Here is a 144179-nt window from a genome sequence, read left to right as displayed (position 1 = left end):
AGTGTATTGATCAGTTATTTCTGGGAGAGAGGTTTGTACAGTGTATTGATCAGTTATTTCTGGGAGAGAGGTTTGTACAGTGCATTAGTCTGTTATTTCTGGCAGAGAGGTTTGTACAGTGTATTGATGAGTTAATTTTGGGAGAGAGGTTTGTACAGTTTATTGATCAGTTATTTCTGGGAGAGAGGTTTGTACAGTGTATTGATGAGTTATTTTTGGGAGAGAGGTTTGTACAGTGTATTGATCAGTTATTTCTGGGAGAGAGGTTTGTACAGTGTATTGATGAGTTATTTTTGGGAGAGAGGTTTGTACAGTGTATTGATCAGTTATTTCTGGCAGAGAGGTTTGTACAGTGTATTGATGAGTTAATTTTGGGAGAGAGGTTTGTACAGTTTATTGATCAGTTATTTCTGGGAGAGAGGTTTGTACAGTGTATTGATGAGTTAATTTTGGGAGAGAGGTTTGTACAGTGTATTGATCAGTTATTTTTGGGAGAGAGGTTTGTACAGTGTATTGATCAGTTATTTTTGGGAGAGAGGTTTGTACAGTGTATTGATCAGTTATTTCTGGGAGAGAGGTTTGTACAGTGTATTGATCAGTTATTTCAGGGAGAGAGGTTTGTACAGTGTATTGATCAGTTATTTTTGGGAGAGAGGTTTGTACAGTGTATTGATCAGTTATTTTTGGGAGAGAGGTTTGTACAGTGTATTGATCAGTTATTTTTGGGAGAGAGGTTTGTACAGTGTATTGATCAGTTATTTTTGGGAGAGAGGTTTGTACAGTGTATTGGTCAGTTATTTCTGGGAGAGAGGTTTGTACAGTGTATTGATCAGTTATTTTTGGGAGAGAGGTTTGTACAGTGTATTGATGAGTTATTTTTGGGAGAGAGGTTTGTACAGTGCATTAGTCTGTTATTTCTGCCAGAGAGGTTTGTACAGTGTATTGATGAGTTAATTTTGGGAGAGAGGTTTGTACAGTGTATTGATCAGTTATTTCTGGGAGAGAGGTTTGTACAGTGTATTGGTCAGTTATTTCTGGGAGAGAGGTTTGTACAGTGTATTGATCAGTTATTTTTGGGAGAGAGGTTTGTACAGTGTATTGATCAGTTATTTTTGGGAGAGAGGTTTGTACAGTGTATTGATCAGTTATTTTTGGGAGAGAGGTTTGTCCAGTGTATTGGTCAGTTATTTCTGGGAGAGAGGTTTGTACAGTGTATTGATGAGTTATTTTTGGGAGAGAGGTTTGTACAGTGTATTGATCAGTTATTTTTGGGAGAGAGGTTTGTACAGTGTATTGATGAGTTATTTTTGGGAGAGAGGTTTGTACAGTGTATTGATCAGTTATTTTTGGGAGAGAGGTTTGTACAGTGTATTGGTCAGTTATTTCTGGGAGAGAGGTTTGTACAGTGTATTGATCAGTTATTTTTGGGAGAGAGGTTTGTACAGTGTATTGATGAGTTATTTTTGGGAGAGAGGTTTGTACAGTGTATTGATGAGTTATTTTTGGGAGAGAGGTTTGTACAGTGTATTGATCAGTTATTTTTGGGAGAGAGGTTTGTACAGTGTATTGGTCAGTTATTTCTGGGAGAGAGGTTTGTACAGTGTATTGGTCAGTTATTTCTGGGAGAGAGGTTTGTACAGTGTATTGATCAGTTATTTTTGGGAGAGAGGTTTGTACAGTGTATTGATGAGTTATTTTTGGGAGAGAGGTTTGTACAGTGTATTGATCACTTATTTTTGGGAGAGAGGTTTGTACAGTGTATTGGTCAGTTATTTCTGGGAGAGAGGTTTGTACAGTGTATTGATGAGTTATTTTTGGGAGAGAGGTTTGTACAGTGTATTGATCAGTTATTTTTGGGAGAGAGGTTTGTACAGTGTATTGATCAGTTATTTTTGGGAGAGAGGTTTGTACAGTGTATTGGTCAGTTATTTCTGGGAGAGAGGTTTGTACAGTGTATTGATCAGTTATTTTTGGGAGAGAGGTTTGTACAGTGTATTGATCAGTTATTTCTGGGAGAGAGGTTTGTACAGTGTATTGATCAGTTATTTCTGGGAGAGAGGTTTTTACAGTGTATTGATGAGTTATTCCTGCCTCTGGGAGAGAGGTTTGTACAGGGTATTGATCAGTTATTTCTGGGAGAGAGGTTTTTACAGTGTATTGATGAGTTATTCCTGCCTCTGGGAGAGAGGTTTGTACAGGGTATTGATCAGTTATTTCTGGTAGAGAGGTTTGTACTGTGTATTGATCAGTTATTCCTGCCTCTGGGAGAGAGGTTTGTACAGTGTATTGATCAGTTATTTCTGGGAGAGAGGTTTGTACAGTGTATTGATGAGTTATTTTTGGGAGAGAGGTTTGTACAGTGTATTGATGAGTTATTCCTGCCTCTGGGAGAGAGGTTTGTACAGGGTATTGATCAGTTATTCCTGGGTCTGGGAGAGAGGTTTGTACAGTGTATTGATCAGTTATTTCTGGGAGAGAGGTTTGTACAGTGTATTGATCAGTTATTTCTGGGAGAGAGGTTTGTACTGTGTTTTGATCAGTTATTTTTGGAAGAGAGGTTTGTACAGTGTATTGATCAGTTATTCTTGGCTCTGGGAGAGAGGCTTGCACAGTGTATTGATCAGTTATTTCTCGGAGCGAGGTTTGTACAGTGTATTGATCAGTTATTTTTGGAAGAGAGGTTTGTACAGTGTATTGATCAGTTATTCCTGGGTCTGGGAGAGAGGTTTGTACAGTGTATTGATCAGTTATTCTTGGCTCTGGGAGAGAGGCTTGCACAGTGTATTGATCAGTTATTTCTCGGAGCGAGGTTTGTACAGTGTATTGATCAGTTATTTTTGGAAGAGAGGTTTGTACAGTGTATTGATCAGTTATTTTTGGAAGAGAGGTTTGTACAGTGTATTGATCAGTTATTTCTCGGAGCGAGGTTTGTACAGTGTATTGATCAGTTATTTTTGGAAGAGAGGTTTGTACAGTGTATTGATCAGTTATTTCTCGGAGCGAGGTTTGTACAGTGTATTGATCAGTTATTTCTGGGAGAGAGGTTTGTACAGTGTATTGATCAGTTATTTTTGGGAGAGAGGTTTGTACAGTGTATTGATCAGTTATTCTTGGCTCTGGGAGAGAGGCTTGCACAGTGTATTGATCAGTTATTTCTCGGAGCGAGGTTTGTACAGTGTATTGATCAGTTATTTTTGGAAGAGAGGTTTGTACAGTGTATTGATCAGTTATTTCTCGGAGCGAGGTTTGTACAGTGTATTGATCAGTTATTCTTGGCTCTGGGAGAGAGGCTTGCACAGTGTATTGATCAGTTATTTCTCGGAGCGAGGTTTGTACAGTGTATTGATCAGTTATTCTTGGCTCTGGGAGAGAGGCTTGCACAGTGTATTGATCAGTTATTTCTCGGAGCGAGGTTTGTACAGTGTATTGATCAGTTATTTTTGGAAGAGAGGTTTGTGCAGTGTATTGATCAGTTATTTTTGGAAGAGAGGTTTGTACAGTGTATTGATCAGTTATTTCTCGGAGCGAGGTTTGTACAGTGTATTGATCAGTTATTTTTGGGATTGAGGTTTGTACAGTGTATTGATCAGTTATTTTTGGAAGAGAGGTTTGTACAGTGTATTGATCAGTTATTTTTGGAAGAGAGGTTTGTACAGTGTATTGATCAGTTATTTCTCGGAGCGAGGTTTGTACAGTGTATTGATCAGTTATTTTTGGGATTGAGGTTTGTACAGTGTATTGATCAGTTATTTTTGGGAGAGAGGTTTGTACAGTGTATTGATCAGTTATTTTTGGAAGAGAGGTTTGTACAGTGTATTGATCAGTTATTTCTCGGAGCGAGGTTTGTACAGTGTATTGATCAGTTATTTTTGGAAGAGAGGTTTGTACAGTGTATTGATCAGTTATTTCTCGGAGCGAGGTTTGTACAGTGTATTGATCAGTTATTTTTGGGATTGAGGTTTGTACAGTGTATTGATCAGTTATTTCTCGGAGCGAGGTTTGTACAGTGTATTGATCAGTTATTCCTGGGTCTGGGAGAGAGGTTTGTACAGTGTATTGATCAGTTATTTCTGGGAGAGAGGTTTGTACTGTGTTTTGATCCGTTATTTCTGGGAGAGAGGTTTGTACAGTGTATTGATCAGTTATTTCTGGGAGAGAGGTTTGTACTGTGTTTTGATCCGTTATTTCTGGGAGAGAGGTTTGTACAGTGTATTGATCAGTTATTTTTGGAAGAGAGGTTTGTACAGTGTATTGATCAGTTATTTCTCGGAGCGAGGTTTGTACAGTGTATTGATCAGTTATTTTTGGGATTGAGGTTTGTACAGTGTATTGATCAGTTATTTTTGGAAGAGAGGTTTGTACAGTGTATTGATCAGTTATTCCTGGGTCTGGGAGAGAGGTTTGTACAGTGTATTGATCAGTTATTTCTGGGAGAGAGGTTTGTACAGTGTATTGATCAGTTATTTCTGGGAGAGAGGTTTGTACTGTGTTTTGATCAGTTATTTTTGGAAGAGAGGTTTGTACAGTGTATTGATCAGTTATTCTTGGCTCTGGGAGAGAGGCTTGCACAGTGTATTGATCAGTTATTTCTCGGAGCGAGGTTTGTACAGTGTATTGATCAGTTATTTTTGGAAGAGAGGTTTGTACAGTGTATTGATCAGTTATTCCTGGGTCTGGGAGAGAGGTTTGTACAGTGTATTGATCAGTTATTCTTGGCTCTGGGAGAGAGGCTTGCACAGTGTATTGATCAGTTATTTCTCGGAGCGAGGTTTGTACAGTGTATTGATCAGTTATTTTTGGAAGAGAGGTTTGTACAGTGTATTGATCAGTTATTTTTGGAAGAGAGGTTTGTACAGTGTATTGATCAGTTATTTCTCGGAGCGAGGTTTGTACAGTGTATTGATCAGTTATTTTTGGAAGAGAGGTTTGTACAGTGTATTGATCAGTTATTTCTCGGAGCGAGGTTTGTACAGTGTATTGATCAGTTACTTCTGGGAGAGAGGTTTGTACAGTGTATTGATCAGTTATTTTTGGGAGAGAGGTTTGTACAGTGTATTGATCAGTTATTCTTGGCTCTGGGAGAGAGGCTTGCACAGTGTATTGATCAGTTATTTCTCGGAGCGAGGTTTGTACAGTGTATTGATCAGTTATTTTTGGAAGAGAGGTTTGTACAGTGTATTGATCAGTTATTTCTCGGAGCGAGGTTTGTACAGTGTATTGATCAGTTATTTTTGGGATTGAGGTTTGTACAGTGTATTGATCAGTTATTTTTGGAAGAGAGGTTTGTACAGTGTATTGATCAGTTATTTTTGGAAGAGAGGTTTGTACAGTGTATTGATCAGTTATTTCTCGGAGCGAGGTTTGTACAGTGTATTGATCAGTTATTTTTGGGATTGAGGTTTGTACAGTGTATTGATCAGTTATTTTTGGGAGAGAGGTTTGTACAGTGTATTGATCAGTTATTTTTGGAAGAGAGGTTTGTACAGTGTATTGATCAGTTATTTCTCGGAGCGAGGTTTGTACAGTGTATTGATCAGTTATTTTTGGAAGAGAGGTTTGTACAGTGTATTGATCAGTTATTTCTCGGAGCGAGGTTTGTACAGTGTATTGATCAGTTATTTTTGGGATTGAGGTTTGTACAGTGTATTGATCAGTTATTTCTCGGAGCGAGGTTTGTACAGTGTATTGATCAGTTATTCCTGGGTCTGGGAGAGAGGTTTGTACAGTGTATTGATCAGTTATTTCTGGGAGAGAGGTTTGTACTGTGTTTTGATCCGTTATTTCTGGGAGAGAGGTTTGTACAGTGTATTGATCAGTTATTTCTGGGAGAGAGGTTTGTACTGTGTTTTGATCCGTTATTTCTGGGAGAGAGGTTTGTACAGTGTATTGATCAGTTATTTTTGGAAGAGAGGTTTGTACAGTGTATTGATCAGTTATTTCTCGGAGCGAGGTTTGTACAGTGTATTGATCAGTTATTTTTGGGATTGAGGTTTGTACAGTGTATTGATCAGTTATTTTTGGAAGAGAGGTTTGTACAGTGTATTGATCAGTTATTTCTCGGAGCGAGGTTTGTACAGTGTATTGATCAGTTATTCCTGGGTCTGGGAGAGAGGTTTGTACAGTGTATTGATCAGTTATTTCTCGGAGCGAGGTTTGTACAGTGTATTGATCAGTTATTTTTGGAAGAGAGGTTTGTACAGTGTATTGATCAGTTATTTCTCGGAGCGAGTTTTGTACAGTGTATTGATCAGTTATTCCTGGGTCTGGGAGAGAGGTTTGTACAGTGTATTGATCAGTTATTTCTCGGAGCGAGGTTTGTACAGTGTATTGATCAGTTATTCCTGGGTCTGGGAGAGAGGTTTGTACAGTGTATTGATCAGTTATTTCTGGGAGAGAAGTTTGTACTGTGTTTTGATCCGTTATTTCTGGGAGAGAGGTTTGTACAGTGTATTGATCAGTTATTTCTGGGAGAGAGGTTTGTACAGTGTATTGATCAGTTATTTTTGGGAGAGAGGTTTGTACAGTGTATTGATCAGTTATTCCTGGGTCTGGGAGAGAGGTTTGTACAGTGTATTGATCAGTTATTTCTGGGAGAGAGGTTTGTACTGTGTTTTGATCCGTTATTTCTGGGAGAGAGGTTTGTACAGTGTATTGATCAGTTATTTCTGGGAGAGAGGTTTGTACAGTGTATTGATCAGTTATTTTTGGGAGAGAGGTTCGTACAGTGTATTGATCAGTTATTTCTGGGAGAGAGGTTTGTACAGTGTATTGATCAGTTATTTTTGGGAGAGAGGTTTGTACAGTGTATTGATCAGTTATTTTTGGGAGAGAGGTTTGTACTGTGTTTTGATCCGTTATTTCTGGGAGAGAGGTTTGTACTGTGTTTTGATCCGTTATTTCTGGGAGAGAGGTTTGTACAGTGTTTTGATCCGTTATTTCTGGGAGAGAGGTTTGTACAGTGTATTGATCAGTTATTTCTGGGAGAGAGGTTTGTACTGTGTTTTGATCCGTTATTTCTGGGAGAGAGGTTTGTACAGTGTATTGATCAGTTATTTCTGGGAGAGAAGTTTGTACAGTGTATTGATCCGTTATTTCTGGGAGAGAGGTTTTTACTGTGTTTTGATCCGTTATTTCTGGGAGAGAGGTTTGTACAGTGTATTGATCAGTTATTTCTGGGAGAGAGGTTTGTACTGTGTTTTGATCCGTTATTTCTGGGAGAGAGGTTTGTACAGTGTATTGATCAGTTATTTCTGGGAGAGAGGTTTGTACTGTGTTTTGATCCGTTATTTCTGGGAGAGAGGTTTGTACAGTGTATTGATCAGTTATTTCTGGGAGAGAGGTTTGTACTGTGTTTTGATCCGTTATTTCTGGGAGAGAGGTTTGTACAGTGTATTGATCAGTTATTTCTGGGAGAGAGGTTTGTACAGTGTATTGATCAGTTATTTTTGGGAGAGAGGTTCGTACAGGGTATTGATCAGCTATTTCTGGGAGAGAGGTTTGTCCAGTGTATTGATCAGTTATTCCTGGATCTGGGAGAGAGTTTTGTGCAGTGTATTGATCATTTATTTCTGGGAGAGAGGTTTGTCCAGTGTATTGATCAGTTATTCCTGGATCTGGGAGAGAGGTTTGTACAGTGTATTGATCAGTTATTTTTGGGAGAGAGGTTCGTACAGGGTATTGATCAGCTATTTCTGGGAGAGAGGTTTGTCCAGTGTATTGATCAGTTATTCCTGGATCTGGGAGAGAGTTTTGTGCAGTGTATTGATCATTTATTTCTGGGAGAGAGGTTTGTCCAGTGTATTGATCAGTTATTCCTGGATCTGGGAGAGAGGTTTGTACAGTGTATTGATCAGTTATTTCTGGGAGAGAGGTTTGTACTGTGTTTTGATCCGTTATTTCTGGGAGAGAGGTTTGTACAGTGTATTGATCAGCTATTTCTGGGAGAGAGGTTTGTCCAGTGTATTGATCAGTTATTCCTGGATCTGGGAGAGAGTTTTGTGCAGTGTATTGATCATTTATTTCTGGGAGAGAGGTTTGTCCAGTGTATTGATCAGTTATTCCTGGATCTGGGAGAGAGGTTTGTCCAGTGTATTGATCAGTTATTTTTGGGATTGAGGTTTGTACAGGGTATTGATCAGCTATTTCTGGGAGAGAGGCTTGTACAGTGTATTGATCAGTTATTTCTGGGAGAGAAGTTTGTACAGTGTATTGATCAGTTATTCCTGGGTCTGGGAGAGAGTTTTGTACAGTGTATTGATCAGTTATTTCTGGGAGAGAAGTTTGTACAGTGTATTGATCAGTTATTTCTGGGAGAGAAGTTTGTACAGTGTATTGATCAGTTATTCCTGGGTCTGGGAGAGAGTTTTGTACAGTGTATTGATCAGTTATTTTTGGGAGAGAGGTTTGTCCAGTGTATTGATCAGTTATTTTTGGGAGAGAGGTTCGTACAGGGTATTGATCAGCTATTTCTGGGAGAGAGGCTTGTACAGTGTATTGATCAGTTATTTCTGGGAGAGAAGTTTGTACAGTGTATTGATCAGTTATTCCTGGGTCTGGGAGAGAGTTTTGTACAGTGTATTGATCAGTTATTTCTGGGAGAGAAGTTTGTACAGTGTATTGATCAGTTATTTCTGGGAGAGAAGTTTGTACAGTGTATTGATCAGTTATTCCTGGGTCTGGGAGAGAGTTTTGTACAGTGTATTGATCAGTTATTTTTGGGAGAGAGGTTTGTACAGTGTATTGATCAGTTATTTCTGGGAGAGAAGTTTGTACAGTGTATTGATCAGTTATTCCTGGGTCTGGGAGAGAGTTTTGTACAGTGTATTGATCAGTTATTTCTGGGAGAGAAGTTTGTACAGTGTATTGATCAGTTATTTTTGGGAGAGAGGTTCGTACAGGGTATTGATCAGTTATTTTTGGGAGAGAGGTTTGTCCAGTGTATTGATCAGTTATTTTTGGGAGAGAGGTTTGTCCAGTGTATTGATCAGTTATTTTTGGGAGAGAGGTTCGTACAGGGTATTGATCAGCTATTTCTGGGAGAGAGGCTTGTACAGTGTATTGATCAGTTATTTCTGGGAGAGAAGTTTGTACAGTGTATTGATCAGTTATTCCTGGGTCTGGGAGAGAGTTTTGTGCAGTGTAGTGATCAGTTATTTCTGGGAGAGAGGTTTGTACAGTGTATTGATCAGTTATTCCTGGATCTGGGAGAGAGGTTTGTACAGTGTATTGATCAGTTATTTCTGGGAGAGAGGTTTGTACAGTGTATTGATCAGTTATTCCTGGGTCTGGGAGAGAGTTTTGTGCAGTGTATTGATCAGTTATTTTTGGGAGAGAGGTTTGTACATTGTATTGATCATTTATTTCTGGGAGAGAAGTTTGTACAGTGTATTGATCAGTTATTCCTGGATCTGGGAGAGAGGTTTGTACAGTGTATTGATCAGTTATTTCTGGGAGAGAGGTTTGTACAGTGTATTGATCAGTTATTCCTGGGTCTGGGAGAGAGGTTTGTACAGTGTATTGATCAGTTATTTCTGGGAGAGAGGTTTGTACAGTGTATTGATCAGTTATTCCTGGGTCTGGGAGAGAGGTTTGTACAGTGTATTGATCAGTTATTTCTGGGAGAGAGGTTTGTACAGTGTATTGATCAGTTATTCCTGGATCTGGGAGAGAGGTTTGTACAGTGTATTGATCAGTTATTTCTGGGAGAGAGGTTTGTACAGTGTATTGATCAGTTATTCCTGGGTCTGGGAGAGAGGTTTGTACAGTGTATTGATCAGTTATTTCTGGGAGAGAGGTTTGTACAGTGTATTGATCAGTTATTCCTGGGTCTGGGAGAGAGGTTTGTACAGTGTATTGATCAGTTATTTCTGGGAGAGAGGTTTGTACAGTGTATTGATCAGTTATTCCTGGATCTGGGAGAGAGGTTTGTACAGTGTATTGATCAGTTATTTCTGGGAGAGAGGTTTGTACAGTGTATTGATCAGTTATTCCTGGGTCTGGGAGAGAGGTTTGTACAGTGTATTGATCAGTTATTTCTGGGAGAGAGGTTTGTACAGTGTATTGATCAGTTATTCCTGGATCTGGGAGAGAGGTTTGTACAGTGTATTGATCAGTTATTTCTGGGAGAGAGGTTTGTACAGTGTATTGATCAGTTATTCCTGGGTCTGGGAGAGAGGTTTGTACAGTGTATTGATCAGTTATTTCTGGGAGAGAGGTTTGTACAGTGTATTGATCAGTTATTTCTGGGAGAGAAGTTTGTACAGTGTATTGATCAGTTATTCCTGGATCTGGGAGAGAGTTTTGTGCAGTGTATTGATCATTTATTTCTGGGAGAGAAGTTTGTACAGTGTATTGATCAGTTATTCCTGGGTCTGGGAGAGAGGTTTGTACAGTGTATTGATCAGTTATTTCTGGGAGAGAGGTTTGTACAGTGTATTGATCAGTTATTTCTGGGAGAGAGGTTTGTACAGTGTATTGATCAGTTATTCCTGGGTCTGGGAGTGACGTTTGTACAGTGTTTTGATCAGTTATTTCTGGGAGAGAGGTTTGTACAGTGTATTGATCAGTTATTTCTGGGAGAGAGGCTTGCACAGTGTATTGATCAGTTATTTCTCGGAGCGAGGTTTGTACAGTGTATTGATCAGTTATTTCTGGGACAGACGTTTGTACACCGAATTGATCAGTTATTTCTGGGAGAGAGGTTTGTACAGTGTATTGATCAGTTATTTTTGGGAAAGTGGTATGTCCACTCTATTGATCAGTTATTTCTGTGAGAGAGAGATTTGTACAGTGTATTGATCAGTTATTTCTGGATCTGGGTGACAGGTTTGTACAGTTTCGAGATCAGTTATTCCTGTGAGAGTGGTTTGTACAGTGTATTGATCAGTTATTTCGGGGTCTGGGAGAGAGGTTTGTACAGTGTTTTAATCAGTTGTTCCTGGGTCTGTTTTGAGCTCACAGGACACCAGTCTGGTATGAACAGTATCTTTAATGAAACTGACTGTAACGGCTGCCTGCACTCAGAGTACCTCATTGTAGAGGTCACATGACTACAGCAAGCCAGGAGGCACATTGGTACGGTATTGCATTTCTATCCCTAACATCCCCCTTTTCATACAAAAATACACGAAAAAAATTTGCATGCAATATCATTTACACTGTGAGCTGCTCAAGTTACCCAGTATACACACTACTGTTCCCATGCATTTGTAATTCATCGTTCTTGTCAGTCTCTGCACTTGCATTCCACACATAGTCATTAAATCGTGCCAGTTTCTGAATTGTGCATGTGCACGTTGTTGTTAGTTGTTCATCTGGTTGATTTTCCTTCTCCTGCGAGTGACGTTCCCTTTTCACTTGTTGCCACGGTAACTGTTGTTCCCTTTCTGTTGTTGTGGTGCTATGGACCTCTGGGGCTGATGGTTATTCTGTGGTCTGTGCAGTTGGTGAGTTCTTATCTTCTTGATTGGCCGCCTGCCCTGAAGGAACAGCTTCTCCAGTTTTGCGTGTGTGCCTGCAATTGTGACAGTATCTCTGGTCCTTTACTGCCACTGCATACGATCAAGGTGACAACTGCTCTATGCAGGTCCCAAATTCTCATTTGGGCTGTCTCTTGTTGAGCGTGTTGAAGTTTTGTATCCTGACTGGCTTGCCAATGCTCAATTCTGGCAATGGTTCAGCAGTTTTGTAAAAATGCAATTTGGCTTTCTGCCATTTTCACCTTGATTTTGTCTGCCAGCTCTGCGAAATCCGGGTGCTACTTCCCCATGGCCTCCACCTCAGGCACCTGAGCAGACGACTGCCATATCTTCCCGGGCACCTGAGCAGACGACTGCCAGATCTTCCCGGGCACCTGAGCAGACGACTGCCAGATCTTCCCGGGCACCTGAGCAGACGACTGCCAGATCTTCCCAGGCACCTGAGCAGACGACTGCCGGATTTTCCCGGGCACCTGAGCAGACGACTGCCAGATCTTCCTCTTCCTCGCCACCTGTATGACTCTCATCGCCTTGCGACTGGCAAAGGCATTCTCATTCCAGCGCCAGCTCCTGTAGGCCATCTCCTGGGTTTTCTCTTTTTGCACGTTGAGTGTTATCAGTCCAAGCTTTAGACTTGCTTCGGCTGAGATGAGTGGCTTTTGCTTGCCGTCTATGATTTGGAACTCCAGATCCTCGTTCTTGTCATTGCAATGGGCTCACAGAGTAACTTGTCCTCTTGGCGCTAGTATGGTGCCATCATATAGCCTCAACCTTCGTTTTGAGGGCTTCATTTTTGGATCGCCATGTTGAGCCACTTTTCCTAAGTCTGCAAAGGTCATGATGTTGCATGACGCACCGGTGTCTATCTGACTCTTTATGTTGACTTGATATTCTCCTTCTGCAGTCATCATTCCAACAGTCACAAACCATTTATCACTGATCAACCTGCCTGAACTAACTTGTTGTATGGTGTATAGTGATTCTTCAGATTCTTCAGCTGATATTTCTCCAGTGGCAATCTGTACCTGCTTGTTGTGCTTCCTTCTAGCCAAACACTTGCGTGCAAAATGATTCAGCTTCTTGCAGTGAGAACACTGCTCTCCCCATGCTGGACATGCCTTCTTTTCCTGTGCGTGATGTCCTTCGCAGAATTTGCGTCCTGCCCTTTGTCTGTGATCTTTCTGCCCTGTCGGCCTGGAATGTCTTTCAGCATAATGCAAGGGTTGGTCTGGTCTCCCATGAATATGCTCTAGCTGCTGATTTACAACCTCAGTGTTTCTGCACACGTCAATCGCTTTCCTGAAAGTCAGTTTCTCCTTTCTCAGTAGATGTGCACTCACTGCAGGATCTCTTATGCCTAATACAATCCTGTCTTTAATTAGATCATCTTTTAGTTGCACAAATTCACAGGATTCTACGAGCTGTGTTAATGCAGTCACATATTGATCAATTGACTCTTTTTCACCTTGGGCCCTAATATTGAAGACATACCATTCATAGGTTACGTTCACTTGGGGTTCAAAGTGTGCCTTCAAGGAATTCAAAATTTCTGCTGTCCGTTTTTTTGTTCTTCAGAGAGATTTAGGTTGGAATACACTTCGTAACAGTCTCCCCCCAACAGTGATAAAAGTGTAGTTACTCGCAGCCGCTCCGGTTTGTTACTTAAATATGTCGCAATTTCGTAATTTTGCCATTACGAGTGGAAAAACTGCCAGTTTTGCTTCATATCACTGTTAATTTCTACCGGCACAGGCAGAGGAAAATTTGCAGCTATTCTCTTACCCTGTGCTTTCAGCTGTTTCTTTGTTCCTTTTCTGTGGCTTTTAGCAGCTTTTAGCATTTCTGACCATTCCTGTGGCCTTTGTTCCGTAGCTGTGCTTATAAACAGCTCTTCAACACTTAGTCTCAGCTCCGCCTCTGACACTATATTACGAGCTCACAGGACACCAGTCTAGTGTGAAGTGTCTTTAATGAAACTCACTGTAATGCCTGCCTGCAGTCAGAGTACCTCATGATAGAGGTCACATGACTACAGCAAGCCAGGAGGCATATTGATACATTATTGCATTTCTATGCCAAATAGTCTCGGAAACAGGTTTGTCTTGTGTATTTATCAGTTGTTACTGGGTCTGGGAGAAAGGTTTGTACCCTGTTGTTACGATCAGGTCAGGAGGCGGTCAAAAGGCTCCCCTCTTGTCCCTCTTTGTTTGACCACAACAGAGTTTATTTCATTTAAACAGTGGATGTGCTTACCAATTCAATGAGTGTTTAACCCTTTATGTGCTATCACAAAAGAACCAATCAGCCACATTTTCTTGAGTTTAAACAAGAAAGGGTTTATTGGACTTAAAATCAAAACCCAATCTAAGTAAAATAATAAACTGCGCTCTGACTTTCACGTACACACACGAGAATCACACACATACACAAATAGGTTACAGAGTGAAGAAGAATAGTTTGGTTGGATTAGTGTCCAGAACAAATAAAATAATATACAGTCTGTGGAGCCTGGTAATTCAGTTGTCTTCCAGCTGAACTTGTAGTCCAGAAGTTTCTGGTTGGTAGAGCTGGCCACCTGGTTCATAGTTTTCTTAGAGATAGTGATGTAGATGGCTTTCTCCCAGAAGTCTCTGGCTGCAACAATGATAGACTTGGATGTTTTGCAGCCCGCAGACAGGGTTCAAACTTACAGTGTTACCTGGAGAGAGACAGACAGATCACTTGGGTCCTGCACTGGTTAAAACTGGATTCTGATGTATCCAAAAGAAACTCCAAGTTTTCACACAGATGGAGAGACTGTCACGATTATCCCAGTGCATTCCCTTTTCCACTTTAATCAGATCCAAGTCTAAGAATTCCAATCTCTCTCAGGTTTTTTTATTCATTCATGGGATGTGAGCGTCACTGGCTAGACCAGCATTTATTGCCCATCCCTAATTGCCCTTGAAAAGGTGGTGGCGAGCTGCCTTCTTGAACCCCTGCAGTCTACCTGAGGTAGGTACACCCACAGTGCTGCTAGGAAGGGAGTTCCAGGAATTTGACCCAGCGACAGTGAAGGAACGGCGATATAGTTCCAAGTCAGGATGGTGTGTGACTTGGAGGGGAACTTGCAGGTGGTGGTGTTCCCCCATGCATTTGCTGCCCTTGTCCTTCTAGGTGGTAGAGGTTGCAGGTTTGAAAGGTGCTGTCTAAGGAGCCTTGGTGCGTTGCTGCAGTGTATCTTGTAGATGGTACACACTGCTGCCACTGTGCGTCGGTGGTGGAGGCAGTGAATGTTTGTAGATGGGGTGCCAAGCAAGTGGGCTGCTTTGATCTGGATGGTGTTGAGCTTCTTGAGTGTTGTTGGAGCTGCACCCATCCAGGCAAGTGGAGAGTATTCCATCACACTCCTGACTTATGCCTTGTAGATGGTGGACAGGCTTTGGGGAGTCAGGAGGTGAGTTACTCGCCTCAGGATTCCTAGCCTCTGACCTGCTCTTGTAGCCACGGTATTTATATGGCTACTCCAGTTCAGTTTCTGGTCAATGGTAACACCTAGGATGTTGATAGTGGGGGATTCAGCAATCGTAATGCCATTGAATGTCAAAGGGAGATGATTAGATTTTCTCTTGTTGGAGATGGTCATTGCCTGGCACTTTTGTGGCGTGAATGTTACTTGCCACTTATCAGCCCAAGCCTGAATATTATCCAGGTCTTGTTGCATTTCTGCATGGACTGCTCTAGTATCTGAGGAGTCGCGAATGGTGCTGAACATTGTGCAATCATCAACGAACATCCCCACTTCTGACCTTAGGATTGAAGGAAGGTCATTGATGAAGCAGCTGAAGATGATTGGGCCACGGACACTACCCTGAGGAACTCAGATGGTAATGGTAGAGTGGGGGATATGCCAGGCCATGAGGTTACTGATTGTGGTTGAGTACAATTCTGCTGCTGCTGATGGCCCACAGCGCCTCATAGATGCCCAGTTTTGTATTGCTAGATCTGTTCAAAATCTATCCCATTTAGCACGGTGGTAGTGCCACACAACACGATGGAGGGTATCCTCAACGTGAAGATGGGTATTCGTCTCCACAAGGACTGTGCGGTGGTCACTCCTACCAATACTGTTATGGACAGCTACATCTGCGGCAGGCAGATTGGTGAGGACGAGGTCAAGTATGTTTTTCCCTCTTGTTGGTTCCCTCACCACCTGCTGCTTATCAAGTCTATCTGATATGTCCTTTAGGACTCGGCCAGCTCGGTCAGTAGTGGTGCTACCAAGCCACCCTTGGTGATGGACATTGATGTCCCCCACCCAGAGTACATTCTGTGCTCTGGCCACCTCAGTGCTTCCTCCAAGTGGTGTTCAACATGGAGGAGTACTGACTCATCAGCTGTGGAAGGGCGGTAGGTGGTAATCAGCAGGAGGTTTCCTTGTCCATGTTTGATCTGATGCCATGAGACTTCATGGGATCCGGAGTCGATGTTGAGGACTCCCAGGGAAACTCCCTCCCTACTGTAGACCACTGTGCCGCCACCTCTGCTGGGTCTGTTCTGCCGGTGGGACAGGACAAACCCAGAGATGGTGATGGCAGTGTCTGGAACATTGAGGAGAGAGAGAGAGAGGGACCACAATTAGAGGAGAAAGAGAGAGAGGGATCATGATTAGAGGAGAGAGAGAGAGAGAGACCACAATTAGAAGGGAGAGAGGGACCACAATTAGAAGAGAGAGAGAGAGAGAGAAAGACCACAATTAGAGGCTGGAAACCTGCAACTTTTGTCAGACCACCTCCCCATCTCCTCCAACTGAAGGGAGCAGCTGTTCGCTCCTTGCAGACATGAACGTACAAATACTCCTGTGGACAGTTTAACAGAGGCACAGTTGCCAAGAGTTAATTCAATCACCCCTACATCCCCCAACAAAGAGCCCATCATTAATTTATTTTCACTTTGGAGACCATTTCATCTTAGCTCTGATGTTCAGCTCCATAACAACCCAGCCCTGATATTTTTCATTAGTTAAGTCGGTGTGTCAGGGAGGCTTTGAATCTAATCAGGGAACGTTGTATGTACAAAGATCACTAACTGAATTCAAATAATGAAAAAATAATAGAGGCCTGATGCCATGAATAATTTATTGCCTTGGGCTGAGTCACCCTTTCTTTTGGACTCATCCCTTTCTCAGATTGTCCCGGCCTGCTTTGTGTTCTGTATCTTTTCGTCTCCTCCTGAAGGTGCTGACTCATGCTGACGTCTGATTTCCCCAAAGAGAGAAAAACTTGCAGTTATATTGTTATATAGTGGCGTTTAAGCCAATGATATACTTTTGAAGTGTAGTCACTGTTGTAATGTAGAGAACACAGCAGCCAAATTGCGCACAGCAAGCTCCCACAAACATCAAGGTGATACTGACCAGATAATCTGTCTTTGTGATGTTGATTGAGGGATAAGTATTGGCCAGGACACTGGGGAGAACTCCTCTGCTCTTACTCAAATTCTTTTTTCTTTTGGGCCTCCTTATCTCGAGAGACAATGGATACGCGCCTGGAGGTGGTCAGTGGTTTGTGAAGCAGCGCCTGGAGTGGCTATAAAGGCCAATTCTGGAGTGACAGGCTCTTCCACAGGTGCTGCAGAGAAATTTGTTTGTTGGGGCTGTTGCACAGTTGGCTCTCCCCTTGCGCCTCTGTCTTTTTTCCTGCCAACTACTAAGTCTCTTCGACTCGCCACAATTTAGCCCTGTCTTTATGGCTGCCCGCCAGCTCTGGCGAATGCTGGCAACTGACTCCCACGACTTGTGATCAATATCACACGATTTCATGTCGCGTTTGCAGACGTCTTTATAACGGAGACATGGACGGCCGGTGGGTCTGATACCAGTGGCGAGCTCGCTGTACAATGTGTCTTTGGGGATCCTGCCATCTTCCATGCGGCTCACATGGCCAAGCCATCTCAAGCGCCGCTGACTCAGTAGTGTGTATAAGCTGGGGATGTTGGCCGCTTCAAGGACTTCTGTGTTGGAGATATAGTCCTGCCACCTGATGCCAAGTATTCTCCGAAGGCAGCGAAGATGGAATTAATTGAGACGTCGCTCTTGGCTGGCATACGTTGTCCAGGCCTCGCTGCCGTAGAGCAAGGTACTGAGGACACAGGCCTGATACACTCGGACTTTTGTGTTCCGTGTCAGTGCGCCATTTTCCCACACTCTCTTGGCCAGTCTGGACATAGCAGTGGAAGCCTTACCCATGCGCTTGTTGATTTCTGCATCTAGAGACAGGTTACTGGTGATAGTTGAGCCTAGGTAGGTGAACTCTTGAACCACTTCCAGAGCGTGGTCGCCAATATTGATGGATGGAGCATTTCTGACATCCTGCCCCATGATGTTCGTTTTCTTGAGGCTGATGGTTAGGCCAAATTCATTGCAGGCAGACGCAAACCTGTCGATGAGACTCTGCAGGCATTCTTCAGTGTGAGATGTTAAAGCAGCATCGTCAGCAAAGAGGAGTTCTCTGATGAGGACTTTCCGTACTTTGGACTTCGCTCTTAGACGGGCAAGGTTGAACAACCTGCCCCCTGATCTTGTGTGGAGGAAAATTCCTTCTTCAGAGGATTTGAACGCATGTGAAAGCAGCAGGGAGAAGAAAATCCCAAAAAGTGTGGGTGCGAGAACACAGCCCTGTTTCACACCACTCAGGATAGGAAAGGGCTCTGATGAGGAGCCACCATGTTGAATTGTGCCTTTCATATTGTCATGGAATGAGGTGATGATACTTAGTAGCTTTGGTGGACATCCGATCTTTTCTAGTAGTCTGAAGAGACCACGTCTGCTGACGAGGTCAAAGGCTTTGGTGAGATCAATGAAAGCAATGTAGAGGGGCATCTGCTGTTCACGGCATTTCTCCTGTATCTGACGAAGGGAGAACAGCATGTCAATAGTCGATCTCTCTGCACGAAAGCCACACTGTGCCTCAGGGTAGACGCGCTCGGCCAGCTTCTGGAGCCTGTTCAGAGCGACTCGAGCAAAGACTTTCCCCACTATGCTGAGCAGGGAGATTCCACGGTAGTTGTTGCAGTCACCGCGGTCACCTTTGTTTTTATAGAGGGTGATGATGTTGGCATCGCGCATGTCCTGGGGTACTGCTCCCTCGTCCCAGCACAGGCATAGCAGTTCATGTAGTGCTGAGAGTATAGCAGGCTTGGCACTCTTGATTATTTCAGGGGTAATGCTGTCCTTCCCAGGGGCTTTTCCGCTGGCTAGGGAATCAATGGCATCACTGAGTTCCGATTTGGTTGGCTGTATGTCCAGCTCATCCATGACTGGTAGAGGCTGGGCTGCATTGAGGGCAGTCTCAGTGACAGCATTCTCCCTGGAGTACAGTTCTAGGTGGTGCTCAACCCAGCGGTCCATCTGTTTGCGTTGGTCAGTGATTATGTCCCCCGATTTAGATTTGAGGGGGGTGATCTTCTTGATGGTTGGCCCAAGAGCTCTCTTCATGCCATCATACATTCCTCTGATGTTTCCGGTGTCTGAGGCCAGCTGAATATGACTGCATAGGTGTTGCCAGTAGTCGTTTGCGCAACGCCTAGCTGTTCTTTGTGCAGTACTTCTGGCTGCTTTAAGTGCTGCGGATGTTAAATCGCTGGGGGCTTTCTTGTAGTTCAAAAGTGCAATGCGCTTAGCGGCTATGACAGGTTCCAACTCTTCATTATGAGATTGAAACCAGTCTGCATTTCTCTTCGCACTTTTGCCGTAGGTGGTCAAAGCTGACTCATAGATGGCGTCTCTGATGTGGGCCCACTTGGTCTCAGCATCCCCTGTGGGAGTGTTTTGAAGGGCTGTTACAAGTGAATTTAGAAATTTTTGTAACAGCTGTGGGTGAGAAATTCTGCTCGTGTTGATGCGCGGGTGGCCCTTCTGCTTGGAATGATGCAACTTCTTTGGTCTGAGTCTAACCTTGCTGCACACCAGGGAGTGGTCGGTGTCGCAGTCCGCACTGTGGAAGCTGCGTGTGATTTGAACACTGTTTAAGGCGGCTCGCCTTGTGACAATGAGGTCTAGCTGGTGCCAACGACGTGATCTTGGGTGCCTCCATGAAACCTGGTGACAGGGTTTAGTGTGAAAGAACGAGTTGGTGATGCAGAGGTTATGATAGGTACACAACTCAAGCAGTCTCTGCCCGTTCTCATTCATCCTTCCAACGCCATAGCGCCCAAGGCAGGAGGGCCATGAGTCATGGTCGGCCCCAACCCTGGCATTAAAGTCCCCCAGCAGGAATAGGTGTTCGGTGTTGGGGATGCTGCTAATGATGTTATGGAGTTGTTCATAGAACTGGTCTTTAGCTTCAGGTGCGGAACAGAGTGTTGGAGCATAGATGCTGAGTAGGTGTACTGGACCAGAGGTGGTGAGCAGTCGGATGGACAGTATGCGTTCCGAGCCATTTGAGGGAGGCTCTATCATGCTGAGCAAGGAGTTTCTGATGGCGAAGCCCACTCCATGCTGTCTTGGTTCTTCAGGATCCCTGCCCTGCCAGAAGAAGGTGTAGTCTTGCTCTGCTAGAGAGCCACTCGCGGGGAGGCGAGTCTCCTGAAGTGCTGCAATGTCCACATTGAGTCTACTGAGCTCGTTGTTAATGATGGCGGTCTTCCGAGAATCGTTGATTTGTGTAAGGTCTTCCGACAGGCCAGGACACATAGTTCTGACGTTCCAGCTTGCAAAGCGAAGGGCTGGTACCTTCTTTCCTTTTTTCATGTTGTTTGGTGCGGTGTATCAGTCCACCTTTCGGGCAATGACCCTGAGCTCCAAGCACCCATTGAAGCAGGCAGACTGTGGCGGGACAGAACCTTATTGACCGGGGGCTGCCCGGTTTGAGGCGGGCGGTAGCTGTCCAGTGAGGTGCAATGACCTCTCCCACCGACAAAGGCAACCCGTGGCGCCCAGTTTCTACGCCAATTTATCTGGACTTATAACCCGTAACTGCTGCCTTCCGTGTTGTTTCAGTCGCTGTGAGGCAACTATGGAGTGACCTCTCCATGGCGCATGCCTGGGCAAATTTATGGAGGTTGAGAGTTGCCCAGTCGTCAAAACCCCCCTCTCGGCCTTTCTGGTGGGGTCCAAAGGAGTGCAGGACACGACGTTTGGCACCAGTATGGCTGCAGGAACTGCCGGAAACATGCCAAAGGTGACACATGACCGCCTACGGGGTTCCGCTCCGGATTTTCTGTTAGGGTTTACTCCCTTAGCCTTGGTCTCTCCCGAGACGCCCACAAGGCAGTGGGGTTGTTGGGGCCCCTACACAGGTGTAGGATGGTGCCGGTGGGAGGAGGGGATGCAAGGGGGAGGGGTAGAGGGAGGGGGTGGGGGGGGGTGCAGGGGAAGGGGGCGCGGGGTGAAGATGGTGCGAGGGGGGGGCGGGCTGGGACGGGGTTGTGAGGGGGTGAGCTGAGAGGGTGGAGCAGGGAAGGGGACGGGGGTGGGGGGGGGTGGAAGGGGGGTAAAGGGGGGTGGAGGGGGGGTGGAATCTGGTGCAGGTAATAAGCCATTTCCTCAGTGCCCACCATCGACGTCCGGAAAGCTCATCCACGTCCTTCGGGAGGTGAAGCATCATTTGGCAGACTTAGAGGTGATTACATTTGCTAAGGGTTTTTTTTTTTTTTGCAGTGGTTTAAATAAAGGCATGCAGCATTGCCGACAGTGCGCTGCAGATGCTCAAATAGTGCCTTGGAATCTTGTACACACACCTTGGAGGGCAGAAGGGGCCTCAGCTTGACGTCTCATCTGAAAGACAGCATCAACAACAGTGAAGCACTCCCTTAATACTGCACTGGAGCGTCATCCTGGATTATGTGCTCAAATCTCTGGAGTGCGACTTGAACCCACAACCTTCTATCTCAGAGGCGAGAATACTACAACATAAAGAGGGAAAGTCAGCCAGGATTCCAAATCCAGCTGTCGATTCGGTGACTTCTGCTGGAAAGTGCTCAGGCCTGGAAGTTGCGTGAGGAATTGGGATTGGGATTGGGCTCAGCTGTCCTGGGTCACACAGTCTTGTGCCGGTTGTAATTTGTCCAGGCTCAGACCTCCTGCTGTGGAAGGTGCTGAATGGTTGGCTGCAGCTTCCCTTCAGGAGAGAAAGGAAGCACAACAATGGAGCTGGAGAGACAAGAAAAAACTGTGGGAAGACACTTCAAAAACTGCTCGAGATCAGTACTCAGCTCCATTTTAACTGTGGTTTCCAAGGCAACCAAGCAGCTCCAGTAACAGAGCGCTGGACTCCCACTCAGAAGGCCTCAGTTTGACAGCTGGCCTGTATGCTGAGATGAGGGGTGGGGCATGGGATTGGGGGGAATGGAGTTGAGGTTATTATTAGCATTATTAGTTGTGTGCAGAGGGAGATTGCAGAACCACACAAACAGAAAAAGAAAACATTCCACTGCCCCCAACTCATATTATACACTGTGTACAACAAAACACTAGGAGATGGCTCCACATCCGGCCAACCCCCCTCATGCTTGTTTCTTCTGCAGCCTGATTGTTTCTGCCACAGGTCCTGCAGGACTTCCAAAAGATAAAGCACCCCCTCCCCACCACCGTCACCCACCCCCCCACCACCACCCCACCCCACACACACACCATTCACAAACAGCCCTGTGCAATGGACGGACCTGAATGCCTCAGAATGTGAGATTCACAGCAACAGGAAAGGCCTGTGAGAGCCCATTACCCAGTAGGCACTTTCTGAATGGTGAGCCCATCGTTATCAATGGCTTAATCTCCCTTTGAGTCAGGCCTGATTTCTTTGGCCTTATTGTCTCGGGTCCTGATCGGAGGAGGCCAGGTCACAGTTCTGAGACCCCACTCTGTGCTACTTTGAATTCTCCCAGTCAAAAAATATCTCCTCCCACTTCTCACCCCACAGTGCAGCTTAAATAAAACATATTATTCTCTTATTTCCAGCCAATTGTCTGCTTCCTTTCCTGAAGACAGCCATTGCTGGGCACAGTTCTACCAATCACCCTCTGCGCTGTCATCCGAGTGGCCCTTCATCATAAAAGACCTTTAGTGGCCAGTGTTATTTAGTCACCAGTTCATCTGCTTTTTGATGGGGATTGATTCTGGTCTGTATGGCTTCGTATGCCACCAGGCATTACACCAACTGTTCAAAGGGAGCCATGCTACCTTTTGCCTTTATTCCTTGGCTAAGAGTCTCTCATTCCCTTCTGAGGCAGAAGGCATTGGGTTCAATCCCCACTTGAGGATCGGAGCACATAGTACAGGCCTGACACTCTAGTGTAGTACTGAGGTAGCGCTACACTGTCAGACATGCTGCTTTTCCCATGAGATGCTCAACTGAGGCCCCGTTTGCCCTCTCAGGTGGGATGCCAAAGATCCCATGGGACTATTTTGAACAATAGGAGAACTGTCTCAGCATCTTGGCCAATACTCATTGCTCAGTCAACACCACCACAAACAGATTCAGTAGTCATTCACCTCATTGCTGTTTTTGGGACCTCACTGTGCATAAATTGGTTGCTGCATGTGCCTATGAAAAAGGAACAACACTTTAAAAGTACTTAATTGGCGACAAAGCACTTTCAGGACATGAAGCCTTCAACTAGGCCCTAAGCTCTGGAATTTCCTCCCTCAACCTCTCCACCTCTCTACTTCACCTCCCTCCTTTAAGACGCTCCTTAAAACCTACCTCTTTGACCAAGCTTTTGGTTATCTGCCCTAATATCTCCTTCGGTGGTTTTGTGTCAAATTTTGTTTTATAATGCTCCTGTGAAGCATCTGGGGGTGGTTTTTCCTGCATTAAAGATGCTATATAAAGGCAGGTTGCTGTTCTTCTAGCTTTCTTTCTGATTTACTATATGAGTAATTACAATGGAATTTGCATAGAATTTGATTTCAACTCTCTAAAGACTGTATGTTATATTTATTTATGCAGAATGAAACATTCAATTCATTTACAGCTGAGTTAGGAGTTTATGTCTTCAAGCCCCACTCCAGAGCCAGACTTGGTTACACACATCCAAGTCAATAGCAAGGCTTGAATCACAACTCCCTAATTCAGAGGGAACAGAGCCACCAACTCAGGCAAGCTCACACTGCATCACAGTGAGGATTGAATGATATAAGAGTAGCACACATCAGCCAGGGATCCCATTCCTGATCTATATCCAGTCACACCACGGGAAAGTACGATGATGTCAGGTGAGGACAGGATCAGGCTCATTGTGATGCCCACATAGGCGAATAGTCCACCTACTCTTATTATCTGGCTTACACATGGGGAGTGGTCACTTGGATGGGTGGGGGGGGGGGGGGGGCAGGACATCTGGAAAGGCACAGCAACTGGAGGCAAGAATTTAAAACGGAAATCAGGAAATAGAATGGGGTGAAAATGGTCTGCGGTGCTGGCGAATCAGCAGCCTGCTTTCTTTTGCATTGACTCCAATTGGGTGTGGTAAAACTGGCTCTTGATTCACTGTGTGCGACCCACAAAGACTAACTTCACCCACAACCTTCCTCCAAATCCAAAAGGCTGGGATTGCACTGGACGATAATCGATTAGTTTTATCTGCGTCTGTGATTGACTTATTTACCTTGCAATAAAGTGAGGGTTTTTTTCCACTTGCTATGCACAAATTGGCTGCCATGTTTCCTATATAACAGCAGCGACCACACTTCACAAAATGCTTCATTGGCTGAAAAGGGTATTGGGACATCTTGTGGTCATGAAAGGCTCTATATAAATGCAAATCTTTCTTTCTCCACTGTAATTCCTGATGCTGTCTGCCCTTACATGTGCAGTTTCTTCCACCAGTGGCATTATCGGAACGCGCCCATCAGCCTGTTCACTGTGCCAGTACTTCTGCAGGTGCAGAGGGTCTGTACGTGTGACGTCATCATTCACTGGCAATTGTACTTGCTCAGTGGTACTGTGTTCGAAATCTCTCAATCCCATACCAATATCATTCAAGCTGCAGGTTTCACCTGAAGATCTTAACCTTTGTACACAGTGGAATAGTTTCAGAGGTGAGTATTTTTGAGCATTTGTCTATAATTAATTTATCAGAACTTTTAGTAGAATGCTATGCTGTCTGTGAGGGGCTTGTTCCTTTGCTGTGCATCTGAATCCATGTCCATCCATTCCTATGCTTCACCTCTCTCCTCCCCAATCACCTCTCTACCACTGTCTAAGTTCCCCTTCGAATAATGGGTGCATTTTATCCATGTTTAGTATTTTAATGTTACTTCCGCCAAGTATGTCTACATGAGGCACATCACTGCCCATCCCCCGACCATGTGCTGCTGGATGACCAGTTTTACCTGCCTACAGCATGTTTCAAGGCCCGAATTGTTTTTCCTGCATTACAGTCCATTTCTCCTCCACGACTGAACTTATATCAGATTCTGCGCCATTTTTGGCGATGGCTACTCTAATTGATACAAAGTAATTCCTTCCCTCTAACATAAGGTCAGAAGTGGGGATGTTCGCTGATGATTGCACAATGTTCAGCACCATTTGCCACTCCTCAGACAGTGAAGAAATCCATGTCCATAAGCAGCAAGATCTGGACAATATTTAGGTTTGGGCAAGTAATATACATGACACACAAGTGCCAGGCGATAACCATCTCCAACGAGAGAGAATCTAACCATCTACCCCTGATATTCAATGGCATTACCATCGCTGAATCCCCCACTATCAACATCCTGGGGGTTACCATTGACCAGAAACATAATTGGAGCAGCCATATAAATACCGTGGCAACAAGAGCAGGTCAGAGGCTCGGAATCCTGCAGCAAGTAACTCACCTCCTGACTCTCCAATGCCTGTCCACCATCTACAAGGCACAAGTCAGGAGTGTGATGGAATACTCTCCACTTGCCAGGATGGGTACAGCTCCAACAACACTCAAGAAGCTCGACACCATCCAGGACAAAGCAGCCTCCTTGATCAGCACCCCATCCACCACCCTTAACATTCACTGCCTCACAGTGGCAGCAATGTGTACCATCTACAAGATGCACTGCACCAACTTGCCATGGCTCCTTTGACAACACCTTCAAAACCTGCAAACTCTAGCACTTAGAAGGACAAGGGCAGCAGATATATGGGAAGCTCACCACCACCTTCTCAAGAGCAATTAAGGATGGGCAATAAACTTTGGCCTTGCCAGCGATGCCCAGATCCCAAGAATGAGGGAAAAAAAATTCTTGCCATTTTACATCCCTGGATCTTGACAGTTACAATAGTTTCAGCATAAACTGGAGAAGTTTCAATAGGTAACGTGGTCTGCAGGCACATCCCTGAAGTGCCTTTGGATGTTTTACTATGGTAACGGTGCTATTTAAACGTGAGTTGTTTTTACAGGGGAAGCTATTTAAGAAAGTCAACAGTCGCATGCTTGAGAAGCAGAACAGACGTGGAGGATCGAAATTCCCAGTCACTCCAAGTATACCTTGCTGAAACTGTGCTGTGTCCACTATGGACAGCCATGGATCTGTTCCACTGGGGTGGCACCACATCAGAGGTAGGTGTGCAGTTGGTATATTTCTAATCGTGTAGTGTGTCATCCCCGTATCATTGCACTTTGATCTGAGATAACATTTGTTGGAATTAACGGAGCTAAATGGATAGCTCCCAAAATCTGTAGTGATGATGCTGCCTCTTCCTCCTCCTCCTCCTCCTCCTCCTCCTCCTCAGGTCGTTGCTAGATCTGTGGTGGCAAGGGCTGTGCTTGCATGACTTCCAGTTTGTGGAGAATGCAGCATGGCACCACAAATCGGAACACACATTCCCCGAATGCTGCAGGGCTCCTCCACAGTGGCTGAGGCAGCAGAACCTTTCCTTCAGCATCCGATTGCTGCTCAATGATGTTTCTCCTGGTCGTATGGGTCTCATTATATGAGTGCTGGTGATGAGTGGCTGGGTTGTGGAGAGAGGCATCACCCAGTGGAGAATGGATAGCCACTATAGTCCAGCATGCATCCTCTGGTTTGCTGCTGAGTCCAAAAGATTGCTGGAACAGCAGACTGGCACAGGGTGAAGACATCATGCTGCTGCCAGGATAACTGGCATTTACCAGCATGATGGGCTGGGCATAGTCACACACCATCTGCAAATTGACTGAAAGTAAGCTATGCAGTGCCAATACATCTCAGCATTGAGATGCGGTGCCCACACAGCCTTATGAGTGCATTCCCCTCTCCTGGCATAGAACATCTTCTCCCGGATGTAGCAATGGACAGTGAATTGTGACATGTTAGCCATGTCACCTGTAGCACTGGTGGGAGTTCCCAAGTGCTCTGAAAGCATGTTCACCTCTGTGAGTTCATTAAAGGGCGATAACCTGATCATCGGGATCTGAAAAGGCAGCGTTGGTGTCACAATGGTGTTAGGCTCTGACCGACAACACGATTTGCCTACCCTGCCAAGCAGGTCCAGCTTGTAACACGTGTACTCCCATCCTATACCACGTCAGAAGTTGGTAGATGTGGCACTGACATCACTTTGCTTCTAAACTGGCACCAGTAGCACCTGAAGTACTGACACTATGGAGCTGAATTTTACCCCCTGTACAGCCACCTGGGGCCGGATTTTATTCCAGCGACAGGGATCCCGGCAACAGGCTGAAACGCCGGTCAGGGAGATCCCACCTCAGCCCTCAGTCAGACCCCCTTTGTTATTGCACAGCAGGCAGCCAATTACTTGCCCACCGTCGGGGATGCCACCCCTTTAAGGGCCTAGCTCCCGCCTCCAGAGCTGCTGGCCAATCAGAGGGCCGACAGCTCTGCAGTACCCCGACACCACCATAGCTTGGGTCTAAACTCAAATGCAGAACCTCATAGATTTTAAACTCTGGATTGTTCATTGACTTTGCACTTTATTTACCGGATATCTCGCCACACTCTGCAAGGCCAACATCACAGTGAAATTCAATGTGACCAAGAACAGGCTGTGTGTCACATCTTGTACGTACCAGCCATGTCCTGGATCCAGAATGTTTACGCTTCTACGCCAAGGGACGACAACTGAACTGGGATGAAATACATTAGATAGAAGAGGTGGTCATGCTGCAGGCCGGGAACAAGCAGCTGAATGAGTACATTCAGTGGGCATTCAATAAAACTGGAATCCTGAATGACATCAGAAATATAAAGACGCGACTCAAAGCAGAAGACGACATTGTGGACGCACTCTGTGATACCCTGCAAAAGACTTGACAGAGCGGGTCCACGGTGTGCGTTGGCCTGCAAGCAAATCACATCCAGTACATTGTGTTCAGGACACCAACAATGACGGTCCATCTGGAGGCCTTTCCTGACCTGCTGCTCATGGATGGGACATAGAAAATAAGCAAGTATGGCTACCCTCTGTATCAGGTGATGGTGCAGGACAATGTTGGCAGGGGCAGGGCTGTGTTCTATGCCACAGTGAGGAATGATACGGCTGAGGCGCTGGTTTAAATGGTGGGTGTGTTTGTTTAATTCATGGAATCCTGTAGCAGTCAGGTGAAGATGGTGACTGTGGATAAGGATATCAGTGAGTTAAATGCAGTTGTCACGGTGCCCCTCTGCCAATTCCATATTATGCAGAGCATGAAGAGGAAGATCTGCAGCTACACACTGGACATTGGTCAGAAGCAACAATTGTTTAATACCTGCAGGGACATGAGTCATACACCCTTGGAGCAGCAAATAACAAGATACATGGAAAGGATTGGGCAGGTCCATCGACCTCTGCTTGTAAACTCGCTTCCACAGAAGGAGATGTGGACATCATATTTCTGAAGTAATGTTCTAACTTTCGGGAATAATACCACCAATCAGATTGAGTCGGAGAATGGCAAGATAAAGCACCCGCTCCACTCCTCTTCATCCGTGAAGGAAAGTATCTCAGTGTTGGGTTTTCCACAATGGTATCCTGGATCCAGAGTGCTCATATTCCACATTCCTACAGGGATCCTCTTTCAAGTGCATTGCAGAGGCAACAGCTGATCTACAATCATTCTATGCAGGGTTTGCCAGTCACACTGTAAAGCTGGTACAAGGCAATCAGATTCACCTCCATCAATTGAGCATCAAGCGGCAGGATGCGGGCGCAGTGACTGTGACATCTGTTGCCAACGACTACACATTGCAGACGCATGATGGCCAAGCTACCTGCTGCTGCAGTTTCTGGATTCAGAATTTGTTGCCCTGCAAACATGCTATCATTATGCAGAGGTACCTGGACTTGTCTCTGGAGGGACCCGTTCCCAACAGCTGCTGATGAGCAGCTCGGTCACCCGCAGAGGGAGATGTGGCTACCAAGGCCCAGCCAAGGCCTCTCAGCAACAATGAGAATTACCGTATAGCTGCCGATATCGTACACTGGCTACATCACATCTTGTTGCACAGAGAAGTAGTGAGCTCACAAAAGGCAGCAAGGACTGGCAAGATGAGATGGAGCATCTTGATGAAGGCACTGGACCGACTAGTGTGTTGCACAATTTGCATGAGGATGGAACGGGCTCCACTGTTCCAACTGACTCGCATAATCCAGCACAATTCACCAATGGTCGGGAGGACATCAACCCCATGCCACCACGCCTGGATGCCAATGAACTTACCACCTGCTCTGGTGAACATTTGGCCCATACATTGGGGTCCACATTTCCAACTGGCTTTGGGGAGTCTGCATGCTGCACTGAGGGTCATGAGGGCAGCATCATCCCTGAATGACAATGATCCTATCCCTGGCCTAATGAGCTGTTGGACCTATCTGCATGCCTCCGTGCACTCCGCTCCAGTTCCCTCACCTCTTCTTGGTGCCCTGGGAGAGCCAAACACCTCACAGACCACAATAATGGAAGAAAATAATGACACTTGTTTCCTTGCAGAGTCCCACCCCAAGACAACTGTACAGAGTCTCTTGTCGCTCCATAGTGAGGATATCTGAAGGGATCAAACACCAGGGGAGCAGTCAGTACGAAGAGGCAGCGCAAGAAAAAAGAAACAGAAGGTGCAGCCTGTGATACATGAGCGAGCCGCCCAAACATCAGAGCACAGAGCTCATGATTTCTTGGGTGAAGTTGTGAGCATGGATGCTCTCACTGGTTCCACCTTTGCTGCTCCCTACCTGGAGTGGGAGTGGACCCCTACACATTCCAGTGTGAGTTTCATACATCATAGCCAATGTCGCGATTGTGCCTTGATCAATGACTGCTGCCACTAACAAGGAAAATGCCGCTGTGCCTTTTTAATTCATGATCCCGTGCTCTCTAGCACTTTACAAAGGGAATCTCAACATTGATAATTATCTACTAAAGCCCCTCCCTCCTCTCCTCCCACACACAGAGCTGCTGATAGTCAGGCCTGGCTCAGCTCCGGTGTTTGTTGGGACAGTACACAGCCAGCAGTGGCTGCACAGTGTGGGCTGTTGGTAGGGGGTGGGGTTGGAATGAGGATAGATGAGACCAATGAGACATACAGAATCCTCAGCAGTGATTACATTTGGGTCCCTAGAGCAGGACCAGGAACAACATTCCCTGGAGTCCCCCGGAACAACAACCGCTAATGCAAACAGGGCTTTCTTTGGGATTTAACTTATTTCTGCTGAGGCTGGGATGGAGTCGTAGAAAGGAGAAAAGGAAAGCCTGGAACGGACTATCTGAGAGAGGATTGGTGCAAGGCAGCAACATTGAGAAATTAGAGGAATCCACTGAGAACAATCTCAGGAAGGGGAGATAGATCGAATGGGGGGAAAGTTAGTGGCACTGGAAGAAAGGATGGGGCAGGGTGGGATGGGGGGGGGGTGCAGAGGAATGGGAGTCATATCAGGCCATTGAGAGCTGATTCAGTAACAGCCAGAGTGGGAGAGGGCAGCTTTAATGCAGCCCCCACCCAGCTCCATTTCCACTCCCAGCCAAGCCAAGTGAGAAGACTCTAAACAGAGAGGTAGGCCAACCCGGATAGGAGCTCCACTTCCTGGTCAGATAACAAAGCAATAGTGGAGTCCTGGCAGCAAACCAGCAGGTCACATGCCCACTGAAAGCAGGGCTCAGGCCTGGCAGTACTGTGTGGTTTGTCTGGTCCAGTCCTTGCATGTTTTGAATTCAACACTGGATGGCCCCCTGAGGGAAGCTCATTGTTAGAATTACATTCCAATGTCTTCTCTTGGATTAGGTCTGGAAGAGCAGGTACCATAGTCAATGGATGTTTGGCACCAAATGAAAGATCCAGGAGCCAAAATCAGGGATTCCTGATGTGCCAATATATGCCTGTTTCTAAGTCTCTGAGCTGTTTTCCACAGGCGTAGGACATGTGCTGTGATAAGAGCTGGATTTAGTAGCGTAACTTTGAAGAGTCAGCTCACAGATATCACTCTCTGAATTTTAACAGCAAAGGTCACTGGGGTTCACTGCGACCAATCAGGCACCTCGTCCCTCGCTAGTCCACATCAAACATTATTCCAAGGTATTAACCATGTCTCAGTGGGAAGCAATCTGAGTCCCACTCCACAGACTTCAGCACATAATTAAGGCTGACACTTCAGTGCAGTACTGAGGGAGTGCTGCAATGTCAGAGGTGCGAGACATGAAACAAAGACCCATCTGCCCTTTCAGGTGGATGTAAAAGATCCCATGGCACTATTCGAAGAAGAGCAGGGGAGTTATCCCCGGTGTCCTGGCCAATATTTATCCCTCAACCAACATCACTAAAAACAGATATTGGGTCATTATCACATTGCTGTTTGTGGGAGCTTGCTGTGTGCAAATTGGCTGCTGCGTTTCCTACATTACAACAGTGAATACACTTCAAAAGTACTTCATTGGCTTGAAACTGCTTTGAAACATCCTGAGGTTGTGAAAGGCGCTATATAAATGCGAGTTCTTTCTTTAAATAAACAGTAAAGGAAGCCTCAGCTGTGTGGTTTAGTGATCTTGAAAACAAATTAAAGTCCGCGACTGCATATTATAATTCCCAGCTGATATCTCCTGCCCTGGCTCTGCTGGGATGTTTTGACTGAGATAGGTGCTGGTGAGAGTGGCAGAGGTAGAGATGGGGATAAACAGTGCAAGTGTCACATTGTTACCATTTTCCGGAAATGACAGTCAATGAGATAACAATGCTAGCAAGATACCCCTTCTCTAATCACTTCATCCCACCTTGTCACTGTGTTAACACCAGTATACAATGGGAAAAATTCACACTTAGACCAATATACCTTAATCATCCCTGAATCTTCCTTTCTCTTCCTTGACATCTCTGTGATAGGGGATAGGCTATCCACTGATGTCTATTACAAGTCCACTGACTCTCACAGCTATGTGGATTATTCCTTTTCCCATGCCATGTCGTGTAAGGATTTCACTCCCTTCTCCCACTTTCTCCGTTGCTGACGGATCTGCTCTGGCAATGCCAGCTTCCACACCAGAGCTTCTGAAATATCCTCCTTTTTCCTCAGTCAAGGATTCCTCTCGACTGTGGTTGTCAGGGTCCTCAGTCATGTCCAACCATGCCTCAGCTCTCACTGCTTCTTCCCTGTCTCCGAACCATGACAGGGACCTACTGTCCTCACCTTCCACCCCACCAGCCTTCACTTTCAACCCGCCATCTTCCACCATTTCCCACACCCTCAATGTGATCCCAGCAGCAAACACATTTCACCCTCCCCACCACACCCCTCTCAGCATTTTGAAGGCACTGTTCCCTCTGTGACATCCTCATTCATTCTTCCATCACCCCTACTACCTGCTCTCTGGCCCTGACACATTACCATGCGAGAGAAGGAGATGCAATACCTGCCCTTTCTCCTCCTCTCATGTCACTGTCCAGGGCCCTAAACACTCCTTCTGGGTGCGCCAGCAATTTACACTTACTTCTTCCAAACGACTTCACGATATTTGCCACTCGTGATGCAGTCTGCCCCACAACAAATGTAGATCAGGTGACCACTTTGCTGAATGCCTCCATTCTGTCGTCCAGTGCAATCTGGAGCTCACGATCTGTTGCCATTTCAATTCTCCATCTCACTCCCAGCCTGCTCTCTACGCCATTGGCCTTCTACACTGCTTCATCGAAGCTCATTGCAAGCTCACAGAACAGCGCTTCATCTTTCTCCCAGCCACTTAGCAGCTTTCTAGTCTTAACGGTGACATTAACTACTTCAGATCTTAGCTATAGTTCTCATTTTCTCTCTGGTAGTTGGTGTGGCAATGTGGGATGTACGAGGCGAGTGAGTTAGCGCTAAGGATGAGAACCTCCTCCTCCCCCATCGGAATACTACCAGCAGGGTGGTCTGTACCCTTGGAGTCAACCAGAATTCCGGGCCACTGGAGCCTGCTCCAGCTTGCCATGTTTTCATGCTTCCCTTACTACCATCCCCTTTAGACATTCACACCCTCTCTGTGTGTCACACAAGTCTTTATTTCTTTGATTTCTCTCATTATACCTCCTGTTGTCTCAAGTGCTAATATCACTTCTACAATTTAACCATCTCCTGTTCTCCACCCAAGCACTTCACAGCTCATTCTATTTCTTTCCCTTTGTGTGCTTTTTTCCCTCTTTCCCCCTTTCCCTTTTACTGTTTCTGTTTTGAATGCTGTTCATGTGTGATATTGCCTGGTGATGAAGAAGGATCTTTGGACCTGAAACATTGCTTGACTGGCTCCTGTTAATACCACAGATGCTGCCTGACCTGTTGAGCGTTTGCAGCATTGTCTGTATTTGTTTCAGATTTCCAGCAGTTTTGTGCTATTTGTCAATAAACCTTCACGTAGCGTAATGCGCTTCTTGTGTATTAGTATCAGGAGTAGGCCATGCGGCCCCTCGAGCCTGTTCAACCATTCATCTCCTTGATATTGCTCCCAGTGCTCTCACCAGCAGTGACATTCCTCTGACCACCATCATGAGTAGAAGTTCTTGTACTTTGGTGCTTGTTCTGGGATCCTGTTTGAAGAGAGTTACCTCCCTGCACTGCAGGTGGGGAGTCAGCCCCTTCAGACATGCTGAGCTTCATTCACATGATGGGAACAGGGGTGCAAATATGCAGAGCTGGCCCTTAAATTCGCTTCACTGAAACTCGCTCCTGTAACCCTTCACGTGTTGATGTTTCGGCAATGGCATCAGCTCCCTGAACCTCGATTATAGAATCTTACAGAACAGAAGGAGATCATTCGGGTCATGTGTCCTTGCTGGCTCTTTAAAACAGCTATCTGCAATTATTCCCACTTCACCACAGCACCCCCAACCCTGGCCCTCCCCTACCTCCCATCCCACTTTCTCCATAGACCTGCAATTTCTTTTCCTTTGAAAGTATGTATCCAATTCCCTTTTGTAAGTTGTTATTGAATCTGCTTCCACTGTCCTTTCAGGCAGTGCATTCCAGATCACAACAACTCGTTAATTCAAAAACAGTTCTCCTCATCTTCTCTTGGGTTCTTTTGCCAATTACCTTAAACCTGTGCCTCTTGATTACTGACTGTCCTGCCAGTGGAAACAGTTACTCCTTACTTTATCAAAACCTTTCATGATTTTCTGCATCTCTATTAAATCTCTCCTGAACCTTCTCTAGTCTAAGGTTCAATTCATATAACTGAAGTCCCTCATCCCTGGTACCATTCTAGTAAATCTCCTCTGCACCCTCTTGAAGGCCTTGATATCATTTCTAACATGTGGTGCTGAGAATTGAATTAAGGGTAGTGGAAATCTGGAATTGTCTCCCCTAAAACAAGGCTGTGGCTGCAAGGGATCAACTGAAATTTGCAGGACTGAGAAGGATGAATTTGTGTTGGTTAAGGTATCCAGGGATATGGAGCAAAACCGGGTAAATGGAGCTGAGATGCAAATGACCCTGATCTGATTAAATGGCTTGAAAATGCTGGGGGAGCTTTTTTGAGAGCATTTGTGCCAGGAGTTGAGCCTGTGTTACTGATCACTCAGAGCCTCAACCCTGAGGGGAAATCACAGGAACACTGAAAGATAGTAAATGCTGCCAATTACAATGACCACAGGGGGTGATGATAAGAAGTTAACCTCCCCCTACCCCGGCACAACCTTCTAAAAAAGTCCTTTCTTCCAGGCAGGCAGTTCCACGGCCTACTGTGAGCCACCATCGGTGAGAATTACATTGTCAGTTTGTTGCAGCAGGTCGTCAGACACTGACTGGCAGGATTGCTGCACTATTGTTTTACTTCAATGGGAAGCACTTGACTGGGGAAAACTGGAGATTTATGAACAGATAACTATTCAAACGAGCTAACTACTTTATGGGTCATTGTAAAGCAGTAATCCTGTCAGGACTACTTCCTGTGGCATCAGCTAGGCCTCTGCTGTGGGTAATAATGCAGACAAGTCATTTCACTGCTCCTTCTTATCTCCCTTAATATCTGTTTCACACTGGGAGTTGCTCTGCGGAGTGTGCTGGGGGAGGCACTAAGGCCCCATTCAGGAAGTCATGACCGGATTAGCTTTATAGCCTCTCTTGCCTGCTGTAAATTGGCATGTGGTTCTAGTCTTTTAATGAAAGCAGAGGTCCAACAGTCACCAATAAACTGCTGTAAATGGATTATTATCAGCTATGACACCTCAGTCATTGGCAGTTCCTTGTTAAAGGAGCTGGATTTGCCTGTTTCAATTTTTAGTCTGCTTTCTCCTCGACTTTTCCCTCCCTATATGTTTTGCAGCCCAAGCGGTAATATTTTCAAAATGAAGATTGTCACATGGTGTACTCTAGATTTCCATATGTCCCCCTAACGCCCAACCCCCCATTACCACCCCCCACCCCCCCCCGCATTAATAGCACTAAGCTCTCATATCCAGACAGCTCCCTCGCATGAACCCAAATTAAAATGATGCAAATCTCAACCAGAGCAGCACTGTCAAGAGAGTGGGAAAGAGACAGAGAGAGAGAGTAAGAAATAAAGGGAAGCGAGGAAGCAAACAGAGAGAATAAACATTTCTGGCACGGGAGAACAAGGGGACAGCCTCCCAACCTGTAGCAAACTTTCTGAGCGTACAAACTCTGGCATGGAGGGAGATAAAACCTGACACTGAGCCAAAGAAGGAGATATTAGGGCAGATGACCAGAAACATAATCAAAGAGGTAGGTTTTAAAGAACATCTTAAAGGAGGAGAGAGAGGCAAAAGGGAAGAATTACAAAACAAAGGGTTTCGGTAGCTGAAGGCATCGTCGTCAATGGTGGAGTGACAAAAATCGGTCAAGAGGTCAAAATTAGAGGAACACAAAATTCTTGGAGCGTTTTAGGTTGTTGGAGGTTACAGAGATAGGGAGGGTTGAGGCCATGGAGGAATTTAACACAAGGATAAGAATTTTAAATTTGAGGCACTTGTAGACCGAGAGCCAATGTAGGTCAGCGAGCACAGGGGTAATTGGTGACCGGGACTTGTTGTGAGTTAAGATACAGGATTTTGATGAACTCATGTTAATGGAAAGAAAAAATGAGAAAGACTTCCATTTATCCAGTGTGATGCATGAAATCCCAAAGCGGTTAACGACCAATGAGAGACTTTTTGAAGTATAGTCAATGTTGTAATGTGGGAAACGCAGCAGCCAATGTGTGCACAGCAAGCTCCCACAAACAGCAATGTGATAACGGCCAGATAATCTGTTCTTAATGATGGTTAAGAGATAAATATTGGCCAGGACCTGGGGATAATTCCCTTGCTCTTCTTCTAAATATCACCATGGGATCCTTTATATCCATCTGAGAGGGCAGACAGGGCCTCAGTTTAATGTCTCAATTTGAAAGGTGTCACCTACCATTGGTACAGCACTCACTCTGCACTGCATTAAGTAACAGTATAGATTCCATTCTCAAGATAGCACCTCTAAAATTGCAGCAATCCTTCAGTACTGACTGAACTTCAGCATAGATTCTGTGCTCAAGCCTCTGGAGTGGGCTTAAACCCACAATCTTCTGACTCAGAGGAAAGAATACTACCCACTGAGCCATGGCTGACATCTAGTATGTAAGGTGGGAGCCAGCCAGGCGAGCATTGGAATAGTCGAGTCTGGTGTTATCAAAGACAGGGATAAGAGTTTCAGATGGACTGAGGCAGGGGCAGATATGTGAGACATTACAGAGGTGGGAGTAAGTAATAAGGTATCTTATTACTCATAAGGGTTGGATTGAACAAGGCTGATGGTTCAGAAAGCAGGGGAAGCTGGAGGTATTCTAATTCAGTGAGACTCTCGATGTGACGGTGATAGAGCTGAAATAGACTCCAGGAGCAGAATTGTGTGAAGCAGTGGTTCTTTCCGTAGCTCTCCTTTGCTGGATGAAATGCCATGTTGCTGACTTCATTAGGTTTTCCAGAACTATATAAGGTTAGGATTGGAATTTGCATAAGCAGTGATATTAGCACTAGGATATATTAAGAATTAGAGGGGAGAGGTCATTGATCTGAAAGGTCCCATGGCAGACTTTAACCATCTCTCTTAGGTGATTTTGGACCTGCTCTGTATTTCCACCCTTCAAACCTTGTTGAATAATTTCAAATTGGCTTCTGGTCTCCTTAACGTCTTTGTGAAAAGGAAATTGGACTGTGATAGACCTGATGCTGTGAAGTACCTTGACTTCCAAAAGGCATTTATTTATTTAGATTTCTTTCCAAAAATAACATTTTGGAATACAGTATATGAGTAATTTGAGATATGACATATGGTGAGTGTAACATGTTCGGGAGGAGCAGGTGACTTTGGATCCATGGTTCCCAAGCTCTCCACCACAGGGGTTTACCTCACCTCAGTTCTGGGTCTGTTGCAAACTAATTGATAGAGATTGATTGCCGTGATTAGTCAATAACTCCAATATCATTGCATCACGAATCAACTAAATAGACCGTGATCTTTTATCATCTAGCATTTCTTATTTTCCGATTAAAGTTTCACACAAAAGGCTAATGGTTAAATCAAAAGCTGTCGGGATTCAGGGTGAACCCTAGGAATGAGTGAGAAACTAACTGAGGTACAAGGAGCACTCATTAAAGGAGTGATGTTTGGGTGGGAGAAAGATACCCCCAGATCAGTATTAGTCGCAGTAATGTTTCGGATTCAGAAGCCAGGTTCCAGTTAGTTAAATCTGGGGATGATACCAAACTAGGAGGGACAATGAAATGGAAGGAGGCAGCTCCAAAATTATAGGATGGGATGGACAAAATAGAGAAGGGAACAGAACAAAGAGAGATGAAATTTAATGCAGACAAGTATCAAATACAGCACATAGGAAGGAACAAAAATAAGTAATGCCCATGATTGGTATTGAAATAGCTATGGGTGAAGTTGAAGAGGACCTCAGAGAATTAGTAGGTTCATGGTATCCAACCAATAAGGATTAGTAATCAACAGGGCCAATAGAATGTGAACCTACTTGACCAACACAGTAGAATTCAAATCACAGGATGTTCGTGTTCACTGTACAGTGCTCTGGTCAAAGAACATCAAGTATTCTGCCTATTCTTTGTCACCAAGATACAGAAAAAGGGTTCTAGACACAACGCAAGGAAAAGGGAGGAATAGTGCAGGAAGGAGCTACAAGGCCAATCTTAGTATTAGAGGTCTGAGAAATAGTCATACCTTCTTCAGAATCAAGACTACCATCCTTAAACTGCGTCACACACCACACAGCCCCTGACTATAAATTAAAAAGCAGGACCTCCATAGCAGTAATCTCAGGATTACTCCCAGTGTCACATGCTAATAAGCATAGGAATAGGAGAATTGAGCGATTGAACACGTGGCTGGAGAATTGGTGTAGGAGGGAGGGCATCAGATTTCTGAGGCATTGGGACCGGTTCTGGGGCAGGTGGGACCTGTACAAGATGGACGGGCTACACCTTAACAGGACCAGAACTAATATCCTCTCAGGGAGATTTGCTAGTGCTGTTGGCGAGGGTTTAAACTAGCTTGTCAGGGGAATGGGAACCTGAGGGATAGCTCAGATTGGAAAGAAGTAAAGCTGGTAACAGGAGGTAGAAAAGTATCAAGTGACATTAGAATGCAGGCGAAACAAAGGCAAATATCAACTAAGCTTAGAATGCAGAATAATGTCAAGACGACAAGGTTAAGTGCACTCTACCGGAATGCACGCAGCATTTGCAACAAGGTAGATGATTTAAAGGCACAAAGGAGGTAAATGGGTATGATCTAATTGCCATAACGGAAACGCGGCTACAGGGTGAACAAGGTGGGAACTGAATATTCAAGGATATTCGACATTTAGGAAGGACAGGAAAAAAGGAAAAGGAGGTGGTGTTGTGCTGATAATAAGGGATGGGATCAGTACATTTGTAAAGGAGGATCTCAGATTGGAAGAACAAAATGTGGAATCTGTTTGGGTGGAGCTAAGAAGCAGCAAGGGGCAGAAAACATTAGTAGGAGTTGTTTATAGGTCACCAAACAGTAGTGGTAGTGTGGGGCATGGTATTAATCAGGAGATGAGAAGCATGTAGCATGGGTAATACAGTAACCATGGATGACTTCAATCTGCATATAGACTGGGTAAACCTAATGAGCATTAATGCTGTGGAGGACAAGTTTCTGGAGTGTGTTAGGGATGGTTGTCTAGAGCAGTACGTTGAGGAACCGATTAGAGAACAGGCTATTTTAGATCAAGTATTATGTCATGAGAAAGGGCTAATTAATTACATTGTTATAAAAGAACCTTTAGGGATCAGTGACCATAATGTGATAGAACTTTACATTATGTTTGAAAGTGAGGTAGTTCAATCTGTAGCCAGGGTGTTAAATTTGAACAAAGGAAATTATGAAGGTATGAGGGGCAAATTGATTGAGGTGGATTGGGAAAATATATTAAAAAGTATGACAATACATAGGCAATGGATAGTCTTTAAAGAAATATTACATAGTTTACAGCAACTATACATTCCTTCACGGCACAAAAACCCTAAAAGTAAAGGCGGTCAAACTGTGGCTAACAAAGGAAGTTAAGGATTGTATAAGATTAAAAGAAAAGACCTATAAAGTTGCCAGAAATAGTAGGAAACCGGAGAACTGGGAGGATTTTAGAATACAGCAAAGGAGGATGAAGAAACTGATAAAGAAAGGGAGAATAGAATATGAATGTAAGCTAGAAAAAAATATAAAAACAGACTGTAAAACCTTCTATAGGTACATAAAAAGCAAATGTTTGGCTAAGGCAAATATGGGTCCATGACAGGCAGAGTCAGGAGAATTTATAATGGGGAATCAAGAAATGGCAGAGAAGCTAAATGATTACTTTGTGTCTGTCTTCATTGAGGAAGATACAAGAAATGTCCCAGAATTAGAGATCCAAAGGATTAGGGGAAATGACGAATTAAAGGAAATTAGTATTAGTAAGAAGGTTGTATTGGAGAAATTAATGGGGCTGAAGGTTGATAAGCCCCTAGGACCTGATATTCTACATCCCAGAGTGTTGAAAGAGGTAGCTATGGAGATAGTGGATGTATTGGTGATCATCTCCCAAACTTTTATAGATTCTGGAGCGGTTCCTGCAGATCAGAAGGTCGCAAATGTCACCCCACTATTTAAGAAGGGAGGGAGAGAGAAAAGAGGGAACCACAGACCTCAGATCAGTCATTGGGAAAATGCTAGAATCTATTCTAAAGGATGTAATAAATGGACACTTGGATAATAATGATCTGATTGGGCATAGTCAACATGGATTTATGAATGGGAAATCATGTTTGATGAACCTGTTGGAGTTTTTTGAGGATATTACTAACAGAATCGATAAAGGGGAGTTGGTGGATGTAGTATACTTGGATTTTCAGAAGGCTTTTGATAAAGTCCCCCTCGGGAGGTTGGTTAGCAAAATTAAAGCACATGGGATAGGAGGTAATATACTGGCATGGTTTAATGATTGGTTAACAGGCAGAAAGCAGAGAGTAGGAATAAATGGGTCATTCTCACGTTGGCAGTATGTAAATCTAGTATTTCCAAATTCGTGGATGACACAAAACTAGGTGGAAATGTGTGTTGTGAGGAAGATGCAAAGGGGCTTCAGGGGGATTTGGACAGACTTAGTGAGTGGGCAAGAATGTGGCAGATGGAATTTAATGTGGAAAAATGTGAGGTTATCCACTTTGGTAGGAGGAATAGATGTGCAAAGTATTTCTTAAATGGTAAGAGATTAGAAAGTGTAGATGTACAAAGGGACCTGGGTGTCCTTGTCAATAAGTCACTGAAAGCTAACATGCAGGTGCAGCAAGCAATTAAGAAGGCTAATGGTATGTTAGCCTTTATTGCAAGAGGATTTGAGTACAGAAGTAGTGAAGTCTTGCTTTAATTGTATAGAACCTTGGTTAGACCGCACCTGGAGTACTGGGTGCAGTTTTGGTCCCCTTACCTTAGGAAGGATATTATTGCCATAGAGGCAGTGCAACAAAGGTTCACCAGACTTGTTCCCAGGATGGCAGGACTGTCCTATGAATTGAGATTGGGGAAACTGGGCCTGTATTCTCTAGAGTTTCAAAGAATGAGAGGTGATCTCATTGAAACCTACAAAATGCTTAAAGGGACAGACAGGGTAGACGCAGCTAAGATGTTTCCCATGGTTGGGGAGTCTAGAATCAGGGGACACAATTTCAAAATAAGGGGGAAGCCACTTAGGATAGAGATGAGGAGAAATTTCTTTCTCATAGTTGTCAATCTTTGGAGTTCTCTACCCCAGAGGGCTGTGGAAGCTCAGTCATTAAGTTCTTGATTAATACCTCAAAGGTAATAACCTCTGGATTATTACCTGAGCCACGTGCAAATTGGCATAGGGTAAATAAGATCAGAGAAATTAATGTGTGGCTCAAAGACTGCTGTGTTCGACGTGGGTTCCGGTTCATGGGGCACTAGCACCAGTACTGGGGAAAATGGTGGCTGTACCATTGGGATGGTCTACACCTGAATCATGCAGGGGCCGGTGTTCTAATGAGCCCCATAACGAGGGAAATAGAGATGGTTTTAAACGGAATAGTGGGGGAAAGGGATCAAATTTGGAAAGATATGGTAAATCAAGAAGTAGAGACAAGGGAACTGCTCTTTGCTGACGATGCTGCTTTAACATCTCACACTGAAGAGTGCCTGCAGAGTCTCATCGACAGGTTTGCGGCTGCCTGCAATGAATTTGGCCTAACCATCAGCCTCAAGAAAACGAACATCATGGGACAGGACGTCAGAAATGCCCCATCTATCAATATCGGCGACCACACTCTGGAAGTGATTCAAGAGTTCACCTACCTAGGCTCAACTATCACCAGTAACCTGTCTCTCGATGCAGAATTAAACAAGCGCATGGGAAAGGCTTCCTCTGCTATGTCCAGACTGGCCAAGAGAGTGTGGGAAAATGGCGCACTGACACAGAACACAAAAGTCTGAGTGTATCAAGCCTGTGTCCTCAGTACCTTGCTCTACGGCAGCGAGGCCTGGACAACGTACATCAGCCAAGAGCGACGTCTCAATTCATTCCATCTTCGCTGCCTCCGTAGAATCCTTGGCATCTGGTGGCAGGACCGTATCTCCAACACAGAAATCCTCGAGGCGGCCAACATCCCCAGCTTATACACCTTACTAAGCCAGCAGCGCCTGAGATGGCTTGGCCATGTGAGCCGCATGGAAGATGGCAGGATCCCCAAGGACACATTGTGCAGCGAGCTCGTCACTGGTACCAGACCCACCAGCCGTCCACGGCTCCACTTTAAAGACGTCTGCAAACGCGACATGAAGTCCTGTGACATTGATCACAAATCATGGGAGTCAGTTGCCAGCGATCGCCAGAGCTGGCGGGCAACCATAAAGGCGGGGCTAAAGCGTGGCGAGTCGAAGAGACTTAGCAGTTGGCAGGAAAAAAGACAGAAGCGCAAGGAGAGAGCCAACTGTGTAACAGCCCCGACAACCAATTTTATCTGCAGCACCTGTGGAAGAGTCTGTCACTCTAGAATTGGCCTTTATAGCCACTCCAGGCGCTCCTGCACAAACCACAGACCACCTCCAGGCGCTTACCCATTGTCTCTCGAGACAAGGAGGCCAAAGAAGAAGAAGAAGAAGAGGCGACTTGATTGAAACATATAAGATCCTGAGGGGTCTTGACAGGGTGGATGTGGAAAGAATGTTTCCCCTTGTGGGAAGATTTAGACCTAGGGGTCACTGTTTAAAAATAAGGGGTCACCTATTTAAGACAGAGATGAGGAGAAATTTTTTCTCTCAGAGAGTCATGAGTCTCTGGAATTCTCTTCCTCAAAAGGTGGTGGAAGCAGAGTCTTTGAATATTTTAAGGCAGAGGTAGATAGATTCTTGATAAGCAAGGGGATGGAAGGTTATTGGGGGTAGGTGGTAATGTGGAGTAATCAGTTCAGCCATGAACTTACTGAATGGCGGAGCAGGCTCAAGGGGCCAAGTGGCCTACTCCTGTTCCTAATTCATATGTATGTATGTTCGAATATTTGTATGTTTAAAGCAGAGGTTGATAGATTTCTAAATACAAATGACAAAAGGGGATATGAGGATAGTGTGGGAAAAAGGCATTGAAGTGGAAGAGCAGCCATGATCGTATTGAATGGCGGGGCAGGCTCGATGGGCTGAATGGCCTACTCCTGCTCCTATGTTCACAAATATAGCTCCCACAATGTCGAGAGTTGAGCCACACTGAGCAGGACGATCCCACGTTCGATCCCCAGCGTATGCTGATGTTACTGATCTTAGCTGGAGTGCCAGTAGGAATTGCTAGAAATGACTTGATCGCCAGAGGCAAATCAGCTGTTGATCAGCCGATCCCAGTTGAAGGTATGAACATTCGGCAAGAATGTGATCGAGCTTGACTGCGATGCCCCCACAGTCAAATATATTGTCAATGCTCACTGTCAAAGTTCACACATGATGAATGCATCTTGGAGAAGTACCAGATGCCATGAGCCCACATTCAACACTTACCCCAGTGAAGGATGCCCCTGCCTTCAGAAGACGGGGCTGCAAGAGAAAGCAAAATATCTGATAATCAGCCAGCAATCACTGGATAGTGAGCTGCGTTCGGAACTAGCTTATGTGTGGATGGGAGGAACTCAGTTCGGCTGCCGTGGGCCTGCTCGCACCCAATTTCTGGCCTCACATCTGACACACAGTCACTTGGGTGAGTGGCAGAAGGCAGTCTGTGGACCTGTGGCAAAGGAGAGGGAACAAAAGTTCTCCAGCCAGAGTTAAAACCCTGAAGTTTTGTCATGTATGAGTTCTTGATGTTCTTTTGCTAATGGCATCTGGATAATAACCCTGCCCCCTCCCCCACCAGCACCTCTCCCAAATAAACAAATTGTCCATTGTGAGCTGCAAAGTGTGGAATGTCAATTGCCGCTGTTGATGTGAGCCATATCCCACAGTGCCAGTAAAGCTGAGAATGCAAACAGGTTGGATGGCCAAGCACTGAATTGTTTCAAAGAACAACCGCTTGATACAGACACAGTAAATAGCACTTACTGGGGAATTAGCCAAGAGTTAAGTGCTTCGTCCTCCCTGCCTCTTATTTATCTGTTTATTTGTTCCATGTGTCAGTAGCTTCAGCATTCCCAGAATTTAAATTCTCAGATTTAAGTTGAGATGAAAGGAGTTCCCCGACCACAGTTGTTGGGCATGAGCAGCCTCTTCTAGCTGGCAGTCTGCCAAAGGCACGAGCCTGGAATATTGAGATTTGTTCCTGGAACTAAATGAATATAGAGACACTGGAGAAAGCACAAAGAAAGATTTACAAGGATGCTACCAGACTGAGAGGTCATACCTATCAGGAAAGATTGAACAGGCTGAGGCTCTTATCTCTAGAAAAGAGAAGACTGAAGGGTGACCTGATAGAGGTCGTTAAAATGATGAAAGGGTTTGATAGGGCACATGTAGAGAAGGTTTTTCTACTTGTGGGGAAGACCAAAACAAAGGGGCCATAAAAAATAAGCTGGTCATTGATAAATCCAATCGGGAATTCAGAATATAAGATGGTCGTTAATAAATCCAGTCGGAAATTCAGAATATAAGAAAGTAATTAATAAATCCAATCAGGCTTTCAGAATATAAGATAGTGATACAAACGACCGCTCCAGTCAAAGCCCCCCAATCAAAATATACGATGCTGATTGTGGTGGGACCAACGCACTGTTAATTCAATCCTGTCACTCCACATATCAGCTGACATCTCATTTAAACTTTCCAAATTAAACAAGGACCCAGCCAAATTGTACCATCTGTTAACCCCCGAATGAGGCTAACCAAACCAGGTGTCTTTAAATCAACAAGTTAACTCTTTAATTAGAAGAACTAATTTCTCAAACACTATGGTGATATAAGCAGCATTTAAAATATAAAAAATTAGAGTCCTTGCAAATTTACAGCCCATTGTTGCTCGAAGTCCTCACAGAATGTTGCTTTCCTTCTCCAGTGAATTTCAACAATTAGCGACTTGCAAATACTTTCAATGGAATCAATCTGACTTGAGTTTTTGAGGGATAAAAGATTGTCACAGTCTAACTTCCCTTTCTTCAGTTTAAATTACCAGAGATCTCTGTTTTGGCTTGACTTTTTCTTAGAATTTTGAGAGATAATAATTAAACAGAATAAAATCCTCTTCCTTCAGTTTAAATGGTTGAGAGCTCTTTTTTAGGTGTGCTCATCAGAGCTGTCTGTGTCTTCTGTCTGTGTGTCTCTGTTCTGTTAGAACAAACTGTCCTCAACCAAAGCCAGTTCAAAAACTGAATAGTAACAAATGTGTCGCAGGAGTCTCACAGTGGCTGTTTCCATGGTATCGAGAATGCACCCTTTGAATCGCAGTCTCCAAATGGCTGTTTCTAAGGCAATGAAAATGCACCTTCCCATAACTCCTGAGGCTTGCTGGTTCTTAAAGCAATACTGATCCCTTGCAAGCCTTTAAGGCAAACCGCGTATTCTGGAAAAAAAAACTACATGACCTTGACAATAGTCATTAATAAATCCAGTCAGGAATTCGGAATATAAGGTAGTCATTAATAAATCCACTTGGGAATTCAGAATATAAGATAGTCATTAATAAATCCAATGGGGCATTCAGAAGAAACTTCTTTACGCTTGGATAAAAGCAAAATACTGCAGATATTGGAAATCTGAAAAAAAAACAGGAAGTGGTGGAAATACTAATGTTCGGATGAAAGGTCACCGACCTGAAACGTTAATTCTGTTTCTCTCCACAGATGCTGCCTGACCTGCTGAGTATTTCCAGCACTTTCTGTTCTTTATGCTTGCAGTGGTTAGAATATGGATTTCACTACCATAAGGGATAGTTGAGGTGAATAATATGGATGCATTTAAGGTGAAGCTAGATCAAGTACCTGAGGGAGAAAGGAATGGAAAGGTATGCTGATGGGGTTTGATGAAGGAGGGTGGGATGAGAGTATAAACCAGTTGGGCTGAATGGCCTGTTCTGTGCTGTACATTCTATAGATATCACGGCACTATTCAAAGAACAGCAGTAGAGCTTAAAGGCCGGCTACCCGACCCAAACCCAACGTCATGTGTCAGGTTCAGGTTGCACTTCCGGGTCCGGCATTCGGGCTCGGGTCGGACACGTTCCATCACAGGTACGTGGCTCCACTGTTAATGTAATTTTTTGACTCGAAAGGTGGTTTTGTTAGTTATTTTAAGCTTGTGCAGATCATCAACAAAGTAAAAAACGAAAGATAAGTTAACTGATGGTCGGGTCGGGCGCGGGAAAAAATGGAAGGACTCGGGCCGGGTTGGGTTCGAGTTGGATGCGGTTCTGTCAGGCTCAGGTCAGGTTTTTTTTTGTAGACCCGAGCTGGCCTTTAGTAGAGCTCTCCCTGGTGTCCTGGCCAATACTGATCCCTCAACAAGCACCTAAAACTGATTATCTGGTCATCATCTCATTGCTGTTTGTGGGAACGTGCTGTGGATAAATTGGCTGCCACATTTGCTACACTGCAACAGTGACTACACTTCAAAAACACTTCATTGGCTGTAAAGCAATTTTGGATATCACACGAGGTCATGAAAAGCGTTGTATAAATGCAAGTCTTATATTCCTTTTTCTTTCTGAGAGAGCAGCATTGGGATTGGCTGTGATGCCCCATGTGGCCGAATAGCTCACTGTCCAGGTTCACACAAACAATGCAGTGGAGAAGCGGCAGCTGCCTGTGTAACTGTTCCCTAACCAGAGGAGGGGGAGAAAGCCGACACTCAGAACAGCCACTGGGAGGCTGCTTTTTTTTTAAAAATGTTTTTAAAAGAAATCAGCACTGAACAAAAAGAGGAGATGCGACTAAGAGTTCAGTTTACAGCCAAAAGTAACACTGCAGTGTTGCCCCTTCCAGACTATTAATGGTGCCAAATGGCGCTGAGGTAATTGGGTTTTATGGCTGACAAACACACCAGATTCCACACAGAGACAGGCCTGTAATACTTCCCAGCAGGGTGATAAATGGAGATGGTTCACTACACAGAGCCATCAACCCCCTTCTTGAACAAGACAAGAGCTTAAAAATACTGCAGCCAAATGACATCTGTCATTCAGTGAGACCCTCTCTCCCTCTTTGAAGCAGCCTCCAGTCCCTTTGATTTACAAGGAAGAACAACTTGAAGGGCCAGTCTCCATGTGTTCCGTCAGACGTGTGATTTGAGCACCAAAGAGGGTTTATCTTTCACCCAACCCCAACCGCCACCCCCATCCCTCTTTTCTTTCAAAGGGGTGTTGTAACAAGGAATTTCAATCTTGGAATTCCTCGTGACAATGGCCCTTTAAGAGACAGGACAATGGAGGATCTGCGCAGTTTTTCTGTCAGCTTGCTGTACTGTACAGCCTCACAGAGACAAAGAGTGGGGCCTGCTCTTTGTGAATGAGCACCATGGAATCCACTGCCAAGGCAGAAATGCCGAGAATTCTCATTCAATGGAGACTGAGCAGTCCCTTTTGGGCAGGAGGGGTTTGAAAGCGACAGCGTCAAAAATAAATGGGAAAATCAAATGCAGCAGAGACATACCAGGGTTTTTTTTTGTGGTGTGTGTGGGTTTGACAAAAGCAGGAGGGCCTCCTGAAGAAACAGCAGGACAACGATCACAGATCTCACTGTCCTCAGTCGCAGTGCCTCCTGGTTTAAAACAGGAGCTCAGCCTCAGCTGATGCTCTGCTGGCTTGTGCAGTGAGTGGCTGTACAGGTCAGTTCCGGCTTCGATCATCAGTCTGTGCTGGGTTAGCTGAGCTCAGCGTTTGACAGTGTAGGTTACAACTGGCCTCGCTGCTCCAGGGACCTTGACTGGAGATGTGCCTGGGAGAGGACAGGACAGGAATAGAAGGAGGCTATTCAGCCCCTCAAGCCTGTTCTGCCATTCAATTAGATCGTGGCTGATCAAAGTTCCAGATTTCCACTACCCTTTGCGTGAATAACTTCCTGACATTATTCCTAAAAGGCCTAACACTAATTTTAAGATTATGCCCCCTTGTGAACTCCTTGACCTGAGGAAATTGTTTCTTTCTATCTACCCTCGAGTGATTGAATTAACAGCTGACCGACAAGACTCTTTCATGGATAATGGTCACTTGGGTGAGGCACCAGAGGGTGAGTGACACCAATGCTTTCAAGAGAGGAAGGGAAAGAGGGAAATTAGTGCTGGTGGAAGCAGGGGGAGTGGGGTTGGGATAACCAACAGACAGTGCCTCCAAAAGGTTTCAAATAAACATTTACAGAGCTTCGTGGTTACTGGGGAGTGCTCAGTTTCCTTACCATCACATTCCCAACCCCACTCCAAGGCCTCTTCAATTGGGTGGAATGGGAGCAGCAGGTGCAGGCCCAGTGGAGGAATTGGAATGAGGCAGCAGACAGAGTTCCTGGCCTCCTGTATTAACTCTCCTTTCTCTGCACCCACGGGTCAAACCGAGGGGTCCCTGAAGAACCAACAACAACTTGTATTTATGTAGCACCTTTAAGGTAGTAATAGTGCTTCAATGGAGGGTTATCTGACAAGACTTGGCACCAAGCCACATACAGAGACATCATGTCAGGTGACCAAATTTTTAAGGAGCATCTTAAAGGAGGAGAGGGAGGTAGAGAGGCAGAAAGGTTTAGGGAGGGAATTCCAGAGTTTAGGCCTTGGCAGCTGACAGCACAGCCATCAATGGTGGAGCGATTAAAATTGGGGTGCTCAAGAGGCCTGAATTAGAGGAGCACAGAGATTTCAGAGGGTTGTGGGGTTTGAGGAGATTACATAGATAGGGATGGGTGAGGCCATGGAGTGATTTGAAAACAAGGATGAGAACTTTAAATTCAAGGTGTGGCCAGACCACGAGTCAATGTCAGTCAGTGAGCACAGGGGTGATGGGAAAACGGGACTTTGTGTGAGTTAGGACATGGGCAGCTGAGTTTTTGGTCACATTTTTCTATCCAATTCAACCACTGTAAATTGCTATGTCAATAGTTTCCATTTAAACAAAAGCCTAATAGTGCGGGTGCTGGAAATCTGATACGACAAACAGGAAATGCTGAAAATACTCAGCAGGTCTGACAGTGTCTGTAGAGAGAGAAAGTAGTTAATGTTTCAGCTTGATGACCTTTCAACAACTCAAAAATGAATTGAACAACTTTAGATCTTAAGCACTGCTCCCATTTTCTCTTGCACAGCAGATTCTAGTAATGGAGAACAGCCGCACCAGTGCCCGGGGAGTGGAGGAGGTGTGAGCTGATGCTTTGTGTGGGGATCCCCTCACGTTACACAGCCAGTGAGGTGGTCTACACCCCTGGGCTCTACCTGCTTCTACCACCTCATTCCCGGGCTACAGGAGCCTTCTCCTCTTTGCCAGATTGTCCATGCTTTCCCCTCTGTTATTTCACTGCAACCAGTCCCACCTCCTCTAGGCCCATTTTTCCCCCCCCTTACTTGTCCCATTACCATCTCGTTTTGCCTTGCACCATCATCCCTTTTGGCATTTAATCTCTCCTGCTGTCCACTCTATCACAGACCTTCCTCTTTATTCTTTCCTCCCTCGTAGCCACCTACCATTTCTTTGCCTCTGTCTTTGTCTTTGCTTAAAACCTGTTAAATCTTTAACATCTTCCAGTTCTGATGAAAGGTCGTCAATCTGAAAAATTAACTCTGTTTCTCTCTCTCCCTGACCAAGGAGGGTTTCCAGCATTTTCTCTTTTTATTCCTATTTAATCTTAGCTGTCACAGTGTTGTTACAGGCTCAGATTACTGTGGAGTGATGTTCTGAAGCCTATCTCCCAACAGGAGGTGGCAGGACAAGGTGAGAAGTCTGTTAAAAATGCATACGGGATCTACAGCTTTATAAACAGGGGCATAGGGTACAAGGGAAATTATGATAAACAGTTATAATCACCAGTTAGGCCTCAGCTAGAGTACTGTGTCCAATTCTGGACACCACACTTTAGGAAGGACATCAAGGCCTTAGAGAAGCCTGCATCTTAGAGAGGGCACAGAAGAGAATTACTAGGATGGTACTGGGGATGAGGGACTTTAGTTATGAGGAGGGACTGGAAAAGCTGGGATTGTTCTCCTTAGTGCAGAGAAGGTTAAGGGGAGATTTGACAGATGTGTTCAAAATGGAATGGTTTTGGTAGCCAGGGAGAAACTGTTTCCAATGGCAGGAGTATTGGTAACCAAAGGACACAGATCTAAGATAATTGACAAAAAATCCATAAGGGTAAATGAGATGATTTATTTTAATGCAGCCCGTTGTTGTGATCTGGAATGCACTGCCTGAAAGGGTGTTGGAAGCAGATTCAATAATGACTTCCAAAAACACATTGAATCTACACTTAAAAAGGAATCATTTGCAGGCTATAGGGAAAGAGCAGAAGATTGGGATTAATTAAATAGCTCTTTCAAAGAGCTGATACAGGCACGGAGAGCCAAATGGCCTCCTTCTGCACTGTATTATTCTATCAACTCGATCACCACTTTGTACATAAAAACAGTTCATTAATTGACTATGGCCAACACCACTGCAAGCATAATTAAAAAGTTTCCCCACTGGGGCACATGTTTGGAGGGCATGGGAAGATATCCAATTGTTCCATAAGGCTCAAATGACACGTTCCCTAAAATTTAGCCAACCAAAAAACAATTAAAACCTTGTAAATCCACAGGCCACTTCACTCGGTCGCAAATAATTTGCGTTCACTTTCCTCAAAGTCAAGAATGAGAAAAGCATTTAATGCTTTGACCATTTGCTGCTCATTTTCCCCCTAATCCTACCCCCTTCCCCCATCCTCAGCATTTGAATGGCTTGTTGGCATAGAAACACTGATTTGTCAACCTGCTTCCTTTCCAGCCCTGTCCCTTTGCATCATATTTCTTCAGGAGCCCCAGTGATGGCCCTCTTCTCTCTTACTTGTTGACTCAGCCTTTCTAGCACAATGTTTATTTTTTGGGCCATTTGCACGCACCATCTTTCCACGCTTCACAACAGTGCAGCTTTCCTGGGCCGTAACAAAAGAGAATCAGGTCATTCAGCGGAAGAGAAAATAAAGGGGAACCTGCAATAGCAAAGAGAGAAATGAAGGGTGAAAAGGTATAATAGAACAGTTGATAGAAGTGAGAATAAAATCATAATGCAGATCATATAGCTGAAGATTTAAAACAAATTAAAGACCATCAGCAACTTGTATTTATATAGCATCTTTAAGAAAAAGTCCCAAGGTGCTTCACAGAAGCATTATCAAAACAAAAATGGCACTGATCCACATAAGAAGATATTAGAGCAGCTGATCAAAAGCTTAGTCAAAGATGTAAGTTTTAAGCAAGGGCTTAAAGGAAGAAAGAGAAATAACAGGGTGAAGAGGTTTACAACAACGTAGATTTACACACAGCATCTTTAACATAATAAAACATCCCAAGGCACTTCACAGGAACATTATAAAGCAAAATTAGACACCATGTCGCAAAAGGAGATATTGGGCTGGATTTTGCAGGCCCCCCCGCCCCGCCGATGTCGGGGGTGATGGCGTGGGGGCCCAGAAAATGCCTCCAGGAGAGGCCCGCCATGGGTCTCAACGCGGGAAGGACCGGCCCCATATTGGCGGTGGCGATGAGGTCTCATGGCGGCTCCCCTGCCGCTCGGCGACAGGACTAACATTACCATAGTCAAAAAACTGCTAAATACTTACCTGCTCTCACCGTCCGTTCCGGTGCCATAGTGGTGGCGGCAGCTGGCATTACCGCGCCTTCGGATCTCCGTTTGGAGATCTGATGCAGGACACTGGTGGGGAGGGGGAACAAGTAAGTATTTCAGTGAGGGGTGGGGAGTCGCGGGGAAAAACTATTCTGATTGGTGGAGGGGATGGTCAGATATATAAGGTAAGCATTTTTGGAGGGTGAGAGGGCAAGGAATAAACTAAGTGGATATGGGGTGGGGGGGGGGGGTGGTGGGAGAGGGGATGGAAACATTTCTTTGATTTTTTACATTAAATTTAAAGTGCACATTCCTTTAAGAATTTAATTTAAATGTAGGGGCTGGAAGCCCTTTAAAAATGGCGTTCACGCCTGCGCAGTGGCGCCAGACGCTGTTGCCGGGGACGGAATGCCTTCCCCCTGCACATCATCGGGGGTGCGGTCCATAGAAACAAGGAAAATAGGATCAGGAGTAGGCCATTCAGCCCGTCGAGCCTGCTCTGCCATTCATTATGATCATGGCTGATCATCCAACTCAGTCGCCTGTTCCCGCTTTCCCCCATACTCTTTGATCCCTTTAGACCCAAGAGCTATATCTAACTCCTTCTTGAAAACATACAATGTTTTGGCCTCAACTGCTTTCTGTGGTAGCGAATTCCACAGGCTCACCACTCTCTGGGTGAAAGACTAGCTCTTAGTTCCTGATTTTTTAATTGAATTCAAATTTCACAATCTGCCTTGGTGGGATTTGAACCTGTGTCCTCAGAGCATTAGCTGGAGTCTAGATTACTAGTCCAGTGACATTACCACTATGTCACTGTCTGCAGAGTAAAGCCCACTCATGTGGGCCACCAATTTTTAAGGCTGCCGCCGATCTTGGTGGCGGTGATGTAAAAGTCAGCCCATTAGGTTCATGACCAAAAGCTCTGTCAAAGAGTTAGGTTTGAAGGAGGTTCTTAAAGGAAGAAAGACAGATAGAGAGGCAGAGAGGTTTAGGGAGGGAATGCCAGAGCTTAGGACCTAAGCACCTGAAGGCAAGGCCACCAATGGTGGAGGGATTAAAATCAGGGATGTGCAAGAGGCCAGAATTAGATGAGTGTAGATATCAGAGATAGGGAGGGATGAGGCCATGTAGAGAGGTACAGAAACTACAAGGTTACCACTCAATTAAGGTGCAGTTGGTGTGCAACAGTGCACAGTACATCAGGTTGGTGAATGCTCACAATCCTGGCAGCAGCCACAATGCCTTCATTTTGAGGCAGTCTGCTGTTTCCACCATCTTAGAGCCTCCGTGGAGAACCAGAGGGTGATTACTCTGGGAGAAGGGCTACACACTGTACACATGGCTCATGAAACACATCCACCACCCAACCATGCGAGGACACTGGGAGTATAACAAGAACCATGGAGCCACCAGGATCATCATCCAGCATACCATCGGCATGCTGAAGCGATGCTTCCGATGCCTGGACCGCTCAGGGGGAGGCCTCCAGTATCTGCCAAAGCAGGTTTGCAACATCTTTATCCAACAGCACATCCAATTATACAAGCAATAATGAACTAATCACCCTTGCGCATTCTGTCTTCCTGTCTTCCCTGTGCCTTTGCCTGTCCTAGTGCTTCTACACACTGCGACCCAGTGGCTGCCGCATGGCTGGTGGAAGGCTGCTGATTTTCAGTGGGGGAGACTGCAGATGGCCTTTCAGGACACTCTCAAGCAGTTCCGGGCCTTGTCCTGGCTTCGGACTGCACCACCTCAGCATCGGGGCAGCAGTCTGGGCTGGCTATCTGACAGGCAACAGGCAGGGAAATGGTGGTGTGGCAGTGGTGAGAGCATGAATGCTGTCATCCTGAGAAGAGGCAAGCTATTCAAGTAATCTGTTGGAGGACAGATTGCTGGATGGCTGTGAAAGCTTGAGAGCTTCTTTGAATACCCAGATCCGCAGCCATGAAGACAACAGTCTGAACCGGCATGGCAAGCATGGGTCTTGTCCTCAGTGTGAGCTTCCACTGCAGCACTCAGACATTGGGTGCCTTCTGCCTGTGCTGCAACAGAAGTGGAGACATCGGCTGTCAGATGCTGTATCACGGCTGGGTCTGCAGTGCTGTCTTGGAGCTAGCCACCACTTCCACACTGGAAAGGTTGGGCTCCAAACTCTGTGCAGAGCTTTGTGCCAAGCTGGAGCTGGATTCCTCCATGCTTCTTGACAGTGGCAGGAGGCTGTCTAGCAGGCCTGTCAATGCACCCAGCATCTTGGTGTACGTGACCATCAGCGTTTTCCTGTATGCTGCCCCATTGCAGTCCTCATCACAGTCCCCTGTATCGCCCACCAGAGAGGAGGCATACAAACTATCCTTTACCCATGGCCTTGCTGCAGCCCACTCATGCCCGGTGTCTCACCACGTGCAGATCCTGACTCAATACCAGCTTCTAAGGTATGCACAGTGCCAGTATCTGAGCTGGTGGCTGCGAGAGTCACATCAAGTGACGGTGCTGCTTCATCAGTGCTGTGGCATTGCTCTCTCTCTCCTCCTCCTGGGTTGAAGGGGCTGGCCAGGTGACAGTTCTTGGGTAACTGAAATTACAAAATTGGAAGAGAAGGGTTGGGATGAGGGAGGTGGGGTTTGAGTGGAAAGCAAGAGGTCCATGGTCACACCATCTACAGCTGCACTTCATTTCAGATAGCAGAATGAGGGTGAAGTGGGAGTTGAGAAAGGCTGTAAGGCAGGAACATACCGTGAAGCTGAACGCTCTTGGTGACACCAGATGCCACAGGCTGTATCGCAGCTAGCCCCATGGTGCGGAGAGCCATCTCCTCCATCAGCTTGGGATGGAAGCATGCCTGCCCAGCTGTATAGACTGTTGGGGCAGCCTCATCCTGCAAGAGAGAGGACAGAATGTCAGTGATTGTGTAGCACTGAGTTTGGGTTCTGTGCCTGCCACAGCTGAATAGTGGGAGGTATGTGGTGGAAGTGAGAGGAGAGTGTGAGGCTGACAGGAATATGTGTAAGGGTAAGGTGGGGTATCTGAATGTTAGGCATGAGTGCTGAGTGCCAGGAACTGTTATTGGGTAAGTGATGGAGGTGTGGTCTATTGAGCAGCATAAGAGGTTAATGGTATGGTGGGTATGAGGTGTCATGTGAAAATGCATCCACTGACCTTGATCACCCACATGAGGTCATTGAACTTCTTGCAACACTGCTCTCAGGTCCTCGGGATCAGACTCCAGGCAATGACCTCCCTGGCCACTTGCTCCCAGTCTCTCCGGAGGCTGTTCCTTGAGAGTCTCCTGGCCCTCATGGAAACATGGGCTGTCTCCTCCTGTCGACCTCCACCACGAATGCCTCCAGCACCGCATGCGTGAACCTGGGAGATCTCTCTTCCCTGGTGCTCCATTTGTGCAGCTCTTACTTGCATCCGGTAAGTGCAGGCAGTTAGCAGCAGCTTCCTTCTATTGCGTGTAGAGCCCGTTTAAGAGGGCCAGGCTGGCTGCGTCCTGTGCTATCAGGCCACGCTGCTGGGCCTCCTGCTGAGCGCTCAACCTGCCAGCAGCCCAGTCTCTGCTCTGACCAACACTAAAAGAGTTTACATGAGGAGGCAGCATGAAGTATGCATGCTGCATGTCTCAACGGGTTGGGCATGGCCAGATCATGAAGCGCAACCCCCCTGCCTGAAAACAGGTTTTCATGATATCTTTAGCCCCAGGCATTTGCCAACCATCTTCAGCAAGAAATGCCAAGTGGATGATCCATGTCAGCCTCCTCCTGAGGTCCCCAGCATCACAGATGCCAGACATCAGCCAACTCGATTCACTCCACATGACATCAAGAAACGGCTGAAGGCACTGGATACTGAAAAGGCTATGGGCCCTGACAACATCCCGGTTATAGTACTGAAGACCTGTGCTCTTGAACTAGCTGTGCCCTTAGCCAAGCTGTTCTAGTACAGCTACAACACTGGCATCTATCCGACAATGTGAAAATTTACCCAGGTAGGTCCTGTCCACAAAAAGCAGGACAAATCCAATCAAGCCAATTACTGCCCCATCAGTCTACTCTCAATCATCAGCAAAGTAATGGAAGGTGTCAATGACAGTGCTATCAAGTGGCACTTACTCACCAATAACCTACTCACTGATGTTCAGTTTGGGTTCTGCCAGGGCAACTAGGCTCCAGACTCCATTACAACCTTGGTCCAAGCATGCACAAAAGAGCTGAATTCAAGAGTTGAGGTGAGAGTGACTGCTGTCATGCTAGGCCCCCACCTGCCAAGAATGAGGCACATTAATTTTGTCATGAACATTGATTTTAAACTGTTACTGAAGTGAAGAAATGACTTGTTAAACAGATCAACCATGGCTGGAAAATTTGCATATTAACAAACAGTGTTTGGAAGGACAAAGCAGCCAATCCCGGACACATTCAACCCACAAAAGACTTTTGATCACCAGTCATTGAAGGTGGGGGAGCTCGCATTTCAGGTTGACCGCTAAGATGGCCGAATACACAAACGGACATGGTCAAATTAGCTAGTCACACAACTAACCTGCTGGGCAACTTGAGTTTTTTGAATTTGTACAAACCGTTTGGGGAGAAAGTCTGTTTGCTCCTGGACTAAGAAAATCTCTCTCCTGTTAGCTCCCATCTATTTCTCACAAGCTTCTTAATCCACTGAAGACACATGAATCCCAAGAGAGAAAAGTCTCCTACAGCGAACAAGGTTTAAGAATACTGGGCCCCAATGAAAAGCAAGATCTACCTACAATCAAGGACTCTACAGTGGGCTTGAAGAATCAAGCAACAACTCTTCAGATATTGCCTCAAACTTTTCCCACTTTATTTTTCTTTTGCTCTTTTCTGTCTCTATTTGCATGTGTGTATCGCGTATGCATGCTAGTGTGGGTGTGTCATGTATCCGTAGGCATCCACCAAATTAGAGTTTAAGTTTGAGTTTAATAAATTTCAACTTTTCTTCTTTAAACCTAAGAAAGCCTGTTTCTGCTGGTTTCTTTGCGGTGAACAAGGATTCATCAAGGGGGAGCTAAAAACACGGTGTGTTTAAAATTAAACCCTGTTACAGTAAGACCAGGTGAAGGCTGAGGGGGAACCCTAGACCCCATTCTGACCTGGTCGTAACACTGCCCTTGACATCAAGGCAGTATTTGACCAAGTGTGTCATCAAGACGATATATTTCTAAGTCAGGATGGTGTGTGACTTGGAGGGGAAATCAGAAGTGATGACATTCCCAAGACATTGTTGCTTTTATCCTTCTCTGTGATGAAGGCCATGAGGAGGGAGGTACTTTCAAAATAACTTTGGTGAATCGCCACGGTGCATACTGTAGATAGTACATATTGCAGCCACAGTGATGGAGGGGTGGATATTGAATCCAAATGGTAGGGCAACTCAAGAAAATTGTTGTGCCCTGCATTGTATTGAGCATTTTAAACATTTTTGCAGTGTTGAGCTTTATGAATGGCTTATGGCTGCACACAGCAGATGAGTGGTGAAAATTCCATCACACTCTTGACCAGGAATAGGCACCAACATGTTGTACCATGGACATTTGACAAAATTATTGACTCAGCTACGGACATGGGGGCAATTAATCTGTACATAAAGTGTCCTTTTTTTTCCCTTTTTGGCCTCCTTACCCACTTACAATGGGTAAGTGCCTAGAGGTGGTCAGTGGTTTGTGGAGCAGCGTCTGGAGTGGCTATAAAGGCCAATTCTAGAGTGACAGACTCTTCCACAGGCGCTGCAGGTGAAGTTGGTTGTTGGGGCTGTTACACAGTTGGCTCTCTCCTTACACTTCTGTCTCTTTTCCTGCCAACTGCTGAGTCTCTTCGACTCGCCTCTCTTCAGCCCCACCTTTATGGCTGTCCACCAACTCTGACAATCGCTGGCAACTGACTCCCACGACTTGTGGTCAGTGTCACAGGACTTCATGTCACATTTGCAAACATCTTTAAAGCGGAGACATGGACGGCCGGTGGGTTTGATACCAGTGACGAGCTCGCTGTATAATACATTCTTGGGGATCCTGCCATCTTCCATGTGGCTCACGTGGCCAAGCCATCTCAAGCGCCGCTGGCTCAGTAGGGCGTACATGCTGGGGATGTTGGCTGCCTTGAGGACTTCTGCGTTGGAGATACGATCCTGCCACCTGATGCCAAGGATTCTCCAGAGGCAGCGAAGATGGAGTGAGTTGAGATGTCGCTCTTGGCTGACGTACGTTGTCCAGGCCTCACTGCCATAGATCAAGGTACTGAGGACACAGGCTTGATACACTTGGGCTTTTGTGTTCCGTGTCAGTGCGCCATTTTCCCACACCCTCTTCACCAGTCTGGACATAGCAGCAGACGCCTTTCTCATGCGCTCGTTGATTTCTGCATTGAGAGACAGGTTATTGGTGATAGTTGAGCCTAGGTAGGTCAACTCTTGAACCACTTCCAGAGCGTGGTCGTCGATATTGATGGATGGAGCATTTCTGATATCCTGTCCCAATATGTTTGTTTTGTTGAAACTGATGGTTAGATCAAATTCGTTGCCGGCAGCCACAATCCTGTCGATGAGTCTCTGCAGACACTGTTCTGTGTGGGATGTTACTGCAGCATCGTCAGCAAAGAGGAGTTCCCTGATGAGGACTTTCCATACCTTGGTCTTTGCTCTAAGACGGGCAAGGTTGAACAATCTGCCATCTGATCTTGTGTGGAGGAAAATTCCTTCTTCTGAAGACTTGAACGCATGTGAGAGCAGCAGTGAGAAGAAAATCCCAAACAGTGTAGATGCGAGAACACAGCCCTGTTTCACACCACTCAGGATAGGAAAGGGGTCTGTTGAGGCACTGCTATGCTGAATTATGCCTTTCATATCGTCATGGAATGAGGTGATGATGTTTAGTAGCTTTGGTGGACATCCGATCTTTGCTAGTAGTCTGAAGAGACCATGTCTGCTGATGAGGTCAAAGGCTTTGGTGAGATCTATGAAGGCAACATAGAGGGGCATCCATTGTTCGTGGCATTTCTCCTGTAGCTGGCGATGGGAGAACAGCATGTCAATGGTGGATCTCTCTGCTCGAATGCCGCACTGTGCCTCAGGGTAGACACGCTCAGCCAGCTTCTGGAGTCTGTTTAAAATGACTCGAGTGAAGGTTTTCCCCACTATGCTGAGCAGGGAGATTCCACGGCAGTTGTTGCAGTCACCACGGTCACCCTTGTTCTTCTAGAGGGTGATGATATTGGCATCGCACATGTCCTGTGGTACTGCTCCCTCATCCCAGCACAGCAGTTCATGGAGTGCTGAGTATAACATGTTGCACCACAGACATTTGACAAAATTATTGACATGGGGCAATTAATCTGTATATAAAGTGTATAACCAATCTAATGCCATCAAAACACAGTCCAATTTAAAATGCATTTCTCCCTATTTATTGAGATACCTGGCATTGTTTTTGTTTGCACAAGTAGTTACTGGCTGCCCGCACACTTGATGTAGTGATGCGGAGAATCCGGATAGATGTCCGTCTGTCAGGTGTGATCTTGATCTCTTTCTCTCCGCTCTTGCTCTATCTCTCCCTTTATGTGTCAATCCCTATCCCCTCTCTGTGTCTATCTCTCTCCCCTACCCTTCTCCTTCCTTGGTGTCCATCTGTCTCCCCCCTCCCCCCCCCTCTCCCTCACTGTCTCCCCCTCTCTCTCTCTCCTCCCTTCTCCTCTCTCCCTCCCCGTCTCTCTCCTCCTTTCTCTCCGCCTTGTTATGAACCTGCTTTTGTTTTTGTTAAAAATATTTTTTAAAGGAATTTATAGTTAAACTGAATAAATGTTGGACCAGTTTTTTTTTAAAAAAAGAGAGCCATCAAGAGGGCACTGAAGAAACGGGTGGCAACAATGTTACTGGTTGTCACATGACTCAAGTTAAAGATAGAACAGAAACCCTGGTAACAGGGGCAGAGAAGTGACAAATGTCTCTTTGATTAGATAAGCCCAGTAGCATCAGAGCACACCTGGAAGTGCAGAAAACTCACAAGCTTTTTGGTTGTTGGTCAGAGCATGTGCTTTACCTTCTGGAGCGCGATAAAGTCAAGTTTGAAGAAGTGTCAAGGAAGGACAGAAGACCACAACCCAACTTGCTTTCCAGCAACTCCATAAAAGGCCCTGTGAAGTTCACTGTGTCAATTCATCTAGTCTCCTGTCTCTGAAGAAAGCCTGCTAAAATTAATTCTCAACACCTCCTGAAAAGAACTGTTCTAAAAAAGATCTCAGTGACCTGTCTACATGTACTCAGAAGTTAGACTTTATGCCAGTTTTGGAACAATATATCTCATCTGCTGTTTTCTTCAAAAAATGAGCAAGTAATCTGTCCAAATTTTTTTTGTCTGTAACAGAGCTCTGAATTTATAAAAATCCCTTTTATTTTTCAGTTAACCGGTGTGTATGTGTGCGTGTGTGAAGGGACGAAGATAAAAAGGGAACTTTAAAATTTCAATCTGTATGTTTATGTTTTACTTCATTACTAGTTAAGACTTGTTTTTTAATAAACTGATAATTTTGTTGTTCATTAAAGAAACCTGGTTAGTGTGTTCTATTGAGAAAAAGTGTATATGATTGACTGTATCAGTAAGTGGGAAAAATTTTAAAATATGTTGTGACCTGTGGAGAAGTGGGACTAGAATAAACAGAGCACTGCTCCCACCTCAGTCGTAACACCCTCTCTCTCCCTCTTCCCTCTCTCCTCTCCTCTCACCCTCTTCCTTTTCCCTCTCACCCTCTTCCCTCTCCCTCTCCCTCTCTGACAGTTGCAGAGAACGGGAACTCTCCCCACAGCAGCTTTGTGATTGGTCAGTTTTTTAAAAACAATTCACAGCCGTCAGTTTCAGTTTCACAGCTGACAGTGCTAGGAGCCGGAACAGCAAGTTCCGAATTCAAGACAAGTTCAGCGTTCTCGACAGGCTTTTAAAAAAAAAATTGGAACCCACCAGCAAACCCTGAACTTGTCCTGAGTTCAGAAGCTGCTGTTCCTGCTCCCAGCACCTGTCAGTGTGAAACTGAAACTGACAGCTGTGAATTTTTTTTAAAGTTGGATTTGTCTGGAAAGAAGTCAATATGAAATTTCTCATTCCTGAAATTGCCAGTCACGGACCTCAAAATGTTTTACCACAGACGCTGGTGTCTGTATACAGACACATTGCTGACCCCTGCTCGACTTGAGTCTTGTAGATGGTGGAGAGACTGTGAGGGGTTAAGAGGTAAGCCGCTCATCACAGAATACGGTTACGATCAGGTGAGGAGGGGACAAAGGCTCCCCTCTTGTCCCTCTCCTGTTTGACCATAACAGGGTTTATTTCATTTAAACAGTGGATATGCTTACCAATTCAGTGAGCGTTTAACCCTTTATGTGCTATGATCATAAAAGAACCAATTGGATAAGTTTTCTTGAGTTTAAACAAGAAAGCGGTTAGCTTATTGCACTTAAAACCAAAGCCCGATCTAAGTAAAATAATAAACTACGCTCCAACTTTCACACACACACACACACACACACAAGAATCGCATACACATAAAAATGTTACAGAGTGGAGAAGAATAGACTGGTTGTATCAGAGTCCAGAACAATAATAAAGACTATGCAGTCTGTGGAGTCGGGTAATTCAGCTGTCCTCCAGCTGAACTCAATAGTCCTGAAGTTTCTGGCTGGTAGATGTGGCCAACTGGTTCACGGTTTTCCAGGAGAGAGTGATGCAGATGGTTTTCTTCCCAGGGTCTCTGTCTGCAGCAATGATAGGCTTGGATGTTTTGCAGCCATAAGACAGGGTTCGAACTTGCAAGGTTGCCTGGAGAGAGAGAGAGAGAGAGAGAGACCTCCACTTGGGTCCTGCACTGGTCAATCTCAGGTGCTTGTCCTTCCAGAAGAGCAGCGGAGAGGAGCGGACCTGCGGGAGGAACACGTAGCAGGGAGCAGTTAAATAAAGCCCGAGGAATGTAGCCTACAGCACTTACCTTCCAGGAGAGCAGCGCACAGGAATGGACTTGCGGAAGGAACACAGCGCAGGGAGCAGTTAAATAAAGCCCGAGGATCCCGGCCTACAGCACATACCTTCCAAGAGAGCAGCGGACAGGAGCGGACCTGTGAGAGCAACATAGAATGGGAGCAGTTAAATAAAGCCCAAGTATCACAGCCTACAGCGCTTATCTTCCAGAAGAGCAGCGGAGAGGAGCGGATCTGTGGGAGGAACGTGGAGCAGCAGCAGTTAAATAAAGGACAAAGATCGTGCCTACAGCACTTATCTTCCAGGAGAGCAGCACACAGGAATGGACCTGCGGGAGGAACATGGAGCAGCAGCAGTTAAATAAAGCGCGAGGATAGCGGCCTACAGCACATACCGTCCAGGAGAGCAGTGGACAGGAGCGGACCTGCTGGAGAAATATGGAACGAGGAGCAGTTAAATAAAGTCTTGAGGATTGCGGCCTACAGCACTTACTTTCCAAGAGAGCAGCGCACAGGAGTCCAGGCACACCTGAGTTTGAAAAAAAATGAACAGTGACATCACAAGTAAGCTGTATGGTGATTGGTTGGTGAGTAACTGCTGTGAAGGAGTATCTGTAAATATCTTGGTTAGTACACTACTGTTAGGGTGCACGTGTAAATAGCTATAAATTAGAAAAAAAACAAAATTAAAATTTAAGTAACTACTTTATAATTAATTAAGGCATGCAATCAGAAGGGAAAAGCTGGTGAGTCCACTGTTCTGTTTTATTTTAAAGCAGTAAGGTTTATTACTCAGATTATTACTACTATTGGTAACATTTTAGTATTGGTAGGGTATATTAATAGTGATATGGTAGATTAGTTTTGGTAAGTGGACATCACAGGGAAGCAAGCAGGTGATTAACTGGGTGAGACTTCAGAGCTGCAAAGAGCGCGAGAGGGAAAAGTGGCAAGGCACAGGGAGCTAGTCGGTGAGTATCTGGTGGGTATTTTCTTACTTTCTTTCTTCTGCTGATTTTTTTTTCTCTAACATTTAAGTCTATATCTACTAAATAGAAGTTGAAATACCAGTAGTCAGTGGGTGGTTACCAGTTTGTTCATTTTATTTGTAACCATTTTATTGTGTTTATTTAACTTACAATTTTAGTGCAGTAAATAAATAATTTGAGGCATGGTAGGGCTGCTCACACCTGTCAAATGCATATCCTGTGCCATTTGGGGATTCCAGGACCCTACCCATGTCCTAGACAACTGTCATAAGCTTTCTATTTCTGCTTTATCCTATCCTGTATGCTTCTAGTGTCACCAAATACAAAAACTAGAGTGCCGAATGTTGGAACTCGAGGAGTAGCTGAAGTCACTGAGGTGCATTCACAAGGATGAGAGATATGTGAATAGCATGTTTCAGGAGGTGGTCACCCCACAGCTTAAGAGAGCGCAGGCAGAGAGGGATTGGGTGACTGCCAGACAAGAAGGACAAGGCAGGTAGTGCAGGAGTCCCTCGAGGGTATCCCACTTTCTAGAGAGGGTTTCTCTGGAGAATGCAGCAAGAGTCATGACCAGAGCACCATGAGTAGCTCAGCTGTGCTGGGAAGGAGGAGAAAGGGCAGGAGAGCAATAGTGGTAGAGGATTCTATAGTTAGGGGAACAGACAGGCATTTCTGTGGACGTGATTCCAGGATGGTATGTTACATCCCTGGTGCAAGGGTAATGGATATCGCCAAGTGGCTACAGAGCATTCTGGAGGGCGAGGGTGCACAGCCAGAGGTTGCGGTCCATATTGGTACCAACGTTATAGGTAGAAAAAGGGATGAGGTCCTGCAGGCTGAGTTGATGGAGTTAGAAAAGAGATTAACAAGCAGGACCTCAAAGGTGTAAGCTTCGTATTACACCCAAGGCCACATGCTAGTGACTATAGAAATAGGAGAATACACCAGATGAATGCGTGGCTGGAGAGATGGTGCAGGAGGGAGGGCTTCAGATTTCTTAGGCATTGAGACCAGTTCTGGGGAAGGTGGGGCCTGTACAAGCCAGAAGGTTTGCTAGTGCTGTTAGGGATGGTTTAAGCTAGATTGGCAGGGGGATGGAAACCCGAAAGCAGTTTCAGATAGGACAAATTCAGAGCAGGGAATAGAAAGCAGAAAATTAGCGAGTGACTCTGAAAGACAGAAGAAGCAAAGGTCAAAAAGTGTACAGCACAGGAATTTGGCAGTGTTAAAAGGTATTTATTTAAATGCAAGGAGTATAGTAAGTAAAGTCGATGAGCTGAGGGCACAGATAGACACATAGCAACACAATATCATTACTATAATGGAAACTTGGCTTAAGGAGGGGCAAAATTGGCAGCTCAACATCCCTGATGTAGAGTTTTCAGGCAGGATAGAAAGGGAGATTAAAAAAAAGGCGGGGGTGTAGCATTATTGGTTGAAGAATCAATTACAGCTGAGAGGAGGGATATGCTAAATGAATTATCAAATGAGGCCATATGGGTTGAGCTCAGAAATAAAAAAGGGGCAGCCACACTATTAGGAGTGTACTACAGATCCCCAAATAGTGATAGGGAGATAGAAGAACAAATATGTAGGCAAATTTGAGTGCAAAAACAATAGGACAATAATAGTTGGGGATTTCAACTACCCTAATAGCAACTGGGATACAAACAGTGTGAAGGGCACAGAGTGCACAATATTTTTGTACTGCATTCAAGAGAATTTTTTAGCCAGCACATACAAGCCCAACAAGAGGGGGCGCAATTCTAGAGTTAGTCTTAGGAAATGAAACTGGACAAGTGGATGAAGTAGCAGTGGTTGACCATTTTGGAGATAGTGACCATAATACAATTAGATTTAGCATTATTATGGAAAAGGACAAGGATAGAACAGGAGTAAAAGTTCTAAATTGGGTGAAGGCAAATTTTACTAAGCTGAAAGGTGATCTGGTGAAAGTGGACTGGCTATAACTACTTGAAGGAAAATCAGTGGCAAACCAGTGAGAGGCATTCAAAAGCTAAGTTCTACGGACACAGTGTAGACATGTCCCCACAAAGAAAAAGGGTAGTACTGCCAAATCTAGAGCCCCCTGGTTATCTAGAAGCATACAGGATAAGACAAAGCAGAAAAAGAAAGCTTATGACAGCCACAAAAAACTTAATACTTTAGAAAGCCTAGAGGAGTATAGAAAGTGCAGGGGTGAAGTAAAAAAGGAAATTAGGAAAGCAAAGAGAGGACATGAAAAAATATTGGCAGGTAAAATCAAGGAAAATCCATACATGTTTTATCAGTACATTAAGAGCAACAGGATAACTATGGAAAGGGTAGGGCCCATCAGAGATGTACAAGGTATCTTATGCGTGGATGCAGAAGATGTGGACAGGGTTCTTAATGAGTACTTTGTCTCTGCCTTTACAAAGGAGAGGGATGATGCAGACATTGTAGTTAAAGAGGAGGAGTGTGAAATATTAGCTACGATAAGCATAATGAGAGAGGAAGTACTAGAGGGCCTGACATCCTTGAAAGTGAATAAATCAGCAGGGCCGGGTGGATTGTATCCCAGGCTGTTAAAGGAAGCCAGGGAGGAAATAATGGATAAATAAAAGCAAAATACTGCAGATGCTGGAAATCTGAAATAAAAACAGAAAGTGCTGGAAATACTCAGCAGGTCAGGCAGCCTCTGTGGAGAGCGAAGCAGAGTTAATCTTTCAGGTCTGTGACCTTTCATCAGGAAATAGTGGATGCTCTGAGAATCATCTTCAAATCCTCACTAGATACGGGGCAAGGTACCAGAGGATTGGAGGTCTGCAAACATTGTATCATTGTTTAAAAAGGGTGCAAGGGATACAGTAAATAATTATAGGTCGGTCAGTCTGACCTCGGTGGTGGGCAAATTATTAGAATCAATTCTGAGAGATAGGATGAACTATCACTTAGAAAGGCATGGATTAATCAGGGATAGTCAGCATGGAATTATTAAGGGAAGGTTGTGTCTTACTAACGTAATTGAATTTTTTGTGGAAGTAACCAGGAGTATTGATGAGGGTAGTGCATTTGACAAGGTCGCGCATGGCAGACTTGTCAGAAAAGTAAAAGCCCATGGGATACAGGGGAATGTGGATCCAAAATTGGCTCAGTGATGGGAAACAAAGAGTAATGGTCGATGGATGTTTTTTTGCAAATGGAAGGCCGTTTCCAGTGGCATTCCACAGGGCTCAGTTTTGGGTCCCTTGCTATTTGTGGTATATATTAATGATTTGGACTTAAATGCGGGAGGCATGATTGGGAAATTTGCAGATGACACAAAAATCGGCCCTGTAGTTGATAGTGAAGAGGATAGCAGTAGACACCAGAATAATATAAATGGTTTGATTGAGTAGGCGGAAAAGTGGCAAGTGGAATTCAATCCGGAAAAGTGTGAGGTAATGCATTTGGGGAGGGCAAACAAAGCAAGGGAATACACAATAAACGGGAGGATATTGAGGGGTAAAGTGAAAGATCTTAGACTGCATGTCCATAGGTCCCTGAAGGTGGCAGGACAGGTAGATAAAGTGATGAAGAAGGCATATGGATTGCTTCCCTTTATTGGCTGAGGTATAGAATACATAAGCAGGAATGTAGTGCTGAAACTGTATAAAATGCTGGTTCGGCCACAGCTGGAGTATTGCGTATAGTTCTGGTCACCACATTAAAGGAAGGACATAATTGCTCTGGAGAGAGTACAGAGAAGATTTACAAAAATGTTGCCAGGGCTTGAAATTTGCAGCTATGAGGAAAGATTGGATAGGCTAGGGTTGTTTTCCTTGAAACAGAGGAGGCTGAGGGGTGACTTAATTGAGGTGTACAAAATTTTGAGGGGCCGAGATAGAGTAGACAGGAAGGACCTGTTTCCCCTAGCGGAGTGGTCAGTTACCAGGGGGCACAGATTTAAGGTGATTGGTAGAAAGATTAGAGGGGATAGAAGAAAAGCTTTTTCACTGAGGGTGGTGTGTGTCTGGAATTCACTGCCCAGATCTATGGTGGAGACAGAAACCCTCAACTCATTTAAAAGGTACCTGGACCTGCAACTGAAGTGCTGTAACCTGCAAAGCTACAGACCAGCTGCTGGAAGGTGGGATTAGATTGGGTGACTAGTTTTTTCAGCCGGCACACACGATGGGCTGAATGGCCTCTTCCTGTGTCAATTTTTCTATCGTTCTATGATCCTATGGTCTGTCGGGAGAAGGGGCAACTAGTTTCACACAGATGGGGGGTCTGTCACTCTCTCTTTTGCAACATTAGTGTTAATGTTCCAAGATTGCCTTTAATGTCTGGTTAATGAAGGCAAGGCAAGTAGCACTTTCAAAATTCTTAAGCTATCGTTCTGGTTGGAGATTGACCAGACCTACTACTCCACCTTGATACGTTGGAATGTTGGGTACTTAGATGCAAATTGTAGTGGTCTTTTATCAGTTTCCCTTGGTCTGTTTCTTTTTAAAGTTTAATTCAGGTTTCTGACCAATGGATTTAAAAAAATGTTCAGCACAGCACGTGTTCATGAAAATACACAGCCTTTGCCCTGCTCTTGTAGCACCAATGTTAATATAGCTGTCCTCTAAAGATTCTGGTGATCAGCGAGATATTGATCCTGGGGAAATCTGCAATGATGGAGCAGTTGAAGATGAGGGGAAATGGCTGAGTTTTCTTTTGTTGTGAAATGGCCATTAACTAGACAGTTACATGATGTCGATGTTACCTGTCAGTCCAATCCTAGAACTGTATAAAAATCCTAATTAGACTGTAGCTAGAATACTGTGTACAGTTCTCATCATTGTGTTACAGGAAGGATGTGATCACACCAGAGAGGATACAGAAAAGATTTATGAGAATGTTGTCAGGAATGGACAATTTTAGCGATGGCGGAAGATAGGATAGGCTGGGTTTGTTTCCTTTGGAACAGAGGAGGCGGAGGGGAGATTTAATTGAGGTGTATAGCATTATGAGGGGCCTAGACAGAATAGACAGGAAGGACCTATTTCCCTTAGCAGAGATCAATAACCAGGGGGCATAGATTTAAAGTAATTGGTAGGAGGATTAGAGGGGAGTTGAGGAGAATTCTTTCACTCAGAGGTGATGCAGGTCTGGATCTCACTGCCTGAAAGGGTGCTGGAGGCAGAAACCCTTATCACATTTAAAAAGTAATTGGATATGCACTGAAGTGCCATAACCTACACGAGCTGGAAAGTGGGATTAGGCTGTATAGCTCTTTTTTTGGCTGGCACATACACGATGGGCCAAATGGCTTCCTTCTGTGTCATAAATCTTTCTATGTTATCCAGGCTGTACACTGCTCCATTCTTGGAGGGATTGTGAATGGAGCTAAACACTGTAATCATCAGTAACCACCCTGTTGCTGACCATTTAATAGAGGGAAGCCATTGATAAAGCAGCTGAAGACAATTGGGCTGAGGACATTTCCTGGGTTTATACAACTACTGTCCAGTTATCCTCTTGTGTGTCAGGCTCAAATTTACCACAGGGAGGGTTTTTGCTTCGATTGCACTGAACACGTTTTGCAAGGGCTCCAACCCAAATTGAGTGTCACTGGGCAGGTTATTAGTGGGTGGGTTCTGACAAAAGTCCTAAAGAGAGATCATTGACCTGGAACATTAACTCTATTGCTCTCTCTACAGATGCTGCCAGACTGCTGAGCATTTCCAGCATTTTCTGTTTTTATTTTAGTGATTGGACGTTTCTTGCTGGGACTATTGAGAACTTTCATCACCACTTTCCTGGCAAATGGGATGAGGCTGCTAGGCTGATGATGGCTGGGTAAGAGTTATCCTCTTTGTGGATAAGACAATGGACAGGTGTGTTTCTGTTTTGTAGGAAGCTGTGGGATGCTCGAGTTGCAGTGGGTTACCTTCTCTTCAAGAACACAAAGCTCTGCTACAGCTTGTGTGTCAGCTGTGGTTCAGTGGGTAGCACTTGTTGGAGGCAGAAGGTTGTGAAGTTAATCCCACTCTTGGGGACTGGGCACAAAAATCAAGATACGCTAATGGAGAACTGAGGGAGTGCTGCAGTGTTAGAGGTGCCAAATTTTGGATGAGCTGTTAAACTGAGGCCCTGTCAGACCCTTCAGGCGAATGTAAAAAAAATCCCATGGCACTATTTTGAAGAGGAGCAGGGGAAGTTCACGCCGGGTGTCCTAGCCAATATTTATCCCTCAATCGAAATGACTAAAAACAGACTATCTGCTCAATATCACATTGCTGCTTGTAGGAGTTTGCTGGCTGCCATGTTTGCTACATTAGAACACTGTCACAAGAGTTTTGTGTTTTTTTTGTAAGCTTAGAATTCAGTGTGTTTTTTAAAAGACTGAGAAAAAGGATTTTCAGTGAACATTGAATGCTGAAACTTGGTATTTGAACTGAGTGGCACAAACTGCAAGACACCCATTCCAAACAGCAGCAAGAAAAATAACAGGTCACATGACTTGATTGTTAAAGAGTTTCAGTTTCTCTTCTGCATTGTAAATGACCAGTGAACTGGACAGGCAGAAGAAACTGGCTGGGGCCTGTATTTGCAGACCAGAGAAAAAGACCTCTCCCTGAAAAAGTTTTACCTCTCCTGTTAAAAAAAAAAATTCTACATTTGAGGTGGTGGCTGTGGTCTGCCTGGAGAGAGAAAAGACCCCTGGAGAGTAAGAGAGGAGTTGCTGCTCTCTATGGAGAAAGGCTCCTTTGCTGAGAGGAAACCCTGCATTTTTAAAGGTCGCAGATTCCTATTGCCTCCAGTCTCTGAAAAATCTCTGCCTCAAGAGTGATTCCTGTTGCCTGTTATGTTTTGGGATATTCTGAAAGTTCAAGAAAGCATCTATTGCTCGACTGCTATTTCAAAACCCAAGTAGACCTGTTGCTACACCCTTTGCTGAAAGATCTGTGTGACACCTGCTGCAGACCAAGTGCCATGAACGCCTACCCATCACATCAACCTTGCCTAGAGAGCCTTCAAGTGGCATCCGACTATTTGACTCTGGGACACCTTACTGACCCAGAAATATCCTACCAGAACGTGACAATCTAATTTTTTAAATTATGCCCAAGAAACAGTTGTAAACTAAAACAACCTCTACTCCCAGTTAACCATTTGTTTTGAATGTGTGTATGCATAAGGGTTAGGAATAAGTAGTTTGAAAAGGATCCACACATATTATCTCATTATTATTTAAGATTTAGTTTATTAATAGTTAATTTTGTTAAAGTTAAAGAAACCAGGTTTGGTGTGTTTTATTCTGGGGGGGGGTGGGGGAGAAATGTGTTTCATTTGACTATTTTCCAGTAGGTGGGAAAATTTATGAATATGCTATGACCTGTGGAGTGGTGGGACTGAACTAACAATGCATTACTCGTGCCTTGGTTGTAACACTACAATTCAATAAGTACTTCAGTGGCTATAAGGTGTTGTGAAGGGTGTTATACAAATGCAAGTCTTTCTTTCCATCTAGCAGTCCACTGGAGTATCCGTTATGGAATTCCATGACCTCTGTCCATGGGCTACACACGGACATTAAATTTTCATCGGAGTCTTTGGATTTCTGACTTTCAGCAAGGTGGTCATCTGGGGATGTCAGTTTAGTTTTGGGTCATTTTGTGTGCTTTTGGGCCCAAGTTTGGCCAGTTCTGTTTGGGTCATCTTCCAGAGCAGAACCTGGTCTATGGGTAGGGGAAAGGCACACATTGCTGGAACTGTTGGTCTGGGCATCACACTCATGATGCTACTCAGACTCCTAGTTTTGGAAGTTTCCCTTCAACCCACCACCCAAAGAAGAAACATCTCTAAATCCACCCCATCAAGCCATAATTTTAAAGAGTTTTTTTTTGATCGGGTAACAGAGGGTTGATGAGGGTAACACTGTCACTGTGTACATGAACCAAAAGGATTTTGATAAAGTGCCCCATTATAGGCTTGTCAGCAAAGTTGAAATCAATGGAATAAAGGCAACTTGGAAAAGAAATTGGCCACGTGATAGGAAACAGTAGTAGTGAACATCGTTTATCGGACTGGAAGAATGTATACAGTGGGGTGCCCCAGGGGTTGGTACCATTTAGAATGTACTGTCTGAAAGGGTGGTAGAGGTAGATTCAAATGTGGCTTTCCAAAAGGGAATTGGATAAGCACCTGAAGGGGAAAAAATTGCCAGGCTATAGGAAAAGGGCAGAGGAATGGGACTAACTAAATTGCTCTTGGAGAGAGACAGCACAAGCTCAATAGTCCAAATGGCTGCCTTCTGAGCTGTAACCATTCTATGATTCTACTTGGAGTCACGTTTTGCTTTCGAACTGTTTCCTCAGGATCACATCCTCAGAACGTGTTAATCATTTGGCACTTCGTATATATAATCAATTACAGAAGTTGCCTGACAGTGTAAATATGTTGAGTATGCTCATTTCAATTTAAAACTGTACACTTAAAATGTATATAACAGATTTTCCCCCACATCCAAGTTAAAGATGCTGGTGTGAACTTATTTTGACTGGTGCAGCCTGTGTTATCGTAAAGGCAGAGGCAGTTTTATTTTTTTTAAAGTTAAGATTTAGCCTTGGATTGCAGTTGCTATGGTGCCTGAAACTTTATTTCAACTTTCCAAACCACTGATTTGGTTTGAGAACACAAATTTTCTTCAATTACGTTGTTTTTGTCATTTGGAAAGATACAAGGACTTAATTTCCTGGGTTTTTGTAAACAAATGCTGTTTTATTTTATGAATTGTGTTTAGTTAACAAAATAATGGTCTGAATTAAATTATAACTATTGAGGTTAACTAACCTATTGAACTGTAAAACTCAGATGGCTGCTTTAGGAAGAGAAATTCTTATTTGAGTTAATACAATCACAGGCATCCAGATACACTAATCACTCATCCAGCGCCAAGGGTCTGGCAAACAAACACAAAATTTAGATCAATGGTAGACATTTTCAGGGATCTGGAACAGCTTTGCTTTACTACACCATTCTAGATGTCCAAGCAAACATGGTAAGTGGTTCACGCCAGTCCTAGTACTTCCCTCCCCAAACTGAGTGGATGTACTCCATTGTGCCAGGAAGAGTCAAGTTTGGATATTGCAGAGTCCAGCAGAACCTTCTGGTAGAAAAAAAAAATCATGTAATTAAAACAGGAGAAGTGCAGATCACTGGATAAAGTATGTGGGAATCAACAGACCAGTTAGAACAGGGATATTCTCAATCCAAAGGGAGACAAGGTGAAGGCTTAAGTACACTTCCATTGAAGTGTTAACCTGTTTTCAAGTTTTTCAATCAAAATGCACAAAACTGAAGTATCTTTTTCATCCCACAACCCAAAAACCTTTTTCTGATATGGAACTGAACAGGACATGATCACTGCCGAAGAAGTGGGGCAGAGGGGATCTAATGGCCTATTTCAGAGAGAGGCTGAGATAGAGTATGGTGGAGAGATAAAGCATCTAGGGCACGAATTTCTGAAATGGATAATGCCCCTGATGTTCCCCTGTCGTCCAACATCAAGAATGTGGAGCATTAAACGAAGGATTAATTCCTAATCTGTGACATCTAAAGACAGGTTTGTGGGGGTTGCTACAATCTGCCTCCATGCCCTGGGCAAGGGAAAAAATAGTGCAGCTTCTACTGTTGACCTCTATCCAGTTAGACCCATGGAAAAGTATTGTGTGCCTTAAATCAGGCTCAGCTCCAGTTTCAGCGTTTCGATGTTTAGCTACGGAGCTATATTTTGTTGCCCTTCTCTCTGCCCATTAGAAATGCGCTGACACGTAGGTGGCCCCTTTCCCATAATCCTTAATGCAGTTTTATTTGCTACTTGTTTCTGTTTGACTGGTCTCTTTTTTGTTGGGAGCCAGCATAAGTGGTGAAAGGGCGCAGCTGCACCAAGAAGGGGTGCCTTCCATTTTAAAATGGAAGCTGCTAAACTTCAGGAAAATGGAGTACTCATGCTTTATAATGCCAGAAGCACTGAACCTAAACAGCTGTTCTATATCATGAATCTTTTGCCTCGTGAATCCAATGTGCAGCGACTTTTGTTTGTAATTAGAATACCCAATGCATCTTTAATAGATCAATTTTTGTTATGCTGTAGTAAGGCACAGCTTCCCACTTGGTAGCCTGTCCGCTACTTCCAAAGAAAATAATTTTCAGCAGAGGAGTGTCGCTGGCATTTATTGCATGTATCCAGTTTCCCTGAGGTGGTGGGCCTTTAGTGGCTTGCTAGGTCACTTCAGAAGGAAGTGGAGTCAACCATGTTGGTGTGGGACTGGAGTCACATACAGGTGTGACCAAGAAAGGACAGCAAATTTCCTTTTCTAAAAGATATTAGTGAGTGAGTGGATTTTTACATCAATCCAACAACTTCATGGACACACAATTCTCAAACTGTCATGGTGGGATTTAAGCACTCATTCTCTGAATTACTGGTTTACTATAGCAACCCTGCTACTTCGAGCTGCAGGTACCTGGGGATCATGTAACACCACTCAAACCCTAGGTTAACAGATTTCTGAATAGAAAAGCTCATAGAAGTTTTAACCATGAGTACTTGACAAGGGCTGTTTGTTAATTCCGGATATCTTCATTTCCATTTGCTATCTGTTAAGTGCAACTTTCACACTTGGCTCAAGGTGGAAACTGTTTCAGTCAGCTCACGTCCACTGATTAGGACAGCATGATCCCTTTGTAATCGCTCCAGGTTATTATAACCTATGCAGCAAGGAAATTAGTTTGTCCAGCGAGTATGACTTCATGCCTTCTTTTAAACCATTCACAGCTTTCATATGTTACATGAGTATGCTAAAGAAATTAATAGAACATAGGACTTCAACTTAACCAAGATCAAACTCAAACTTCAGATTTGTTGTGATTTACACGAAACCAGAATAAATTTGAGGCACTGCTCATTCCCGAAGCCACATTTACATATAGTGCACTGATTTAACACAACTTCTGAAACTGCACAAGAATGAATCAATTGTAAACAAATTTTATTGAACTTTCATCCAGATAAAATTGCACAAACATCAATTTTTAGGCTTTCAAACACACAGAATAAGAAGTGTTCCAGGTCAGTAAACCTCATTCTTTGGTGCAGAGGCTGGATCTTACAATTCAGAGGTAAATTATACAAAAAGGGGAAACAAAAAAAATTACCCGTCACCTTACTGTAAAGACAACCCCAAGAGGAATTTTCCTTTAAAACTAACGCCTTCCTGGTAGTCTAGGACCCCAATTTCCCCTCTCCTTTAAGCAGTGGTAACCACCGATGAACATTAAATGCTGGGTTGTTGTACAACAGTAACTTAAACAATACTGCTTGGACATCTTTAAATACAGAAACAGGCTCTGTCATTTTGAGGCACTTGTCTAAGTTTGAGAAAAGGGCCTTTGACCACTTGCACCAGACATTTTAATGCTATCCCCTTAATCTAGAACACAGACTACAAAGTTAAAATTAGAAAAAGAAAAACAAAGAGGCATTAAGCAAAATCACTTCTTACACAACTCAACAGAACTTTTGATTTTACTGTAGCTCTGCCTCTGTAAAATAATTTGAGCCCAGAACTTGGTTTCACTGTTTTTAGAAAACAGCGAAAACTTCTTTAAGCTATATATTACGTCTTCTCAGCCAGGATTTCTGGATCTTGGACCAGACACTTAAATTCTCAAGAATAAATTTTGAATAAAGTCTGCTTAACTAGTGGTTTGAAACCCAGTTTCACAATATAAAAAAAAACTTAAGCACTTCATAAAATCAGTTCACAAAAACAAAAATTTGTTTAAACAAACAGCGCATCAGTTGCTCCCACCATCAACTGGGGTCACATTTTGTCAATGGAAAAAGTCAACAACTTCTTTGTCTACATTTTAATAACAACCAACTAATTTGGTGTGTGAAACGGGTTATTACGTTTCTGATCATTCAGCTTTGAGTAATATGGTCAAATCCTGCAAGATTTCAATTGAACCTGCTGCCAAGCTTAGAAATTCAACTCCAAGTGCCCTTAATTACCAAATTTCTATTTTGCAGGCAAGTAGACGGATTATGTACCTAACTGGCCTACTGTCCAATTGCTCCCCAAACCAACCTTACCGTCGACTCCTCCCTTGCCCCCACGCAGCACTGCCACCTCTTTCCAGCAATTAACAGCCCCACCTTCTACACTTTTGGTGCATCAAACTGCATTTGACGTGTAGAAAAAGGAAAACAGAAAGAATGCCACATTATCAACTCAATAACCTTAACAAGAAACTCCAGTCACTTGCTCACCATCTGCCACCAACCACACCTATGGGAACCTGCAAGTGAAAAAAACTTTTGGAACACTGAAAATCAGACAATCACCTTTTGAGCCAGCACATTTGCTAAGTTAATGTGCATGGACCATCCCATATTTTCTATTAGTGTGTCTATATTAGATCTAAATATAATCCATATCCTTGTGCAAAGGAGCTAAAGACATTTTTGTTTGGCCTGCCCAGTGATGTCACTAACTCAAATAACATAACTATTCATAAAATGGACACAGCAGGGCTAGGTAGAAAACTAGACACCTGTCACTGAATTTTGCTGGAGCTTCCCTTTGATGCCATAGAAAATGCTTGGGTGTATGTGGTATTTCATACTTGCAAACAATGTATTTAAACAAGAATAATTCCATTACAAAAGCAGGGGGAGGAAGGAGTACTGCTGAGATTGTTAATTTTTTTTCCTTTGCAAAGTGAGCATCTGAAGTTTGACTTCAGATGCTATCAAACTGATTATCCCAATTGTATGCTGAATGGGAATTTCTTAAAAAGGTCGCTGGAGGAGATAAACTAGCAAGGTTTTTGTACCAATGAGCATTCATGTACTTCTTTGTTCAATGCCCTTTTCAGCAGCTGATTCAGGGGTTGCATTAAAATCCCAATATCAAAAAACTGCACATTAGCCCCCAGTGCAAGCTATTCGCCCAATGCCGTGAGCCAATTGGGTTCCAACATGAGGTAGTTTGAAGCTGCCGCGGAAAGAGGCACCGAGGTAGACAAAAGCCATTACCTGACAAGGCACCAGAACCACATCTTGCACCCCCTATTACCTTTCAGAGATGATAGGATCACTTCCCTGAGAATTATGTATCATTTAGACCCTAGTCTCTGAATTATTGGCCTCCTGGGATTCTGCAAGTTGATCTTTTGTTGAGGTTATTTGAGGTAAGGTACTGTGCCTGATTGAAAGTTTAAGAATTGCGAACATAATCCATTAAGCACTTTTAGTGAACTCTCTGCATTTGCTTGTAAGGCATTGTGAAATTGTCTTGTGAATACTCAAACTAAAACAGACTTTGGGGATTTCTCCAGTTACAAAATTGGAAAGAGATGAGTTTTGAAAATTCCAAGCCCTGACCTACCCAATTCAAAATGTACAGAAAACCAAAATCAATCATCTTGTTACCAATTGGATAGCAGACACTTAAGCTAAATAGGAAAGATTCAAAGGATATTTTTCATGAGGATTTCATCTTCTCCCCTAGATTCAACCTTTAACTTGAAGTTTTAAACCTGAAAAGGGTCCCTTAATCTTTCAGGTCAATACACAGCCTCATTAAAACAGAATGTTCAAAAACAAATTCAAAAACAAGTTAGATTTGAACAACCATTCCACCAAATGTTAGCCGATGACCTCATTATGAGCAACATGATCAGAGGGGTCATCACACTTTATATTAGTAAAGGTCACCAGGAGCCATCAGGAAAAGCACAGTACTGGACTAGTCTTCATTAACTGCATTACTCTGCCCAGCAGACCATTTTCAATCCTACCTCACACCAATATCCTCAAACACAGTAACAAAAATATATTTTGAACACTGGGTTTTAATTAAGGACATCCCACAGTTTTTTTTTTAAAATGGTGGTTCAATTTGGTTTGGAGATTGTATAAATTCTGCTATCCCAAAGGAACTAGATAATATGGTTACGGTAACAGACTTACTCGGTTTGTAAAAACTGATTTTTTTGAATAGGTATAAATTCTTTTTTTAAAGGCTGAATTTTATTTTAAAAAATACCCCAAGTGGGGCTGACAAATGTGTGCTTGTATCTTTAAATTTGTGCTAAAAAGGGGAAAAAATGGCTTCAGGAGATGTCTCTAAGGCAGTCCACCCAAAGTTGTAACTGCATAAACCTCAAAGCTAAAGAGCACAGCATTCAAATTACAGGAACTAGACTTTGTAGGGTTTTATTTAATTCTAAAGACAAAGCCTATTTCATACTTCAAAAGGTGGAAGGGTTAAATGTTTATTTCAAATTGATTGGGCTCCTTAACAGTTTTGTATCATTAACCACTGCTCATCAACAATTTCCCAATGTGTAAAACAAAAGCCATTCTATGCTACAACATCTAACCACAACATATTCAACCAACTGTTACAATTTGTCTGAAGCAGCACATTAGCCAGTTTCATCTTGAAAGCTAGACAAATCCATTAGGGGCCTCACATTAATGTAGGATACTAACATTTAGTGTTCCACACAATTCTGAAGAAATTTCCAATCTTACTGCTGAAGATTAACCAGAAACAGCCAGCCTTCTCCAGACTAGGGGGCTGTGAACCTTAATTTACATCAAAGCTGCCCCAACATTACAGATTTCCCATTATGATTTTAATGGCAGGCACTGCTCTTCCTCCCATCCTGCCAAGAGCTCAAAAGTAAGGCAGTGTTTCAACCAGCTGGGAGCAGCAATAAAACAGCCAAACTGATGCAAGTTTAAGTAAACAGCAGCTCTTGCACTTGAACTCAATCCTCTGTGGTTCAGAGTTAAGGTCCAACTGTGTTCAGAGATTGGCCTGGTAGTTCATTCTTCAGCTTCATGGTTGGCTTGCTCAGCAATACCAACCCTTTTCCAGAGTAACCCCCTGATTTGGGAAGCTGCCCTAGGTGAGTTGACCTTCAGCAATGTATCCAAAAGCAAGCCTGCCTCCACAACCGAGCACATCACTAAAATGAGGCCACATAGTCTTTTGATCATGTGAAGAAAACAGTAGCATATTTGGAAATCACTAACTTTCACAGCTTTTAAACATTTGGATCAATTTCCTTCCTAAAAGGCAATGTCCACGCATTACTATAAAGATGGAATGTATCATTTTGCAGACTGCAGCATGGCTACAAATAACTGTCAGGCAAATGGCTAAGTGAAATGGAAATTGGATTGCGCCTTTAACTCTGATCGCCAAACTTGCAAGGCAGGAAAACTAAAGAGGAGTATCATGGCATATCCAATGAAACGGGCTCAAAGTTAAAAGTATACAATTTATGGCTGTTAACCACTTCTTGCAAAAATATTCAGTGTGGTTTCTGTAAAATGTCAAGTTTATATGCTGTGGTTCCTAGACTGTAAAAATACTGTTTTTTTTTCTAAAATCTGTATTTAAGAGAAGGCTGTGATGGAAATCATTTGCATAAACTTAATTTAAAATAATTTTAAAGAGACATTATCTCATTTCTAAACTAATTGGTCACTTTTGGGCTAGAGGAAAAACGGAAGTTTCAGAGTTGGAAATAAATCCATGGATGCTACCCATGTTCATATATATTTCCTTAACTATTAGCTACAGCCAGAATCCTGGCAGAATATTCACATAACAGCACTTTTACAATCAGCAATTATTGCCAGTCCTATGGGTCTTCACAAGTGTTACTACTGCTCCAGCGCACGACACACACAAACCATTACAATCACACCCTGTAAAGAACTGACCTATTTTCTACTTCAAAAAGGACAGGACAATGCAAACCTCATTGTCAAAATCCCAACAGTAAAGAACTGGTCAATTCTTAAAATATGGCAACAGAAATACTGTAAAATGCATCCATCACATCCAAATTCATCATCTCTCAATGAAGCACTGGATGACAAAACATTTCCCCATTTAGAAAGCTTGGCATCGAGAATGAATTGGATCCTCCAAGTTAGTTATTCATTTCTGTTGATGGCATCTGTAACAGTGTGTGCATCCAAGCAGTGCCACACCAAGCAGGACCAGTGGACTTTCCCCACCCTGAACTCATTTTTCTGCAGATTCCCAACTAGGACTAAACAAGACCCAAGAAAAAAGTGATATTGTCTTTTAAATCCACCAAATCACACTTTCAACACAAAGTAATACTGCCTCTGAGACCAAATAGAGCCTACCAATTTTGTAGGAAATTGATTTTATACAGGTACCTGAGGTAGCAGTTGAGGTAAATATAATTTGATTATCCCAGGTGCCTTAATATACTTTGATTTTCAGGGTATCAAATGCCAACCCAAATCTTCCTTACACAAATACCCCAAACACACTCAGAAGAACCCTCAACAACTTCTATGTTCACCATTATGTGCATCAGGCCAAAGAACAAACAAAAAAAAAAAGAGGTACTTAGTTTACATTCAGGTGGAGTGTAGGGCTACATTCAGAAAGAGCGTAGGGCTAAACATACAAGATATCCAATATCAAATAATCCCTGAAAACAAAACATATGCAGGTAGGCAGTCAAAACATTTATCAGTCACCCACAAATGCCCATTTTTAGGCTATAGAAGTGGCCAATAGTCTTCCTACCTGAGAGATTTTTCTTTAAATAAAGCTACAGGACAATGTTAATACTAAGAAACAAGTCTTTGGATTCAGGTCATAAAAGGCACCAATTGCCTGGACACATTTGCACAGTTCCATGGAAATATCCAAACATTAGTCAGCCCAACATCTGCAGGCAGTGAGGTAGGTCTGCTATAAATTTATGTAGTTTTGAAGTAGTCTCACAGCTCACACTTTACCAACATGAGGTAGATGACTGCAGCACAGAAAAAAAAACTGTCTTTTCTAGGGAAAACAATTAAGACATTGTCCCTGAGCAACAAATCCACAATATAGAAAAACAAGCACACAGCATTATTAAAACAAGAGGATACGATTGTTGCCAAAGTCGACGACTACTATTAGTCCATCTGGCATCAGGGCTATTCCGGACGGACGATCCATCTGCCCAAAGCCACTGCCTTGGGTTCCAAATTTGCAAAGGAAGTTGCCATTTGGTTCGAAGATCTGAATGCGATGGTTCCTGGAGTCAGCTACTATAATGCGCCCTTCTTGGTCAATAGCTACACCCTGAGGTCGGAGGAACTGACCATTACTTGTTCCTTCAGAGCCAAGGAATCGTGCAGACTGGAAGTCGGGGTGGATTACCAGCAGCCGATGGTTGTTGAAATCTGTGACCACAAGGTGTCCTTCATGGTTAAAGGCCACTCCACGAGGTGAATCAAAGTGCTTCCACAATGCTCCCTCAAAGCCATATTTACTTACAAAGTTTCCATCTGGGCCAAAAAGCTGAACTCTATGATTCCGAGTGTCAGACACCAAAATCTTTCCGTCAGTACTGACTGCAACATCCCAAGGGTAGTTGAACTGGCCATTCTTGCTTCCTTTCTCCCCAAACTTAAGAACAAATTGTCCCTCAAAGGTGAAAACCTGAATGCGATGGTTGTCCTTATCTGCTACTATGATTCGACAATTCTGATCACAGGCAACACCAGCAGGACGATCAAACTGCCCAGGTCTGGCACCTGCCGTCCCAAACTTGTGGTGGTAGCTTCCACTGGGTGTGAACACTTGAACACGATTGTTGCTGCGATCTGCGATGATAATATAGCCCTCTTTGTTGACACAAACGCCCCATGGTCGGCAAAGCTGCCCATCTTCATCCCCTTCTCCACCAAAGGAACAAATAGGAAGCCCAATTCCAGCGTAGTTGCGACCCGCTTTGACAATTACTCGAAAGGGGCTGTTCTCAATATGCTGGCCGCGAATTGTGACCGAAACCACATGTTCTCCTTCCAGATGTGGGGAGTAACTAACTGTGTAGGTGCCATCATGATGATCAAGAACATCAGCCCGAAAGAGACAGCCATCAGGACCCATGATAACAACTACGACCAAATCACCACCAGATGATCTCCCTTCGCCAGTGTGATCCTTGGTGATCACAGTGAAACTGCTCATTTTCCCACGTAATGCCCGTTTCAATCCCTCACCAGTGGCTGTAGATATTGGGGCATATGCACTGCTACTGATTATGCCCAGTGATTTGATAGCTTTGTACAGTACACCATCAGGTGGAATGAATGAAAGTGTGTCATCATCTTGAGGCTGAAGGAAATTCCTAAGTTTCTTCAAGTCCTGGATTTGGACAAACATTTGCTCTTTTGCCAAGAGTACATCCACATCTCGGCCATCCAATAAAGCTTTCTGCACACAGTCTATAGTGCTCTCCAGCCTCGTTAAATTCTCACGCAGCGCTTCCACCTGGAGGTGCAGAGTCTTGGCCTTCATCTGCCGGATCTTTTCAACCTGTTCACAAAAAAATTAAGGAAGTTTCATTTAGAATGCTGAACAGTATTCCAATGATTTCACCCACTATAAATAAGTTTTTTTTTAAAAACCCAGCCAATGTTCTCCTTTTGTTACGAAAAAGCATTTGTTTATCGCTTACCCTCTAATGCTTTGCTTGAGCAACTTTTTTTTAAAATACAAGCCGAGCACCAGGCCAGATCCTGTCCTCACCAGTCATCCACATCTGGTGTTCTTCTAGTAGGGAATCACTGGATTAACAATTAGAATCAGGTACTGAAGCAGACTTTAGGGGCACTGAATCCAACTGAAGAACCAAAACTCTCAACTCAATTGAGACCAGCTCATGCTTCTAATGTGTTATGTTTCAACAGAACACTGTATTGATCTGAATTATTGAAGGAGCTCTTAATGCTGTGCAATACACTATTCATTACCTTAAATTCCTTCTACCATTGCTTCCAGCAAAAAAAACAACCATGATTACGCCAGCAATAGTGCTCTCCAGCAACACAGTTTAGGACAAAATCTAGTAACTATACTACTGAATCATCTCAGGTTGATGTGCACAGTGTGCAAAAATATAATGCTTTACTGAGAACAGACAAGTTTCAAAAACTTTCAGCAATGATTAACATGGCAATAGTGAGGCAACTAGATCAAAATAGAGCACTCTGGATCGCTGTCCAACTTCTCAGTATCACTAAATCAGATTGTGTGGTCATTGACTTATTGCCATTTGAGACACCTTGCTGTGCATAAATTGGCTGCTGCATTTCCTAACCCAAAATACTTAATTGACTATAAAGCACTTTGGGATATCCTGAGGTTGTGAAAGACTATATGAAAAGTTCTTTTTGCTTTCATTTCTAAAACATACTAGGATAGTTATCAACTCTACCAATGCTAATGCAGCTCCTCGCAGCAAAATTCAACTTCAAAATCCAGTTACCCTTGCTTCCCCTGAATGAGCCCACTGACTTAGTTCCAAAGCACAAATTCTATGGATGTAGTATCCTTGTGAAGCACTAAACATTCTACTGTATTTTTGTTTTAATTCTGTATGTTTCTATTAAAAGTTAACCCATGTAACATTAGATACTTCTCATTTTGCTTACGAATATAGTAACAGCTCACATATAGGTGAAGAAAGGCCTATTTCAGTAATGCTATTGAGATATCAAGAATGTAACACTCCCCTTTCTCCCTCTATTTCTGCCACTAACTCACAGGTGCAGTTTTAAAAAGTACTGACCTAGATTGGCAAACCAGGGCATTTTCCCCTTCCACTTCGATGTTTTCTGCTCCCCTCCCAAAGGAGTCGACTCATTTCCTTCCTAGACTACAATTCCAAAAATGGTCAGCCTCCAGTATTGCACTCAAATCACCATTCGTGAAATCCTTGCCAATCCTGTCCTCACTCAACATCCATATTTCCAACAGTGACTGAGCAGCAGAAAGTCTGGTTGATTTGTCATTCTCCCTAAAGCAGCATTGAGATTCATTGTAGTGTTGCTACTGCCACCCCAGTTGACATTAGGTACCTGAGCAGTTACTGAAAGACAAAAGCTACTGTATTTCTGCAAAACCTGCAGTGATTCTGATTTGAGGAAATGTGCATACTTTTCTAAAGTGTTAGTATAAAGAAAGGCCCTACACAGACTCAACCAGAGATCTAAGCTGGCACGTTCTTCACCTGTATGCTTCAGCTACATTTGGGGTGGGGTCATTGCACACAGAAGCAAAGAGCTCTTAAGTGCATTTTTCATAGAATTAAAAGTGGTTGCTATAGAACCAAAAAAGACCCTAGATTATCAACATACAAGAATTACTAATTTGCTCTGCAACAATCAAAATCATATTCTTTAACTATCACTTTCTCCAACAGAAAACAAGAAACTCGGAACCATGAAAATTTCACTGAACTAATACATGTCCACATATATAATTTGATACTCAGAAATGCAATTCTTTAAAAAATAATTGCTTTCTTTGGAGACAAGAGGCAGTGTTCAATAATGTTACATTTAACATTGTGCAGTACCAACTGAACCAAACAAACACATTTGGGTCAGATGGTTATGGGTGCTAGGAGAATTTATGCTCAATCCAAACTGGCCTTAGTGAAGAACTGCTGAATTGGAAGATGGTCAATTTCAGTGAATAGATAAGGGATCTATCACATGAAAAAAAAATTGGCCAGGAAAACAGAAAATAAGTAGTGGTTGGCTTTCAAGGCAGAGATAGTTCAGGTAAAAACCAAGCAATTCCCCATAAGGAGAATGGATGGGGCATCCAAAGCCAAAGCATCCTGGATGACAAAAGAAACAGGGGTTAAAATAAAACAAAAAAAACAGTTTACAACAAATGTCAGGTATAGAATACAATATATATTTTTTAAAAAGACAGAATACGGAGAGTTCAGGCAGAAACTGAAAATGAATATAGGGGCATACAGAGTACAAGATTAGCAGGGCGAATAAAAGGGAACCTAAAAATCTTTATAAACTTCAGTAAAGTTAATAAGATAGAGACCCGCTTTAGGTCGGGAAAAAGAATCCGACCAAACCGACCCGGCCAGAGTCCCTCCGATTTTGCCCCGAACCCGCCACTACTCGGCCCGACCCAAGCCGACCATCCATTTACTTATCTTCCTGACATCGAACCTGCAAGAAGCTGCAGTGCATGCGCGAGACGTCAGTGACGTCACTTGCTCACTGCACAGACTCAGTTTCGTCCCGGACTCCCAGCTCAGGTAAATTTTTTATTTTTAATACTTACCAGCAGAGCACTTCCCGTGTGTGTCCGGCCCGACTTGACCCCGACACATGGTCGGGTCGGGTAGCAGGCCTCTATGCTAAGGTTAATTGGGGACTAAAAATGAAATCATCTTGGAGGCAGAGAGCATGATTGAGGTACTGAATGAGTACTTTATATCAATCTTTATGAAAGAAGAGGATGAAGTTAATGTCTGGGGAAGGGGGTGTGTGCAGGGGGTGGGGGGGGGGGGGGGGGGGGGAAAGAGATAAAGATTTGGATAGTACAAAAATAAATAGATAGAAAGGAGATGCTAAATAGGTTGGCAAAGTTAACAAGTCACCCAGGTTGGTGATAGCAGAAGCTTTGCCCATAATCTTTCAATTCCCCTTGATCATTAAAATGGTGTCAAAGGACTGGAGGGTTGCAAACATAACACCCCTGCTCAAAAAGGGGGAAAGTGATAAACCTGATAACTACGGGCCAATCAGTCTCTCATCAATGGGGAGAGACCACACTGTCAAGGACAACACAGATTCTTACTTGGAGAAACATGGGTTAATAAGAGACAGCCAGCATGGATTTGTTACAGGCAGATTGTCTTTGACTAACCTGATTGAGCTCTCTGAAGTAACAGAGGGCTCGAGTAGAGGTTATATATTTGAACTTTCAAAAGGACTTTGGAAAATAGAAGCACATGGGATTAAAGAGGCAGTGGTAACGTGGGACTGTAATTGGTTAAGGAATAGGGGGCAGAGAATAGTGGCGAAGCGATGCTTTTCTGACTGCAGGGAAGTATGCAGTGGGGTCCTCCAGCAGTCTGTATTAGGAGTACTGCTCTTTTATACAAGTAACCTGCATTTGGGTATAGGGAGTATAACTTTGAAGTTTGTAGACAATACAAAACTTGGCAATACAGTGAGGAAGATAGTAGCAGACCTCAGGAGGACATAGATAAGTGTATTTGGACAGACACGGCAGATGCAATTTAATGTGGATAAGTGTGAAGAGATGACCTTTCAAACAACATGGAGAGGCAGTAAAATCTAAATGATGCCATTTTGAAGGGGATGCAAAAACTAAGGGACCTGGGGTACATATTCACAAAGCTTTCAAGGTGGCAGAGCAAGTAGGTAAGGCAGTTAAGAAAGCATATGGGATAATTGGTTTTGTAAATAGGGGCACTGAATTAAAAAAAACGTCAGTTATGCTAGGCACCTCTGTAAATCTCTGGCTTCGCCTCAGCCGCAGTATTGTGTGCAATTCTGGGCACCATACTTTTAAAGATGTCAAGGCCCCGGAGAGGGTACCAAGATTTACCAGGATGGTACTAAGGATAGAATCGGAGTCATTTATGGCACAGAATGAGGCCATTCAGCCCAGTGAGTCCATGTCCACACTCTGTCGAGCAATCCAGTCAGTCTCATTCCCCTACTCTATCTCGTAGCCCTGCAAGTTTACTTCCTTCAAGTGTCCATCTAATTTCTTCTTGAAATCAATGATCATTTCAGCCTCCACCTTTGTAGGCAGCAAGTTCCAGGTCATTACTACCCACTGTGTAAAAAAGGTTCCTCACATCCCCTCTGCATCTCTTGCCCAAAACCTTAAATCTGTGTCCCCCAGTCCTTGTACCATCAGCTAATGGGAAGTTTTTCTTTGTCTACCTTATTCAAACCTCTCAATCTTGCACACCCCTATCAATCTCCCTGCAATCTCCTTTGCTCCAAGGAGAACAACCCCAACTTCTCCAACCTAACCTTGTTGCTAAAATCCCTCATCCCTGGAACCATTCTGGTAAACCTTCTCTGCACCCTCTCAAGGACCCTCACATCCTTCCTAAAGCATAGTGATCAGAACTGGATACGACACTACAGTTGTGGTCGAACCAGAGCTTTATAAAAGTTCAGCATAACCTCGCTGCTTTTGAATTCAATACTTCTATTTATGAAGCCCAAAACTCCATTAGATTTGCTGAGCATTCTCTCAATATATCTCCTGCCTCCTTCAAAGATCTTTGCACAGGCACCACCAAGGTCTTTCTGCCCCTGCACACTCTTTAGAACTGTGCCATTAAGTCTTTATGACCTTTCCCCATCCCTTCTACCAAAATATATCACCTCGCACTTATCTGTATTAAATTCCATCTGCCACTTGTCTTCTCATTCTGCTAGCCTGTGCCCTGTTTCAGTTGATTTGCATCATCCTCACTGTCCGCCACTCCACGTTTGGTATCATCTGCAAATTTTGAAATGCTACTGTCTATTCCAATATATATGCCTTGGGGAACACCATAGTCTACCATCCTCCAGTCTGAAAAATAACCATTTACCATGACTTGCTGTTTTCTGGCCTTAAGCCAACTTTTTTTTTTTTAAATCCAAGCTGGCACTGACCCTGATTCCATGAGCTCAATTTTATTAACCAGCAGGTTTGCAGTATGAGGCAGTTCAGTTATGTGGAGAGATTGAAAAAGCTGTAATTGTTCTCACAGCAAAGAGGGTTAAAGACCAAAGGTATTCAACATAATGAGGTATTTTCATAGTTTATCCTCCTTGTTCCATTTCCTCTGGCAAGTGGGTCAGTAACCAGATGGCATAAGATTTGAAACAATTGGCAAAAGAACGAGAGGGGATATTTCCTCACACGAGGGTGGTTAAGGCTTGGAGTGCACTACCTGAAAGGGTGGTGTTATCAGATTCCATAGGAACTTTCAGAAGGCAACTAGACATGTACTTGAAGAGGACTAATTTACAGGGTAATGGGGAAAATACTGGGGTGCGGCACTAATTTGGACACTGTTACGACAGGGGCGGGAGGAGCGCACTGTTAATTCAGTCCCACTTCTCCAGATGTCAAGTCAATAAATTTACCGACTTTCCGGAACTAGATACTCTATTTGTCCCCAGAATAAAGCACACCAACCAGGTTTCTTTACTAAATAAAATTATCCAATTATAAATCAAGTCTTAACCAATAATGAAGTAAACATATAAGCGAATTGAAATATTAAAGCCCCAGATTTAATCCTAGCCTTCAGGCACATACATCCAAAAACCAGTTAACCAGGAACAAAAAAGAACTTTTGTTTACAGCTGTTACAACGAAATATAAAGGAATTTTAAAAAACAGACTGCAAAGATCTGGAAGTCCTTTGTTGTGGCGAGGTATCCTAAAGTCAAATAGTTGGCTGCCACTAGGAATCTTTCTAGGTGAGGTTGATGAACAGCCTATTTGGGTAGGCGTTCAAAGAAATTCAACTGCAGGGATTCTTCAAAGAGAGGCAGCAATGGTCTGGATTCTCTTCTGATTCTGGCAGGTGTCCAACAACTCCTTTAGCCCAACTAGCTTTTAATAGTTCCAAATGAAATTAAACTTTCTAGGCAAAACTCATGATAATCGTAAATTCTGTCTTGTCACAACAAAAAAATAGCTCTCAGGTCAAAGCCCCATGTTTACTTGAAATCACACGCTTTCCGGTAAAAATGTGTTTACTGGTCAACCTTCTAAATAGTCGTTTGGTAGTACAGAACTTGAGCGGACTCTGGTAGAGGTGTTGCCATGGACAATGCACCATGGCAATGCCGCTACCAGTGTCCACTTGAAAACCAGTCAGCACTCTTTTCATACAGTATAAATTTGTTGTTTCCCTTACATTGGTTTTCTTGCAGATTGTCCTGATGAGTGCAAGACAAAAAGCTTTGACAAAATGTCTAATTTCAGCGATGGTCAACCTTTTGTCGATCTGCCTTTAAAAAACACCCAAAGTTCAGCCTCTTCAGTTTTAAAACATAGAATCCAGGTTTTAACAAAAAATACGGAAACTCTCGTAACAACACCTCTGTTAAAGAGCCAGCATAGGTGCGACAGGCTGAAGGGCTTCCTTCTGCGCTGCAAGATTCTATTCCATGACGCCCTCATCTCTCTTTCAGCAAATGTTAGATTCCATGACACTGTTTGAAGAGCGAGAGGTTCCCCTGGTACCTTGATCAATACCATCAAAAACACACTATTTATCGAATTTCTGATTGCAGGATCCTGCTGCCTCGTATGTCTGCACAAGTCACCACACTTAAAACTAATTCACTGACACGCCATATAAAAGGAGACCACTGCTTCTTGCCCAACCACCCACATTCCCCCACTCCCTCCCCGCTCAGCATGAGACACCACCCTCAGGAGGGGGCTGTGGGCCAATGAGAAAGAAATGTTAATTTGGGTTCTTATGTGAAAACCCAGCATTCAGCGCAGAATCAGAAACCAATGAGATTAACCAGATTGCTCAACACCACAGTTGACATTGTAAACTGCAAGAGTAATTCACCTTTCTTAATAGGTCACATTCGCGCTCTTCTAGCGCCTTCTTGTGCCGCGACGTTACTGCTTTGACTTCTGATCGAATCACTTGAGCTTTCATCTCGACTTGTTCCACCATGGCCCTGACTTTCTCAATACTGAGCTAGAAGGAAAGTGTGGGGAAAAATATAAGTATAATTAATGAGCCACCAAAATACCTCTCTCTACATTTATATAAACATGCGAACAAGAACACTGGAGCTTCCCATGACTGCTGTGACACCAGCGATCAATGTACAAGCAGTGTTAGGGCTTCTGAGCTCCATTAGTCAGAATACAAGATTCACAATTAACCAGCCCTAAATTGAAATTCTTTTCCCAACTGAGCATTTCTTCAGTTTTTAGAACTGTTCCTAGCAAACTATATACAGAACCGTTGTCCAGGGTGTTACAGCGCAGAGTGACTATGGCTTCTAGTCACATACATGACTACACCCTGGTACTTCGCTCATTAGCATACTAAGTTCTTAAAGAGACATCACAAAGCGATCATACAACATCCCCTTTCTTTCCAAAAAATAAGTCTTGTACGTTACAATTAAAAACAAAATTGGATATCAAAATTAGTTTATACAGTCCATACAGCATCTCGTAGCAGTTAGATACAAATAAATGGCTTGCTAAGCTATCTCAGAGGGCATTTAAGAGTCAACCACATTGCTGCGGCTCTGGAGTCACATAAGCCAGACCAGTTAAGGACAGCAACTTTCCTTTCCTAAAGGACATTCGTGAACCAGAGGGTTTTTACAACAATCGACTATGGTTTCATGGCCATTAGACTAGCTTTTAATTCCAGATTTTTATTAATTGAATTCAAATTCCACCTTCTGTCGTGGTGGGATTCGAACCCACGTCCCCAGAGCAATACCCTGGGTGTCTGGGTTACTAGTCCAGTGACAATACCACTATGCCACTGCCTCCCCCAAACCCACTACCTCTACCACCTAAAAGGACAAGGGCAGCAGATGCACCAGAACACCACATGCAAGTTCCCCAAGCCACACACCATATCACTGTTCCTTCACAGTCACTGGGTCAAATTCCTAACAGCACTGTGGGTGTATGCACCCCTCATGGACTGCAGTGGTTCAAGAGTGCAGCTCACCACCACCTTCTCAAGGGCAATTAGGGATGGGCAATTAATGCTGGCCTAGCCATTGATGTCCACATCCCATGAATGGATTTTTAAAAATATATTGTTTCAGTGGTTTGACAACTCTTCCACATCTTGTTACGGGATAACCTTCTGGGGATGTGGATTTCACCTTTGGCTGTTTTTGGTTTGCAGACATATTGTTGATGTGATGGTTGTTGTCCCTGTTGTTCTGTCACTGCATGTTGGTCATGCAGCATTTTCATTCTCCCTTTGTGTTTCGAGGAGTGCCTCCTGCATCTCGGAGAATTTGCGTCTAAGCTGTTGCTGTTATTTTCTGAAGTTTCTCACTCTCTGCATTCAGTTTCTGTTGCTCTGCCTTCAGCCTGCTAACATACTCTATTGCTTTTTTCAGGATGATCACTTTTGAGGCCTTGCCATTCTCGGAAAGTTCCAGTACCTCATCTCGAAGAGCCAACAGACAATGCTTCAATTCATTCCTCCTCTGCAGGACATCGCCTCGCCTCTCATCCTCTGCGTATGACAGCCTGGGGCTAAAGGTCGAGAACTTGTTGGGGGAGGAGTACTTGGCCTCATGGAAGTACCTGTCCATTCTGGCTCGTTTTGGTGCTGGCAGTTCTCTAGAACCCAGGTGAGGGCGTGGCATAGTTGTGCTGCTGGATTTCCAGACTGCATCGTTTGATGCTGGCCAAAAAGCTTCGAGCAGGTTCTGGTCCTTAGAAATTTCCCCTTGGCAATGCTCCCCACTGCCAGCCTTTGCTTCTCAATAATTGCATCAATCTCTTCTTCTGAGTCACTGGAGTGCAAAGAAACACTGCCTGTTGAGAAAACTTCATCTGAATTTGGATCTTCATTCTCTTGGTGTGGTATCTCCGAGAAGGGGCTGATACTCTCCAGACCAGAACCACTGAGATCCTGAAGGAACTGTGACTCAATCTCAGATATCAGGCGTCTGGACACAGGAAGTGTATCCTCTCGGACGTGCAATAGGGCATTGTCTTTGAAATCTGTGGTGTCGAACCTGTCCTGGTACATCTGTTGCAAGTCTTGGACTGACTCAATGTGGGTACCCTTGGTCTCCTCTGTTGTAATGGGTAACTTGGTGATTTTGTGGATAGTCACAATGTTGAGGTCCTGACACACTGGGAACCCTGCCACTGCTGGTCCACTTGTGTCTACCAGGTAAAGTATGTGTTGTTTCCATGCTGACTTGCCATAGCTGCATTGCATTGTTAGTGTAAGGGGTGGCTGACCCATTGTATGCAGATAACTTTGCAGTCGTCAGCTGTATTAATTTCCAACAACTCCAGTACATATCCTTCAGGATTCGGATTAGTAGGATATTTGCACTAGCTACCATGTCAATCTTAGTCCTAAGTGTGTGTGTTTGCCAACTTTGTTTGGGCACCCAATAGTAATTGTATCAAAAGCTTCCAGTTGTTTGAATTCAACATAACGTGTCAGGTACACAGTTTGAAATGCCTACTCAGCTTGTGGCAGAGAATTGCTCCACTCAGAGTCTCGTCTCGGGTCTATTTCGCTGTGGACTTCATGTACTGCCTTGCGTTTACGCAAGTCTCTGGCGCTCTTGGGTTGCTGCTGCGCCTGTCTTCTGTTTGTTTGTGTCCTATTGTGGCCTCTGGCTACATCTTTGGACCAGATTTCTTGCATAGGCGGGCCCAGTGTCCTTTTGCACTGCATGCCTTGCACAGAAGATCTTGAAATGCAGGACAACTTCATAGTGAGTGGGACAAACCATACTTACACAGTTTGCTTGCTTTGTGTGACCTGGTTACCATGCCGATACAGTCAGCGGCACCTAGTGCTTGTTGATGCTGTAGTCCAGCTACAGTGGCTTCATAATTCCTGCCACCTTCTAGCAGCGCATCAATGCTGTGGCCTTTTTTTTCTCACCCCCCTCCCCACCCCACAAGAGAACTTTTTGAAACGTTTCAATAGGTATTGAGACAATCACCAGCTCTATTAGTCGCTCCGACAGTTCAGTTTCTGAAAAATTGCATTGGTTGGCCTTGCTGCGAGCTGTTCTACTGATTCCTGTGGCTATTGCTTGTAGGCCATCAATTCCATGCGATGATTTCTATAATTCACTCTTACCTGAAGCTGATCTTCTAGCACTTTCCATATCTTTGCGGGATCTTTCTGGTCCTCAATGTAAACCAGAGGTAGTGATTCTGTATAACACCTCATTTCCAACTGCTATCAGTATTTTCACTGGCTGCTTCTCTGGTTCTGCAACCGCTTGGTCTATGAAGCATAACTTCAAACTTTTTAAACAAAGAATGCACTCTGATAGGATATCAATGGCCTTCCAGTTCATGCTGGAAAATTTGATACCCATCCTTCCGCTTTCTGCTATATATTTAACTTGGTCCAGCTGTCTGTGTGCCTTCAGTACTTAATTGTGGCTTAAAACATTTTTTATTAACTCTGCACTATCCCCCCTTTAAGAATTTTTTTAAGCTAGCTGCTTTGATGCTTGACTGTTTTTTTCTCTGAGCCTTGGCTTGTATGTTTACACAGCTGTTTGATAGGTGGTTCAAGGGTTTTCCCCTTTGCTTTTTTCACTAGAGTTCATTTATCTTCTTCATACTTGATTGGTTTAATGATTTTTTTCAGCTTGACTGCTTTAATGGAGACTACTGTATTCGGGGTTTTCCCACGCGCTTTTTTTTTTTAATATTGGACTTTTTCCTTTCATTTGCACTTTTCAGGGTTTGCCCCTTTTTTTTCTCCTCTCGCACATGGAGCCTTTAGAAAATGAATTTTTAAAAATCTTCAAAGGCACAATGACTCACCCGATCGCTTGCTTTTCGGCCACACTTCTGTTCTATGGAGATTTGCTCAGCCTTCTAAGGTATGTAGCTATCTTTTCTTTTCAGGAACTTGTTTTAAAGTTTCTTCACTTGTTGCTTCAAGTTTCCTCATTTCCTGTATTGCTTTTAAATTTTATTTGCTGTTTTAACAGTGGTCTTCAAGCACATATCTTGTTTTTTCACCACCGCTGCCACCATATCATGAGTTTTTGTGTTGTCTTAAGCAACATGTATTTGACAAGGTCCCGCATGGCAGACTGGTCAGTAAATTGAAAGCCCATGGGATACAGGGGAATGTGGCAGGTTGGATCCAAAATTGGCTCAGGGACAGGAAACAAAGGATAGAAGTCGACGGATGTTTTTGCGAATGGAAAGCCCAGTGGCGTCCCACAGGGCTAAGTGTTGGGTCTCTTGCTGTTCATGGTATATATTAATGATTTGGACTTGAACGTAGAAGGCATGATTGGAAAATTTGCTGATGACACAAAAATTGGCCATGTAGTTGATAGCCGTAGACTCCAGAATGATATAAATGGTTTGATTGAGTGGACGGAAAAGTGGCAAATGGAATACACAATAAATGGGAGGAAATTGAGGAAGTGAGACACCTTGGAGTCCACAGGTCCCTGAAGGTGGCAGGACAGATAGATAGTGTGAAGGCGGCATATGGAATGCTTTCCATTATTGGCCAAGGTATAGAATACAAAAGCAGGGATGTAATGCTGGAACCAGCTAAAATGCTGGTTAGGCCATGCTGGTGTATTGCATACAGTTCTGGTCACCACACTATAGGAAGGATATAATTGCTCTGGAGAGAGTAGAGAGGAGATTTACAAGAATGTTGCCAGGGCTTGAAAGTTCTGGCTATGATGAAAGATTGGAAAGGCTGGGGTTGTTTTCCTTAGAACAGGGGAGGCTGAGGGCTGACTTGATTGAAGTGTACAAAATTACGAGGGGCCTAGATAGAGTAGACAGGAAGGACCCATTTCCCCTAACGGAGAGGTCAATTACCAGGGGACACAGATTTAAGGTGATTGGTAGAAGGATTAGAGGGGATATGAGTAAAAGCTTTTTCACCCAGAGGGTGGTGGGTGTATGGAATTCACTACTAGGAATGGTGGTAGAGTAAAAACCCTCAATTCTTTTAAAAGGTACCTGGGCATGCACCCGAAGTGCTGTAACCTGCATGGCTATGGACCAGGTGCTGGAAGGTGAAATTAGATTGGGCGGCTACTTTTTTCAGTCAACGCGGCATAGGGAAAGCCCAGATAACAGGAACAGTTAGGCTATTTGAATATTTGTAAGGGGGGGGGGGGGGGGGGGCGCGCGCCAGAGACTTACACCACCATTGCAGACATTTGTTTGCCGCCAAAATTCCACACATTCCAATGACACCTTGTGCTCACAGGTCCCAAGAAGTGGGGATCAGAAATATCAACATTAGCAAATTCTGCCCTCCCCAAACGAAGGGGCGAGCACTGCAGCCAGCTATAGCACCCTACAGCAGCATAAAGGATCAAACTTTTTGGCCTGTATGACTCAGCTTTCACAGTCTTAGCCAGCTGCACCATTAGGGCATCTATAGACAACTGTTTTAACATGGACAGTTGCTACATTAATCCACCATACAATATTTCTATTGCAACTGGAGCTACAGCCACAAATGCAGAACTACTTTGATTCAATTCATGACCAGTCAAATTTAATTCCCAGACTACTTGACACCCAACACAGTGTTCAGTGTAAGCTATAGCAGTATTAGAGAAAGGAGCTGCTCAGAATGATCACCAAGGGGATCAAATTCACTCTGGATTAGTCAGCCAGAAATTTCTGACATTCAGCGTCAACAGGTATTAGAAGGGAACAGGTTGATTATCTCATTTTACAGCAATCTAGAAGTGTGTTTATTTTTAATCTAAATGCTTTGAATGGCAGGCGGGAATGCTTGCATACAGTGGTTTGATCTAGAGTAGACTAAACACCGTTTGACAAACTATTTCAGAGTTTACAAAATGGATCCAACGAGCATCTCACCAGATTTCATATAGAACACCATTTCAGCGCAGGATCCTTCTTCCTCAGAAGACAGTAAGAAGTTTAGTCATGCCACCCTTTCCTGACTTTATCTTACTTGCTTAGTGCACAAGCAGGATAATGCAGTGCAAGTAGTGGGAACTGTAAATTTAACTTATCACGTGAGAAATATTCCCACAGCGGGTGTGAAAGATAGCAGACTACACATTAAGTGCATCACATTCTGTCCAATTCACTTCAGTAATTCATAACTTCCAGAAATATCATGGTATTAATTTTCAGTAAAAGTATGGTTACAGCTAGAAATTGTGTTGCTTTCCCTTTCTGATTGCGATAATGATCCTTAATAGCACAGCTTTTGTGTTGGTAAACTTAATCGCAATTGCATAACCAGTTCAGGAAATAAACATGTTACTCTGGAATTTTTAAAATTTTATAGGCCAGTTATGCAATTGCAATTAACTTCAATATAAACAGCCCCCTTATTAAATCCTGAGCATGCCTTGGTGCTATTTATGCTGGAAAAATAACTGGAACCAGTCACTGAACTGTGCAAATATATATGTAGACACACACCTCAGCCTTGGCTCAGTAGCAGCATTACTATCTGCATCTGAGGGTCATGGGTACGAGTCCCACTCCAGACTCCTGAGCAGATAACGTACACTGACAAGTGTTGTATTGTTGGAGGTACCGCCTTTCCTGTAAGATGATAAACTGGGCGTCTGTTTGCTCACGATGTAAAAGACCCCAAAGCATTATTCAGGACCCGGAGTCCTGGTTAACGTTTAACCGTCAGTCAACACATCACGAACAGATCATCTTGATCTTACATAATTCAAATGAGTTCTTTCTTTCTGTAAAGATCAAATTCCAATATAAATCGATTTTAAACATCCTGTGTAAATTGAGTTTGAGATGTAAATTTATTTTCTTCACTCTATAGTATATAATTTTAAAAAACCAACTGTTAGGATGCCATTCGCTCACATATTGATGGGCATCACTCCTCTACTCTAAAGACAGTGATGCATGCTGGGGTCACCAGCCAACAGCAGCATTTGATATTTCATCTCACATACAAGTGGGAAAATCTTGTTTATAGCTCCCCTTCACTAGTCTCGGGATACTAAGGTCAAGTGTAACATTCTAGATAAAAGCAAAATGCTGTGCTAGAAATTTGAAGAACAGAAAATGCTGGAAATACTCTACTTGCTTAAAGCCCATTACATCTCTAACTTTTTCCAGTTCTGATGAAAGGTCATCGACCTGAAACGTTAACTGTTTCTCTCTCCACAGATACTGCCAGATCTGCTGAGTACTTCCAGCATTTTCTATAGAATTCCAGAGTTGCCTCTCGCTGAATGAACCTAAACTATCCCTAATCTATAGAACTCTGCACCACACACTTATGTTGCAAAAAAGGAATTTTATAATGTGGTTCTAAGAAAAATCACTCAATTGCATGCATCTCTATTCTTTTTTCATTCCATTCAGCTGCTGAGCGCTCCTGTCATGAATTTCAAAAACGAAAGCCTTGATGCAACTGTGTGCTCTTTATGTTCTTTTTCCATTGTAACCTTGGACATTACTCATTATTAGTGAAGGAAATTGTAACAAAAGATAACCCCCTCTTCTCTCTCATTCTACATTTACACAGTGTAGCTCAAAGGCTATTCAAAACATCACTGTACTAAAAGCCTTCCATTTGGACCAAAGCAGAGCTTTTCCAAGGACATAACGCTCGTCAGGTTTTCTATTAGAAAAATCACAGGAGATAAAAAAAAAAGTCTGGACATTGGAAACAAATGCTGCGAATGCAAAGACAGGTCAAATCTCACGGGGGAAAAAAACAGAGTTTAAGCACTTGTAGAGTAACTTCATTTTGGAAGGGAATTCCCAGTCCTTGATGGGTTACGTATCTAAAATGATGTCATGTGCATTACTGAAACCCCACACCATTCTCAACAACAATCTGATCTACTTCAGAGTGTATGCAGAATTTTGAATTGAAGCAGACAGCATGATTTTCAGGATGCAAAACAAAGTAACTTCTAGAACTCACAGGGAAAGGCTCCTGTGGAGCTCAGAATGCAGAGCATCAGTCTAGAAACCGCCAAGTCACTCAAAACTAGTCGCCAAGGAGCTCAGACACAACCACGTTACCAATATGGAAAGGTAGCAAACCACAAAATTATACATCATTTGTGGGGAGGATAGAACGGTTTCACAGGTTAGATGAAAGCTTTATGCCAGCCACTTTGCTATGTCCATCTCTCAAGAGAAAAGGCTAAAGGAATCACCCCATGCCAATAACTCACCTCATAAGAAATAGGAGTAGGCCATACAGCCCTTTGAGCCTGCTCCGCCATTCAGTAAATTCATGGCTTATCTTCTACCACAACTCCGTGGTCCCACTCTATCCTCAATCCCTCGATTCCCTTCGTGTCCAAGCATTTATCAATCTCTGTCATAACCTGTTACATCATCCAGAGAGAGATCTGGGAGAGGGTGTTTCTGCCTGACCCCTCAGCCAAGTAACTGTGCATGGCTCAGGGAAAAAGTGCAACATACTCAAATAAAATCTTATGAAAATGGATAACATTTTAACAGATTTAAAACAAGCATCATTTTAAGTATACAGATGTGCAACAAGATATATTCAAATATACAACTAGCACTGTACATCCAGAATTTGAATCACAGTGAAGACAGCTGCCCATACAGCACAAAGACGGCTGAGTCAACTGCAGAATTACATAGTTAATACTGCAGGCATGTACTGAATCCAAAATAGTAATGCCAAAGAAACATGTCACTACAAGGCGATGCTCTACCAGTGCCCTAAAAGAGGCTGGACCACAGAAGAGAGGAGCAGGGGAGGAATACCATTCAATTTATATTTGAATTTTAAAAATTGTATTTTCCCCTATAGGAATGTTTCATGATGTCCACCTTTATTGCCCTTCCAAGTTAATTACTTTCTTCCATTCAGAAGGACAGTTTCATCAATGAATCCTTTTTTTTTTTAACAACTGTATCAACTCAGGGATATGTTCAGAGGATGATTCAGAAAAAAGAATGTTTGTATAGAGTCAGAGAGAAAAACAGGTCCTTCGGCCCACTGAGTCTGTGCCGACCAACAACCACCCACTTACACTAATCCTACATTAATCCCATATTCCCTACCACATCCCCACCAGTCTCCTACCACCTACCTACACCAGGGGCAATTTACAATGGCCAATTGACCCATCAACCTGCAAACTTTTGGCTGTGGGAGGAAACCGGAGCACCCGGCGGAAACCCACATGGTCACGGGGAGAACTTGCAAACTCCGCACAGGCAGTACCCAGAACCGAACCCGGGTCACTGGAGCTGTGAGGCTGCAGTGGTAACCACTGCGCCGCCCCTTATAAAAGTAAAGGAGCATTAAATACAGAGTTAAACAGAAAACTGCAGTAAAAGCAACACATCATGAGGCCGCATTGAGTTAGCTCAACTCAAGAGTGGACGACTTGCGCCACTAGAATTGGGCTGGGAAAGAAAGTCAGCACTGTTCTCCCTCCCGTAAACTTTAATGCTCTCTACAATCAGACTAACTTGTTCAGAGTGGCCAGCGGCTCAAGGTGCCAAAGGATCGCCAGCATTCACAGACCGAAGAGCATTAGCGTTAAGTCACTTATTCAGGAGTGAAGATTCAAAAACACTCATTGTAACTGGTTTCAGCTGACTGGTTATCTTCCCCCTTCACCTCATTCCAACACAGTACTTTGAAGTAGTTCAGAAAACAGATGTGATATATCTGGGACTGTTGAACCACTCAAAGATGGGGGACCATATCTGTAAGCACATGCCCTCGCCTCAGGATGTGAACAGGACTGTCTGAACTGTGATACATAATATGCAGTTTCAACCAGAGCCTGGTGGGAAGCCCAACTCATGCCTCAACACTGAACATTCCACTTTGCAGTGATAATTCAAAAATCACTACATGGAGACTAAGCAGACAACAACGGCTAACCATTCACATTGAATTTTAATTGCAATTCTTCCTTTGTGAATGCCATGTTTTACATGTCTTACTGTTTTTGATAGTTCACAGATCTCAGACAGCACAAAACTCACTGAATCCTAGTTTTGGCAAGGGAACGCAAAAAAAAAAAAACTTCATATCAATTCTGGAATTAATGATACATCAGATCTTGGTCAATAATCGTAATACATTTCCATTATAGAACTCCTTAAAAAGTTGAGTGTGAATCTCACACACCTAACCTTATGTAGGAAGGGCGAAGGAGATGGAGCTGAAGCATCATACTGAGTAACAATCACAGACCAAGATTTAGAATCTTCTCCACTCAGCAAAACTACCTGCACTGATCAATTCCAGGACACACTAAACTTGAAACAGTAACCCCAGGGAGATTATATTTCCAATTGGGGGGGGGGGGGGGGGGGTAGAATTGGCCAGTCACCTCCAAATTCTTTTCTGTTTTGGTGTCCTTTTGCCAGGTCCTAGACTCAAAAAAAAACTTTGAAATAAAAGGGAAAGAAACAGATCTAGCGTCTGCTAATATAGGCATAAATTTACCAGACAGTTTTCAAGCAGTCTCTCACCCAATCCTAACAGTATTGCAATCCTACTGACAGAGGCCAGAAGCAACACACTCCATTAATGGCAGTAAAACACATCTCCAGTCCCGCACCCACACAAACCCTTCAGTTAATTGCTGGATCACTGTTGACTCAGGAATTCCACACTATAAAGGATCATCCAAGCTGCTGCTTACCAAAAGTCTAAGCTTTTATTGGTGAAGGTTATTAACTCTTTCAGGCCAACTGAAACCAACTGCCTGAATTTATCTGTAGCGTGCGGTTCTTAAAAGCAGACATGGGAGGAGTAAGAACCTGCTTAAAACAAGAAAGCACAAACAGAAACCCAGGTGGGGTCCCTATGCATGCATTACAAAGATGAAGCCATGCGTAATACTTCCACATCATTCCAGCCACCAGAAAAATGATTTCCTCTTTCTGGTGTGTTTTGCATATTAGCAGCTACTTACAGGAAGTATTTTATGTATTGCATGTTGTATTTCAAAATCAATTTTTCTACTTATGCAGTGCAGCCTTTCACAGTGCAAGAGCCCACTATGAAGACTTGACATTAATCCACATTAGCTTGATTATCTACCCAAATTATTGCTAGAAGGGATTTCTCTCTTCTGATCCCAGTACAAAATGTTTTTTTCAACTCTCCTCCCCAATACCAAGAGGGTAAGCAGGTGACTTATTTCCCTGGCTGGTCCCCACCACCCCCAGTTTCCAAAATCAGGAGTCATTTCAAAGGGACAATGGCAAGTTTTGATTTCAAATGTTGTACAGGTCATGCTGGTGAACAAGTTAACTAAAGGGCAGGAACTATTGATAGCTCTGTAGGTAGATACATTATGCGACTCAATACTTAACCACAGACCAGAAATTCCAGTTCAATCCTTTTAGGATAGATTCCCATGTCAGCCTATAAACTCACCTCCACACCAACAATGATTGGCTTGAAGGCCAATGAGAGTATGAATCTTGCGACTGCTTTGATTCGAGCTTTATGGCATGAATCAGCATGAAAAAGATCTCAGACCCCAGGTCACATTGCAATACTAAACAGGTCAGTTTCAGGGCCAAACAAGATGCGAGTTTTTACAGCAAACAATGGGTTATATTTAAAATTTTAGTTGTTTAATTGACCATAAGCTATTCATAATCACAAACCATGGTCAAAGGTTCAACACTTATGAGAAATGCAGCTTTCTGATCAGAGTAGGTTCTGTGCATGGCTGTTGATTTGATATAATTGAGATGTAGTCACTTCAAAATTTGTTTTCAGTATAGCGTGAAAGCTGAATATTTCTGTGAACACAGTCGTATCTCAGACTTTTGAGGAAGGAACACAATCACAGACAGCTCGTGGACTAGGGGTTCTTTTGACTTCAAGGGACAGAATGTTGCCTGATCTCTCTCAGTAAATCAGCAGAATTACCAGAGAAATTGCATAAATGGCCATTAAAGCCATTTCGCAATGGTTTCTAAGGTTGCCGCGGCAGTTTGGGAAAATCCCTGTGGAAATTCTATCCATCTGTTTAGTCTACAGCGAGTGCTTCAACTTTGCAGCCAGCAGCCAAAGTGCTCTGTACTGACCAGAAGAGCTGGGTCAATTCTGAGACTAAGATATGTTACACAGTACAAGAAGTGAGTTTATATTCTAAAGTCTCTTGTTTAGAGAAAAAAGTGAGTGGTATTTTATTTTATGTATCAAGGAGAGCATAGACATACATGACCCACTTTTAGGATTCATTTTCTGTAAATAAAACCAATGATGGCTCAGTCTCTGTCTGCTAAAGTGTATATTCATGCCACATTCAAAGAGAGCAGTGCATGATCCATTCCAGCAGCCAGAGTGCAAAGCAAGCTTCCTGAGTAATGATCCCTGGGTCTTGCCATTATTTACCCAGACGATGGACAAAAAGGCTGCATGTTGGATCATAGAGCATGTGAGGTCTGCTTACAGTAATGACTACTGAACCTGAACCTAACAAAATATCAATGCACTACTGACACCAGGGAAGATGTCACAGCCAAGCCTGATGTCAACCCCCCGCCACCGCAACCACCACCCCCCCCACCATAGCCCAATAGTTGAGGCTTTTTGTCCCTGCTCAAATATTAGGTCACTTCAAAGATGTACTGGAAAGCAGATTCCATTCAAGGAACCACATCCCAGCAGGAAAAGGGAGTTGAAATCAAACTTAACTGACTATTATTTCACCAAAGCTTGGTCAAAGCACTGAAATATTGCAGCATCCAGCTGGGGAAAACAGATGCAGAAGCCAGATCAGTGTTCATCCTGATTTGCAGATACTAGACACCATGTTCAGGCCAAGCACGACTCAGAATAGTCAGGTCCAGTGCAACTAGGCTGCTGCTCTCAGGGAATGGTAGAGGCAAGTCTTAAGATACAACAGAAGCATAAGGGAATAAACCTCACTTTTCACCAATTTAAAACTTTTCATTTAGAACAGGTACAGTACAATTATTCAAATTGCAGGTATGGTATAAACACAAAATAAAATTTCTTACAATTGCATTTACAATGAGGCTGCTGAAAATATTACACAGCTAAATTGATGATAAAAAGCCAAACACATTCCATTTTAGTTGCTGTCACTTAAAAAGTTACAGATTTACTGACTTTTTAAACAAAAAATGACTATAGCCAGAGACAAATTCATTACAGATACGAAGTGTAGTTATGACAAAGTTTATGACTCATTAGGGGCCTTTACAAGATCCATTACTTTGGCAAGATTCATTTCTATTTCTCTCCTAAGCCCAGTCTGCTTCCATGCTACCAACTGGGGAAAAAAAATCCCTCAGAAAATGAATGCATCTGTTGCACTTTCAGTTCCCCTCCTACCCAGCCCTCCCAAGCTGGCTGTGAGGATCATTCCCTGGAGTTTATATCTTCAGTATTATTGGGTGTAACAGCTGGTATATGTAAAAAATATAGTGACTCATCAAGCAGCTTAACCAAACCAGAATCCCAACAAGACCAGCCATTGCAAAGGAGTGTCAGCAATAATATAATGAGGACAAAAGCAACACAGAGAGGACAGAGACCATCTCTGTTCTAGGACATGCTCAACATTACATATCACCTCCAAATGTGCATTTAAGAAGGTGCCTTTACTGCAGTGACAGGGTTATGTAAATACAGTCTTCACATACACTTGGCACCTTGCTCAACATACTGAACATGGCTCACTTAATAAAAGGAATGTAAATATAATCCAGCCACTCCAGTTAAATGGTCTTTAGAATTCCAGTCAGACAGTTTTGATTTTGGAAGAAATGAACCCACTAGACTTGAAATTGAAAACTTTGAAGTCTTCAGGATCATGGTCTTTATAGTTAAATAGTGTCTGACAAATAAATCACACATTAGTACAACTTCGATTCTAAAGGATGAGGTTAACTGCTTGCTTGTGAAATCAAGCCATGGCTGTTCAGTCATAAGCTGATAGTGGAACTGTTCCCAGATTGACGATGTATGCATATTCCAATTGGGACTCTTCATATTTACTATAAATCCATATGAAGACCGAACTGTGAAAATATAAACCAATTTACTACATACGTAAATGCATATGGCATGGACTCAATGGGCCAAATGGCCTCCTTCTGTGCCATTATAACGATGACTCTATATACTCACATGCATAACACGAAGACTTCAAATTGTCACTCTCACAAAAAGGAGTGAAAAAATTGTACATTCAGGTCATCAAAAAATGTGATACAAGCAAAATAGCTCTCTGCCCTGCCTCATTCTCAAGTACACCTTCGACCTTTTAACACATGTTAAAAGGATGGAACTTAAATACTTCAAGGGTTCCATTAGTTAACTGGATAAATGCAACATGCCCAACTAGCCAAGCTTACTGTGAAAGAAGCAGAGACTTTTTGAACATGGAGGGCAACTCAAACAAGTTCAATGTAGTCCTCAAAATTTACAGCAAAGTTCACCAAATAATAAATGCAGAAAATCTCAATTTTGTTGACAGGGGATGCAGATTTCTCAGCATATACAGTACAGCTTTCTGGAGTCCTGCAGCTCTCGGACAAGATTTAAGTCACCAGGTCATATCCTGAAGCAATTGCACAGGAACAAGCAAGGGTACTGTATCAATGTAGCAGCCAAAAAAAAACTTTCCTGACGCTAAAATTTTCTTCCATTAACAAAAAAAATTTATACCCCAGGCACTCCTTTTCATTTGATGAGCTCCCTCAAGGAGAAGATTCCTGCTCTATTAACCACAAGTACAAAGTGGCAGCTTAGGTGATGAACGCAAACAACCACTGTGACCAATACTGAAGGAGGGTTTGCACAGCATGCCAGTAACAACCAACTCCTATCACCTCTGCTGCAACCTTGCGTGCAAGCACCAAATATGTCTTGTCTTTAAAGGGTCTTTCTGAATGTTGCTTAAACTTGAAATCTCTTTATAACTGGGCAAAAATCAAGCTAGAACATTCTGAAGGCCAGCACACATTCGAACAATTGATACAAGAGGCTGAAACAGGCACCAGGCAAAAAAAAAATTGAGAACAGAAGGAAACAAAGACAAAATTCACTTGCTGGGAAGGATCCACTGACTTGTTAAAAATTTTGCAGTCAGCAGATGGGTAGTAAGAACACATCCCCACTCATTTATAATAGTTCTGGCCCCAAACTGATGAGTAGTACACATGAATTTCCTACAATTACCCTTGTTCGCAACAGATCTAAAATTACAACCAGAATTTTAGGTGCAGCAGAATGGGTCATTTTTCTGGAATTTTGTTGCAATTTTAAACCCTAACGGAGACCTACTCTGTATTTTCTGTTTCTTTGAATACATTTTTATAGCATCAGTATGAATCACATTAAAAAGTGAACAGCTTCCACAACTACATGTTGAACTTGTGCAACGCTGAGAATAACTCATAGCATCACTTGGCAGCTTCCCGTGCGGCACTTGTGGCAGAATCTGCCTCTCAAGGATTAGCAAAGGTGCACCAAGAGAAGACATCCCACCTAAATGGATTGTTTGCTGCGTGTCCATCATCTTTCATAGATGGAAAGATGCCAACCTAATATTGCAGCAACAATGGTTATACAAATTTTTGTGTTCCTGCATATGCAGAGATTGGCAAGAGATTTAAGCGTAAATTGACATTAGCAAAATGGGTGTAGCCTCCACAGGCAATTCCACCCCATTGTGAACCATTGTGCATTCTTTCAGCTGCACCTAAACATGGTCTACAGTATCCCCTCATCTAACGTCTGAGAAACAAGCTGAACGATAATACAGCAAACAACTAAACAGGCAAACACTTCTTTATAACAATTCATTTGCCTTAATCCTTTATCCTACAAAACCTCAGTGGGCAAATGCAGGAAGGAATGTCTCTCGTCTGTGCAATGAACTGCAGCAGGTGGAACCGAGTCTGTCAAGCAGACGGAAATCAGGGTGCATGCTCTAACAAGTACTCATTGCTCACAATAAAGAGAAGATTAGGATCCTGTATGATGTCCCCACACCCATCACAGTTAAATAATCCACCATATGGGCAAGGTACCAGAGGGTTTATGACACCCAAGGAATAGGATATCACTTTAAGGTGTTACCTTCAGGAAAGGAGACAAGAAAGCTGGTATTTAAAAAACCCCATGAAGTTTATAGTTTGTTGCATTTTTTTTTTAATTCATCACTGTTGGAGAGATTTGTTTTCTCATTTCTATGACGAACGCAAAACAAAATTTTACAATTACACTAACTACAAGTGCATCATTCGCCCCTACAAACAGGGCAATTTCATTTTGGGTATACAAATGTTTCCCAATAGCAAGGTACGTTATATCAAGATACAGTGTACCTGCATGCAACATAAAACAGTAGTATAAAATGAATATACTAGAACCAGCACTCATTTCATTTTGAAACAGTAGGAAAATCAGTGCTGTACAGCATGTACAGGTGTTTGGATACTTGCCTGTAGCGCACACCCCTCTAATGTGAAGACAATTTAGACAAGTTATTGATATGGTATTTGCCAAAATCCAAGAAAAGTCAGGGCAATTACACTGGCTTTTAATATTAATTGTATATCAATTCGGTGTTTAATTGTATTCAGGCAGTGGCATTTATAAAGAAATAAAATGGGGTTGTTGGATTAAAAGTGTCACAATATGTAATGGGTGCCTCTGTAAATAAAGGCTTGTAATTGTAGAAAGACTAGGCTACAATTCCATCCTTCGTCACCTGACTATCTACATTCCAACATTTAAGGCCCCCGTAATGAGTCAGCAGGTTTACACAACCGACAGCTGAGCCATACAAAACAGAAAAGTCCAATGTTCAATTACTAATCTGTGTTCAGTTAGCCGATCTCAGCTAGCTGTGTTAGAATTGACCTCCTCATTCTCTGGGTTAAGAAATGAATCATTGATCAGGGCTTTAGCATCCAAACACAACTATGCAAACGCCTACCAAAAGTATGCATGCATGAGTGCTACCAGATAACAGAATTAAGCTTCAAAGAACAAAGAACAGTACAAGGCCATTCGGCCCTCCAAGCCTCTGCCGATCTTGATGCCTGCCGAAACTAACACCTTCTGCACTTCAGGGGCCCATATCCCTCTATTCCCATCCTATTCATGTATTTGTCAAGATGTCTCTTAAACGTCACTGTCGTATCTGCTTCCACCCCCTCCCCTGGCAGCAAGTTCCAGGCACTCACCACCCTCTGTTAAAAAGTTGCCACGCACATCCCCTCTAAACTTTGCCCCTCGCACCTTAAACCTATTTCCCCTAGTAACTGACTCTTCCACCCTGGGAAAAAGCTTCTGACTATCCACTCTGTCCATGCCGCTCATAACTTTGTAAACCTCTATCATGTCGCCCCTCCACCTCCGTCGTTCCAGTGAAAACAATCAGAGTTTTTACAACCCCTCCTCATAGCTAATGCCCTCCAGACCCGGCAACATCCTGGTAAACCTCCTCTGTACCGTCTCCAAAGCCTCCACGTCCTTCTGGTAGTGTGGCGACCAGAATTGCACGCAATATTCTAAGTGTGGCCTAACTAAGGTTCTGTACAGCTGCAACATGACTTGCCAATTTTTATACTCTATGCCCCAACCGATGAAGGCAAGCATGCCGAATGCCTTCTTGACTACCTTATCCACCTGCGTTGCCACTTTGTGACCTGTGGACCTGTACGCCCAGATCTCTCCGCCTGTCAATACTCCCAAGGGTTCTGCCATTTACTGTATACCTCCCACCTGCATTATACCTTCCAAAATGCATTACCTCACATTTGTCCGGATTAAACTCCATTTGCCATTTCTCCGCCCAAGTCTCCAACCGATCTATATCCTGCTGTATCCTCTGACACTTATCATTATCCGCAACTCCACCAACCTTTGTGTCGGCCGCAAACTTACTAATCAGACCAGCTACATTTTCCTCCAAATCATTTATATATACTACAAACAGCAACTTGCTTCAATTTTCACCTTCCCCTCTTGCTGGCACTCACTCTTCAGGCTCACATGAACCGTTCCTTGGGTGCTGTATTGGAGGGTGAAAGAATGTTTGATGTACAATGGAACGCAATTGGTGTAGTATGGATTTTATAACAAATTTATCAAACTCGATTTGAGAGACTTCATGCAAAGATCAAAGTATGGAAATCAACTCCGCTAAAGGACAGAGCGGAGGAGTAAAATGGAAGCTTCTTAGATTGGTAAAATGTAACTAGTGACATGTCCATAAATGAATTTAGATCTCATGCGTTCAAAGACACAATTTGGGCATGGACAAAAGAGGAATTATAAAGTTGGAGAGAGAGCGAGCGCGGGAGAGAAAGAGAGACAGAGACACAGAGACAGAGACACACACAGAGAGAGAGAGAGAGAGAGAGAGACAGAGACACAGAGAGAGAGAGAGAGAGAGAGAGAGAGAGAGAGACAGAGACACACACCGAGAGAGAGAGAGAGAGACAGAGACACACACCGAGAGAGAGAGAGAGAGAGAGAGACAGAGACACACACCGAGAGAGAGAGAGAGAGACAGAGACACACACCGAGAGAGAGCGAGAGAGACAGAGACACACACCGAGAGAGAGAGCGAGAGAGACAGAGACACACACCGAGAGAGAGAGCGAGAGAGACAGAGACACACACCGAGAGAGAGAGCGAGAGAGACAGAGACACACACCGAGAGAGAGCGAGAGAGACAGAGACACACACCGAGAGAGAGCGAGAGAGACAGAGACACACACCGAGAGAGAGAGAGACAGACACACACCTAGAGAGACAGACACACACCTAGAGAGAGAGACAGACACACACCTAGAGAGAGAGACAGACACACACCTAGAGAGAGAGACAGACACACACCTAGAGAGAGAGACAGACACACACCTAGAGAGAGAGACAGACACACACCTAGAGAGAGAGAGAGAGAGAGAGAGAGAGAGAGACACAGACAGACACAGACCGAGAGAGAGAGAGAGACAGACACACACCTAGAGAGAGACAGACACACACCTAGAGAGAGAGACAGACACACACCTAGAGAGAGAGACAGACACACACCTAGAGAGAGAGAGAGAGAGACAGAGAGAGAGAGAGAGAGAGAGAGAGAGAGAGAGAGAGACACACACACACACACACACACACAGCGAGAGACACACACCGAGAGAGAGCGAGAGAGAAAGCGAGTGTAAATCATGTTAATACATATAGCAAAGAGGAAAAGGAATTAACCAAGATGTACTTATATGAATAGCAACAAAAGAAATAAAGTTATAAATATAGGGCTATTAGACATCAAGAGCTACTGAAACTTGCTTAAAGAGAATAAATGGAGAAAAAATCTGGAAAGCTGTAACTGCAAGATAGTGAAAGAGGTGATGTCATACTGTCCATTGAGGAAAGTTTATGGGCTGCTGAGAAAACAGAACTGGGAGTTGGCAGAAGCTCTGTGGATGGATTTGAAAGAAGAAGAATTAAAAAAAAGAGGTAAATGTTACTAGTAGATACAGGCCACTGCAAATAAAAGATACTATGGAAGTTGTAACTATCAGTACTGAGGCTTCAGCTGTAATGATGGGGATTTTAATCTTCTTGACATAGACTGGAAATTACTGTGGGGACAATCGGTACCTGAAGACACTTACTGAAGTATTTTAAAAGGTCTTTTTCAGCAGAAGTGAGGAAACCCACAAGGGAAAAAGGCAGAACTGGAGGCAGTAACAAGCTAAGTTGAAGACAAACGATTTGGGGTCTTGTGATCATGAAGTTAGGCAGAAATGAAGACAGAACAAATAAAGACTAAAATTAGAACAATGCATTATGGTAGAGTTATAACCAGACTTGCTTGGCTTCTTAATGAAAGTTCACAATTACAAACCTGAATTGCTTGGCGACCTTGCTGTGCATCTGCTAACAACTGTAGGGTAATTTCTTTGGAGTCCTGTACGGCATCCTGGAGGTAGACAATGCTGTGCCCTACATGACGGCTCATTGTGCATTCTCGACAAATTGGTACAGCGCAAGTATCACAGTATAGACGCATCACCTGGAAGAGAAGTTGTCAAAGTTAGTTATTTTAAATTAAGGAGTCAAATTAATCTGAAGTCAAGACTCATTTTGTGAATCAAACAAACTTGTTTTTACTAAAATACTGAGAACACTGAAATCAGATTCTTAACAAAAGCGACTCCATGAAACAAAATAGCAGACGTTTCTGGAGAACAAGAATATTTCAAAATGTATATGCAATCATGATCCTTATTTACCTCAAAAAACATAGGATTTTTCAACTAAAACAATATTGCAAACTGTCAGTATGACATATCATAGGTGCAATACTGCATCTTTAGGAGCAAATACTCCTTCACTCTCATGCCTCCTTTGATTTCTGAGACCACATGTAGCAGGTAGCATGGATCAGACCTATTCCCAGGCTTCCATTAATGCTGCTCTGAACCTGTTTTTTTTTTATTCATTCATGGGATGTGGGCGTCACTGGCCAGGCCAGCATTTATTGCCCATCCCTAATTGCCCTGAGTGGCTTGCTAGGCCGTTTCAAGGGCATGTAAGAGTCAACCACATTGCTGTGGGTCTGGAGTCACATGTAGGCCAGACCAGGTAAGGACAGCAGATTTCCTTCCCTAAAGGACATTAGTGAGCCAGATGGGATTTTACAACAATCGACAATGGTTTCATGGTCATCATTAGATTAGCTTTTTAATTCCAGATTTATTAATTGAATTCAAATTCCACCTTATGCTGTGGTAGGATTTGAACCAATGTCCCCAGAGCAATACCCTGGGTCTCTGGGTTACTAGTCCAGTGATAATACCACTACGCCACCGCTTTCCCTGCTAGGAAGATTACAACTGCCCTGTGATAAGTCCCTCATTTCTCTGTCACTATGGGAGAAAGTACATACTCTTCACTTCGCACCACTATTAAGAAGAAATTATCACTAAAACCACGTCTGGGGGAATCTTGTGTATCAACCCACTTCCCATCACTCCACAGCAGGATGAGGTTCGAAGATTCCAGCCCTCAGTTAATTATTAGGTCATATGAGAAAGGAGGAATGTGTTTTAATACCTCAAATTGTTCCTATTGTTTGTGAACTTCAGTAGTTATAACGCAGGGTGGAACACAAAACTCATTTGTCTGCACATAAAACATATACAGATTTTCAAGAGAAAGAGGAAACTGCACCCGGAATGAAAATGAAAACCCTGTAGTAGGTGGGGCACCAAAACTGTCGCATCTAATTATGTTATTTAGCAATTAGTGAGATTTTCCTGGAGATATAGGCTGGGACTGCAAATCCTATAGTTAGTTCCTGTCAACCTAAGTCTTATATACACATCTAGCACTTTATTAGTACAATTTTTAAATAGTACTTTTCACATGTAGAATAGAAACCATTTAGTAATTATGATAGCAATGCAACTTACTGTATATAACACATTACAAGAAATGCGGCACTATGGGTCTACTGTAAACTTAATCATAAAACTACAGAGGATTTGAACATCACAAAATGATACATGGAAAAGAGCAATTGCTTCTATAAACATGTAGCCCACCTTCCTGTAAGCTGGTTGCACCTTGTGCACCCACTATTACATGCATATCCAGACTTTCATCACCATGTTGGCCAGAACACGTGAATAGTAGTGTTCTTGAGAGAACGGTCTCCAAACGCTGCTGATGCTACTTCAACAAGATGACTGGTAGTAATCGGGAAGACCCAGTCAAAACAAAATAGATCTTAATGTCAGTTAGTCTTAAAGTTTCTCATAACCTGGCTGTGAAACACTTGGGCTTTGGGAAGTCCATAGATAAAGATCAAAATAAAAAGCAGCTCAATTTACCACAAGTCACCAGATAAAAAGACATTCATGTATTAAAATGCAACTTGCCTCAATGGGAGATACTTACTCCTGCCCAACTTCTACACTGTCTGAAATCCTGTCGAACCTGCTCCACTATTCAATACGATTGTGGTTGATCTTTGGCTTAAACTCAATTTTCCCTCCCATATCACTCAATTCCCTGAGACACCAAATATTTGTGTCTCACCCTTAAATACATTCAACAATGGAGCATTCACAAGCCTCTGGGGTAGAGAATTCCTAAGATTCACACCCCTCAGTGAAGAAATTTCTCATCAGACCCTTATCCTTAGGCTGTGCCCCCATGTTCTAGATTCCCCAGCCAAGGGGGCAACCTCTATGTCTACCGTGTCACAAATAGGTGTGAACCAACAGTAAATTGTGTTGTGTGTATTTGAGTATTAATGTCAATCGCCATTTTTGTACAGCACGTTAAGTTTTAGCTGTGTTCCACTTGTTAAAATGGAGGAGGGAAATCATGCGGTACAGCTTGTCCAGGAGCCACCCTATCCATCTTGCCTAGATTTGAAACTGTAGCAGTTGAAGGTACAGCTCGTTCAGAAAACCATAGCTGCTTGGCGCAGATTAGCACAGCAGCCTGAAGCTGCACACCTCTGAGTTTTCCTACAAGAAAATTAAAAGACAGTCTGCAAAAAGCAAGAAAACCTATTTTCTGCCAGCTTTCCTCAGTGCCTAAGAAAAAGGTGACTTCAGCACATTAAGCTAACTCCTCTTACCTTCGAAAGTTCAAAGAAATTTGTAAGAGAAGAGATATTTCCAATGGCTCCTCCCCCAGTGATCTCCAATTTTGGACTTTGATAATTTAAATGGACACTAGTTTTATCCGAAATCCATGTTAACTTGTAATTAAGATAATTTTCTATTTGTTAAATATCCTTGCCTTTTTACACCTTTAACCTTTCCTGGTATGTTTGTAAGAGCGAGTTTAAGAGCGTGTTAATAAACCCCAATTCTCCGATTTAACGGACAACTGTGTTGTTACGGTCATCTAGTACCAGGGTTTAAGGAAGGGAAAAATTCAATCACTAATCTTATTTATGGGCAGGTGGCAGAAAATAGAGGAATTTGGTTAAAAATATTATCTGTTTCTATCACCGGTCAACCTCCCTCAGAATCTTGTATGTTTCAATGAGATCACCTCTCATTCTTCCCAACTCCAGACAGTATAGACCCAATTTACTCAGTCTTTCGTCGTAAAACAACCCTCTCATCTCAGTGACCACTCTAGGGGAACATTCACTGTACCGCCTCCAATGCAAGTACATCCTACCTCAAATATGGAGGCCAAATTTACACACAATACTCCAGGTGTGGTCTCACAAAAGCCCTGCACAATTGTAGCAAGACTTCCTTATTCTTGTATAAAAGCAAAATACTGTGGAATCTGGAAATTTGAAATAAAAACAAAGTGCTGGAATACACAGCAGGTCTGGCAGCATCTGTGGAGGGGGAAACAGTTAGCGTCCAAGTCTCATGAAAGGTCACAGACCTGAAACATTTACTCTGTTCCCTGCCACAGTTGCTGCCAGACCTGCTGTGTATTTCCAGCACTCTTTTATTTATTTATTTTATTTAGAGATGCGGCACTGAAACAGGCCCTTCGGCCCACCGAGTCTGTGCCGACCATCAACCACCCATTTATGCTAACCCTACACTAATCCCATATTCTTACTACGTCCCCACCTGTCCCTATATTCCCCTACCACCTACCTATACTAGGGGCAATTTATAATGGCCAATTTACCTATCAACCCGCAAGTCTTTTGGCTGTGGGAGGAAACCGGAGCACCCGGAGAAAACCCACGCAGACACAGGGAGAACTTGCAAACTCCACACAGGCAGTACCCAGAATTGAACCCGGGTCACTGGAGCTGTGAGGCTGCAGTGCTAACCACTGCGCCACCGTGACGCCCACTGTGGCACCTCATCAAATGCCTTTGGGAAGTCCAAGTATACTATACCTACTGATTTCCCTTTATTTACCCGACTAGTTACCTCCTCAAAAAACTAAAATTTGTCAAATATTTCTCCTTCATAAAACCATGTTGACTTTGTCTGATCATACTTTGATTTTCTAAGCGCATTGCTAAGATTTCCTTAATAATAGATTCTACCATTTCCTAGACAACTGATGTCAGGCCTGCAGTTCAGTTTTCTCTCAACCTTTTTTTTCTTGAATATCACTGTTGCATTTGCTAACTTCCAAACTGCTGGGACTATTCTAGAATCCAGGGCATTTTGGAAAATCATCACCACCACATCCACTATCTCTGCAGCTATCTCTTTCAGAACCCTAGGATGCAGGCCATCAGGTCCTGGGGATTTGTTGAATCATAGTACCTTAAGTTTCTCCAATACTTTTGCTCTGCAGAAGCAAGTTAGCTTAATTTCCTCACTCTTATTAGCCCCTAGGTAATCTCTATATTTCTGGCATGTAACTTGCGTCTTCTACTGTGAAGACAGATTTTAAAAATTTATTCTTTCATGGGATGCGAGCATCAGTTGCAAGGCCAGCATTTACTGCCCATCCCCAATTGCCCTAGAGAAGGTGGTTGTAAGCAGTCTTCTTGAACTGCTGCAGTCCATCTGGTGTAGGTACACCCACCGCGCTGTCAGGGAGGGTGTTCCCGGTTTTTGACCCAGTGACAGTGAAGGAAGAGAGATATAGGTCCAAGTCAGTGTTCACTGTCTCTGCCATTTCTTCATTCCCTTGATAATTAATGGTACAAAAACACAAGATTACTTCAAATTAAGTTCATTCAAACCCATTTTGGGCTCATCCGCCTAGAATATCATCCCCAACACATCCTTCTATTTGCTTTATAACAAAATGCTTCTTGATGCCTATCCCAACTTTGCCATCATAACCCTTGCATTGCTGCTCCACTGAAACTAAGCCCCAGAAATTAAAAAAATCCAAGTATGCATCAAGGTCTGCTCAAAGCTTTTAGACGGAATCATCAAGCAGTTTGTTCCTTATAGTTCTTCCCTCTGACATGGGGATCAGCCTAATGCGTACTCTCTTGCGCAACATCTGGAGCCTGGATGGCCACAAATGCTGTCATCCAGATACAACTAGTACAGAATTTCAGCATGACCTCTGTATTTGAACAGTTAAATTAGGCAATATAAATTGAACATATTTACTTTGTTACAGATAAATGTCAAGGTCCTGATAACATTCAGGTATTGACTGCTAACTGAATTGTTGGAGAGGGAATGAGGGGGGGGGGGGGGGGGTGAAGGTGTACAGGAAACCGATTTTAAGTTTTACATTAAGAATGCTAAGTTCTTCTCACCATAAAATATCTGTTCTTTTCTCTATCCCCAAGAGGAAAAAAGTCCAGACATACACACTTCCTTAATTCAGTGTAACTTGATGCAAAAACCTCAGTAGCATTGTACGGATATGATTCTGTTATCCAGATGGATGCCAAGATAGCACTGCTCAACTGGAGATCATAGGTTTCAATGTGCACTCTCCCAGTTACTTGTAGCTGTTCTAGTCAGATACATTGGGCTGGGCTCTAGAGATTGCCAATGGTAAAAGTAGAACACTTCAGTGATGAAAAACGTGAGCTCCAGATTTCCCCATCTCTCCAAGTGCTATTGACTGCAGAAGAGTGCACATCTGCAAGCAACATTCATTCCAAGTAAAAATCACTTGCCCTCTACTCAAGGAAGGATTACTGGTACTTTCCATGACACAAATAACTATACAACAGATAATTTCATTGGAACATTACAAACCATTAAACTGTACAATGCTGATTCAGACTTTCTTCCAACAGAACTTGTAAACCACTTCCACCATGAATACAAGAGTCTGCTTACAAGCTTGACATCTGCATGATTTTAACAGGTAATGAGTCCAAGAGCATGCCATGGTATTCAATATCCCTTAGCTCCAGTGTATTGCATGATTCTCATCACTTTTTCCTGTCTCAAGAACCTGCAATGACAGGGTTGACAGGCCTGAAAGGGTAGATGCTGAGAAAATACATTTCCCCTGGTTGGGAAATCTAGAACGAGGGGTCAGTCTGAGATAATGGTCAGCCATTTAGGACGGAAGCGAGAAGAAATCTCTTCACTCAAAGGGTTGCAAATCTTTGGAATTCTCTACCACTACTATCGACAGAGGTCGATAGATTTTTGAGTACTAAGAAAAGTAAGGGATTATGGGAATAGTACAGGAAGATGGTGTTGAGGAAGATCAGCCATAATCTTCAATGGCAGAGCAGGCTCAAAGGGCCAAATGGCTGACTCCAGCTCCTTTTATGTTCTTATACAGTACCCTTCACACCACCAGAGCTTATTTTGCAGTGAAATGGAGCAGCTAATTTGTATTTACTCTGAAAGGCAATAAGTAGTACATTGTCAGACCACTGCATTCAGGCTGAAAATAAGATTTATTTGCAAGTTAGACAATATACACCAATGAAAGGCACAAATTCATAAAAAGGATCACTTGCATTAGAATATATTTAAGTCTAATAACCCAGAAGATCTTTTATATGCAAGTTTCTTGCGTAGACATCCAAGTGAGGCTCCTATATCAATGTCACAAGAAAGAGTACATTTATCCCAGGTCCAAAGCCTTTGAATGAACTGTTAAGATACAGTAGGACTCACTGCACATGGAATGTCTTGACAAGGTGCTCCAATCTTGTCCCAAGTATCAACTTTTTGTTAATTTTTGAACCATTAGTTCGTACAACAAAACCTTTGCATTTTTGCTATCTTACACATTAAAACAGCAAATGGTTTCTATGCCGCCGTCTTGGAATTGGGTAAAGGAAGTCAACTTTCACTTTAACACACAACATAAAAGGATTTTTATGAAAAGACCCAGTTCTGAAGAACGGTCACTGACCTGAAACGTTAACTCTGCTTCTCTTTCCACAGATGCTGCCAGACCTGCTGAGTATTTCTAGCATTTCTTGTTTTTATTTCAGATTTCCAGCATCTGCAGTATTTTGTTTTTATAAAAAGACTGTTCCCTGTTTGACAGGACAAAAGCCCTTTTGTCACACAGCACTAGACAGATGAAAAGGATGTCAATCCCCTCTGCATTAACACAAGACAGGCAAACCTTAGCCTCTCAAAAATAAGGATATTTATCCTAAATTCTGGCTCTCTAAGATTCTTTGTTCTACATCTTTTCTGTGGGCATCAATTCCTGCTGATGTACAGGTCCAAAAAAGACCAACTCATCTCCACTATCTCATCTAAAAGAGTAATTCTTCATACACCAGGTCAGACTACATCAGCAGCTATGTGACCAAGCCTGATCTTGCCCTCACCAATACATCTAGGCATTCATTTTTTGGTTGACATGGAAAACTCTGTATTCCCTGCTTCAACACCAATTTCATGTTACTACTGCCACCCTGCCTGCAATCAGCTAGCCAGCACAGACCAGGATTAAAACTTCAAACCTTGTAAACACACTAAGGGAGAAAACAGACTTTTAAAAAACATTTGGTGGAAAACATATGTGTGAAAACAGAGGGAGGCAAATCAGAATAAACTTATTTTCCCTCCTGTTAAGAACCCAAAACTATGAAACTTTGATGCCCATCTCTGCAGAATAATTCTTCAAAGCACTCAGCTGTCTGCTGTGTTGATGTACAGTGCACTATATCCTTGATTGGAAAAAATCATCCATGTCTTAACTGAAAACATCTATACTCAACCCTCTGAAAAGCATAGAGCTTTAGAGGCATTCCAGCCATTTACTAAAGAAACCTCACTTTAAATACTTCCAAGACACACAGCAAGGCTACAACTACCCAGGCCAAGTAAAACCCTGTTTTGTATGGAATTAGCATACAAAACAAAGGCTCCATTTCCATTGAGATTCTTCTTGCAGCAGGGGGAAGGGAAGAATAGGAAACATGATCAGGAGGTCAAGGGAATTCCCTTTCACTCCCTCCCCCTAAAGCAGTACAGCAAGGGAGCATATGCTTAATGCCTCAATAAGACCACTGCAAAAGAAAATACTAAGTTCCTGAATAGCTCCTCTGGTGGTCACAAACACACACAGCCTTCTTCCAGCTTTTTAAAAAAAATGAAATAATGGAATGTCATGCTTCTGAAATCTAACACTGCAGCAGAACTGTGAAGAGGGGGGACACTATTCTTTCAATGCTCTAACAAAATGGATCAGGCAAAGACATCCACCTCAACATTTGAATGCTCTTATTTCAAAATAACAAGAATATTTTGGAATATCTGTATTGTCACATTTCACATTCTAAACATTACTAGGCCACATTATTGGATCAAATCTGAATATAAAACGCAGTGACGAAAGTCTAAATTCCACCATGGCACACACTGCATTTATTTAACCTATTTATTATCAGGCACCCCAATTTGTTCTAAAAAATTACAATAATCAAATGTGGTACGCACCATAAAAACTAATTTTCAGAAACTTCCTAGACTATGCTGCAAGTTGTCCAGGGGTTTCTGCCTGAATTCATATACATTTATGCACATTTTACATACTATAAAGTTGCCACTTTTGGTATAAGTGAATGATTCAATTCAACTAGTTAATAGTTATATAGGTACATACCAGAATACCTTGTCTGCAAGCCCTTATAGCAAACATTGATTAACTCTATTAACAATTGTGACTAATTTGGTTTGGAAGCATTGGATTTTCAAATGATTTTCATATCAACTTCAAAAGTAGAACCACTGATCTGTTCATTGGCCATTAGCTTGCTGACAGTGGCGCAGTGGTCAGCACCGCAGCCTCACAGCTCCAGCGACCCGGGTTCAATTCTGGGTACTGCCTGTGTGGAGTTTGCAAGTTCTCCCCGTGTCTGCATGGGTTTTCTCCGGGTGCTCCGGTTTCCTCCCACAAGCCAAAAGACTTGCAGGTTGGTAGGTAAATTGGCCATTATAAATTGCCCCCTAGTATAGGTAGGTGGTAGGGAAATATAGGGACAGGTGGGGATGTGGTAGGAATATGGGATTAGTGTAGGATTAGTATAAATGGGTGGTTGATGGTCGGCACAGACTCGGTGGGCCGAAGGGCCTGTTTCAGTGCTGTATCACTAAACTAAACTTGAATAATTTGAAAAGTAAGGCTGTTTATTATTTCACATTCTCTCCATCTAAAGTAGTCCTCAATTTAGACCATTGGAAGCACAAGTAATTTGGGATCTGTCAAAACCTGTCTCTTGAACAGTAGCATAGCCGGTATAAATGCAAAATGCACAAAATGCCACTTTACCCAAAATTTACTTGTAGAATTCCATCACTGGCAGAGAACTGCATTTCCTGAACATGTTGTATGCCTAATGCATTTTGCCTGCCAAGTAGGTATTAACATTTTAGAGGCAGGCATTTTTGAAAATCCAGGGTCAAATAGGAACGCATTTATTGGAAACAAATACTGCACAACTTAATAGCAGATGAATACATTATTCAACTGGCTAGCACAAGTGGCAACTATTTGAAGAATTTATTATTGATACAGCAGCCAATTGATTTGCTATTAAAAGAGCTAGGCCAGAGAAAAACTAAATATTCAGTTGTCTACTCATTAGAAAACTCCTTTAGCAAAAGTGCACTTTTAACACAATTCAATAACTTATTTGACAAGCATGGCTAATTTCATTTACCATTAATCCAGGCTGTCCTGCTCTTGCAATAAGAGGGGAGAAAGGGAAAATGTTTTAACAGCATAGTTTCTTTACTATATTTCTTTTGTAAATGTGGTGAAAGTATCTACTTTCTAGCAATCTTTACTTTCCAATATTTCAGAGTCTTACCACCTCCCTATGACATTCAATGACATTTTTTTTCTTTGGCCTCCTTATCTCAAGAGACAATGGGTAAGCGCCTGGAGGTGGTCAGTGGTGTGTGGAGCAGCGCCTTGAGTGGCTATAAAGGCCAATTCTAGAGTGACAGGCTCTTCCACAGGTGCTGCAGAAAAATTTGTTTGTCGGGGCTGTTACACAGTTGGCTCTCCCCTTGCGCCTCTGGCTTTTTTCCTGCCAACTGCCAAGTCTCTTCAACTCGCCACACTTTAGCCCCGCCTTTATGGCTGCCCACCAGCTCTGGCGATCGCTGGCAACTGACTGGCTGCCCACCAGCTCTGGCGATCGCTGGCAACTGACTCCCACGACTTGTGATCAATGTCACAGGACTTCATGTCACGTTTGCAGACGTCTTTAAAGCGGAGACATGGACGGCCGGTGGGTCTGATACCAGTGGCGAGCTCGCTGTACAATGTGTCTTTGGGGATCCTGCCATCTTCCATGCGGCTCACATGGCCAAGCCATCTCAAGCGCCGCTGACTCAGTAGTGTGTATAAGCTGGGGATGTTGGCCGCCTCGAGGACTTCTGTGTTGGAGATACGGTCCTGCCACCTGATGCCAAGTATTCTCCGGAGGCAGCGAAGATGGAATGAATTGAGACGTCGCTCTTGGCTGACATACGTTGTCCAGGCCTCGCTGTCATAGAGCAAGGTAGAGGAGACAGGCCTGATACACTCGGACTTTTGTGTTCCGTGTCAGTGCGCCACTTTCCCACACTCTCTTGGCCAGTCTTGACATAGCAGTGGAAGCCTTTCCCATGCGCTTGTTGATTTCTGCATCTAGAGACAGGTTACTGGTGATAGTTGAGCCTAGGTAGGTGAACTCTTGAACCACTTCCAGAGCGTGGTCGCCAATATTGATGGATGGAGCATTTCTGACGTCCTGCCCCATGTTCGTTTTCTTGAGGCTGATGGTTAGGCCAAATTCATTGCAGGCAGCCGCAAACCTGGCGATGAGGCTCTGCAGGCACTCTTCAGTGTGAGATGTTAAAGCAGCATCGTCAGCAAAGAGGAGTTCCCTGATGAGGACTTTCCGTACTTTGGACTTCACTCTTAGACGGGCAAGGTTGAACAACCTGCCCCCCCTGATCTTGTGTGGAGGAAAACTCCTTCTTCAGAGGACTTGAACGCATGTGAAAGCAGCAGGGAGAAGAAAATCCCAAAAAGTGTGGGTGCGAGAACACAGCCCTGTTTCACGCCACTCAGGATAGGAAAGGGCTCTGAGGAGGAGCCACCATGTTGAATTGTGCCTTTCATATTGTCATGGAATGAGGTGGTGATACTTAGTAGCTTTGGTGGACATCCAATCTTTTCTAGTAGTCTGAAGAGACCACGTCTGCTGACTAGGTCAAAGGCTTTGGTGAGATCAATGAAAGCAATGTAGAGGGGCATCTGGTGTTCGCGGCATTTCTCCTGTATCTGACGAAGGGAGAACAGCATGTCAACGGTCGATCTCTCTGCACCAAAGCCACACTGTGCCTTAGGGTAGATGTGCTCGGCCAGCTTCTGGAGCCTGTTTAGAGCGACTTGAACAACGACTTTCCCCACTATGCTGAGTATTTCAGAGTCTTACCATCTCCCTATGACATTCAATGGCATTAGCATCATTGAATTCCCCGTTAACATCCTGGGATTGACCATTGATCAGAAACTTAATCAGACCCGCCACATAAATACTGAGGCAACAAGAGACTGCGAATTCTCCTAACTTCCCTTCCCCAGAGCCTTTCCACCATCAACAAGGCACAAGACAGAAGCATGATGGAAATACTCCCAACTTGTCTGGATGAGTGTAGCTCCAACATCACAATCCAGGACAAAGCAGTCTGCTTGATTAGCACCCCAGCAACCACCTTAAAAAACATTCACTCCCTCCACCATTGGCAAAACATCACTGCAGTGTCTACAGGGCTATGAGACCAAGAGCTGGAAAGTGGGATTAGATTGGATAGCTCATTTTCAGCTAGCAGACACACAATGGGCTGAATGGCCTCGTTCTATGCCATACATTTTCTATGTTTCTATCTACAAGATGCACTCCAGCAACTCGCCAAGGATTCTTCAACAGCACCTTCCAAATCTGGAACCTCTACCATCTAGAAGAACAAGGAGAGGAGGTACATGGAAACACTATCACCTGCAAGTTCCCCAAGTTACGCACCATCCCGACATAAATATATCTATGTTCCTTGTTTCTGGGTCAAAATCCTAGAACTCAAGAGTAGTGTGTGTGTACCTACACCACATGGGCTGCAACAGTTCACGGCAATGGCTCACCACCTCTTCAAGGGCAATTAATATTGGCCTAGCCAGCAATGTCTACACCTTGTGAACAAATCAAAAAAATCTCATGTCAAGACAATTTACAAACAGAATCCTACTTTGTAAAGATCTATGAAGCTCGGGGGTGGGGGAAGGAGAAAAAATAGCACTTTTCTACTGTACAAACCCACATTCTCACCTCCATTTCCCAATTATGAAATGTGGCCAGTGATTCAAATTTGGAGAGCAAGTATTGCCTCAGTATAATTTTCTAACCACATCACAACAAACTAATGATTTTATGATTTCACTGTTGATTAAGAATGCATGAAGCTGAAAGCCCTGGCTTCCCCAATCTGTCAACTAGATCATAGAGTATACAACTCGTCACTTGGACGTCTGCCAGCCTAAGCTACAGCTGGCAACATCCCAGATATGAAATATGATTAAAACCCTTCTGAATCACAACACTGTCAATTGTCAACAAGGACTACAGTGTAACAAGCTGATTTGCAAAGATAAGGTTTATAAGCTGCACTTCATCACAAATTGGTTTTGGTCCAAATTAGAGATTAGGATTACTTCTACGACCCATGTCACCTACTTTCCCAAATTTAGGTGCAAATTGGTTTGCAGCAAGTCAAACATTTCTGTAAAGTAGGATGCGAACAGAGGGTATAACATTTAAGTCATTAGTGTTTCTATCAGACACACCAGAAGCAAGCAATGTCCACCACACTCCAACAAAAAGGAAATGTTACTCTCCACTAGCCAAGTGAACCAATGTTAACACTCCAAAAACTTATGTTCAATCAGACAAGGTTCTGGATGCTTCAAATGTCACTTGAAAAAAATATTCCAATGAAAAAGCACCACATACAAATATTTGTAAAGATCAGATTCTCCAATAAGTTTACCAGGAGAATGCCATACATTAAATATTTTTCCAAAGACTTTCATATCAGGCTTCAGACACCACCCTCATCTATACCATAATATTTCATGTGGGTACACAGAATAAAGTTGCTGCATTATCTGGCAATAGTCTGCTCTAGTGAACAATGCTAGTTCTGATCTGGTTTAAGCAAATCCATTGACATTTTGAAGCTCAACACTCTAAAGAGACTATTTCCTATAAATAGGTGCTGGCAACTTCTGGAATTCTATTAATTCAGCTTAACTTGAATTGACATTCAGAAATTCCTGGGTCACAGTTCATTCTAATCAAATCACCTTGAGATGTCAGCCCTGATGGGTATTATACAGCAAAGCTGCAAGCATATTGCAATGACATTCTCACAAATGATGTAGGAAGTAAAATATTCTTGGTGAGGTGGAAGAGATGAGAAAAGCTTATACCAAATATTATTGTTGTTAAATAGATTATTAGAGGTGAGCTCCTTTCCAAAATCCACTATGGTGCCACTCCATAAAAAGAGTCCAGTTTTAAGACATTTCCACAATGGCTAAGTATATATGTCAAGGTTCCAAGTTCAATCTCTGGCATGTGAAAAGTTAAGTGATCTCAGTTGAAGGTAGAAGTAGCGACGAGTAACATATTCTTCAGTAGCCTGGGCAGGGGCAGTGTGGGTGGAAGTGGCAGGAAGGTGGTGGGAGACAGAGGTTCGCACTATAGATTAAAACACAATCCATCAGAGTCAGCATGGTTTTATGAAGGGTAAATAGTGTTTGACTAATTTGCTAGAGTTCTTCGAAGCTGCAACAAGCAAAGTGGATAATGAGGATCCTGTAGATGTAGTATATCTGGACTTCCAGAAGGCATTTGATAAGGTGCCGCACAAAAGGTTAATACACAAGGCAAGATCACATGGGGTTAGGGGCAATTTATTAGCTTGGATAGAGGATTGGCTAACCAACAGAAAAGAGAGTCGGGATAAATGGGTCTTTTTCTGGTTAGCAAGATCTAACTAGTGGGGTGCCACAGGGTTCAGTCCTCAGGCCCCAACTATTTACAATCTAGATTAATGACTTGGATGCAGGGATAGAAGGTACTGTAGCCAAATTTGCAGATGACACTAAAACAGGTGGAATAGCAAGTTGCAATAAAAGAAATTTACAAATGGCTAGGTTAGGTGAATGGTCCAAAATTTGGCAGATGGAGTTTAACGTGGATAAGTGTGAGGTCATCCATTTTGGTCGGAAGAACAGAAAGGCAAATTAACCAAATGGAGAGAAACTTCAGAGTGCTTCAGTGCAGAAGGATCTGGGTGTCCTCGTGCATGAATCGCAGAAAACTACTATGCAGGACAGCAGGCAATAAGGAAGGCAAATGGAATTTTGGCATTTATTGCTAAAGGAATAGAGTATAAAAGTAGAAGTGTTCCTGCAACTGTACAAGGCATTAGTGAGACCGCACCTGGAGTATTGCGTACAGTTTGGGTCCCCTTACTTGAGGAGGGATGTAGTTGCATTGGAGGCAGTTCAGAGAAGGTTCACTAAATTGATTCCAGAGATGAGGGGTTTGTCTTATTAAGAGAGATTGAGCAGTTTAGGCCTTTACTCTCTAGAGTTTGGAAGAATGAGAGGAGATCTAATTGAGGTATACAAGATGATTAAGGGGATTGACAAAGTAGACGTAGAGAGGAGGTTTCCTCTTGTGGGGCAATCTAGAACAAGAGGTCAAAGTTTTAGGATAAGGGGTAACAGATTTAAAACAGAGATGAGGAGAAATTACTTCTCTCAAAGGGTCGTGAGTCTATGGAATTCACTACCCCAGAGTGCGGTGGCTGCCAGGACATTGAGTAAATTTGAGGAGATAGACAGATTTTTAATTAGCAATCGGTTAAAGGGTTATGCAGAACGGGCAGGAAAGTGGAGTTGAGGCCGAGATGATATCAGCCAGGATTGTATTGAATGGTGGAGCAGAGTTGAGGGGCTGAATTGCCTACTCCTGGTTCTTATGTAAATGTGTTCCTGCAGAGATACTGGGTGAGCAGAGATCAGAATTAGCCATAGTTTTTGGTCTAAGTAACAATATAAGATGCCAGTGAAAACCCAGCACATATGGCACAGCGTACACTGTGGTAGCCATTCGGAAAACTATGAAAGGTGAGCCCAGGTCAGAAAATAAAGGTTTTTCTGGACCAATCTGTTCAAAGCTACCTGATGCTACAAAACACCTTGTTCTGATCTTCTTTCCTTTCCTCCCTCCTTGCCACATAAACTGGAGATAGATACTCCATCACCTGCAAGATGATCTCAGATGGTGGGAGTTTTTTTTGTTTAAATAATTAATCACAGCACAAAAACCTGGTTACTATGGTGATATACTACCGGCTGCTAGTATAAATATTAATATACAAAATTAGCTTTCTGCCCCCAAAACCCTCCAACTTTCTCTTCCCTCTCCTGCAGTTGCTGAGTGACCATGATATGGTCAAGCAGCTCAATAACTCACTCAACAGACCAGCCTACTTGATCAGGGGTTGGGAAACAGAAAAAAAAAACATTCTAACTAATCCTAATCATATCTTTATGTGACGACCATGCTTTCAAAGAGAAGTGATCGGGAAGTCACTTCCTCCCCCATCCCAGCCAAAGGGCACAGAGTAATTGGCCACAGTGGCCTGAGCTAGGGAAGAGTGAGATTCTTTAAAAAAAAAATCAAGGCAGCAACATCCTATCACTACCCAGTAACCTCTGCCTGGAAGAGCACATCCATGCAAATCAGGACCAGACTGGGCACAGCTGAGATTTCTCTCTCACCCTCAAAACTAAATCGCCTACCAACATAGTGAGAGTCTTTTTCCTCGGATGGTGATGGCAAACACGAGGGGACATAGCTTTAAGTTGAGTTGTGATAGATATAGGACAGATGTTAGAGGTAGTTTCTTTACTCAGAGAGTAGTAGGGGCGTGGAACGCCCTGCCTGCAGCAGTAGTAGACTCGCCAACTTTAAGGGCATTTAAGTGGTCATTGGATAGACACATGGATGAAAATGGAATAGTGTAGGTCAGATGGTTTCACAGGTCGGCGCAACATCGAGGGCCGAAGGGCCTGCACTGCACTGTAATGTTCAAATTCTAATAAACCCTCATAGCTAACATATCAATACATGTATCCTGGCAATCTCCTGAACGTACAAATCAACATCTTTCAAAAGTAAGAAAAAAAGACAGACAGTAAGTTATGTTCTCTATCAAACTGCAAGGAAAAAAAACAAATTTCAGGTCAACATCACAACCATCAGCACAAACAGAACAAACAAAAAATATATAAATGCCAACATTCCCTCACTCAATTAAAAAATACTCCAAACAGTGAGATTACAATGTGATGGCATAGTTCATACAACTACGAGAAAACAGCAAGCCTGCATTAGGTATGAGTCGGGTTTAAATTAGTTTTATGCTCCCTTCCATTTATTTTATATCAGTTTAGATGAACTGATGAGAATTTCAAATGGTGGATTACCAAATCTGCAATCTTTACAGAATGCAGCCATCACAAGTTTATTCCCACACTAACCATTCACTACTGTAAAATATTCTTGCCAAATAACTGCTGGTAATTCTTTGGTATCCATTAAAAAGGACATCACAACTGGAGAATGAGGCATTTTTAGGGGCGGCGCAGTGGTTAGCACCGCAGCCTCACAGCTCCAGGGACCCGGGTTCAGTTCTGGGTACTGCCTGTGCGGAGTTTGCAAGTTCTCCCTGTGACCGCGTGCGTTTTCGCCGGGTGCTCCGGTTTCCTCCCACAGCCAAAGACTTGCAGGTGATAGATAAATTGGCTGTTGTAAATTGCCCCTAGTGTAGGCAGGTGGTAGGGAATATGGGATCACTGTAGGGTTAGTATAAAATGGGTGGTTGCTGGTCGGCACAGACTCGGTGGGCCGAAGGGCCTGTTTCAGTGCTGTCTCTCTAAATAAAATAAAATAAAAAATTTCCATTTGAGCACCCACTGGCAACATCAACTCTTCTCAGGTTAGATGCAGAGTAGCTTGTGACTTGTGTGCAATGTGTCTTAACCCTATACCTCAGAAGCACGTTAGTCCAGTAGAGTGATTTCTTAACTATCAAGCCACTTGCTGCGTCTCTTGGGTGGTCAAGATTGCTAATTTAATGACAAATTATAGGCAGTTTTGAGTCAGGTTAAGACTGTCCAGGAGCATTCTAGCCAGACTTTCATTCCAACAGCTGAAACAGATTTGAACCTAAATCTAGGGATGGGACAACCCCACTGTAACCTACTACACCATTTAATGCCTCTTTCATTAGTAATTCCTACAGTAATTCTAAAAAGAAACACAAGTGAGCTGTAAATTTTGATTAAACTTGTAGGTTACAAATTAATTCAAAGCAGATCAACACTTAAAACGGGGGAAGGTGGGGAGAAGAGGTTGCAAAGCGAATGGAACACAGATACTCACTCTGGAAAATTATACATAAACAATTGAGTTTTTAAAAATACTTAGGCCACCTAAAACTAGAATACTGCTTGCACAAACAGCATGTTAAAAGCTATACCCTCATCCTGATATCAATCTGCGTAGAGTATGGCAGCGATGTTTTTCTGTATGACTTTTCTTTGACCCCACTGGGTAGTACAAATGCATGATCATTCCTTTACTCCTAGTTGTTGGCATCTCAGTCTGGATTTAAGCCAGCTTCAACTGTTCTGGCAATATGCCAAGAGTTTTCATTAAATACTGGTAATGAGTGTTAAGAAATTATTGGTTGACAGAGAAATTTCAGAGGTTAGGAAGAGGAGCCAGTTTGAATAGCTCAGCAAGTGGGGCGGCACAGTGGTTAGCACTGCAGCCTCACAGCTCCAGCGACCCGGGTTCAATTCTGGGTACTGCCTGTGTGGAGTTTGCAAGTTCTCCCTGTGTCTGCGTGGGTTTCCTCCGGGTGCTCCAGTTTCCTCCCACAAGCCAAAGACTTGCAGGTTGATAGGTAAATTGGCCATTATAAATTTCCCCTAGCATAGGTAGGTGGTAGGGAAATATAGGGACAGGTGGGGATGTGGGATTAGTATAAATGGGTGGTTGATGGTCGGCACAGACTCGGTGGGCCGAAGGGCCTGTTTCAGTGCTGTATCTCTAAACTAAGTATGTTACCAGCTCTCATTTTCTTTCAAAAGATATGGACAATGTAAAAGTCCCATAAAAAAGACAGCATGTGCAACAGGGTAGCACCTCAACTTATTCTCTCTCTTCAGTTTATTGTGACCCACTGTTAAATTACCCCCTTTCCTCCACAACGAGCCCTGGCTACAACAGGAAGGTAATGCAGCTCGAGGACCATTTCAACGCTGTTTTCACAGCTCTACGTTCAAACGCCAATATATGATTAGATTTGATGTCAATATTATTCCAGTGTCTTGGGACACAAACTCCTACTTTAACACAAGACAACAAAGAGCTTAGTAACACTGCAATGCAAGTTATTAGATATTAAATGCAAGTGCCCTTTATGAAACCTAAATGAGAGAGAAAACTCAGTTAGCACTATAATTGACTGGGGGCAGATACAAACACCTCAACGTATTGCCAAATTTGATATTCTCTCCGACTATGTCCCTAACTTTCAAAGCAGATACATGCCACTATATTGTGTTGTGTAAGGGAATGGCGTCGTCAAAAGCTCTCATTTTTGCACATGGGAAAAACTGAATGCAAGGCAACAAATCCACCTCTTAACGTCACCCACGGTCACCCCTACTTCAACCCATCTGCTGCTGAAAACCTCATCTATGCTTTTTTAACCTCCAGACTCAACAATTCAAATGCTTATGTGGCTTGTCTCCCATTCTCGAGCCTCAAAACTTCAAAAACTGATGCCTGCATACTATTCTTCATTAACCCCAACTCACCTAACAAACCCATTTTAATGGGCCTACATTATCCCCCAAACTGCCAAATTTAAAATGGTCATCCTTTCGTTACATTATGCCTCCCCATCTCGAACCTCCTCCCAACACTGTTAACCCTCCCCCAAAAGCTTTGTCCTTGTGACTCTTCTCACATCACCCTATACCTTCAGCTGCTTATGACCTGTGCAGTGGAATTCCCTCCCTAAACTGATCCTTTAAATCTCACCTTAAAACCCACTTCTTTGACAAGGAAGGAGTCAGAGACAAGCTATGTCCATAGTCACTGGATTGGGGCCAGGAACATCCTGCTTACTTTTCCCTTCCATAGCATAAACCAGTTAGAGCGCTCCAATTTCAAATTTCCCCTTTCTGAACAGTAACGTTCAAGCAACAAAACAATGAAACATTCTAAACTTCAAGATCCAACCACTTATTAGAAAGGAAAAAAACACAGTCTGCAAGACACCCATTCCTCTCCTCCCCCTTAGATGCCTATAGTCTTACCCTAAAGCACACAGTTCAAAGAGAGGCATGTAAGGTCACATCCTCAGAAACACTAGGTCACCAGTGACAAAAAAGTGCCACACATTAATAACAAATGGCAGAAAGTGTTAACAGCAGCTGCCATTCTAACGGTTACCTAGCCACTCAGTCTCTGAAATAATTTAGGACACAGAGTTATAAAAATAGGTAACACTTGGGGAGGTGAGGGTTTGCTCCATGTTGCTAGTTCTAGCTGGCAACATACCAGTTTTACCAGTAATTTCATGAATACAGGTGCTACCCTTTTCCCCCCCATTATCAAAATAGACTTGCTTGACAGTCTGGAATAGAAACTCTTCCAAAAATAAGACAGACTAATTTTCCTACTGTAAATACAAAGACATTTTGGGAGAGAAGGGGGAAAAACTTGGAACACATTTCAGCAGAAAAGAAAATGAGGTAGCTGAGAAATCAGTCTTCTTGGTCACTCGAATGAATCTTCAGCTAGTGACTGTGGAATATTACCATCTGGTGCCAAGCAATACCTAATTAAATTCCAACTCAAATTACTAGTTTTTTTTAATTCACTTAATTCCACACTTCCCATGAGGCCCTTAACTAAATAACTCATCATGAAATGCATTAGATCGGCACTATCAATCTTCAGTGAAGAGTTCAGGCATTACATCAGTATAGTGTCCTCTACCCTGCATTCCTAAATTTTGAGCTTCACGTCAGCATAGTTTCTTTATTTCTCAACTATACATCCCACTACCATAAATCCAGGTTCAGCTCTCCAATTTCAGAGACAGAATTAGTGAAGCCAACCCCAATGAAATTGGCAGACAAAGCCAATAGTTTCTCAGGTAAATTTTCCTTGAATATTTCGACTCATTAAGGAAATTTAAATGGAAAATTTGCTATCCAATGTCTGGATCACGTTACTAGGCATAGTATTCACTAAATTCAAATCATCCCTTACTGTATCAGCGGGTTTTCATCCACTTCCTGCAATATCTATTCTTGTGGCCACCGACTATCCAGCACCAATTTGACTAGATCCACTCAAAACTGGCTTTGAGGCTGCCTGAACTGATTTTATTCAAGGCACTTGCACAGATAAACCTTTGCTCCATCAACCTGAATTCTAAATTAGGATGATAAAGCTAAAAGGACTTGCTTGCAACCCATGTCTTATTACTTTCTGAATAAGCCATTTTAAAATAATTTCTACAGCAAGTGCAATTTGGCAGATCATAGAGGGAACTTTGAATGGGAGGTGGTACAAATCAGCCAGTATTTTGAGGGAAGGGTCAAGATTCTAGTTAGAGACCCATCTCCAATTTACACAGAATAGTCCAGCCACATAAGTACTGGTACCAAAAAGGCTGGTTCCAAAATTAAATTACAAAGAGTACAATTGACCTCCACACAAAGAGGCTTCCATAGAGCCAAAGCTTTGGTATTTTTAAATGATTGGTGAATTTTCTAATAACTTGTGAACTTTGTGCTCAAGGTGAAGGATGACAGCACACAAGGGACCAGAATACTTCCCATTTTAGGCACTTAGTGTAAATATTATTCACTCCAAAAAACAGACAAAGAATAAAGTTCCTTCTACTCTGCTCCAACATCAAAAATGCACTTCCATTGCCAGCGTGGCATTGGCTAACCCTGTGCCAAGTTAAGGCAGCTTTGGTATATCTTAAAAACCAGATTGAGACTGTCCAGGGGAGCCCAGTGCAACAACTGTGAATCAAGATTACCATATATCCATCATAACCACACTACCTGTATTCTAAAGCAATTCTAAAATATTGCAGATGCTCGAAATCTGTGCATCTGCAGAGAGAGTTAACGTTTCGGGTCTGACTGGAAACGTCAACTCTCTCTCTCCAAAGATGTGCATGATCTGCTGAGTATTTCCAGCATTTTCTGTTTTTATTAACTGTATTCTATTCACTTTCCAAGAATTGAAGGGAAAAAATCATAGCTGATGGGGGGAAAAAAAATGAAATTACTATTTTTTTCTAAATTAAAAATCCATGTTAGCACAAACATTTAAACTTAGTGATATCACAATCCACATTACATTAACCATTACAACATTTTTGCATGTACAGCAGGAGAAAAATTCTGTTGCTAACTCATTGGTAAGTGCCTCACCAGGCACAGCGACCTATACAAAGCACGAACATAAGGTGATAGAGAATCTGAGTTTGACCTTACTGATTCCAGAATGGGGATAAAACCAGCCAGTAGCCGAATTCCTGTGTTTTCTCCAACAATTCTTGCTGAAAGTGACTGTGTGGAAAAGATCACACTGGGAGTATAGCTCCACAAACACTAGCTGGCCTGCAATACTTCAGCTAAGTGGTCATTATGGACACATGCATACAAGTGTCAGCAGGCTACGTGTCCATGTTTTTTGGGGGGGGGGGGGGGGGGGGGGAGGAGAAAAGAGAGGAAGGGCATCAATTCAGCCAGATACTTTCCAGACAGGTACCCCTTTTTGAAGCACAGAATCATCAGAGAGGAGGAAAGCTAGCTAGGTTTACTTTTCTTAAACTCAAAAGGCCCTAAACACAGCAACCTCACCACTAAAAATCACTTGAGATCAGCCAACACTTACTTGACCCAATTGTTAACCCATAAGATTTCCTTTGCCAGTTCACTACTTTCTTTCCTGAAGATAGCCTTGCAGATTCATGTTGGAATTTTTGCTAGGGCTCCTTGATGCCACACACAGTCAAATGCTGTCTTTATATCCAGGGCACTCTCTCTCACCTCAAGTTCAGCTCTTTTGTCCATGTTTGGATTAAGGCTGTAATTAGGTCAGGAGCCAAGTGGCGCTGGCGAAACCCAAAGTGAGCATTGGTGAGCAAGTTATTGCTGTGACTGATGATAGAGAATAGACTGATGGGGTGGTAACTGGCCAGATTGAATTAGTCCAGCTCTTTGCGTACAGGACATACCTGGGAAATTTGCCAGCAGCGTCGGGTAAATGCCAGTGTTGTAGCTGTACTAGAATAGCTTGAGTAGGGACGTGGCTAGTTCTGCAGCACAAGTCTTCAGTATTACAGCTGGGATATTGTCAGGACCCATAGCCTTTGCACTGTCCAGTGCCTTCAGCTGTTTCTTGATATCAAGAAACCAAACACTGGCATTTGTGATGCTGGGGGCCTCAGGACGAGGAAATTTATCATCCACTCAGCACTTCTAGCTGAAGATGTCACAAACGCTTCAGCCTTTTCTTTTGCACTCTTGTATTGGGCTCCCCCATCATTGAGGATGAAGATATTTGTGGAGCTTCCTCCTCCTGTTAGTTGTTAAATTGTCCACCACCATTCATGACTGGATGTGGCAAGACTGCAGACCTTTGATCTGATCTGTTGATTGTGGGATTGCTTAGTTCTGTATATTGCATGCCGCTTCCACTGTTTGGCATGCACGTAGTCCTGTGTTGTAGCTTCACCAGGTTGACACTTCATCTTTAGCTATGCCTGGTGCTGCTCCTAGCATACTGTCCTGCACTTAGTGAACCAGGGGTTATCGCTGGCTTGATGGTAATGGTTGATTGAGCTGCCAGATCTGTTCTGAATCTATCCCATTTAGCACAGTGGTAGTACCACACATGATATAGAGGGAATCCTGAGTGAAGGTGGGTGTCGGGGTGAGGGAGAAAGGAAAAAGGGGGACTGGCAAAACCAGCATTTATTGTCCTTCCCTTGCACCCTCAATAAAGTTGTGAGCCTTCCTGAACCACCACGATCCATGTGGCAAAGGTTCCAGCAGTTCCAAGATGTTGATCCAGCAATGAAAGAACTGAGATTATGTCTAAACCAGGATGGCATGTGACTTGGAGAGGAAGGTGCATTTATTATTGGTAATTCAACATCATCTGCTGTAATCATTCAAAACCACTGCTATATCCTGGAAGTCCAACAGAACCTGCCCTGAGAAATCTTTTAAGGCCCAATCCAGCCCTTAAATGTCTAATCTAGAAGCATCCTACTATCTTAGAACCCAGTATCATACCATGTTTATTTTACCCAAACACATTTTTTGAAAGAAGCTTCAGTTACCATAAAAACTACATTAAGGGGGCTTCATTAGAAGTTGATTGAAACTTGCAACCCACCTCACAAAAACAGTATGGCTACCCTCGGTGGCAGTGTAATTGAAATATTTCAGAAGGAAATCAAGACGACAATTTCCTGTACACTAATCCAAATAGTTTTGTTTGCCTTTTAACAGCTTACTTCACCTGCATAAAACGCTAAGATTTCTAATACTTAATATACATGGCAAATTTACTCCAAGTCATTACCAGTAAATAAGATGCCTCCTACACATGGAATACAGCTGAGAGCGAGCAACAGCAGTGGGCCTGACTGTGGTGCTGATCATCATTAAAGCAGAGAGCAATACATGGGGACAACTGCAATGCCGGGAGGAAAAAAAATTATGAAGCAGGACACATTGTTAACTGATTCACAGGAATAAACCTATATATAGATTTCAACAAAATGCCTCCAGCACAGCATCAAATTTAGTTCAACACTATGAGGTCCCTCCTCTGTGCAATCAATAAAACTACACAGCTGTGCAGCATTCTGTGGAGAAAGGTCACATGGAGCAGATGCTGCTGGGAATTAATAGAACCTTTGAAATACTCAAACTAGCAAAAAAAAAAGTCCAGAGCTCTGTCAAAATTAGCAACATCTCCAACTGTAAAAAAAATTGGAGTGCTTGAAATTAGCGAAGTTTGGCTCCCAAAACGCTCAGCGCCAAGATAAAGTTAACCCCCATACAAGCCTGCAAGATTCCAAGTTTGACACAGCCCTCCAAGCAAATGGAGGAAACATAGTTGGCCACATTAAATGTTTGTTGGTGAAAGACCAGATGTAGTCCAACTGCAATTATTGCTATCCTGTCCCCGTCTACCACCACCAGGGTGAATCTATACACTTCTAGAGCTTCTGACTGGATCTCATCCTAATGCAAAATATACGCTATTAATATTTTATTACATTAAAAATGTTTATCCATCCACCTCTTCTGAAGACAACAACTTGCACTGAAGGGCATGGTCAGTGCCAGTCTTCCATCTATTTTACTGTGTTAACCATTTTTCACCCATGTGCATAAACAGTGGGATTAAGCAACCTGTGCCAAGCTCAATCATGTGCTTAAACAATAATCTGCAACAGGAACCTCAGCCAAGCCACTCTGCTCTTCCTCCACACCACCAACCCAGAACAAGATACAACTGTCCACACCAAATGACTGGTAGGCTCAGTACAGTTCCTGCTCTTCAAGGCTACATCACAACACTACCCCAGAAACTATCAGGAGGCTGGGTTTTGTATTTTCATCTTTAAATGGCTCAGCCACCAGACTGTAAATCTGCAGTTAGCTTTTAACTCAGTTATCAAGTGATTGTATGCAAGTGACCAAAATGCAGTGCCTTACTTAATACTTCACCAATTGTAAAGATCAATACAATATTTTAAATTCCTATCAGGGCTGCTCTGTCCATTTCCCAAAAGCGGTAAAATGCTTGTCCACTTAGAATCAAAGCTTTCCAATGAAGCAATGTAACCTTGCCTATAAGCTTTAAAACCTTGGGAATCCACTGTGACAATAACCAACACTTTTGCAACAAAACAAAAACAAAAATCTTAGCACCATTCTGATCTCCAATAACTAGAAAAAGTCACCAGCCATATCCCAGGACCAACTCAGATCCCAGCAGACATTAAATTATGCATGATGCACAATCTCAATTGAGCAATGGATTATCTTGGTCCCAAAACCAATGCCATCAAATCAACTCCCGTCAATGGCCACACATTAAGACTGAGTTAGCAAATCAAAATCAACATTTGTACACATCCATCAATATGCACTATACCTCTGCAATCTTGCCCGTCTTTTCACCCCTACTAGTCCTGACTCCCATTTGTCTTCCCCACCAAAAGTGCAGATGGCAGCCACCCTCAAGAACCTTGCTGATATAACTATCTTTTAGGAAAGGTGTCTGGGCAGTGAGATGTTAGAACCACGAGGTATCATGGCTTGGTCTTATAAATTCTTTAAAAACACCCCAAATCTGATACTCTGCTTCTACTGAATGTTCTGATGCAAGCAGAGAGCCTTCAAGTACCTCGTACACAGTTGCTGTTCATACGCAAGCTGGAGGCAACTAGTTTTGGCAGCTGTTCGACCATAAGATTTGGTTAAGCAGAGCTCAATTCTTTCTGGCCACACAATATTACTTGTCAGCTTTCCACCTTGGGATTGAAGGACAGCGATCTCTTCCAGAACCTGCTAATCTTTCTAACCAAGCATTAGTGAGGGAAGTGTCTGAAGCAAAGTCCAAACTAATTGCTTTCTCTTCCCCTTCCCTTACACTAGATACTAAAACAAATGCTCAGTCATACTGCCTTCATTTTTGGTTCACTACAAATGAGTGGTATCAGATCAGAATAAAGAGTCCAAGGGGAGCTCAGTGTTGTGAAAATCTCTCTCGTCATTTAACTTTATACTGACCACAATTTGCAGATGACATAAATGTAAGGGTGCAGTTAAATGTAAGGAAGACTAAAGGTGACTCTGGGGACAGAGACAAGTTAAGCAATCAGATTAAATTTACAGTGGGAGAAATGCAAGGTGATACAATGCAGAGGAATAGACAAATAAAAAAGGTAGAACCTTCATATGTTTAGGAGCTCAGATACAATATCCATAAAACTAAGACAAGTCGAGAAAGTTGTAAAGAAAATCCAGAGAAAGATGCAATGCTAAAAATACATAAATAATTTGTTCGGCCAGTTAGAATATCGTACCCAGTTTTAAGCTTTTTCCTTTAGGAAACAGATCAAACTACAGCAAGGATGCAAAACAAATTCACTAAATTCTCTTGTCACCGGGATTATAGTTATTAGTGGCTGTTTATCATTAGAGCAAATCCACAGATTAATTTAAAATTGAAAGGTTTGAATAAAGTGAATAAATCTGGGAAAACAACTTCCACTGGTCAACAACTCATCCAATTATTAGAGGGCCTAAAAGAGAGAAAGCAAGGGAGCATGAGGAAGAACTTATTTATATACTGCCTCTCATGGTCTTAGAGCATCTCAAAACCTTTCACAGAAAATGAAGTACTGTTGAAGTGTAGTTACTGCTATAATGTGGTGAAACACAGCCAATTTGCACACAAAGATCCCACAATTACATTGATGATCAGATAATTTATTTTAGTGATGGTGTTGAGGTAAAACATTTAAAAAAGAGCTCTTCTGGCCGAACACCGGGTATAAGATCATTTACGTCATCTGTGGAGATGACATTTCATCTGAAAGGCAGCACCTTGGACCGTGTAGCACTCCCTCAGTACTACACAGCAGCACCAGCCAGATTATGTTTTTAAGTGTCTGTAATGGGGCTGGAAACTGAACAGACATCTAAAAGATCAACGGGAAAATTAAGAATCTTTATATAAAGAGGGTTGTTAGAACAAGTGGTAGCTTATTCAGAAGGCAGACCAATGGCTCTCTTAGGTCAAATTCTATTTTTTATTATTTGTTCATGGGATGTGGGCTTTGTTAGCTAGGCCTGCATTTATTGCCCTCGAGAAGGTGGTGGTGAGCTGTCTTCTTGAACTGCTGCCGTCCATGTGGGGTAGGTACGCCCACAGTGCTGTTAGGAAAGGAGTTCCAGGATTTTGACCCAGCAACAGTGAAGGAATGGCGATATAGTTCCAAGTCAGGACAGTGTGTGGCTTGGAGGAGAACTTGCAGGTGGTGGTGTTCCCATGCATCTGCTGCTCTTGTCCTTCTAGTTGGTAGAGGTTGTGGGTTTGGAAGGTGCTGTCTAAGGAGCCTTGGTGCGTTGCTGCAGTGCATCTTGTAGATGGTACACACTGCTGCCACTGTGCGTCGGTGGTGGAGGGACTGAATGTTTGTAGATGGGGTGCCAATCAAGCGGGCTGCTTTGTCCTGGATGGTGTCGAGCTTCAGTGTTGTTGGAGCTGCACCCATCCAGGCAAATGGAGAGTATTCCATCACACTCCTGACTTATGCTTTGTAGATGGTGGACAAGCTTTGGGGAGTCAGGTGGTGCGTTACTCACCGCAGGATTCCTAGCTTCTGGTCTGCTCTTGTAGCCAAGGTATTTATATGGCTACTCCAGTTCAGTTTCTGGTCAATGATAACCCTCAGGATGTTGATAGTGGGGGAATTCAGCAATCGCAATGCCATTGAATATCATGGGAAGATGGTTAGATTCTCTCTTGTTGGAGATGGTCATTGCATGGCATTTGTTTGGCACAAATGTTACTTGCCACTTTTCAGCCCAAGCCTGGATATTGTCCAGGTCTTGCTGCCTTTCTACATGGACTGCTTCAGTATCTGAGGAGTCGCGAATAGTGCTGAACATTGCACAATCAGCAGCAAATATTCCCATTTCAAACCTTGATTGAAGGAAGGTCCTTGATGAAGCCACTGAAGATGGGTGGGCCGAGGACACGATCTTTAGGAACTCCTGCAATGGATGTCCTGGAGCTGAGATAATTGACCTCCAGCAACCACAACCATCTTCCGTTGCGTTTGGTATGACTCCAACCAGCGGAGAATTTCCCCCCTCATTCCCATTGACTCCAGTTTTGCCAGGGCTCCTAGATGCCATACTCGGTCAGATGCTGCCTTGATGTCAAGGGCAATCACTTTCACCTCACCTCTCGAGTTCAGCTCTTTTGTCCATGTTTGATCTAAGGCTGTAATGAGGTCTGGAGCCGAGTGGCCCTGGGGAACCCAAACGGAGCATCACTGAGCAGGCTATTGCTAAGTAAGTGCCACTTGATAGCACTGCTGACGATACCTTCCACCACTTGACTGATGATTGAGAATAGACTGGTGGGGTGTACTTGTCCTGCTTTTTGTGTACAGGACATACCTGGGCAATTTTCCACATTGCTGGGTAGGTGCCAGTGTTGCAACTGTACTGGAACAGCTCGGGTAGGGGTGCGGCAAGTTCTGGAACACAAGTCTTCACTACTATTGCCGCAATGTTGCCAGTGCCCATAGCCTTTGCAGTATCCAGTGCCTTCAGTCGTTTCTTGATATCACATGGAGTGAATCGGATTAGCCAATGACTGGCAACGATGAGGCCGGGGACTTCAGGAGGAGGTCGAAATGGATCACCCACTCGGTACTTCTGGCTGAAGATTGTTGCAAGTTCTTCAGCCTTATCTTTTTCATCATTGAGGATGGGGATATTTGTGGATCCACCTCCTCCAGTTAGTTGTTTAATTGTCCAACATTCACGACTGGATGTGGCAGGACAGCAGAGCTTCATCTGATCCGTCGGTTATGGGATCGTTTAGCTGTCTATCGCATGCTGCTTACGCTGTTTGGCACGCAAGTCGTCCTGGGTTGTCGCTTCACCAGGTTGATACTTCATTTTGAGATATGCCCGGTTCTGCTCCTGGCATGCCCCCTTGCATTCTTCATTGAACCAGTGTTGATCCCCCAGCTTGGTGGTAATGGTAGAGTGGAGGATATGCCGGGCCATGAGGTTACAGATTGTGGTGCAGTACAAATCTGCTGCTGCTGATGGCCCATAGTGCCTCATGGACCCCCAATTTTGAGTTGATAGATCAGTTCGAAATCTATCCCATTTAGCATGGTGGTATCACCACACAACACGATGGAGGGTATCCTCAATGTGAAAGATGGAACTTCATCTCCACAACGACTGTGCGGTGGTCACTCCTACCAATAGTCATGGACAGATGCATCTGCAGCAGGCAGATTCATGAGGACAAGGTCAAGTATACTTTTCCCTCTTGGTTGTTTGACCTAGTCTAGCAGCTATGTCCTTTAGGACTCGGCCAGCTCGTTCAGTGGTGCTACTGAGCCGCTCTTGGTAATGGACATTGAAGTCCCCCACCCAGATTACGTTCTGTGCCTTTGCCACCCTCAGTGCTTCCTCCAAATGCTGTTCAACATGGAGGAGTACTGAATCATCAGCTGAGAGGGGGTGGTAGGTGGTAATCAGCAGGAGGTTTCCTTGCCCATGTTTGACCTGATGCCATGAGACTTCATGGAGTCCACAGTCAATGTTGAGGACTCCAAGGGCAACACCCTCCTGACTGTATAGCACTGTGCAGCCACCTCTGCTGGCTCTATCCTGCCGGTGGGACAGGACATACCCGGGGATGATGATGGCAGCGTCTGGGACATTGTACGGTATGGTTCCGTGAATATGACTGTCGGGCTGTTGCTTGACTGGTCTGTGGGACAGCTCTCCCACCTTTGGCACAAGCCCCCAGATGTTAGTAAGGAGGACTCTGCAGCGTCGATAAGGTCAGGTTTGCCATTGCCCTATCTTTAATCATAAAGGAGATATTTGAGGGAGATTAAAACCCACTGTGAATGGAATGGCCACTTTCTAGATCGCTACCAGCTGAACCAGCCGGACTCATCGTAATTCAGTGGGCCTCAAATGAAAACATCTCTATAGACCAACAACTCTTGACAGAATACCCTCAAAAATTTGTTCCGCACCACGGACTGTGCTGCCACTTTCAGTGAGCAGGAGTTTGCTCACGAGGCCAGGGTCAGGAATTAATTTGCAACTACGTAGCACCTTATATCACTCGGGAAATCCCCCAAAATGCTTTGTATGTATGAAATTGCTTTTCACATCCTGTCATGAAGATGAATGCAACAGACCTCCTGTGCACAAAGTCTAACAAACCACAAGATCATTGGCAAGGAGTCCAGGAGAATTCACCACTTCAAATAAAGTGAGAATAGAGCAGGCAAAAGTCCAGTACTCACCTATCATGCAATAACTCAAGTCATAATTACACTGGAGAGCTGGCTTTGCTATGAAAAAAGTCACCATATATAAAGAATGCTATGCTGTGAGGAAAAAAGCAACAAACCACCTAGAAGGTTAAGAGAGAAATGGTAAATAAAACTATTACTCTAACAAAGAATAAAAATAAGCCGTTGTTTTATCAAACAGTAATGAGTATCAGAACCAGATTAACAATTTTTTTAAGGGGCTCCAGGCACAAAGAATATTCAAGTCCGTTTCCCCCCACCCCACATCCACACACACAAACATGCAGTAATATGAATGAAGAAACAGGCTCTCAGTATGTCTATACAAAATAAAAAAGCAAACCATATCAACATACCAGCTTCCAGGATGCAGAGCTGGGCTGAGAAGTAGCAGATGGATTTCAACCTGGAAAAGTGTGAAGTGATGCATTTTGGAAGGTCGAATTTGAATGCGGAATACAGGCTTAAAGACAGGATTCTTGGTAGTGTGGAGGAACAGAGGGATCTTGGGGTCCATGTCCATAGATCGCTCAAAGTTGCCACCCAAGTTGATAGGGTTGTTAAGAAGGCGTATGGTGCGTTGGCTTTCATTAACAGCGGGATTGAGTTTAAGAGCCGCAAGGTTATGCTGCAGCTCTATGGGGCGCTGGTTCGACCACACTTGGAATATTGCGTTCAGTTCTGGTCGCCTCATTATAGGAAAGATGTGGAAGCTTTAGAGAGGGTGCAGAGGAGATTTACCAGGATGCTGCCTGGACTGAAGGGCATGTCCTACGAAGAAAGCTTGAGGGGCTTTTCTCATTGGAGCGAAGAAGGATGAGAGGTGACTTGATAGAGGGGTACAAGATGATGAGAGGCATAGATAGAGTGGATAGTCAGAGACTTTTTCCCAGGGTGGAAAGGGCTATCACCGGGGGGCATCATTTTAAGGTGTTTGGAGGAAGGTTTTGGGGAGATGTCAGAGGTTGGTTCTTTACACAGAGAGTGGTGGGTGCGTGGAATGCGCTGCCAGCAGTAGTAGTAGAAGCAGATACATTAGGGGCATTTAAGCGACTCTTGGATAGGTACATGGATGATAGTAGAATGAAAGGTAGGTAGTTAGTTTGATCTTAGAGTAGGTTAAAGGTTCGGCACAACATCATGGGCCGAAGGACCTGTACTGTTCTATGTTCTATGATTCAGAGATTGTATGCAGTTTTTCTGCAGCTTCTGCAGGAACCGTTGGGCATGGGCCCCACAGACTAACATGTCAACCCACCCCGATGAGCATTGCGTGTCATTAAAAAATTGTTTTCACTAACCGGCACTTAAAAACACTGCTATTCTTGGCCAACCAAGTGTTAAAAATATCAAAATTCTCAGCTCTCCAACAGAAATTGCATTTTTTAATCACTTGGATAGGTCAAGCCAAAAAGTCATATCTTGTCTTATTACAAATTTGCAATTCTTAAAATTAAAAAAAAGTTTCCCTCTCCAGGGTGGCAAGTATCTCATTCTTATTGCAAGCTACTCACAGATAGTGCTGTCTTCACATTGTTACTAGAAATACCAGCGTTGGGGCGGGGGAAACAAAGCCCCTTTGCTTACAGCATGCAAAACATGAATGGACCTAATCTCCTTAAAGTAAATCGCACGCTCTGCCTCAGACCGCCCAACAGCAAGCACCATTTTGTTTAAAAAATACTGCCCAGCACCCCTGGATTGGAAGGGGAGGGAGGACACGTGTGTACACCTACACACAAAACCAAATCTACAAAAATCAGACAGGTGAATTTCTTCAGAGTGCTGAATTACAGTACTGCTGCCAACAAAGCATCCCACGATTAATCGATACGTTATTGATATGTTGTGCAATTCACACTGGCTGGAACATGAATGGACACAATACATCATCGAGTGATCAGAAACACAGGCTGTTAGAGGACTAAAGCAAGACTGCGTTGCTGCTGATACCACGTTTCCGAGGACACATTGTTTCCAGGTTGCCAAACATGACTCATTTAGCACACTGACACCATCGCGCGCGATGAAAGGTATTTCGCGTCTTTTGATCGCCATATCATCGTTTGGGGAAACAAATAATCTACCAAATTAAGTTAGAAAAAACAAAACAAGCCTTTGTTTTCCGAAGATAATGTAACGCATTCCAGGATTAATTTTTGTTTTAAATGCGCACGCCGCCCTTTTTGTTATCACTGCCAGCCACACGATAAGATTTATTAACCAACAACTTTCTATATTGAATCACGTCATTTCAAATATATTTATGTAATAGCTTCCACACGAAAACGTGAGAAACAAATCGCACTGCTGGATTTTACTTAATTCAAATACGGAGACATGGCAGCGTTTTACAGCAGCCACGAAGATGTCGACAGCTCCTGTAATACTTTACGAAATTTGTAATCGAAATAAAACCATTGCTGCAACGAATAAAGTATCGGACACATTATAATCATTACACCTATGGCTTTGGACTGAAGATCGGCTACAAATCGAATCAGAACACGTTGCCTCCAGCTTGTTTCAATAAACTACACGGCAAATTAGAAGTGAAATGCAAAATTAAACAAATGGGCTCGAAATTTCAATCGTTGCATCTACGAGAACAGCTCAAAGTCGTTGTTCCATTTAAAAATGACAGGTTAATAATATACGGCCATTTCAAACACAAAACACTGGACACGGAACACTTTAAATATAATGAAATATATATAGCTCCAATTTTATACAAGACTACAAATCATTTCAAGTAACTATAATGTTTAAGTTACGCTAAACATTTATACACAACAGACCCCGAATTCGTCACTGATGTCTAAAGCACTCGATACTACATCATAGGACATTTTGAAGAATACTAAGCCAATGTTACAGAGAAAACCAGATCAGCTGGGAACAAATACTGAACCTCTGAAAGTTACCAAAATTAAGTATTGAATTAAGATATATTTTTGTAAAAATCTTGTAAATCAATGAGAATGTGTCGCCTATTAAAATACGGGATTTTTCTCAAATTAAAAAACAAATCGTCAAATTAGAATTTACAACGATGCAAAGAAAATCAGAAATCATGCAGCTTATTCAAACACGTTGCAGTCTTTAACCCCATGCAACGAACGAAAGCCGTTGCATTATTAATTCCAGGCAACGAACAACACATTATTTTTAACCCCGCGTAACGAACGAAACTCGTTGCATTTTTTTTTAATACATGCGAGTAAGACATTGCCCAAACCTACTTCGTTCTCGTGTTGCTGGCAGTAGCTGACCCGTTCGTGCGTAAGTGGCAGGCTGGGAAAGGGCTGCTGGTTGTAGTGTTGCTGTTGCCTGAAGCGGTGGATGACATGCTCCTTGGTGAGACGGACCCGCTGGTGGGCCCTCACACAGTGATCGCACAGATACTCGGCGCAGTCCAGGCAGCGGGAAGTCACCGGCGCGCCCTCGTCACACGAGCTGCAGCCGGCCTGCGAGCCTTTGGGCCGGGTTCGGCCCCGCCCGCCTCCATTCCCCCCGTCGTCGCCGCCGCCGTCCAGCTCGTCCTCGGCCGCCGACACCACGTCCAGCAGGTTGTTGAGCAGCAGCAGCTCGGCCGGCAGTCCCTCGCTCTCGGCGGCCGGCATGCGACGCTCGCAGATGGGGCAGTTGAGCTCGGCCGGGCCGCACGAGTTACTGGAGGAGGAGGATGAGGAAGAGGAGGAGGAGGAAGCCTCGGCCTCGGGTCCCGGTCCATTTCCCGGCCGGAGCCGGCTGGCGGCCGGCCCGCTGCCCCCTCGCCGCCGCCGGGCCCCGCCGTACGACTCCAGACAGGGCAGGCAGAAGGAGTGGCGGCAGGGCAGCAGGCGCAGCTCCTCGGCCGCCGGCCGGGAACGCGGTCCTGACCCCGAGGCCGGCGGGAGGCCCCGGGAGCAACAGAGGCCGCACTGGGGCTGCGGTTCTGGCCGTGGTGGTGCCCCCTCGGGCCGGCTTGGGGCCTGAGGCGGAGCTGGACTATGCTGCGGCGGGGCGGCCGGCGGCGGCTGCTCCTGGCCGCAGAACGGGGCAGCCATGGCGGCGTCCGAGCGCTGATAACAGCGCGGGTAGAAGCGGCCCTGGGCCAGCTCTGCCGGCCGGGAGGGCAGCCGCTCGGCTTCCTCAGCGAGAACCGCTCCCCTGTGCAACGACCGAGAAATCCACATGGACGGGCCGGCGGGGGCTCATATTCCCCCCGGGAGGCACCGTGTGTGGGGTCGCTCACTCACTCAGGCCGGGGGCTCCCTCAGCCGTCTCTCTTTTTGTCTCCTCCTCCCCCTCCCCGGTCAACAAAGGCCCCTTGTTTAATCCCCGGTGTTTCCTGGGCCTCTTCCTCCCGCCCTCTCTTCAGCTGCGCTCCGAGCCTCGACCGCTGCCTTTCCCCGCCGCGCGCTCCATCTTCTCGCACTTTCTCTCTCCCTGGCTCCCGCCGCTTCTTTGGACGTCGAGCAGAGGGGGGCGGAGCGCCGCCTCTACGTCACCACGTATCTCGGCGTCAGGTGCGGTGAGGCGCGGAGGAGGAGACCATGCTCCAATTCATTCATTCAATTCATTCATTTATTTCATTCATAACTCCGTAACAGTTCTCTTTCCACTAGGGGAGGTATCAACTACTGAACAGTTATAGTTTAGCCCAGGGTGACGGTCGGGACGCGACAATTGGCTTCAGCACTTCTCAACTAAGCAAGGACTTTGCTCCTTTGTTGAATAGTTGTCCGAAAGAAATTGCTGCATATGATCATATGAAATAGGAGCAAGGATAAGCCATTCGGCCCCTGTCGCGCCTGCTCTGTCGTTCACTAAGATCATGGGCTGATCTGATTGTGACCTTCACTCCACCTTTCTGCCCCGCCCATAACCCTTGACTTTCTTGTAGATCAAAAATCTGTCTAACTCAGTCTTGAATATGTTCAATGACCCAGCCTCCATCCACTGCTCTCTGGGGAAGATGCTTCCAAAGATTAACGACCCTCTGGGAGAAGAAATTCCTCATCTCCAACTTAAAACTTATTTCAAAACTATGCCCCCTAGTTCTGCCCAGCCACAAGTTAATGTTTAAGCCACATTTTAGTGGGAAATGTGCACTTCCACACCCAGATAAATATATTTCCCGTGTATCTGTACTTAACATCTACCACCATTCAGTAACCCAGAGAGTAAAGCACTCACAGTGATGAATAAAGATTCACATACTCTGCTTCTCGTCTTCCCATTTTACAGACAAATGGACAAAGAAGTTAATGTGTACATGCAGATACGTATAAATAATTATTGAGTTCTCATGTCCAATGCCAATGTATTACTCATTATTTTTACTAATTAGAAATGCGATCAGACGCATCTGGATTCCCAGTTAGCCACATGTGGTCAATGGCTAATGTATTGAACAACACTGACTGACTGGAAACATTGGTGTATGGGTTGTAGGTGAGGGAAAATCAGGCTTGGCAGTCTGGAGCTTGCATTCATTCTCAGGAATCATACAGAACTAATGGCCAGGAGTTTTCTTTATTCGTTCCTTGCTAGGCCAGCATTTATTGCCCATTCCTAATTGCCCTTGAGAAGGTGGTGGTGAGCTGCCTTCTTGGACTGCTGCAGTGTACACCCACCAGTGCTGTTAGGGAGTTCCAGGATTTTGGGGGAATCAATGTCTTCAGGAGAGGAGAGATGGACAATGAATGTAGCCTTGAGGGAGTAATGCACCAACTATATAGTATGGTGCATGGGGGGGTCCCCACCCCAAGAAGAAATTCTTCTGTTGAGACCACTCTGTATAT

The 144179-nt window shown here is 43.6% G+C and overlaps 1 protein-coding gene across 1 annotated transcript; it reads right to left on the bottom strand.

The window, feature by feature from the left end:
- Positions 1–73613: 73613 nt before the first annotated feature.
- On the bottom strand, positions 73614–142820 carry trim71 (tripartite motif containing 71, E3 ubiquitin protein ligase). The gene is made up of 4 exons (XM_068049742.1): positions 141633–142820; positions 108084–108251; positions 88058–88192; positions 73614–80979 (listed from the first exon to the last, which is right to left on the bottom strand). Exons 1-4 carry the CDS (start codon positions 142566–142568, stop codon positions 79528–79530), a joined length of 2691 nt encoding a protein of 896 aa, XP_067905843.1. The 5' UTR covers positions 142569–142820; the 3' UTR covers positions 73614–79527.
- Positions 142821–144179: the final 1359 nt, after the last annotated feature.

This window comes from Heterodontus francisci, chromosome 17, assembly GCF_036365525.1.
Source record: "Heterodontus francisci isolate sHetFra1 chromosome 17, sHetFra1.hap1, whole genome shotgun sequence".
Taxonomy (NCBI): Eukaryota; Metazoa; Chordata; class Chondrichthyes; order Heterodontiformes; family Heterodontidae; genus Heterodontus; species Heterodontus francisci.
Note: the sequence above shows the minus strand (reverse complement) of the source record. Positions and strands in the feature narration are given on the sequence as shown.

What these genes read in the sequence shown, in the direction of transcription:
- trim71 (XM_068049742.1), bottom strand. Translation starts at nt 142,568, where the DNA reads ATGTGGATTTCTCGGTCGTTGCACAGGGGAGCGGTTCTCGCTGAGGAA. An exon ending in GCCAGCAACACGAGAACGAA is followed by an intron (nt 108,252 to 141,632) that starts GTAGGTTTGGGC and finishes CTTCTCTTCCAG; the next exon opens with GTGATGCGTCTATACTGTGA. An exon ending in AATGTGACCTATTAAGAAAG is followed by an intron (nt 80,980 to 88,057) that starts GTGAATTACTCT and finishes TTTTGTGAACAG; the next exon opens with GTTGAAAAGATCCGGCAGAT.